Source organism: Nomascus leucogenys, chromosome 10, assembly GCF_006542625.1.
Source record: "Nomascus leucogenys isolate Asia chromosome 10, Asia_NLE_v1, whole genome shotgun sequence".
In the NCBI taxonomy this organism is placed as follows: domain Eukaryota; kingdom Metazoa; phylum Chordata; class Mammalia; order Primates; family Hylobatidae; genus Nomascus; species Nomascus leucogenys.
The window spans coordinates 60676055-60806800 of record NC_044390.1 but is presented as its reverse complement, the minus strand read 5'-3'; the positions used below and the strand labels follow the sequence as shown (position 1 = coordinate 60806800).

The 130746-nt window shown below is 54.2% G+C and overlaps 7 protein-coding genes across 18 annotated transcripts; 1 reads left to right on the top strand and 6 right to left on the bottom strand.

Annotated features, from left to right (window-relative positions):
* The first annotated feature begins 986 nt into the window (after nt 1-986).
* ICAM5 (intercellular adhesion molecule 5) lies at nt 987-7837 on the top strand. The gene is made up of 11 exons (XM_030820893.1): nt 987-1178; nt 2125-2394; nt 2541-2861; nt 3088-3375; nt 3674-3928; nt 4060-4308; nt 4757-5002; nt 5099-5377; nt 5460-5699; nt 6403-6669; nt 7398-7837. Exons 1-11 carry the CDS (start codon nt 1097-1099, stop codon nt 7673-7675), a joined length of 2775 nt encoding a protein of 924 aa, XP_030676753.1. The 5' UTR covers nt 987-1096; the 3' UTR covers nt 7676-7837.
* Nucleotides 7838-16717: 8880 nt separating this feature from the next.
* Nucleotides 16718-21661, bottom strand: ZGLP1 (zinc finger GATA like protein 1). Of its 3 annotated transcripts, none has more exons than XM_030820889.1 (5): nt 21127-21661; nt 19958-20326; nt 17766-17872; nt 17310-17403; nt 16718-17126 (listed from the first exon to the last, which is right to left on the bottom strand). In XM_030820889.1, the coding sequence occupies exons 1-5, from the start codon at nt 21261-21263 to the stop codon at nt 17009-17011; spliced, it is 825 nt and encodes a 274-aa protein (XP_030676749.1). In that variant the 5' UTR covers nt 21264-21661; the 3' UTR covers nt 16718-17008. The 3 variants fall into 3 exon arrangements, with proteins under 3 accessions (XP_030676749.1, XP_030676750.1, XP_030676751.1); XM_030820890.1 differs by having other exon boundaries at nt 21335-21661; XM_030820891.1 differs by lacking the exon at nt 21127-21661 and adding an exon at nt 20506-20569.
* A 316-nt stretch (nt 21662-21977) lies between these two features.
* FDX2 (ferredoxin 2) lies at nt 21978-28064 on the bottom strand. Its single transcript, XM_003275736.4, has 5 exons — nt 27907-28064; nt 27760-27814; nt 27441-27547; nt 22620-22707; nt 21978-22409 (listed from the first exon to the last, which is right to left on the bottom strand). Exons 1-5 carry the CDS (start codon nt 28058-28060, stop codon nt 22253-22255), a joined length of 561 nt encoding a protein of 186 aa, XP_003275784.1. The 5' UTR covers nt 28061-28064; the 3' UTR covers nt 21978-22252.
* A 202-nt stretch (nt 28065-28266) lies between these two features.
* Nucleotides 28267-46461, bottom strand: RAVER1 (ribonucleoprotein, PTB binding 1). Of its 2 annotated transcripts, XM_030820886.1 has the most exons (14): nt 46112-46461; nt 43630-43696; nt 41495-41964; nt 35553-35744; nt 35323-35452; nt 34828-34922; nt 33676-33763; nt 33193-33404; nt 33003-33096; nt 32800-32927; nt 31312-31386; nt 30283-30426; nt 29744-29827; nt 28267-29654 (listed from the first exon to the last, which is right to left on the bottom strand). In XM_030820886.1, the coding sequence occupies exons 1-14, from the start codon at nt 46379-46381 to the stop codon at nt 29508-29510; spliced, it is 2196 nt and encodes a 731-aa protein (XP_030676746.1). In that variant the 5' UTR covers nt 46382-46461; the 3' UTR covers nt 28267-29507. The 2 variants fall into 2 exon arrangements, with proteins under 2 accessions (XP_030676746.1, XP_003275783.1); XM_003275735.4 differs by having other exon boundaries at nt 32800-33096.
* A 137-nt stretch (nt 46462-46598) lies between these two features.
* On the bottom strand, nt 46599-54946 carry ICAM3 (intercellular adhesion molecule 3). Of its 2 annotated transcripts, none has more exons than XM_030820887.1 (7): nt 54654-54946; nt 53796-54062; nt 48498-48803; nt 47889-48176; nt 47350-47604; nt 46982-47230; nt 46599-46882 (listed from the first exon to the last, which is right to left on the bottom strand). In XM_030820887.1, exons 1-7 carry the CDS (start codon nt 54727-54729, stop codon nt 46680-46682), a joined length of 1644 nt encoding a protein of 547 aa, XP_030676747.1. In that variant the 5' UTR covers nt 54730-54946; the 3' UTR covers nt 46599-46679. The 2 variants fall into 2 exon arrangements, with proteins under 2 accessions (XP_030676747.1, XP_030676748.1); XM_030820888.1 differs by having other exon boundaries at nt 53796-53962; nt 54654-54691.
* A 12489-nt stretch (nt 54947-67435) lies between these two features.
* TYK2 (tyrosine kinase 2) lies at nt 67436-95630 on the bottom strand. 8 transcript variants are annotated; one of them, XM_030820881.1, is made up of 25 exons: nt 95436-95630; nt 94674-94838; nt 93269-93481; nt 85118-85241; nt 84876-85023; nt 83546-83709; nt 82640-83030; nt 81983-82180; nt 81746-81903; nt 79682-79790; nt 79397-79589; nt 79211-79314; nt 78903-79088; nt 78675-78762; nt 76036-76163; nt 74865-75000; nt 74626-74780; nt 73440-73590; nt 71393-71499; nt 70923-71115; nt 70411-70529; nt 69809-69981; nt 69316-69433; nt 67960-68070; nt 67436-67876 (listed from the first exon to the last, which is right to left on the bottom strand). In XM_030820881.1, exons 3-25 carry the CDS (start codon nt 93459-93461, stop codon nt 67742-67744), a joined length of 3582 nt encoding a protein of 1193 aa, XP_030676741.1. In that variant the 5' UTR covers nt 93462-93481; nt 94674-94838; nt 95436-95630; the 3' UTR covers nt 67436-67741. The 8 variants fall into 8 exon arrangements, with proteins under 8 accessions (XP_030676741.1, XP_030676742.1, XP_030676743.1 ...); XM_030820882.1 differs by having other exon boundaries at nt 94674-94748; XM_030820883.1 differs by having other exon boundaries at nt 71393-71490; nt 82649-83030; nt 95436-95629.
* Nucleotides 95631-105840: 10210 nt separating this feature from the next.
* Nucleotides 105841-118631, bottom strand: CDC37 (cell division cycle 37). Its single transcript, XM_030820876.1, has 8 exons — nt 118400-118631; nt 110604-110879; nt 110115-110223; nt 109908-110023; nt 109701-109823; nt 107970-108152; nt 107797-107868; nt 105841-106419 (listed from the first exon to the last, which is right to left on the bottom strand). The coding sequence occupies exons 1-8, from the start codon at nt 118499-118501 to the stop codon at nt 106264-106266; spliced, it is 1137 nt and encodes a 378-aa protein (XP_030676736.1). The 5' UTR covers nt 118502-118631; the 3' UTR covers nt 105841-106263.
* Nucleotides 118632-130746: the final 12115 nt, after the last annotated feature.

Sequence of the window (130746 nt, the reverse complement as noted above, 5' to 3'; positions counted from 1 at the left end):
CGCTGGGGTGAGACCACGAATGGTGTGGAGGGGAGGGTCCCATGGACATATTGAGGGACATGGATACGCAGAAGAGGTATCCATGTGGTGGCAGCCGGGAAGGGGGTGATCAGATGGTCCACAGGGAATATCACAAACTCGAATTCTGACGATGTCCTGGTAGTCACCCAGCCAGATGAGCGCATGGAGTTGGGCGTGGGGGGTGTCAAAGCTTGGGGCCCGGATGCAGAGTCAAAAGCATCACCCTCGGTCCCTCGTTCTCGCGTGGAGGTCCAGGGCCCCCGCCCACCGAGCAGAAGGCAGACCCAGGGGCGCTCCAGGGTGTCTCGAGCTCACACACGCTGAGTAGACACGTGCCCGCTGCACCCTGGGTAAATACAGACCCGGAGCCGAGCAGATTCTAATTTAGACGCCCGCGAACGCTGCGCGCACGCACACGTGTCCTCGGCTCGCTGGCACTTTCGTCCCGCCTCCTCCGTCGCGTGCCGGAGCTGACCGGGAGGGGTGCTTAGAGGTGTGGCTCCGCGGGGTCAAAAGGAGAAGGATCAGTGAGAGAGGCATTCCCACACCCTCCCCTAGAACTGTCCTTTCCCCATCCAGTGCCTCCCAAATCTGTCTTAGTCCCCAAATGTATCCCCGCCCTAAGGGGCGCTGGTGGGAGGAGCTACATGTGGGGGCGGAGCTCGGAGTCCAGCTTATTATCATGGCATCTCAGCCAGGGCTGGGGTAGGGGTTTGGGAAGGGCAACCCAGCATCCCCCGATCCCAGAGTCGCGGCCGGGGATGACGCGGGAGAGCGTGGTCGCCCCCAGAAGGCCCCGGGCCATCGTGCCGGCCTCCACGTAGACCCCGGGGGTCGCTCGCTCCTGCCAGCTCGGCTTCACCAAGGCCAGGAGCTTAGCGCACGCTCGCCTCCCTCCCCCCCGCCGCCTCTGCCGCCGCCCCCTCCTTGGAAACCAAGTTACCAACGTTAAACCAATCCCCGAGCGCAACTCTGCCTCCCCCACACCCCACCCGCCGCGCCGCGCGGAGCCGTCCTCTAGCCCAGCTCCTCGGCTCGCGCTCCCCTCGCCTCCTGTGCTTTCCCCGCCGCGGCGATGCCAGGGCCTTCGCCAGGGCTGCGCCGGGCGCTACTCGGCCTCTGGGCTGCTCTGGGCCTGGGGCTCTTCGGCCTCTCAGGTAAGAGCCCCGCTCTGGCTCGGGGTGGACAGCGCGGGGGCGGAGTCCCTGGACCTGAGAAACGGCCTCCTGTCCCTCCCAGCTCCGCCCTCGCCTCACTCCCACGCCTCTGCCCCCACCTCGAGCCTGAGTCTTCTCCCCTTCCCCCTCCTCCCCAACACACACCCGAGCCCCAGCTTCCTGACTCCTCGATAGCCCCTACCCGCTTCGAGATCCTAGGTGTTCTTCCGCACCCAACCCTTCGCCCTGGAGACCCAGTGTCTCTCCTGTCCCCTCCCCGGGTACCTCCTCACGCTCTGCTGTGCACCATGGTCCACGGACTGGCATCTTCCCCACTCGCGGTCCGCGAAGACTCCATCTCTCCAACTACCCTGACTCAGAGGCGCTGTTCCCGCTCCACCCAGAGCCCTGGCAACCGGGTCCCTCAGCTGTTCCCGCGGTTCCTTCCATGAGCCCAGCCTTGCGTCCCGGCTCCGTGTTCTTCAACGGGTGTAGGGTCCTTCCTGACCCTTGACCCAGCCTCGTCTCTCCTTTGCCCTTGCCGCAAACGCACTGTCCTCGTATCCCAGCATTCTGCCAGGACCCTGAGAACTGGTTCATCCCCCGTCCCCTATCCCGGGTCCCCTTCTCTCAGCCTTGCTATGTTCATCCAAGAGCCCACCTTTCCTCTCCTCTACCCCCTCCCCCCATGCTTTCCCGCCGCTTCATCGGCGCTTTGGAGACCATGGCTCTCTGCTACCACGTCCCAGAGACACCCTCGAGGTTTAGACTCTGGGAGTGCTCCTTTAAACCGGAGGCCTGGGCAGGACGCGGGACGCCTGGGTTCTTTCCCTGGCTGCAGCCTCTCCTCCTCCTCCCCGCCCTCCGAGAACCCTTGACTCGACATAGGGGCGCTAAGATGTCAGGGAGTTGGCTCCCCAGGCTCAGCCCGCGTTTCCCTGGGCAGCGGTCTCGCAGGAGCCCTTCTGGGCGGACCTGCAGCCTCGCGTGGCGTTCGTGGAGCGCGGGGGCTCGCTGTGGCTGAATTGCAGCACCAATTGCCCTCGGCCGGAGCGCGGTGGCCTGGAGACCTCGCTGCGCCGAAACGGGACCCAGAGGGGTTTGCGTTGGTTGGCGCGGCAGCTGGTGGACATTCGCGAGCCGGAGACCCAGCCCGTCTGCTTCTTCCGCTGCGCGCGGCGCACACTACAGGCGCGTGGGCTCATTCGCACTTTCCGTGAGTTCTGGGTGGCCACGCGCGTACTCCACTACTCTCCCTCCCTCCCAGGCCCCGCCCCCTGGGTCCCAGGGTCCTCCCCTTCAGGCCCCACCTCTGTTCCAAGTCCCGGCGTTCCAAGAGCTGCGGACTCTTCCCCCTCGCAGAGCGACCAGATCGCGTAGAGCTGATGCCGCTGCCTCCCTGGCAGCCGGTGGGCGAGAACTTCACCCTGAGCTGTAGGGTCCCCGGCGCCGGGCCCCGTGCGAGCCTCACGCTGACCCTGCTGCGGGGCGCCCAGGAGCTGATCGGCCGCAGCTTCGCCGGCGAACCACCCCGAGCGCGGGGCGCAGTGCTCACAGCCACGGTACTGGCTCGGAGGGAGGACCATGGAGCCAATTTCTCGTGTCGCGCGGAGCTGGACCTGCGGCCGCACGGCCTGGGACTATTTGAAAACAGCTCGGCCCCCAGAGAGCTCCGAACCTTCTGTGAGTGGGTGTGGGGAGGAGATGGGGACCAAGTCAGGTCGGGTCGGTATTTAGGAGGTTTAGAGGTAGATACATCTAAATGCTGATCCTGACTTCAACCCTCACCGGCTGAGCTGTTTCCCCTTCCGTGCCTTGAGGATGATAATAGGATAAGATAGTGCATGTCAAGTGCTTAGGACATATTGAGCGCTCGGAGTTCGTTCAAACTTGGTTCTTCGACCCCTAGCCCTGTCTCCGGATCCCCCGCGCCTCGCTGCTCCCCGGCTCTTGGAAGTTGGCTCGGAAAGGCCCGTGAGCTGCGCTCTGGACGGACTGTTTCCAGCCTCAGAGGCCAGGGTCTACCTCGCACTGGGGGACCAGAATCTGAGTCCTGATGTCACCCTCGAAGGGGACGCATTCGTGGCCACTGCCACAGCCACAGCTAGCGCAGAGCAGGAGGGTGCCAGGCAGCTGGTCTGCAACGTCACCCTGGGGGGCGAAAACCGGGAGACCCGGGAGAACGTGACCATCTACAGTAAGGAAGGAGGCGGGGTCTCCGCGGCTCGGAGGTGGGACCAGAGGAATGCGTAGGCGGGGCGAAGAGTTGGCAGGACCTCAGTACCGGAACAGGCGTGGCCCGAGTGTCCCGAGGGGGCGGGGCAGGTGGGGGCGGAGACGTAATCGCTGGGGAGGAGGAGCCTGTACAGCCTGAGAGGCGGGGCGCGGTACCCTAGTTCGGTCTCAGCACCCCGGGGATTCAGACAGATAAGGGGCGGGCCTGACTGGCGGGAGGGGTATGGTCAGTATACTCCGACCAAATGCTCCGCCCCCAGGCTTCCCGGCACCACTCCTGACCCTGAGCGAACCCAGCGTCTCCGAGGGGCAGATGGTGACAGTAACCTGCGCAGCCGGGGCCCAAGCCCTGGTCACATTGGAGGGAGTTCCAGCCGCGGTCCCGGGGCAGCCCGCCCAGCTTAAGCTAAATGCCACCGAGAACGACGACAGACGCAGCTTCTTCTGCGACGCCACCCTCGACGTGGACGGGGAGACCCTGATCAAGAACAGGAGCGCAGAGCTTCGTGTCCTATGTGAGTTGGTGATAACCCCTCGCCCCCCACCTCCTGGTGACTTCCAAGGACCCGCCTGCTCCCTGGCCGTGTCGTGGAGGCGGAGCCATTTCTCACGTCTAAGCCTATGTAACCCCACGCCCTGCCCGCAGACGCTCCCCGGCTGGACGATTCGGACTGCCCCAGGAGTTGGACGTGGCCCGAGGGCCCAGAGCAGACGCTGCGCTGCGAGGCCCGCGGGAACCCAGAACCCTCAGTGCACTGTGCGCGCTCCGACGGCGGGGCCGTGCTGGCTCTGGGCCTGCTGGGTCCAGTCACTCGGGCGCTCTCAGGCACTTACCGCTGCAAGGCGGCCAATGATCAAGGCGAGGCGGTCAAGGACGTGACGCTAACGGTGGAGTGTGAGTGGGGGTGCGCAGGGTGAATTTCTATCTGGTTCAGGGTCTGGAGGGTGGCCAGCCTCCAGGGAAGAGTAGGAGTAGGGTATGAGGTGTTCCTTTGGGTGGGGTTTTGGGAAAGGAAAGAGGCTGGTTAGTGGGGTTGGAGAAAGATCTTGGAGGATGGACGGGACCGGTGGGCGTGCCCCTAGCCTAGGGCGTGGTATTTGTGCGGCGTCGTGCAAAGGCGGGCGGGTCCAGAGTGTTTAAGTTTTTAGACTGAAAAAGGCGCCCCTGGTGGCTCAGGAAGCTCCCAGACAAAGTGCACGGCTCGATTAGCGTGACACCTCCTTGGATCGGCGTCCAAGGGTTATGCAGGGACAACGCTGGAAGCCTTGCAACGCCAAGGAGGGTCTAGGGACGTCAGACTTGCCCCCAAACCCCAAAGCCAACAATACACTCCCTCCCCCAGACGCACCAGCGCTGGACAGCGTGGGCTGCCCAGAACGCATTACTTGGCTGGAGGGAACAGAAGCCTCGCTGAGCTGTGTGGCGCACGGGGTACCGCCGCCTGATGTGATCTGCGTGCGCTCTGGAGAGCTCGGGGCCGTCATGGAGGGGCTGTTGCGTGTGGCCCGGGAGCATGCGGGCACTTACCGCTGCGAAGCCACCAACCCTCGGGGCTCTGCGGCCAAAAATGTGGCCATTACGGTGGAATGTGAGTAGGGGCACCGCGGAGTTAGGCAGGATCTGTGGGACAACCCCAGCTGGACTTCCTGGCCCCCGTGTGAGCCCCTGCAATCCTGTTTCCCAGATGGCCCCAGGTTTGAGGAGCCGAGCTGCCCCAGCAATTGGACATGGGTGGAAGGATCTGGGCGCCTGTTTTCCTGTGAGGTCGATGGGAAGCCACAGCCAAGCGTGAAGTGCGTGGGCTCCGGGGGCGCCACTGAGGGGGTGCTGCTGCCGCTGGCACCCCCAGACCCTAGTCCCAGAGCTCCCAGAATCCCTAGAGTCCTGGCACCCGGTATCTACGTCTGCAACGCCACCAACCGCCACGGCTCCGTGGCCAAAACAGTCGTCGTGAGCGCGGAGTGTGAGCGAGGCCCAGGCGGGTAGGGAGCAGGGGTGCCCCACGGTCCAGGCACTCCCTGACATCCCCCATGGCTGCTTTGCAGCGCCACCGGAGATGGATGAATCTACCTGCCCAAGTCACCAGACGTGGCTGGAAGGGGCTGAGGCTTCCGCGCTGGCCTGCGCCGCCCGGGGTCGCCCTTCCCCAGGAGTGCGCTGCTCTCGGGAAGGCATCCCATGGCCTGAGCAGCAGCGCGTGTCCCGAGAGGACGCGGGCACCTACCACTGTGTGGCTACCAATGCGCATGGCACGGACTCCCGGACCGTCACTGTGGGCGTGGAATGTGAGTGGGGCAGCACCGGATGGAGGGGACACGGTCCTCGGAAGAATGACTCGCAGCGGTGGGAGCATTCAAGGGCACCTCTCCCAATCCCATTCTTGGGGACAGGGAATTCCAGCCTAAACCAGGGGGTAATGAAAATTCTAGCCAGGCGCAGTGGCTCAGGTCTGTAATCCCAACACTTTGGAAGGTTGAGGCGGATGAATCACTTGAGGCCAGGAGTTCAAGACCAGCCCGGCCAACATGGCGAAAACCCGTCTCTACAAAAATTAGCCTGTCGTGGTGGTGGGCGCCTGTGGTCCCAGCTACTTGGGAGGCTGAGGCAGGAGAATCGCTTGAGCCTGGGAGGCGGAGGTTGCAGGGAGCCGAGATCCCGCCGCTGCACTCCAGCCTGGGCGACAGAGTGAGACTCTTTCTTAGAAAAAAAGAAAAGAAAATTCTAGGGAATAGGAGCACGGCCCTCCTCAAATCCTGGATTAGAACACTGACCTGGGCTTCACCTCCTTCCATTCAGTGAAGAAGGGCGAGGAATTTTAGCCGCAACAGCAGCCTGATTGTCGGGGAAGGAGGCTCTGATAGGAGGCAGGATCCTCTTCTGCCCATCAGAGGCGCGGTGGTCTCACATCGATCGTGGTGGGCCGGAGCAGGGCATTTGATCAGTGGCTGGGCCGGCGCTAAGCCCCACTTCACCTTCTGTGCCCTTCAGACCGGCCGGTGGTGGCCGAACTTGCTGCCTCGCCCCCTGGAGGCGTGCGCCCAGGCGGAAACTTCACGTTGACCTGCCGCGCGGAGGCCTGGCCTCCAGCCCAGATCAGCTGGCGCGCGCCCCCGGGGGCCCTCAACATCGGCCTGTCGAGCAACAACAGCACACTGAGCGTGGCAGGCGCCATGGGAAGCCACGGCGGCGAGTACGAGTGCGCAGCCACCAACGCGCACGGGCGCCACGCGCGGCGCATCACGGTGCGCGTGGCCGGTAAGTGGCAGCTGGGGAGAGGCGGGGCGAGGTATCTGAGAGGGGGCGTGACCTGGGTCTTGGGGCGGCCGGCCCCGCCTGCCTCCCTCTCAGTCCCGGTAGACGAGACGGAAGTGGGACAGAGTAGAAAAGTCAAGGGTGCCTGAGCGGGTGGGGCTGTTGATCGCACGTTGAGGGGTGGGAGATGGAGGTGGCAGGGGGACTGAATTCAAGGGGAGGGACTCTCCAGGGCTGTCACTGCTGCAGGAAAGGACTTAAAAACTTCGGGTGAATTCTGCGTGGTGGATACTTGACCCAATTCACAATCCACTGTAGAGAAGATTGGGGAGGGACCAAAGTCATTGGATGATGGAGAGAGAGAGGGGTCAAGATCGCCTTCTCTCACTTCCTGAAGCTCCTGAGACTGGGTTCTCTCTGGGGTCGGGAGAACCTGACCTGGTCCTGCCAATCCTCATTTTTGGGGGGATGGGGAGAGTTGACTTGTCGCTAGGGGGCTAAGTGTGGTCACGGGTTTATGTCCCCATGGGCTGAAGTGCGATGTAAATCGGGTCTCGGGTCGCCCTGGCACTGGGAGTGGCCTTACTGCATGGGGTCTCTCCCTTCTCCTAAGGCCAGACAGTGAGCACCCCGGGGCATGAGGACTGACTTCGTGCCTGTGGGAGTGCGGGGGGCGGTGGGAGAAGCCCCCCGGAGCTTGGCCACCCTCCGCGAGGGTCTCCACCCCGCAGGTCCGTGGCTGTGGGTCGCCGTGGGCGGCGCGGCGGGGGGCGCGGCGCTGCTGGCCGCGGGGGCCGGCCTGGCCTTCTACGTGCAGTCCACCGCCTGCAAGAAGGGCGAGTACAACGTGCAGGAGGCCGAGAGCTCAGGCGAGGCCGTGTGTCTCAACGGCGCGGGCGGCGGCGCTGGCGGGGCGGCAGGCGCGGAGGGCGGACCCGACGCGGCGGGGAGCGCGGCCGAGTCGCCGGCGGAGGGCGAGGTCTTCGCCATACAGCTGACATCGGCGTGAGCCCGCTCCCCTCTCCCCGCGGGCCGGGGGACGCCCCCCAGACGCACACGGGGGCTTATTTATTGCTTTATTTATTTACTTATTCATTTATTTATGTATTCAACTCCAAGGGCGTCACCCCCATTTTCTACCCATCCCCTCAATAAAGTTTTTATAAAGGAACTCCCTGTCTCCGCTTCTGTTTCTGCAAGGAGGAACAAGCCCAGGGTTCCAATCGTGACCTCCCGAGTTATTCATTCAAAAAGCGATTTTTGAGAGGGCCGGGGGTGGGGGCTCACGCCTGTAATCCCAGGACTTGTGGGAGGCCCAGGTGGGAGGATCCCTTGCACCCAAGAGTTTCAGACCAGCCTGGGCAACATAGGGAGACCCTACAAAAAATATTTTTCAAAAATTAGCCAGGGCCGGTTGCAGAGGCTCACGCGTGTAATCCCAGGACTTTGGGAGGCCGAGGCAGGCAGATGACGAGGTCACGAGGTCCAGACCATCCTGGCCAATATGGTGAAACCCCGTCTCTACTAAAAATAGAAAAATTAGCTGGGCATGTTGGGGCGCGCCTGTAGTCCCAGCTATTCGGGAGGCTGAGGCAGGAAAACCGCTTTAATCCCGGGGGCAGAGGTTGCAGTGAGCCGAGATCGTGCCACTGAACATTGAACTCCAGCCTGGTGACAGAGCAAGATTCCGTCAAAAAAAAAAAAAAAAGCCAGGCGCGGTGGCTCACGCCTGTAATCCCAGCACTTTGGGAGGCCGAGGCGGGCGGATCACGAGGTCAGGAGATCGAGACCATCCTGGCGAAGACGGTGAAACCCCGTCTTTACTAAAAATACAAAAAAAAAAAAAAAAAAAAAATTAGCGGGGCGTGGTGGCGGGCGCCTGTAGTCCCAGCTACTCAGGAGGCTGAGGCAGGAGAATGGCATGAACCCGGGGGGCGGAGCTTTCAGTGACCCCAGATCGCTCCACTGCACTCCGGCCTGAGAGACAGCAAGACTCCGTCTCAAAAAAAAAAAAATTAGCCAGGGCCGGGCACGGTGGCTCTCGCTTGAATCCTAGAACTTTGAGAAGCTAAGGCAGGTGGGTCACTTGAGGTCAGGAGTTTGAGACCACCCTGGCCAACGTGGTGAAACCCCTTCCCTACTAAAAATACAAAAAATTAAGGCCGGGCGCAGTGGCTCACGTCTGTAATCCCAACACTTTGAGAGGCTGAGGCGGGCGGATTATGGGGTCAGAAGATCGAGACTATCCTGGCTAACATGGTGAAACCCCGTCTGTACTAAAAATACAAAAAATTAGCCGGGCGTGGTGGCACATGCCTGTAGTCCCAGCTAGTCAGGAGGCTGAGGCAGGAGAATCGCTTTAACCCTGGAGGCAGAGGTTGCAGTGAGCCGAGATCGCACCACTGCACTCCAGCCTGGGCAACAGAGCAAGACTCTGTCTCAAAACAAACAAAAACAAAAACAAAAAAATACAAAAATTTAGCTGGGCTGTAGTGGCACACGCTCTGTAATCCCAGCTACTCGTGAGGCTGAGGCAGGAGAATTGCTAGAATTCAGGAGGTGGAGATCTTGCCATTGCATTCCAGCCTGGGCAACAGAACTAGACTGTCTCAAAAAAAAAAAAAAAGTGTTTTTTGAGGGGGCTGGGCATAGTGGCTCACGCCTGTAATCCTAGGACTTTTGGGAGGCCCAGGTGGGAGGATCCCTTGTGCCCACGAATTTCAGACCAGCCTGGGCAACATAGCAAGACCCTACAAAAAATATGTTTCAAAAAAAATTTTTTTTTTTTTTTTGAGATGGAGTCTCGCTCTGTCGCCCAGGCTGGACAGCAGTGGAGCGATCTCTGCTCACTGCAAGCTCCATCTCCCAGGTTCATGCCATTCTCCTGCCTCAGCCTCCTGAGTAGCTGGGATTACAGACACCTGTCACCACACCCAGCTAAATTTTTTTTGTATTTTTAGTAGAGACGGGGTTTCACCGTGTTCGCCAGGATGGTCTCCATCTCCTGACCTGGAGATCCGCCCGCCTCAGCCTCCCAAAGTGCTGGGATTACAGGCGTGAGCCACCGTGCCCGGCCTCAAAAAAAAAAATTTTTTTTTTTTTTGAGATGGAGTCTTGCTCTGTCACCCAGGCTGGAGTGCTGTGGTGTGATCTCAGCTCACTGCAACCTCTGCCTCCTGGGTTCAAGCAATTCCCCTGCCTTGGCCTCCCAAGTAGCTGGGACTATAGGCATGCACCACCATGCCCAGCTAATTTTTGTATTTTTAGTAGAGACAGGGTTTCACCATGTTGGCCAGGCTGGTCTCGAACTCCTGACCTAAGGTGATCCACCTGCCTCGGTCTCCCAAAGCGCTGGGATTACAGCTGTAAGCCACCATGCCTGGTGTATTTTTCAAAAATTAGCCAGACATGGTGGTGCATGCCTGTAGTCCCAGCTACTTGGGAGGCTGAGGCAAGAGGATCCTTTGAGCCTAGGAGGTCAAAGCCACTTCCAGCTGTGATATCGTCATTGTGCTCCAGCCCAGGTGACAGAACAAGACCCTGTCTCCAAAAACAAACAACAAAAAAATCCAAAAGCTTTTTTTGAACACCTACTATGTGTCAGGCACAATCTAAGCTGTCTTTTTCTTTTTCTTTTTTTTTTTTTTTTTGAGACGAAGTCTCTCTGTCGCCCAGGCTGCAGTGCAGTGGTGTAATCTCAGCTCACTGCAAGCTCCGCCTCCCAGGTTCAAGCGACTTTCCTGCCTCAGCCTCCCGAGTAGCTGGGATTACAGGTGCGCGCCACTACGCCCGGCTGATTTTTGTATTTTTAGTAGACACAGGGTTTCACCATGTTGGTCAGGCTAGTCTTGAACTCCTGACCTCGTGATTCACCTGCCTCGGTCTCCCAAAGTGCTGGAATTACAGGCCTGAGCCACTGTGCCCGGCCTGGCTGGCTGTCTTTTCTCAGTGTGACCTAGAGCTCGTCCTCTCAGTGCCTGTTTTCTGCTCTCTTCACACCCTTGGGCAGGGGTGGAGCCCTCAGTCCTTCCTCCAACTTATCTCTTCCGCCCAGCACTGCCCTCTGATCCGGGTCACTCTTGGAGGTGGGAGCTAGGTGCTTCCCCCAGGCCTGGTTACCGGCAGAGCTGAGGCTGCCTTGCCAGGGTGGGTAGAGGCCTTCTCCATTGCGCCTCTGCCCTGAGACTTCGGTGAGACCTTCCTGGGCAGGCACTGGCTGATGCTATGGGTGTCAGCCCTTAGCATGTCCCCCCTGTTAAAGGGTGCACCCCTGCCACACCCTCAATGCCTCCTTTGTCCTGTGTCCACCTACAGTGCTTCAGTTTACCCCCACCCTGCCTTTCCACTCAGCCCATCATGATTCAGAACAGACACACACAGGGTATCGGCTGCAACCCCCACTACACGGCACCTTCCCCCCTCATCCCCAACAGCATAAGGCACAGCAGCTGGGCCTCCTCCCCACAGCCTCCTCCTCTGCCCCTCCTCCCTCAAAAGCAGGAACACAGAGCCCTAGAGAAGAAAGCCAGTCTCATGCAAACATGTAATGAGCAAAGATGAGACGGGGAAATGGCACAAGAGGGCAGGCCAGTGCTCGGTGCTGGAGCCAGGGGCCAGGTATAACACCCAAAAAGGCACCAGCCAGGGGCAGCCTCTGCCACTCACACCACCTCACCTTTTCTGTCTGTGCCCTCCCTGCTTAATGATCTCTCTCCGCTCCTACTGACCTCAAGGTCTCTTTCAGGGCCTTCAGATGAGATATTTATTTTAGGCCAGGCGCGGTGGCTCACGCTGGTAATCCCAGCACTTTGGGAGGTCGAGGCGGGCGGATCACGAGGTCAGGAGATCGAGACCACGGTGAAACCCCATCTCTACTAAAAATACAAAAACTTAGCCGGGCGTGGTGGCGGGCGCCTGTAGTCCCAGCTACTCGGAGAGGCTGAGGCAGGAGAATGGCGTGAACCTGGGAGGCGGAGCCTGCAGTGAGCCGAGATTGCGCCACTGCACTCCAGCCTGGGTGACAGCGAGACTCTGTCTCAAAAAAAAAAAGAGATATTTATTTTAGCATGTTGGTGCAAAAGTAATTGCTGTTTTTGCCATTGAAAGTAATGGCAGGCAGGGCAGGGTGGCTCACGCCCCTAATCCCAGCACTTTGGGAGGCTGAGGTGGGTGGATCACGAGGTCAGGAGTTCAAGACCAGCCTGGCTAACATGGTGAAAGCCTGTCTCTACTAACAATACAAAAAAAATTACCCGGACATGGTGGCACACCCCTGCAGTCTCAGCTACTCGGGAGGCTGAGGCAGGAGAATTGCTTGAACCCTGAAGCGGAGGCTGCAGTGAGCTGAAATCACGCCACTGCACTCCAGCCTGGGCCACAGAGTGAGACTGTCTCAGAGAAAAAAAAAAAAAAAGTAATGGCAAAAAGTGCAATTACTTTTTCTTTTTCTTTCTTTCTGTTTTTTTTTGTTGTTGTTGTTGTTTTTGTTTTGAGATGCAGTCTCACTGTATGGCCCAGGCTGGAGTGCAGTGGCGCAATCTCGGCTTACTGGCTTACTGCAGCCTCCGCCTCCCAGGTTCAAGCGATTCTCTTTTGCCTCAGCCTCCCAATGGGATTACAGGCATCCACCACTATGCTCGGCTAATTTTTGTATCTTTAGCAGAGATGGGGTTTCTTTTTTTTTTTTTTGAGACAGAGTCTCCCTGTCGCCCAGGCTGGATTGCGCCCTGGCGCAATCTCAGCTCACTGCAAGCTCCGCCTCCCGGGATTCACGTCATTCTCCTGCCTCAGCCTCCCAAGTAGCTGGGACGACTACAGGCGCCTGCCACCTCACCCGGCTAATTTTTTGTATTTTTAGTAGAGACGGGTTTTCACCGTGTTAGCCAGGATGGTCTCGATCTCCTGACCTCGTGATCCACCCGCCTCAGCCTCCCAAAGTGCTGGGATTACAGGCGTGAGCCACCGCGCCCGGCCTAGAGATGGGGTTTCACCATGTTTCCCAGGTTGGTCTCGAACTCCTGATCCACCCACCTCGGCTTCCCAAAGTGCTGGGATTACAGGCTGGCATGAGCCACGGTGCCCGACTTTTTTTTTTTTTTTTTTTTTTTGAGACAGAGTCTCACTTTGTCACCCAGGCTGGAGTGCAAAGGCAAGATCTCACTGCAGCCTCTGCCTCCTGGGTTCAAGCGATTCCTCCACCTTAGCCCCCTGAGTAGGTGGGATTACAGGCACGTGCCACCACACCTGCCTAATTTTTGTATTTTTAATGGGGGGGCGGGTTTCACCATGTTGGGCACGCTAGTCTCGAACTCCTGACCTCAAGGGATTTGCCCACCTCAGCCTCCCAAAGTGCTGGGATTACAGGCATGAGCCACCGCGCCCGACCTCCTTAACTCTTTTATTTCCTTGCACACTTTTTCTCTGTAGCCCAGCTCACAACTTAACATGCTATTAGACATATACCTGACTTTTTTTTTTTTTTTTTGAGACAGAGTCTCTCTCTGTCACCCAGGATGGAGTGCAGTGGTGTGCTCTCGGCTCACTGCAACCTTGCAAACTCTGCCTCCCAGGTTCAAGCAATTCTCCTGCCTCGGCCTCCCTAGTAGCTGGGACTACAGGCACATGCCGCCACACCTGGCTAATTTTTTGTTTTTTAGTAGAGACAGGGTTTCACCGTGTTGCCCAGGCTGGTCTCAAACTCCTGAGCTCAGGCAATCCGCCCACCTTAGCCTTCCAAAGTGCTGGGATTACAGGCATGAGGCACCGTGTCCTGCCTCCGAGTATTTTTTTTTTTTTCCTGTCTCCTAGAACATCAGCCCCAGTAGAGCAGGGATCTTTGTTCTGTTCACCACTGAGGGTCCTCATTGGGTCCTAGCACACACAGTTGCTCAATAAATGTTGAATAAGTGGGTAAAGACAGCCACTAGCTTGCAGATATGTGTTCAAGGTGTGTCCTTGCGGAGACCTTCTCTATGCTTGGCACTGGAGAGGCCTGTCACGGGCAGGACATAGATGTGGCGACCTCAGACTTGAGAACTCCTGGGGCAATAGGGGAGATGGATGTGAATAATGTAACCATAAGCCAGAGAGAGAATGGAAATTCTGATAGGTTCTAAGAGGGAGACCAGCAAGGAGCTGAACCAGAGGCTGACACAGGGTGAGAGTGGGAATGTCTATTTTTTTTTTTTTTTGGAGACAGGGTCTCACTTTGTTGCTTAGGCTGCAGTGCGGTGGCGCAATCATGGCTCACTGCAGCCTCAACTTCCCAGACTCAAGTGATCCTCCCACCTCAGCCTCCCAAGCAGCTGGGAATATAGGTGCATGCCACCACACCCGGCTAATTTTTTATTTTTGGTAGAAACGGGGTTTCACCATGTTGCCCAGGCTGATCTTGAATTCCTGGGTTCAAGTGATCTTGCTGCCTTGGGCTCCCAAAGTGCTTGGATTACAGGTGTGAGCCTGTGAGCCGCACGTGGCCTATTTTATTTTTTAATTAATTTTTTGTTTTTGTTTTTCTTTTGAGATCGAGTCTCTGTCTCCAAGGCTGGAGTGCAGTGGCACGATCTCGGCTCACTGTAACCTCCACCTCCCAAGTAGCTGGGATTACAGGCACATGCCACCACGCCTGGCTAATTTTTGTATCTTTAGTAGAGACAGGGTTTCCTCATTTGGCCAGGCTGGTCTCGAACTCCTGACCTCCGGTGAGCCACCTGCCTCAGTTTCCCAAAGTGCTGGGATTACAGGAATGAGCCACTGTGCCTGGCTGGGCATGTGTCTTGTTTTTTTCATTCTATAGATAACAAGCAATTCTCCTCCCTCAGCCTCCCAAGTAGCTGGTACTAGAGGTGCCTGCCACTACGCCCGGCTATTTCGTGTAGTCTTAGCAGAGGTGGGGTTTCACCATGTTAACCAGTCTCTAACTTCTGACCTCAGGTGATCCTCCTGCCTTGGCCTCCCAAAGTGCTGGGATTACAGGTGTGAGCCACCATGTCCAGCCTCAAGCTCCTGAGTTTCAGTGATCCTTACACCTCAGCCTCCCTGAGTGCTGGGATTACCGATGTGAGCCACCACAACCGGCCTGAGTGGGGGGAGGTGTCTATTTTAGTCTCAGTGGTCAAGGAAGGCTTCTCTGAAGAGCTGATGTTGGGGCCAGGCCTCCTCAAGCGATTAGAAGGTGTCAGCTATGGGGAGATGTGGAGGGAGGGTGTTCCAGGCCAAGGAAGGGTAAGATCAAATAATTCAGGGATCTGAGGGCGGAGGAATCTGGACTCCAGTTCTCCCATTCAGGGCTGCCCAGGAGAGACAAAGAGGATCTCATAAGGGTGTGTGGCTTTGTGGCTCACTCATGCCCACAGCAAGGACCATGCCCACCCTACCCACCTTTTTTTTTTTCCCTCCGAGTCTCCCTCTATTACCCAGGCTGGAGTACAGTGGTACGATCACGGTTCACTGCAGTCTTGACCTCCAGGGCTCAAGTGATCCTCCCACCTCAGTGTCCCGAGTAGCTGGCACTACAGGCGTGCACCACCACCCCTGGCTCATTTTTTAATTTTTTTTTGTAAAGACGGGGTCTCACTGTGTTACCCAGGCTGGTCTCAAACTCCTGGGCTCAAGCGATCCTCCTACCTCTGTCTTCTGAAATGTTGGGATTATAGGCATGAGCCACCATGCCCAGCCTGCCACCAGTCTTGACTCTCCCTCCTCCTTCCCTCCCTGTGAGTGCTGGTGGCCTGTGTGTCCCGCCTGCTGAAGGATGCCTCTGACTTGGGGCTTTTGACTTCAGGCCTGGGAGACACATTTTGGCTGGGTTAGGGAGATCTTAAAAGGGGGTAGGGGACACGGCAGGGGCTAAGGAGAGTGACACACTGCAGGCAGGGGTTGGGTGACAGATGAAGGATCCACTGGTATATGCTGCCAGTGTGTGCCATCTACTTATGTGTTTTACGTGTGTCTTGTGCATGTGTCCTGTGTGGGCTGTATCTGTGTATGACTCAGCTACGTGTCAGCACATCCCTGTCGATGTGTGTCTCTGCTGATGTGTCTGTCAGCACGCACAGCTGTCCTGCATGTGTCTTTTTTTTTTTTTTTTTGAGACAGTCTCGCTGTCGCCCAGGCTGGAGTGCAGTGGCGCGATCTCGGCTCACTGCAGGCTCCGCCCCCCGGGGGTTCACGCCATTCTCCTGCCTCAGCCTCCCGAGTAGCTGGGACTACAGGCACCCGCCACCTCGCCCGGCTAATTTTTTTTGTACTTTTAGTAGAGACGGGGTTTCACTGTGTTAGCCAGGATGGTCTCGATCTCCTGACCTCGTGATCCGCCCACCTCGGCCTCCCAAAGTGCTGGGATTACAGGCGTGAGCCACCACGCCCGGCCACATGTGTCTTTTTTGAGATGGAGTCTCGCTCTGTCACCCAGGCTGGAGTGCAGTGGCATGATCTTGGCTTATTGCAACCTCTACCTCCCAGGTTCAAGCAATTCTCCTGCCTCAGCCTCCCAAGTAGCTTGGATTACAGGCACATGCTACCACGCCTGGCTAATTTTTGCATATTTAGTAGAGTCGGGGTTTCACCATGTTGGCCAGGCTGGTCTCGAACTCCTGACCTCAGGTGATCCACCTGCATCAGCCTCCCAAAGTGCTGAGATTACAGAAATGAGCCACTGCGCCTGGCCGGACATGTGTCTTTTTTTTTTCCCTTCTGTAGATAACAGGGTCTCACTATGTTGCCCAGGCTGGTCTCAAACTTGTGGCCTCAAGCAATCCTCCTGCCTCAGCCTCCCAAAGTGTTGGGATTACAGGCGTGAGCCACTGCACCCGGCTTGTGTGTGTCTTTCTGTGTCTGTTGTGTGTGTCTGTGGGTAGTGGCTGTTTCCCTGCATGGGACATTGTGGTAAATGTGGCTAATTCCCTGTGTGGGGGCTGCTGCCTATGGATAAGACTGTGTCTCTGTGCATGCACACGTGTGTGCACGCCCCTCACAACCCCAAAGAGGAAACACCTGTCCACCTTCCTGGGCTGGCACAGGGGCACAGGAGGCGGGATCCCAAATCACAGGCTTTTTCTCTCTGAGTATCTCTGCACTTTATTGTCCCTGCTGTAACAATGCTCATCCTTCCTGAGAGTGTCTCCTGAGGCCTCGGCCAAGGCTGACTGGAGAAGGGGCCGGTGAACCCTAGCAGGCTCTGCCACCTGAGGCCTGGGTCTTCCCCCGGGATCCTTGAATCTGGAGATGGCAGAGAGGAGGCAGGCCAGCTCTTTCCCCAGTCTTCCTAGGAGAGCTGCTTCTGCCCATTCTCCCGCTGATGAAACAGAGGCAGAAGCAGCAGCTCAGCAGGGTGAAGCTGGGTTTAACCTTCCTGAATGGGGTCCAGGGATACTCCACATCTGCCACATAGCCTCTTGGGCTGGACATTTTTCCTGGGCACCAGCCAGCAGCTGGAGCAGCGAGTGCCATATTTCTTGTACCTAGGGTTGGGGGACAAGAAACTGCCATTTAGGATGCAGTGGGGGCCCGGAAACCGCCACAAGGAAACCACTTTTCCCAAGAGGTAGGTGTTTTGCTTTTTGCTTTCCCCATACGCCATCCTGGTCATACACGTGGACTGATTTGGGGACCCCCACCCCAACTCCCTCCTCCATTCTAAGGACCTGATCCCACAGGCGTTGCAGAGAGGGGTCCCATCTTCAGCGTCTCTCCAGAGCGGGGTTCTCTGGGTCCGACAGGAAGCACAGCGCCGGGGCTCTGAAGGGTCAGAGGTCAAAGGGCAGGGGTCAGAGGCCATGCATGTGAGCTCAGGATGCCTGTGCGGAGTCGGGCATTTTGTGGGGGTCTCAGTAAAGGCCCCACCTGGCTCTGGATCAGCCCTGGGAGTTGCCAGCTCTAAGCCACAGCAAAGCCAGGAAGGGAGACAGATGGCAGCGTTCCGCAGAGGAGGAAGCTGGGGGTGGGGGTGACTCAGCCCAAGTGGAGGGGGGTGCTGCGACTCCTCCCGGAGGGCTCTAAATGGGGAAGCAAGATGGAGAAGGGGGGGGCAGGGAGAAAGGCAGGGAAGACAGGAAATTGGCCCCCAAAATATTTATAGCTCTCGGGTTTTCAGGACTCACCCAGGGCCTCGCTGCCTGCTGAGTGGGCCTCGGTGCCTCCTGGGTGGGCTGCAGGGCCCCCAACAGCATCTGCAGGGGATTCCTGAGAGCGGCTACTGCAGGGCAGGCTGCGGGGCAGACAAGGTATTAGCATTGGGGGGGATCCGTAGCTTGTCCCCAGTAGCCCCCCAAAATAAAGATTTAGTATCAAGGTATCAGCCATCCCCTGAGGAGGCAACTGATATCTGAATGGCCTGGCTTTGCCTCTCATTAGTAATATTATTATTATTATTATTTTTGCAGATGGAGTCTCGCTCTGTCACCCAGGCTGGAGTGTAGTGGTGTTATCTCAGCTCACTACAACCTCCATCTCCTGGGTTCAAGCAATTCTTGTGCCTCAGCCTCCCAAGCAGCTGGGACTACAGGTGCGTGACACCACACCCAGCTAATTTTTATATTTTTAGTACAGACAGGGTTTCACCATGTTGGCCAGGCTGGTCTCGAACTCCTGACCTCAAGTGATCCACCCGCCTCGGCCTCCCAAAGTGCAGGGATTACAGGCATGAGCTACCATGCCCAACCTAATTATTATTATTATTTTTTGAAAAATAGTAAGCACAGGGACAGCCTGCCAGTTTCCAATCCCAGTTCTCCATGTCCTTGCTGTGTGAGCCTGGACACATTATCTCCTACTCTGTGCCTCAGTTTCCTCATCTGTGAAATGGGCTTCCCAACAGTTTTTTTTTTTTCTTTGAAAATTTGATTGATTTTTAAAAAGAGATGGGAGTCTGGGCAATATAGGGAGACCCCGTCTCTACAAACATAAAAAAAATAGCCAGGAGTGGTGGTGCAGGCCTACACTCCCAGCTAGTTGGGAGGCTGAGGAGGGAGGATGGCTTGGGCCTGGGAGGTCCAGGCTGCAGTGAGCCATGATTGCGCCACTGCACTCCAGCCTGGGTGACAGAGCAAGACCCTGTCTCAAAAACAAACAAACAAAAAAAAAAGCAAAAAAAAAAGTGACCAGGCATGGTGGCTGCTCACTCCTGTAATCCCAACACTTTGGGAGGGCAAAGCAGATGGATCACCTGAGGTCAAGTGATCGAGACCATCCCGGCCAACATGGCAAAACCCTGTCTCTACTAAAAATACAAAAATTAGCCAGGCGTGGTAGCGGGTGCCTGTAATCCCAGCTACTCCAGAGGCTGAGGCAGGAGAATCGTTGGAATCCGGGAGGCAGAGGTTGCAGTGAGCCGAGATTGTGTCACTGCACTCCAGCCTGAAAGACACAGTGCGACTCCATCTCAAAAAAAAAAAAAAAATTATTGTTTTGGCGGCATGATTAAAAAAGTCATCATTATAATTTTTATAATAACAATAAATAAGTAAAAATTAGAGATGGGGGTCATACTATGTTGCCCAGGCTGGTCTCAAACTCCTGGGTTCATGCAATCCTCCTACCTCCATCTCCTGGGTTTGAGTGATTCTCCTACCTCAGCCTCCCAAGTACCTGGGATTACAGGCGCCCATTACCATTCCCGGCTAGTTTTTTTTGTTTTTTTTTGAGACCGAGTCCTGCTCTGTGGCTCAGGCTGGAGCACAGTGGCGCTATCTCGGCTTACTGAAGACTTCACCTCCTGAGTTCAAGCGATTCTCCTGCCTCAGCCTCCCGAGTAGCTGGGATTACAGGCACCCACTACAACGCCCAGCTAATTTTTTGTACTTTTAGTAGAGATGGGGTTTCACTATGTTGGCCAGGCTGATCTCAAACTCCTGACTTCAGGTGATCCGCTCGCCTTGGCCTCCCAAAGTGATGGGATTATAGGCGTGAGCCACTGTGCCCCGCCTCCCCAGGCTTTTGAATGAGCCCATACACATAAAATACTGCCTGTTAACCTCGTATTGTTGTCACTACCAACAAATAGTAGCTGTTAGCATTATTGGGAAAAATCACTGCAGCTGCAGCTGCAGCCTAAGCAAGGCCAGGCCTGATTCCTAAAGAGACCAGGTCTCACACTGGGAGTGGGGAGCCACTGAGTCAGGAGCGGCAGGACTGGACCTGGCACCAGCTCAAGTTGTCAACCAGAGACTGGGCCACGTGTGACGTAGAGCACAGGTGAGGGTCCACACCGACGCCAGGGATCTCCCCTACCTCCCACACTGGTGTTTGTGTTGTAACTGGGAGAAAGGGCGCCCTGGCTCCAGCCGGCCCCTACCTGTACGTGGGGATGATCTGCAGGCTGGAGTCCGGCTTTATCTGAAACTTCAGAGTCACCCCCTCGAACCCGGGGTCCACTTTCTCAGTGCCCCGGCAGGGGTTCAGCTGCTTCCGGGGCCTTCTCTGGGGTGGTGGGACCGAGGGAGTCCCCGGGGACTGCAGGCGGCGGCCCTTTTGGCTGATCCTGGTCTGTGTGTCCTTGGAATCCCTGTCCAGCAGCAGGCGGCCCTGAGTCCCCAGAGCCATCGGGTCCCAGCAAGGCCCCAGGACCGGGGTGTCCTGGGCAGGGGACTGACCCAGCCTCTCCACTGTCTCTTGGAGGAAGCACAGGGCGGTGACCGAGTCCTGGCATGCAGGCCAGAGGGACCTGGGGAGAAGGGCAGTGGGGTCACTTTTTCTTGGGTGACTCCTGGGTTTAGCCGGCCAGGGGGTTCCAACTTGGGCCGGCTCTTTGTGTACCCTTGGACAGGCTACACACCCCACCTGAGGTTCAGTAATTTCTAACTCTGGGTGGAAGGTTTAAGAGTTGCAGTAATTGCAACTCACCTCGCCCACTGTGGGCCTCCCAGGCACAGTCTCAGCCCTCCACATCAATCAACCCCTTACGGCACCCGTAGATCACCCAGGCAGGGACCGCCCTAGGTGACCCAGGCAGGATTTCAAGCCTCTGGCTGCAGGATCGAGAAAAAGGTTACTTTTTTTCTTTGTGTTTCTTTTAGAGACCAAGCCTCACTCTGTACCCCCGCCTGGAGTGCAGGGGCGTGATCAGGACTCAGTGCAGCCTAGAACTCCTGGGCTCGAGCGATCCTTCCGCCTCAGCCTCCCGAGTAGCTGGGACTTACAGGCATGCGCCACCACGCCGCTGGCTTGCCATAATATGATTATGATTTTTATCATTTTCATTATTATTGAGTTGCCCTCCATAACCCCTGGATGATCCCTGGGGAGTGCCTACATCAGCCCCAGAGACACGGAGTTGCATGGCCTCTGATCCCTAGATGACCCCAAGTGTCTATGGGCACCAGAACCTCTTTGTAAGTTTCAGTAACTATTATAAAATTGTCACTTCTCGATAACCCCAGGAAAGAGAGGTCATGACCCCTTGATCACTGAGCCAGATGGTGAAGTGCTAGCGGGGTCCGGGGAATGGGGTTTGGCCTTACACACCTCTCACTGATTCTGCAGCATCCTGGGGTCCTCGGCTTCTCCTGGGAGGGGGATCCTCCCAGTGGCTCCAGGTCCAGACAGGGCGGCGCCAGCAGCTTTGCTGGCATTAAGGAGTCCGGGGCTGGCTCGGCCTCCATTGCGCCCCAGCCCAGCCCCCTCCCTAATTACACCCGGCCCTGTCCCGCTGGGCCCACCCGATGAAACCCACCTGGGAGGAGCGGGACCTGTGGGGTGGGAGCGCTCCTGGCAGAGGATGCAATGAGCCCCAGCTGAAAGCGACCAACCTCGGCGGCGCCTTTCCTCTTTCTGGCTCTTTTCAGGTCATCCGCGCGCCCTTGCGTGGCAAGGGCGGCCTGGACCCCACCAAATCCCTCCGCAGCTGCCGGGGCGGGGCCTTCCACGCTGGCCCTCCCCCTCGGAAATGGGGGCTCCCAGGCCTCTGCCTCGGATCCCCAGCGGGATCTTAGATCCCAGAGGGAAAAGACAGCCGGGGGCCCAGCACAGCAGATGCAGGTGTGTTTTTTTTTTTTTTTTTTTTGAGACAGGGCCTCACTCTGTCACCCAAGCTGGAGTGGAATGGCCTGATCACTGCTCCACTGCAGCCTAAATCTCCTGGGCTCAAGTGATCCTCCCACCTCAGTCTCCCGAGTAGCTGGGACCACAGGCCCTTACTACCACTCCACGCTAATTTTTACTGTTTTTATAGGGACAAGGTCTCGCCATGTTGCCCAGGATGGTCTTAAGCTCCTGGCCTCAAGTGATCCTCCCATCTTGGCCTCCCAAAGTGCTGGGATTACAGGTGTTAGCCACCTGTAGACCCCAGATCTGTCCCCCAAGGACACTCAACATGCTGGGGCCTGTGTTATCGATTTATTGCAGCTCCAATATGAGTCCACTCCTACTCACACCCTGATTCTCAGGGGCTTCGGGAAGGCCACCCCACTAGGGGCCCTGTCCCCGTCAGAGCCTGGACATGGGACTCTCTCCCAAGCAGGGGTGTTGTCCTTCATAGGGGCTTCCACGTCTCTCCCGGGCCTCTCCGTGCTCTGGGCAGGGCTGGCACCTGGCTATTCCCTCAATCTGGGCCCTGGGGCCATGGCAATGTGGAATGGTCCAGGTGTTCATGTCAGTGGGGCTTGGGGACGTAGCCATCCACGTAGAAGTTCCTGGTGATCTTGGGCAGGGTGAATTCCGCTCCTTCCAGCTCCGGCGTCAGCACAATCTGGCAGCCCAGCCGCGAGTTCTCCTGGAGGAGGGGGGCCATGTCTAGCATGTCGTCTTCCCTGGGGTGGTGACATGGGCAGTGTTAGCCAAGGGCAAGCTAGCTGGGTGGGTGGGGGGCCAGAGGCGGGGGAGGGAGGAAGCTGACTGAGCGCAGGGGGTAGTGGTGGGGGAAGCAGCTCCCCTTCCAGGAACTGGAAGTGGGGAGGACGGTGGGGGCTGTTGAGTGCTCCAGGGTGAAGCTGCCAGCTAGGCAAGGCTGACCCACTCACCTCTCCTCGGGAGGAGGCAGGAGATCCAGGTGGTCTTCACTCACGTACACATGGCAGGTGGAGCAGGCCAGGGAGGCTTCACAGGCCCCTAGGGGCAGGAAGTGAAGGGGGCGCAGGTGAGTGGCAGAGTCAGGAATGGGCTGCTATGCGAAGGGCGTGGAGGAGTAGACTCCTCTTCCACCACGTGCCTCACATCTCCCTCCTGGGCCTGCAGCTCCACTGTGTACCAGGTACTGTGTCATGTCCTCAATGTCCTCAGCTGTTCCCCAGTGTGTAGGGTTTACAAAGGGACATCTGGGAGGCCCCATTTCCCAGGGACTCCCTAGCAGGCTGAGATGCAGAACCATTAAGGAGCATGGACTTGGCTGCCAGGTAGCTGAGAGGGGAAAGGCCAGGCAGGCTCCCCACAGCCTGTGAGCCCATGCTGTGACCCTATCACTGTGCTGGGCTAATGTGTCCCCACCTCTCCGCTGGGCTTGGAGGATGGACTGGCTGACTCAGCAGTCAGTGTGGTGGGGGAAGGAATCAGGTATTAGGATTTTTTTTTTTTTGAGATGGAGTCTTGCTCTGTTGCCCAGGCTGGAGTGCAGTGGCACGATCTCGGCTCACTGCAAGCTCTGCCTCCCGGGTTCACGCCATTCTCCTGCCTCAGCCTCCCAAGTAGCTGGGACTACAGGTGCCCACCACCACTCCCGGCTAATTTTTTTATATTTTTTTAGTAGAGATGGGGTTTCACCATGTTAGCCAGGATGGTCTTGATCTCCTGACCTCATGATCCACCTGCCTCAGCCTCCCAAAGTGCTGGGATTACAGGCGTGAGCCACCGGACCCGGCCAGGATTTTTTTTTTTTTTTGAGACAGAGTCTCACTCTGTTGCCCAGCCTGGAGTGCTGTGGCTCAGTCATAGCTTACTGCCTCAACCTGCCGGCTCAAGCAATCCTCCCACCCCAGCCTCCCGAGTAGCTGGGACTACACGTGCGCACCACCACACCTGGCTAATTTTTTTTTTTTTTTTTTTTTGAGGTGGAGTTTTGATCTTTGCCCAGGCTGGAGTGCAATAGTGTGATCTCGGCTCAATGCAAGCTCTGCCTCTCCGGTTCAAGCGATTCTCCTGCCTCAGCCTCCCAAGTAGCTGGGATTACAGGCGCCCGCCATCACGCCCAGCTAATTTTGTATTTTTAGTAGAGACGGGGTTTTGCCATGTTGGCCAGGCTGGTCTTGAACTCCTGACCTCAGGTGATCCGCCCATCTCGGCCTCCCTAAGTGCTGGGATTATAGGTGTGAGCCACCGCACCTGGCCGTTTTTGTTTTTTGTTTTTTTTTTTGTAGAGACGAGGTTCACCACGTGGCCCAGGCTGGTCTCAAACTCATAAGCTCAAGCAATCTGCCTGCCTTGGCTTCCCAAAATGCTGGGACTACAGGCATATGCCACTGCACCAGACCAGGAATTAGGGTTGAAAGAGACAGAACCTGAGGTTTTCTGCTGACCACCTGCCCTTGGTCACACCCCATATCCTCTATCACAGAGGCCGGTGCTTGGGGATCATGTCCCTCCTGGCCTAAAACTTTCCAAAGGGTTTTCACACTCAGAATAAAATCCAAACTCTTTCACTTAGTCCTGCAGTTCCCCCATCCCCCTCATTCATTCTTTTGTTTTCCTTTGCAATTTTTTTTAGAGATGGAGTCCCGCTCTGTTGCCCAGGCTGGACTGCAGTGGCGCGATCTCGGCTCATTACAAGCTCTGCTTCCCGGATTCACGCCATTCTCCTGCCTCAGCCTCCCAGAGTAGCTGGGACTACAGGTGCCTGCCACCACGCCTGGCTAATTTTGTTTTTGTATTTTTAGTAGAGACGGGGTTTCACTGTGTTAGCCAGGATGGTCTTGATCTCCTGACCTCGTGATCTGCTCGCCTCAGCCTCCCAAAGTGCTGGGATTACAGGTGTGAGACACCGCACCTTGCCAGGCCACTTAACCTCTACTGGCCCGGCACAGTGGCTCATGTCTGTAATCCCAGCACTTTGGGAGGCCAAGGCAGGCAGATCAACTGTGGTCAGGAGTTTGAGACCACCCTGGCCAACATGGCAAAACCCCACCTCTATTAAAAATACAAAAACTTAGCCGGGCATGTGGTGGGTGCCTGTAATCCCAGCTACTCGGGAGGCTAAGGCAGGAGAATCACTTGAACCGGGGAGGTGGAAGCTGCAGTAAGCCAAGATCATGCCATTGCACTCCAGCCTGGATGATAGAGCGAGACTCTGTCTCAAATAAATAAATGAATAAATAAATCTATCTCACATTCCAATCTCTGTCCTAGACTATTGGTTGCTGGATTCCAGAACAGAACTTTAGGTAGGCCTTTCATAACCCCTCCCAACATATCTTCCCTTTAATGATAAAATCAGGATCCCTGATATATTCATCCCAGAAGCAAACTGTATATTTTCTTCCAGACAACCCTTCCCAAGTTGCTCATAATTATGTATTTACCTGTGAGATTATTGTCCCTATTAGGCCGAAATGGGTGTGAGATGACAGAGGCCTTATTTGTTTTGTATATTGCTGCCTGATGCACAGTAGGTATTCATAGAAAGGCAGCACAGATTAGTGGCTAAAATGGACTGGTGAGTCTAGTATTGTCACTCACGTGCCCTTAGACCAGGTCTACTTAACCTGGGATTTAGTTTCCTCATCTATAATAGGGAATAACAGTCTCTACTACTCAAGTTGTCATGAAGATTCAGTCAGTGAATATGTATTAACATGGTTAAAGATACACACACACACACACACACATATATATATATATATATGTATACATACATACATATATATATATATTTTTTTGAGATGGAGTCTCGCTCTGTCGCCCAGGCTGGAGTGCAGTGGTGCGATCTTGGCTCACTGCAAGCTCCGCCTCCCGGGTTCATGCCATTCTCCTGCCTCAGCCTCTCGCGTAGCTGGGACTACAGGCACCCGCCACCACGCCCACCTAATTTTTTGTATTTTTAGTAGAGACGGGGTTTCACCATTTTAGCCAGGATGGTCTCAATCTCCTGATCTCGTGATCCGCCCGCCTCAGCCTCCCAAAGTGCTGGGATTACAGGTGTGAGCCACCGCGCCTGGCCTTTTTTTTTTTTTTTGAGACTGAGTCTCGCTCTGTCATGCAGCCTGGAGTGCAGTGGTGCCATCTTAGCTCACTGCAACCTCTGCCTCCCAAGTTCAAGTGATTGTTGTGCCTCAGCCTCCCAAGTAGCTGGGATTATATGCATGTGCCACCATGCCCAGCTAATTTTTGTGTTTCTTGTAGAGACAGGGTTTTGCCATGTTGGCCAGACTAGTCTCAAACTCCTGTCCTCAAGTGATTCGCCCGCCTCGGCCTCCCAAAGTATTGGGATTACAGGCGTGAGCCACTGCGCCTGGACAATAAATTTCTATTATTATTTTTCTATCGACAAATTATCAAACATCTGTTACATCCTGACAGGCAACAGATAAGCACGAATAAGAACATGGGTCTCCAATCTCACTGGGGGACAGATGACAAAGTAGGAAACAAAACAGCCTGGCATTGTGGCTTGTGCCTATAATCCCAGCCACTTGGGAGGCTGAGGTGGGAGGATCACTTGAACCCAGGAGTTCAAGGCTGCAGTGAGGTATTATTGCATCATGGCACTCCAGCACTGGCGACACAGCAAGGCTCCGTCTCTTGAAAAAAAAAAAAAAGTGAGAAGTGCTATATATCATATCACACTGATGAGACAGAGTAACTAGGGCATGGGTACTTCAGCTGGGCTGAGGGGAATGGGATTGTTAGGGACATGACATTTACATTGAGGTCTGAAGAAAGAGCCAGAATGTTTGCTGGGAAAGCACTTCAGACAGAGGGAACTGCAAATGCAAATGCCCTGAGGCAGGAATGAGCTTGGTTGTTTGAGGAACCACAAGAAAGCCAGTGTGGGCCGGGCGCGGTGGCTCACGCTTGTAATCCCAGCACTTTGGGAGGCCGAGGCGGGCGGATCACGAGGTCAGGAGATAGAGACCACGGTGAAACCCCGTCTCTACTAAAAATACAAAAAAATTAGCCGGGCGTGGTGGCGGGCGCCTGTAGTCCCAGCTACTCGGAGAGGCTGAGGCCGGAGAATGGCGTGAACCCGGGAGGCGGAGCTTGCAGTGAGCCGAGATCGTGCCACTGCACTCCAGCCTGGGCGACAGAGCGAGACTCCGTCTCAAAAAAAAAAAAAAAAAAAAAAGAGAAAGCCAGTGTGGGCTGGGCGCGGTGGCTCATGCCTGTAATCCCAGCATTTTGGGAGGCTGAGGCGGGTGGATCGCCTTTCAGGAGTTTGAGACCACCCTAGCCAATGTGGTGAAACTCTGTCTCTACTAAAAATACAAAAATTAGCTGGGCTTGGTGGTGGGCGCCTGTAATCCCAGCTAGTCTGGAGGCTGGGGCAGGAGAAACGCTTGAACCCGGGAGGTGGAGCTTGCAGTGAGCTTAGGTGCAGTAAGCCATTGCACTTCAGCCTGGGCAACAAGAGTGAAACTCCATCTCAAAACAACAACAAAAAGAAAGCCAATGTGGCTAGAATACAGGGAGGAAGGGGGAAGACAACACAAAATCCTGGGAGCCAGGAGTCCTAGTGATCTCTAATAAATGCTTAATAAATAAGAGCTTGGCAACAGATGAGGCCGTGATGAGGGGTTTAGATTTTAGTCCATATTTGGTGGGAAAAAGACGTGAAGAGACACACCTGATTTGTGGGTTTTTTTTTTTTTTGGACAAATGGATAAGGACCTCCTTAATTCCCTCTGCCCGGTTCCTACCTTCCAGGTCCACCCCGTGGCGCTGGGCCAGGTGGAGAACATTGTCCCCGACTCTGCCGCTCACTGGGATCCGCTGGCCTGAGCGGTCTACGAACACCACGTTCACCCTGGGGACAGATGGAGGTGCGAATGCCGAACTGGATGATGGGCTCAGGGCTCGGGTATAATCTAGGGTTAGGAAGTAGGAATTGAGGCTTGACGCACAGGTACTGAATAGGGCAAAGCAGAAGGGGAACCTCGAGATGAAGCTACAGGGCAAGATGGGGACCAGAGGAATTCCGTGGGATGAGGAATGGGGGACTTGGGCCCCTGCACTCACACGTCCCCGGGCCGCTCCGGGCCGCCCGCGTCCTCCTCTCCCGCCGGGCGCGAGCCTGGAAAACACAGTTGGGTGAGCGGCTGCGCCGAGCCCCGCCCCGCCGGCATCTGACGGATTAACGCTGCCCGCCCCGGGCGCCCCAGGTACCTGTCGCTTGAAACTTTCTGGTTGTCCCCGGCGCCACCCCCTCCCCCGACCCCGAAGTGCCCCCAGGTCTGTTCCACCAGGTGCCCCTGGCAGCCTGCAGCAGAACCCTGGCACTCACGCCTCCCCGGGCCATGGAGGCGGCCATGACATGCATCACGTGACTCGCCGACTGAGCATGCGCCGCGCCACGGAGTCGAGGGAAAGTCCATAATTAATGGAACATAAGCGCAGATGTTTGCTTAGGGCCTGCGGTGACCAGGTGGGAAGAGTAGGGCGGGATCCAGCTCAGGTAAACCCGAGGGGCCACCCCAGACCTCCCACTCAAGCCCACTGTTTGTCCCAAGAACCAGCCAACTCTGATTTCTTTAAAACCATTTACTTACAAACTTTAATTCAGCAAAGGTCCGAGTGGGGAGACTGGGGTGGGGTCGGGGGAATAGTCCCCTTGGAGTGGATGTGGACCCCCAGAGTCAAGGGAGGGAAGCTGGTGGCCCAGTTGGCTGGGGGCAAGGCCCAGGGTCACCTCAGGTCGACAGGTGCTGCTGGTGGGCGGGCCCAGAGCTTATCTTCATGGAGTGCTGGTTTCTGGCACTGGGCTGAAAGGAGGCCAGCTCCAGGGATCTGGCCAGGGGTGGGCAGGCAGAATTCAAGAATTCATCTTCAACAAGGGAGTGACAGCAGAGGCTCCGGGAGATGGGCACAATGTCCGACTCCCACAGACAGACAGCAGGGGACTGGCAGAGAAAGCCCATCTCTGCACCGAGGCCCGGGCAGGAGGGGGTGGTGGGGCCGGTTCGCCAAGATGAAGGCTTTGCCCTTCTACTGTCCCCAGGGTGGAGATCCTGGGTAGGGTGGCCCAATCCCTAGGCCAGAGCTGTTTGGTCCATAGTCAAGCTCCCAGAGCTCGGCATCTGTGGCTCTGGCCAGCAGGGCCTGGGGCCCAGCTTTTAAGGCATCAGAATGGGAGGGGGCTGCGGCAGGGACCCCGGGCCCTGGGGCTGGGGTATAGGCCAGATGGGCAGGCAGGGGCAGGAGACAGCCATGCCTGCAGCAAATGAGGGAAAAACAGCTGTTTCAAACCGCAAAGTGTGGAATGGTGGCCCGGACAGGCCGGACCTTGAAGGAATTAGAGCTGGGGGCTGTCCGGGGTGGTTTGAAAAATAAAAATTAGAAAAGGAAACAGAAGTCAGTTGTCAAAGTTAAAAAAAAAGGAGACAGTCTCTGTATCTTCACGGGAGGTCAGGGAAACCTCCAAGGCACTCAAAAGGCCAAAATTACAGGAGCAATGAGGCAGGAGGGCTCCGGAGAGACGGGCACAGCGGAGGAGGAGATGGGGGGAGGGAGGGAGAGCAGGCCGGGGCCCCTCTCTCTTAAGGCTGCAGGGTTTCAGCGTGGGGAGCAAGCCAGAGACGCAATGAGGCCTCCAGACTCCCCCACACCCCTTGGGCTCCTGGGGCTCCGGCTGATTGGTCAGTAAAGTCTTTCAGAGATTTTTCTATTACCGAAAGAGAGAAAATGGTTTAAAAAAACACAAAACAAAACACCAGAAAACCCAAAAGCGATTTGGTGCAGGCCCTTGAGTTATCTCTGGTGCCAGCCACTTAGAAAATCCTCTTCCGCTTCAGGTAGGAGTCCGCGTAGTGGCCGCCGAGGCCCTGGGAGTGCTGGCCCACATAGCTGCCTTCTGGGCTGGGCTCGGGCGAGGGCAGCAGGTGGGCAAAGCTGCGTTTCTGGCCGCCCAGTGGGGTCTGGAGACAGAGGGCAGGGCGGGGCGGGTCAGGGGCCGCTGGGGGGCCGGGGCTCCCCAGCCCTGCATGTCCCCACCCCCCGCCCGTACCTTCAGCAGGTGGCTGTGACCATTAGGCCCAGGGCTGAGACCCAGGAGCCCTTCTCCGGAGCCCAGTGGGGAAGAGCCGATTGCCTGGGAGAAATGGAGAGGTGGAACAGGTCACTCCCTGGGGGCCAGAGGAAGCACCCACCCCGCCTCCCCGCCACTGCCCCCCCGCCCTGAGGGAAAGTGAATGGTTTCAGGTTCAAATCTTGCTTCTGCTACTTTCTAGCTATGAGACCTGGGGCCAATTGCTCCATTTTATTTGAGCCTCGGTTTTCTCATCTGTCAAATGGGGCCAGTAGCACCAACAGCCTGGGCTGTAGAGGGAGGAAGTGACAGAAAGCCTGGAAGGCTGGCAGTGCTAGGTGCTTGATGCAGAGTGGATAGAGGACAATAGGCTGTTGCTACTCCATCCTGAGCAAGACCGACCCCTGCCACCACCCCAGCTTTGGCCTGGGCACTGAGGGTTACAGAGCCCCGGTGGCAGGCACCCCCGAATCCTAGCTGTCCCAGGGGGCCTGTGCTCGGCCAGACAGGTTCCTCACCTTACTGAGGTGGCTCTGCTTGAGGCCAGCCTGCAGGCCGCTGGTGAAGTAGGAAGTGGGCGAGCCTGAATAGAAGTGAGACAGGGGGCCCCCGCCACTCCCACCGCTGCTCCGTTCACCGAAGCCACTGGGCGGAGGGGACATCTGTAGAAGAAGGGCCGGTGGAGTGAAGCAGACAATTGTAGTACCCAGCCCTTTGTATACAATCCTCCCTCCGCCTCCCAGGTTCAAGCCATTCTCCTGCCTCAGCCTCCCGAGTAGCTGGGATTACAGGCATGCGCCACCATGCCCAGCTAATTTTTTGTATTTTTAGTAGAGATGGGGTTTCTCCATGTTGGTCAGACTGGTCTCATACTCACGACCTCAGGTGAGCCACCACGCCTGGCAATTCTGGGCTTTGCAAAGACTAGCTTTGGCTAATAGGACTGAGGAGAGCTGGCACATGGGTACCCACCTCCTCTTCCTCCTCCAGGAACCCAGGGATCATCACTGCACGAATGGGCACAGAGAAACTGTTCCAGCCTATGGACGCCAAATATGTGAAGCCACATAGCTCACTGAGACCCAGGTGAGTGCCGGGGACCACTCACTGCCCCGCAGAGTGGCAAGAAGTAATACAATGCCTGGCATGGTATGGCGGCTCATGCCTGTGATCCTAGCACTTTGGGAGGCCAAGATGGCAGGATTGCTTGAGCCCCTAGGAGGTCCAGACCAGCCTGGGCAACATAGGGAGACTTCATCTCCACAAAAAGTACAAAAATTAACCATCATGGTGGTGAGTGCCTATGGTCCCTGCTACCAAGGAGACTGAGGTAGGAGGATTGCTTGAGCCCAGGAGTTTGAGGCCACAGTGAGCTATGACAGAGCCACTGCACTCCAGCCTGGGCAACACAGTGAGATCCTGTCTCAAAAAAACCCACAAAGAACACACAAAATACAAGGTCTGCTATTCCAGGCTACTAAGTCATGGCACAGCCTGTCATGTAGTAAAAGCTGATTGCTACACATGCCATACCAGGTGGCTCTTACCTTGTGTCGGCTGGGTCCGTGAGGCCCAAGGGCTGGTTCCCGTGGGTGGGAGAAGAGCCGCCGAGGTCCCACGTCCTGAATGAAAGTGGGAGAAGCACATTGGGTTGGAGTCTGCCCCAGCCTCACCCCTTGCTGAACTCCGTGGCAGAGCTGTCATCAGGGAAGACAGTCCCCACTACTCTGGGACCAGGAAGAGGCAAATTTGGGGCTGGATGCAGCTCGGCCCCAGGGATGGCTGTTGTGAAGGGGGGTGCCCCACATGGGCCTAAGTGTTTGGAGTTTCCCAGGCAAGCTGGGAATCCGAGCTGTGCGGACTCTTGCAGTTTTCCTGTGTTGGCGTTAATTCCTGTTGTTATTTGTTTGAAACCCAGAGGGGGCCAAACATCACCCAGGTGACCTGTGGGCAGCCAGTTTGCAATTTCTTTCTTTCTTTTTTTTTTTAGACGGAGTTTTGCTCTTGTTGCCCAGGCTGGAGTGCAATGGCACAATCTCGGCTCACCACAACCTCCGCCTCCCAGGTTCAAGTGATTCTCCTGCCTCAGCCTCCCTAGTAACTGGGATTACAGGCATGTGCCACCACGCCCGGCTAATTTTATATTTTTAGTATAAAACACAAATTATATTTTATATTATATATAAATATATATTTTATTATATATTTTATAATATATAATTTTTCCATGTTGGTCAGGCTGGTGTTGAACTCTCGACCTCAGGTGATCTGCCTGCCTCGGCCTCCCAAAGTGCTGGGATTATAGGCATGAGCCACCGCGCCTGGCCCAGTTTGCAATTTCTGACCTGCCAAGGAGGTTGGCATCATAGAAGGACCAAATCTCCAGGGGCACAGACAGGAATCAAAGGTGGGAGAGAGGGACAGAAAGGGCAAGCCCTGTCTCTGGGGAGAGACAGTGTGGCCTAAGTCCTCTTGGGAGAGAAAGACAGACAGACGCAGGATGACAGACAGACTGAGATGCAAGATCCTCCAGGTCTTGGGAATGGACAAACAGGCAGGTGGACTGGAAGCAGGGGGGTGATGTGCAGACAGACGGGAAACTTTAAGGGCATGAGGCTGGGTGCGGTGGCTCTTGCCTGTAATCCCAGCACTTTGGGAGGCTGAGGTGGGTGGCTCACTTGAGGTCAGGAGTTTGAGACCAGCCTGGACAACACAATGAGACTCCATCTCTACCACAAATTTAAAAATTAGCCGGGCATGGAGGTGCATGCCTGTGGTCCCAGCTCCTCAGGAGACTGAGGTGTGAGGATCGCTTGAGCCCAAGAGGTTGAGGCTGCAGTGAGCTATGATCGCACCACTGCACTCCAGCCAGGGCAACAGAGACCCTGTCTCTGAAAAAAAAAAAGCAGACACCATATCTGGCACGTTCCCTGCCGCCTCCCTAGCACATGGCCTGGCATAGTCAATCCTAGAGAAATATCAGTTTGGAGCATGATTTGGCCTTAGGGGACAGAGAGCTGCAGTCAGGCACTCACCGAGGGGTAGTCGAAGCTGTAGCTGTCAGGCAGCCCTGGTTCAGAGGGCAGGCGGGCGCTGCTGAGGGGGCTGAGCAGGCGGGACTTGAGCTGGAAGGCTTTGCTGCTGCTGCTGCCACCTCCAGGGGCTGGGGGGTTAGGTGGGGGGCCCTCAGCTGGGCGGCGGCTTCTCCCGGTGCCTCCCCAGCCCCGGGCCTCCTTACCCGCCAGGTTGCTGGCCGGGAGCAGGCTGTGTAGGTTCAGGTAGGGATTCAAGGGAATCCGGTAGTCCTTGGGGGGCTCCCCCAGCAGTGAGACCTGCGGCGGGAAGGCTGGATTCGAGAGGGCCCCCGGGAGAGGGGACCCCGTGGAACAGGAGGCTGGTGTGGTGCCGCGCGCAGGGCAGGGCCTTACCCCAGGGGGCGTTGGCAGAGGCCCACTGTCTTTCTGGAGGCCTCTGAGGCCAGAGCCTCGGAGCCCCACAGGGGCAGGGGGAGGAGTGAGCTGGGCCGCTGGGGTACCCAAGCCCAGGGCCTCCCGGTCACCCCCAGCAGGGCCAAGCACGGATGGCAGCAGGGGTGGTGGCTTCCCTCGCCGGGGCGGCAGCTCCGTGGGCAGGCCCCCTCCTAGGGAGGGAAGGAGGATTTCAGGGGCCCAGGCTCACAGGACCCCTCTCCCCAGGGCCCTCCAGCTCCCACCTGGACCAGGGCCCAGTGGTCAAGAGACAAATCCATGCTGGCCACTGAGCAGAGCTCATCCCTGGGCCCTGAGGTGGGGGCACCCAACTGATGGACCAGGGCGCTGGGACCCAGAGGTTGGGTCACTCGCCCAAGGCCACGGAGCAGGGAAGGAAGGGGAAGTGGCTGGGGGACACTGTGTGGGCAGGGTCTGCGTTACCTGCAGGCAGCTCCCCGAGGAGGGGGTTGGCTGGCTGGGCCCCAGGCTGGAGGGCACCCAGGGGTGAGTCTCCCAGGATGCCAGGCTTCTAGGGACAGAGCACAGACAGTTGCAGATGGGGGCAGGGTGGCCCAGGGAAGCAGACAGGTGTGGCCCAGAGTCTTGGCAGACACACCCCAACCCCAGGGCACGGCCGTTCCTGGGCAGACAGGCATAGGGCTCCCCAGTGCCCGCCACACTCCAACTCTATCATTGTCCCATCAGCCATGGTGACCGAGGGTCTCCTAAGCGCCAGGCACCAGTTCCCTGGCCAATGATTACAGCACAGTATCAACTGCAGCCACATGGAATGGGACAGCCACACAGTGTTTCAGCCACTCTTAGTCACAGAAGGCCAGACCCACAAGCTCACATACTCTGTCAGTTACCACCAGACAGACACACCTGACTTAGAATCCAGGGAACCACACCAGACAGGGCAGAGCATAGGTGTATGTCTATGTGTGTGTGTGTCTGTGTGTGTATGTGCATGTATATCTGTGTCTTTGTTTCTGTGTGCATGAGTCTGTCTTGTGTCTGTGTGTGTGTGTGTGTCTGTGTCTATGTGTGTGTCTTTGTCTTACGTCTTTGTGTGTCTATGTCTCTGTGTGTGTATATTTGCATCTTTGTGTGAGTCTATATGTATACCTGTGTTTCTAGGTGTGAGCTGTGTGTGTGTGTGTGTGTGTGTGTGTGTGTGTGTGTGTGCACGCACTGAGGGGATAGACCTGGAGTTTCTTCCCCAGGTAGCTCTTCGGGAGAGCTTCCGAGCAGAGTCTATTCACAAACTGGTGCCCAGCAGCGGCGCTCCAAGCCCACACCCAGTTTCAGGCTGTAAATGGGCGTGTCCAGGTCCCCTGACCCCACCCCAGGCACCAAGTCCAGGGGCGCTCTCCAGAATGGAGGGAAAGACGGCAAACTGTCATGAGCAACTGCTGGAGGGGGATGGGGATGTGGGTGGGAAAGGCAGGGGTTGGGGGGAGTCAGCCTCACCCTGGTTCTGGGCCCACAGGGCACAGCCAGACGTCCCCCCACCCCACCGATCGTGCCAGCTGTGTTGAAAAGAGCATGTAGGGGCTGTAGAGCAGTGGGTGAGGGGGATGCGTGTGTTACCTTCTGGCCCTGGGTCTGCAGGGCGAGCTGCAACAGCGCCGTGGACAGGGCTGGCCCATTGAGCAGCGGCATGGCTGGGGGGGCACCCAGGAGGCCTGGAGGGAGACATAGGAGGATGTGTGGGGGTCCCTGCGTACCCCCGCCCCGCCTCACGAAACACAGCCCTGAACCCGTTGATGGGGCAGGAAACTGACACTCTGGGGCTGGGGGGTGGGCAGTGGACTTGCCCAAAGGGCCTAGAAGGGGCAGAGGCTACTCCAGTGAAGGCCAGCCCCCTCTTGTCAGCATCCCACCTCACTGCAGGCTGCTGTGTGGCCCTGGTCCCGGCCCCCAGTTGTGGACAGCAGCAGCTCCCCCTATGACTCCATACTCCCCCTCAGCCCTACTCCTGGGGCTCCTGTCACTGCAGCCAAGAGGAGCAGTTTCGGGGAATGCCAAGGACAGCGCTGCAGCCCTTGTTCTGCACAGTGGGGCCCCCGCCCAGCCCCACCTTACCCTGCTTCCCCGGGGCACTGCCATGGAGCAGGGGGTTGAGCAGCAGCTGGAGGGAGGCAGATGGGCCCAGGTTGTTGAGCAGCTGCAGGATGTTGGGCTCGGGGAGGAGTCCCTTCCCCCGATTGAGGGCCTGCAGGAAGGAACAGAAGCAGCTCAGAGCGCCGCCGGGGCCCTGACACCCATATGGGGCTCCCATCCCCACCCCACCACCCCTGCCCGCATAGGCTCACCGTGGCCTGGGCAGCGATGAGAGCAGCCAGCATACTGCGGCCGGGGGGCCCAGGGGCGCAGAAGGAGACTCGCAGGTGGCTGCCCCCCAGGGATAGGCCGTCTGCCCGCTGCTGTGCCTCCTCTGCCATCTCAGCCGTCTCATACTCCAGCACCGCAAAGCCCTTCAGCTGCCCATCCTGGCCGCATGCCAGCTGCCGGAGGAAGGCAGGCAGTCGTGAGCATCTGGGCAGCAGTGACTGCACCACCCCGGGAAGTGACAACCATAACCAGACTCAGCTGCCCCGTAAGGGTGAACTTCATGCCAGGCCTCCACTGCCCTGTGCCTCATCCCTGCATCAGCTCATCTGATTTTCCCAATGACCCTGGGAGGCTGCATCATACCCATTTCTCAGAGAAGGCAACTGAGGCACGGAGAGGTCAGCGCACCCAAGGCCATGCAGCTGGAGGGAGGGCGGAGCTGGGAGCCACCTTGCCACCAAAGCCAAGGCCACGGGTGTATGCGGTGGCTCACACCTGTAATCCCTGCACTTTGGGAGGCCAAGGCAGGCAGATCACCTGAGGTCGGGAGTTCGAGACCAGCCTGACCAACATGGAGAAACCCCGTCTCTACTAAAAATACAAAATTAGCCAGGCATGGTGGCACATGCCTGTAATCCCAGCCACTCGGGAGGCTGAGGCAGGAGAGTCACTTGAACCTGGGAGGCAGAGATTGCGGTGAGCCGAGATCGCGCCATTGCACTCCAGCCTGGGCAACGAGAGAAACTCCGTCTCAAAAAAAAAAAAAAAAAAAAAAAATAGAGATAATCAGCAATGGGTGGGGAAGGAAGGGCTCTCGTTCCAGACAGTGGCCAAGCCAGGTAGCAATGCTAAGGCAAGTGGTTGGGCCTGGGCCCCGGCACTTGCTAAATGCCCAGGCAGCGAAGGTGCAGGTAGCAGCCCTTCACCTCTGCCCACACCCTGTGCCAAGGTCTGGGCACAGATCTCCCATAACCACACCCATCGGTTTTTTTTTTTTTTTTTTTTTTTTTTTTTTTTTTTTAGACGGAGTCTCGCTCTCTCACCCCGGAGTGCAGTGATGTGAACTCAGCTTACTGTAACCTCTACCTCCTAGTTTCAAGTGATTCTAATGCCTCAGCCTCCCAGTAGCTGGGATTACAGGCGTGCACTACCATGCCCAGCTAATTTTTGTATTTTTAGTAGAGATGAGGTTTCACCATGTTGGCAAGGCTGGTCTCGAACTCCTAACCTCCAGCGATCCGCCTGCCTTGGCCTCCCAAAGTGCTGGATTACAGGCGTGAGCCACTGTGCCCGGCCATAAACACACCCATCTTAGGGATGAACAGAGAGAGACTCAGAGGGGTCACAGAGTGATCAAGGCCACACAATTCCTAAGTAGAGGGACTGATGTGTGAATCTCAAGCTGCTTCACTGTCAAGCCCATCCTCCATTCAACCGGGTCACCTAACGTTAAAGGTGAGCTCCTCGGAGGACGTCACCTCAATGCCTGGTACTCATCAGATGCTCAACAAATGTGTGGTGAGACCGGGCCCAGTGGCTTGAATCTATAATCCCAGCACTTTGGGAGGCCAAGGCAGGAGGACTGTTTGAGCACAGGAGTTTCAGACCAGCCTGGGCAACATAGGGAGACCCCATCTTCACATAATTTTTTTTTTTTTTGAGATGGAGTCTTGCTCTGTTGCCCAGGCTGGAGTGTGGTGGCATGATCTTGGCTCACTGCAACCTCCACCTCCCTGGTTCAATCAATTCTCCTGCCTCAGCTTCCTGAGTAGCTGGGATTAAAGGCACCCACCACCACGCCTGGCTAATTTTTTTCTATTTTTAGTAGAGACAGGGTTTTTGTTTTTTGTTTTTTGAGACGGAGTCTCGCTCTGCCACCCAGACTGGAATGCAGTAGTGGGATCTTGGCTCACCACAACCTCCGTCTCCCAGGTTCAGGTGATTCTTCTGCCTCAGCCTCCCAAGTAGCTGGGACCACAGGCACATGCCACCACACCCAGCTAATTTTTTTTTTTTTTGTATTTTTAATAGAGATAGGGTTTCACCATGTTAGCCAGGATGGTCTCGATCTCCGGACCTCATGATCTGCCCACCTCAGCCTCCCAAAGTGCTGGAATTACAGGCGTGAGCCACCGTGCCCGGCCATGAGACAGGGTTTTACCATGTTGGCCAGGCTGGTTTCGAACTCCTGACCTCAAGTGATCTGCCGGCCTCAGCCTCCCAAAGTGCTGGGATTACAGGCATGAGTCACTGTGCCCGGCCTCTACATAAAATTTTAAAAATCAGCTGGGGTTGGCCGGGCGCGGTGGCTCATGCTTGTAATCCCAGCACTTTGGGAGGCCGAGGCGGGCGGATCACGAGGTCAGGAGATCGAGACCACGGTGAAACCCCGTCTCTACTAAAAATACAAAAAATTAGCCGGGCATGGTGGCGGGCGCCTGTAGTCCCAGCTACTCAGGAGGCTGAGGCTGGAGAACAGTGTGAACCCGGGAGGCGGTGTTTGCAGTGAGCCGAGATTGCGCCACTGCACTCCAGCCTGGGCGACAGAGAAAGACTCCGTCTCCAAAAAAAAAAAATAAATAAATAAAAATAAAAAATAAAAAAAATAAAAAAAATAAAAATCAGCTGGGCATAGTGACGCATTCCTGTAGTTCCCTAGCTACATGGGAGGCCAAGGTAGGAGGATTTCTTGAACCCAGGAGGTCGAGGCTGGAGTGTACTCCTCCAGCCTGGGTGATAGAGTGAGAACCTGTCTCAAAAAAAAAAAAAAAATTAAGTTTAGTGAATGTTCGAGTGGAGGAATGAATGGGCAGCTGTTCACAATAACCTGATCATGAAGCACTGCCAGCCCCATTTTGAGATATGGAAACAGGCTAGGAGAGTACCTGTAGCTGGTCATGGCCCTGTGACCTTTGATCTCCACATAAGAAGGTAAGGTCAGGCCGGTGCGGTGGCTCATGCCTGTAATCTCAGCACTTTGGGAGGCCGAGGCAGGTGGATCATCTGAAGTTAGGAGTTCAAGACCAGCCTGGCCAACACGGCAAAGCCCCATCTCTACTAAAAACACAAAAATTAGCTGGGTGTGGTGGCAGGTGCCTGTAATCCCAGCTACTCGGGAGGCTGAAGCTGGAGAATCACTTGAACCCAGGAGGGGGAGGATGCAGCGAGCCAAGATTGCGCCTCTGCACTCCAGACTGGGTGACAGAGCGAGACTCTGTCTTAAAAAAAAATAAAAACAAAAAATTAAAAAAAGGTGAGGCCATTGTACTAACTCATCTTCTGTCCTGAGCCCGCACAGGCGGCCTGGTACGTAGCAGGCTTGGTACGTAGCAGGGTGTCCAAGAGAAGGCAGCAGAATGAATGAATGATGAGTAAACAGAGAGGGGATTCCCATGGCTCATGGATACTCAGGGTTTTTTTTTGTTTTTTTTTTGTTTGTTTTTTGAGGTGGAGTCTCGCTCTGTCGCCCAGGCTGGAGTGCAGTGGCGCGATCTTGGCTCACTGCAAGCTCCACCTCCCAGGTTCACGCCATTCTCCTGCCTCAGACTCTCTGAGTAGCTGGGACTACAGGTGCCCGCCACCACGCCCGGCTAATTTTTTTTGTATTTTTAGCAGAGACGGGGTTTCACCGTGGTCTCGATCTCCTGACCTCGTGATCCACCCGCCTCGGCCTCCCAAAGTGCTGGGATTACAAGCGTGAGCCACCGCGCCCGGCCATGGATACTCAGTTTTTGATTTTTTTGTTTCTTGAGAGAGTCTCGCTCTGTCACCCAGGCTGGAGTGCAGTGGTGCAGTCTCCACTCACCGCAACCTCCGCCTCCCAGATACAAGCGATTCTCCTGCCTCAGCCTCCTGAGTAGCTGGGATTACAGACCTGCACCACCACACCTGGCTAATTTGTTTTTGTTTTTTTTTTTTTTTGAGACAGAGTCTCACTCTGTCACCCAGACTGTAGTGCAGTGGTGCAATCTCGGCTCACTGCAAGCTCCGCCTCCCGGGTTCACGCTATTCTCCTGCCTCAGCCTCCCGAGTAGCTGGGACTACAGGTGCCCACCACCATGCCCGGCTAATTTTTTGTATTTTTAGTAGAGACAGGGTTTCACCATGTTAGCCAGGATGGTCTCAATCTCCTGACTTCGTGATACGCCCGCCTCGGCCTCCCAAAGTGCTGGGATTACAGGCGTGAGCCACTGCGCCTGGCCTTTTTTTGTATTTTTAGTACAGACAGGGTTTCACCATGTTGGCCAGGCTGGTCTTGAACTCTTGACCTCAAGTGATCCACCTGCCTCGGCCTCTCAAAGTGCTGGGATTACATGCATGAGCCATCTCACCCAGCCTGTTTCTTGTTTTAAATATAGAGATGGTGTCCCACTATCTTGCCTAGGCTAGTCTTGAACTCCTGGTCTCAAGTGATCCTCCTGCCTCTGCCCCCCAACAGACACCTAGTTTAAATGGGGCACCAATACCCCACTTACACGAGAGGGACCCACTCAAACCCACAGAGCTGGGGGTCCAAGCCCAGGACTGTCTCTCTGTTTTTGAGATGAGGGTCTAGCTCTGTTGCTCAGGCTGTAGTGTCATGGTGCTGTGGTGCGATCGTGGCTCACTGCAGCCTCGGACTCCCAGAATCAAGCAATCCTCCCACCTCAGCCTCCTGAGTAGCTGGGACTACAGGCACACCATCATACCTATCTAATTTTTGTATAGAGAGGATTTCACCATATTGCCCAGGCTGGTCTCGAACTCCTGGGGTCGAGGGATCCGCCCACCTCAGCCTCCCAAAGTGTTAGGGTTACAGGTGTGAGTCACTGTGCCTGGCCAGGTCTACCCCTTCTAAGCCTCTGCACTGGCCTCCTCTCACTGGCCCAAGCTCTGGAGCTAGGCTGCGGTGTTCTGATCCCAACTCTGCCAGACCCTGGCTGTTTAACTCTAGGCAAGTTACTTGACCCCTCTGTGCCTTGGTATCCTCACCTGAAAATGGGAGTGATACCTGCCTCTCAGGGTTGCTACAGGATGAAGCAACTGAAGATTACGTACTCAGAGTCCACAGCAAGTGCTGGTGGAATGTTCCCTTTGGGATCTCTGGGGATCAAGACCTTCTGGGGGCTCTTAGAGAGTGAGTCTGGCCTATTCTCGCCCCACTGCGCCTATCACAGGGCGAGGCACACACACAGAAGTGCCTGGCATGTGTGGCTTGAATAAACAAGGGACTGTTTGGCCAACCCATTGTGCAAGTATTGAGTCCCTGCTTATGGAGGAGGGAAACTGCAGATCAGAGAGCCAGTGACTGGCCCGAGCTCCAGGGCGGGGCTGGGATCTGGCGAAGCCTCAGTCTCTGACCTCAAGGCTCAAATAGACTGTGGGCTCTTCTGCAGCCTCCTCAATGCCTGGCCCAGGTCTGGAACCCCATGGGAGGTTTGATGAGGGAACCAGCGAATGAGGAGGTGAGTGGTGAGCAAGCCTTGAGATCCACAGTTACAAGAGTGGCCTCGCCGGCATCTGATAGAGGGACAGTGAGGCCTGAGGCTGCAGAGGGATTCAAATCCCCTGGCCAGGCGCGGTGGCTCACGCCTGTAATCCCAGCACTTTGGGAGGCCAGTGTGGGTGGATTACCTGAGGCCAGGAGTTCAAGACCATCCTGGCCAACATGGCAAAACCCCATCTCTACTAAAAATATAAAAATTATCCAGGCATGGTGGCAGGGCGCCTATAATCCCAGCTACTCTGGAGGTTAAGGCAGGAGAATCGCTTGAACCAAAGAGGTGGAGGTTGCAGTGAACTGAGATTGTATCACCGCACCCCCGCATGGGTGACAAAGTGAGACTCTCTCAAAAAAAAAAAAAGAAAAGGCAGATGACTCCAAAGACTCCCTCAGGTTCTCTGGGCCTGGCACCTGCTCCCCAGTGCTCTCCACAGGGCTCACCTGGCAGAAGGTGGGGCTGTGGACAGCTGACAGCGCCCGGCACAGAGCGTCCACATCGTTGAAGCCAGGTGGCAGGCGGTCCACACAGAGGCAGCGGGAATGGAGAAGGGCAGGTGTCAGTTGCCCGGCATCTGTCCAGTGCACATAGAGGGTGCGTGGTCCCAGCGGCTTGCCCAGCAGGTCCGACTTGGCACGGGCGGCCGAGTCCTTCTTCATGTACTCGGCAAAGCCATAGCCCTTGGAGTGGCCAGTGTGCTCACTGTAGACCAGGAAGCAGCGCTCCAGGCTGCCGAAGGGCCGCACCAGCTCCTCGAACTGCTGCTGTGTGAGGCTGGGGGGCAGGTTGGCCACGCACAGCAGGGCATCCGTGGGCTGCAGCTGCACCGACAGCTCGCGCTCCCGCAGGCGGCTCTGGTGGAAAGCGTTGATTGCGGCCTCGGCCTGCTCCCCATTCAGCAGGGTCACGAAGGCTGAGGTGGGAGGAGGGCAGCGCGAGGTCAACCGGGCCCAGAGGGCCTGCCCCTCCACCCCGCCACCCTGCAAACCAGGTGGGACCTCCAAATGCTGGGCATCTCAGGTGCCTGCCGATCTGAGCAGTTGCCAGCCTTGGTGACTGACACAGGCGAGAGCGCCTGCCATTGACTCCAGGCTCCACGAAGCCCACTCCCTCTCCCAGCCCGGCGTCCACCTGCACCCACAGCAGCGCTCACCAACTGTGGGCCTGGCTCTGTCCTAAGAACGCCATGGGTCACTCGGGTGATACCAAGGGCAGTGGTTAAGCCCATGCTCACTGGGGCCCAGATTTAAGCCCCAAGCCCCAGGTGGCTTTGGGGGTATCAGTTTCCTCATCTGTCAAATGGATATAACTTAATCGTCACAATCACCATTTTGCCAGAGAGGAAACGGGCCCAGAGCAGCACCCCTGTGCCCGAGTAGGGGAGCCTGGACTTGAACCCAGGCAGCCGGACTCCAGAGCCCCACTCTACACACCACCCACCCCTGCCACCTTTCCAGGCCACCAGTGCCCCTGAACCCTGCTGCCACGTGCTGCCCCAGATTTGCGATCCACCCAGCGGCCACAGGAAGCTTTGTTCAAAATGATAACCAGATCACGCCACATCCATCTGGTGGCTTCTAGCTGCAGGGTGCAGTGCAGCCTGCGTGGGCTCGCTGACCTCCCCTCCCAACTCACCACTACCTGGACCACGCCAGGCACACTCCAGAGGGGCCTTTGCAGCTGCTGTTCCCTGAGCGTGGAACACTGAGCCCCACGTCCTCACCTGGTTAACCTGGACCCACCCAGGTAGAAACCCTGTCTCTACTAAAAATACAAAAATTAGCCAGGCGTGGTGGCACATGCCTGTAATCCCAGCTACTCGGGAGGCTGAAGCAGGGGAATGGGCTGAACCCCGGAGGCGGAGGTTGCAGCGAGCCGAGATCGCGCCACTGCACTCCAGCCTGGCGACAGAGCAAGACTCCATCTCAAAAAAAAAAAAAAAAAACCACACAAGCAGGGGTGACTGGCTGAGTGAGGCAAGAGGGGTAGGAAGAGAATGAACCCACGGCCAAACGTTGTCAAGAATTAGCTCAATGTAGCCGGGCGCGGTGGCTCACGCTTGTAATCCCAGCACTTTGCGAGGCCGAGGCGGGTGGATCACGAGGTCAGGAGATCAAGACCACGGTGAAACCCCGTCTCTACTAAAAATACAAAAAAAAAATTAGCCAGGCGTGGTGGCAGGCGCCTGTAGTCCCAGCTACTCGGAGAGGCTGAGGCAGGAGAATGGCATGAACCTGGGAGGCGGAGCTTGCAGTGAGCCGAGATTGCGCCACTGCACTCCAGCCTGGGTGACAGAGCGAGACTCCATCTCAAAAAAAAAAAAAAAAAAAAAAAAAGAATTAGCTCAATGCCAAGTGAGTGGAGTAGGAAGAGAATCAGCCCGATGCCCAGTGTTCTCCAAGGAGAACATGAAGGCTGTCCCAAGATGACAGGATGACAGGCAGATTGGGGCAACCTGCCATGTTGGCCTGGGCGGCAATACTGGGCCTGAAGCTCCAAGCAGCAGACAGTGAGCCAGGCCCTCCCATCTTCAGGGATGGTCACTCCCTGCCCTGGCCCGCCCCATGGCCCCACAAACCTGTCCCTTTGTATTTGTCCACAAAACAGTATTTGAGCTCATAGTCACTGAGCAGGTCATGTACTTCCTGTGGAGATACAAGACAAAAGACAGGGAGTTACTGGAGATTGAAGAGGGCAACCCGGTGCCGCTTCATAGCTGCCACCAGCTATGAAGGCAGGTCAATTACCACCCCCCATTTTACCAATGAGGAAACTGAGGCTCGATGCAGTAATTTGGCCAAGGTCATTCTGCTCATACCTGGCAGAGCTGGGATTCAGAACCTGGCTGCAGACTGTGCTATTACCCAGGCAACATGCTCTTAGAGGGTATACCTTTAGCTGGCTGGACGGGGTGGCTCACCTGAGGTCAGGAGTTCAAGACCAGCCTGGCAAACATGGTGAAACCTTGTCTCTACTAAAAATATAAAAATTAGCCAGGAGTGGTGGTCACACCTATAATCCTAGCTACTCGGGAGGCTGAGTTAGAAGAATTGCTTGAACCCAGGAGGCAGAGGTTGCAGTGTGCCATTGCACTCCAGCCTGGGCGACAAAGGGAGACACTGTCTCAAAAAAAAAAAAAAAAAAAAAAAAAAAAGAGAGGCCGGGCTCACGCCTGTAATTCCAGCACTTTGGAGGCCCAGGCGGGCGGATCACGAGATCAAGAGATTGAGACCATCGTGGCCAACAAGGTGAAACCCCGTCTCTACTAAAAATACAAAAATCAGCTGGCTGTGGTGGCGTGTGCCTGTAGTCCTAGCTACTCGGGAGACTGAGGCAGGACAATTGCTTGAACCCGGGAGGTGAAGGTTGCAGTGAGCAGAAATCAAGCCACTGCACTCTAGCCTGGCGACAGAGTGAGACTCCGTCTCAAAAAAAAAAAAAAAAAAAAAAAGAAAAAAAAAGAGTATGCCTTTAGGGAAGTCATTTAACCTGCATGAACCTCCTTTTGCAAGATTCACTGTTTCCAACAACTCTGTAAGTGAAGTATTAACAAACTCATGTTGTATATGAGAAAACTTAGGCTAGGAGAAGTGAAGAGATCTGCTGGAGGCCATGCAGTTGGGCAGCGCGGCCACCCATGGGTACCTGACTGGGGAGCCCACCTACTAGTAAGCCCCACATTGTGTGGGTTCACATGCCTCCCAATTTCCTCCTGCTGATAAGGCTGCCCTCTTACAAGCCAGATCGTTTTTCTTTTTTTTAGAGATAGTGTCTTGTTCTGTCACCTAGGCTAGAGTGCAGTAGCACGATCATAGCTCACTGCAGCCTCAACCTCCTAGGCTCAAGTGATCCTCCCACCTCAGCCTCCTGAGTAGCTGGGACTACAGGCATGCACCACCATGCCTGGCTAATTTTTTAAAATTTTTTGTAGAGATGGGGGTTTCACTATACCACCCAGGCTAGTCTCGAACCCTTGGGTTCAATACAGCCTCCTCTTGCCTCAGACTCTCAAAGTGCTGGGATTAAAGGGATGCGCCACCGTGCCCAGCCTCTCAAGCCAGCTTTGAAGGCAAAGTGCTGGGGCCTGCTGGGGCCAGACACACTGTGCATCTTGCAGGAGAAACAATGTGTTCCCAGCTGAGAGACTGCAGACACTGAGAGGAAGACCCAGAAAGAAACCTGACCATCCTTAATGATCCCTGTCCCGATCTGTCCCCAAATTCAGCCCCTCCCAACATCCCTAGGGTCCCACTAGCCACGTGCCCACCCATGGGCAGGGAGGGCCAGTGGCAGGTGTGCTGGTGGGCCGGAGAGCAGGGAATCTCAGCAGCAGAAAGCGAGAACCTATTTCACCACCATAGGGCAGGGCAGTATAGATGCCATTTCCCTGGGTCCAAAGAGCATTGGGAAGCGCTGCCCCATGCTGGCCCCATGAGAAGGGCACTCCTAGCAGGAAGATTAGCCACGAGGGGCTCCATAGAACACAGGCCTCGCTTCCTTCCTGTAGGTCTGTAGGCTGGTGGCAGGAGACCCCCTTTTCCCAAATTAATCCTGAGGTTTTGGGGGCTGAGACCCAGGGGCTGCTGTAACTTCCGGATTTATCTCTGAGAGCAGTGAATAAACGCGTGATATGGAGGGGCGTACTCTCTGCAGTCCTGAAACTTCTGGATTTGAGGTCCCGCCACCCTGTGGTAATGGGTGGAGAAAAGCATCATCCAAGCAGGGGGCAACTGGTGGTCCAATGTACCAGCCCATTCACAATTCCCCAACAGGACCAAAGCTGTCCGCCCTCTTCCATTCCCCGCCCGCTTCCATCACTTGGTGTCGCCGAAGCCTGTGGTCGCCCCTAGCAACGCCCTTCCTCACTTCACAGTCGGTTTCCCCTTTCATCATCGCCCCCCGACATCCTGCTCTTGGTCTCTCCCGATCCCGCGTGGATCCGGCGCTTGGACGCCCCCGCCAACGACCCCCGCGCACCTCAGCGTTGGTGTCGCCCGGTTCCCCCCGCGCACGCGCACCGTGGTATTTCCCGCCACGCTCCTACACCGCCCCCCCAATACCTGGTTGGTCACGTCCCCCGGGAGGCCCCGGATCAGTATCTTGCGGCGGTTACGGAACTGGCGCTCGGTGTGTTTCAGGCGTTTCCGGATCTCTTCTGGATCTAGAGGCGGCAGCTCTTCTTCTGGTGCCCGGCGCTCCGCGGCATCGCCGGCTTCGACTTCGGCCCCAGCCTTAGGGCTCAGCGGGGGCCGGTGAGTAACGGACACGTCCGCCGCCATCTTGGGAAACCCGGCGCCTTCTGGGACCAGCGAGCCGGGGCGGAGCAGCATAGAGCGGCAACGAGGGCGCGCCCGTCGATTGGCTGGGAGAAATCCCACCTACTTCCCTTCCCCCTCACCCCATTGGCTAAGTCCCAGCCCGCCCCTCAAGAGTTCATGCTGCGTCTGCGCGCTACAGACCCCGCCCCCTTCTGTCGCAGCGGCGCTATTCAGTGGTTGTGCACCTGGGTGGGAGAGCCTTGCAGCGCGGGTGGAATCAAACCACAGATTAGGGAGTTTGAAGGCTTTATTGGTGCGGAATCTGAGGGCACAGCCAAGCCCCCACCAACTTGGACCCCGGATCCCAGCGTCACTCAGCTCTGGACGGTTCTTCCCCCATTGCCTCTGTCGGCTGCATAGACGTGAGGGGCAGAGAGGTGCTCTCCTGCCTAACATGGTACCTGCCGCTCCGTTTCTGCGCTCTGAAGACGTACATTAAGGCCACTACGACAGTCACCACGCCCAGGGTCGTTAACACCGCCAAGAAGACGGGGACAAAGTGGGAGTTCCCAGCTGTGCAGAGAAAGCGCTAAGTCAATATGCGTCCCCCCTGTCTCCAACCCCCCGCCCCCCAGCTTACCGGTCCAGACCCGCAGCCCGGTGTTAGCTCACCCTCAATATCCATCACCACGACCAGGGTGTATTTGCCTCGTGAGCTGGACGCTTGGCACTGATAAGTACCATTATGTGTTACATTGACGAAGAACGGGATCCCCACCGGCACCTCCCGGCTGGAGCCTTCCTTCAAACACCGCAGCTCGGGGTACGGGTTGCCCCTGGCTTGGCACTGCAGGACGTGTGTCGTTTTATCTTTCCACTTCAAGTACTGGGGGCATGTGGCTCGGTCAATTTTGGGACCATCTGTGGAACCACCATGTGTGATCAGACACCCAACACACCCGAGGCACAGTGGTGCAGAGGAGCGTCTAATCTTTCCAGGGCAGGGGTGGAGGGATTAAAGGTCAGGGTGACCGACTCACACAGGACACGCAGCTGGACGCTACTGTTCCTGTGCAAGAACTCGCCGTCCACCTCGAGAGTAGCACTGCAGAAGAAGCTGCGTCCGTCGTCACTCTCGGTAGCATTTAGCTGAAGTTGAGCTGGCTGCCCCGGGGCCGCGGCCGGAACTCCGTCCAGCGTGACCTGGACTCGAGCCCCAGCCATGCAACTCACAGTCACTGTGGCCCCCTCAGGGACGCTGGGCTCGCTGAGGTCCAGAATGGGTCCTAGGAAGCCTAAAGGCGGGGCATTGCCCAGGAGCTTAATGAACAGGACCTTCCTGTGGGTCAAGCCGCTCCCTCCGCCCTTCCCTTTTCTCTCGGGATATCCGGGCCACGGTTTCGGCCGTTCCAGCCTCGCCCTCTTTCCGGGCTGTGTCCAACTTTCGGGCACTCAGGCCCAGCCCACGTTGCAACTGCTATTGGGGCAAGCCAGGCCCCACCTTTTCGGCTAGTCTCCGCCCCCTCTGCCACGCCCCCAGGCTGCTGATGCCGCGCCCCCTTCCCACGCCTCCTCTTACTAAAGACCGTCAAGTTCTCCCGGGCCTCCCGTCTCTCGCCCCCTAGGGTCACGTTGCAGACGATCTCCTGGGCACCCTCCTGATCTGCACGTGCCGTGGCTGTGGCTGTGGCCGTTAGCGTGTCCCCGTGGTTCATGACTGTCGCATTAAGCATCTGGTCCCCCAGCGCCAGGTAGACCTGGGCCTCTGAGGCCGGAAAAAGCCCGTCTAGGGTGCAGTCCACGGGACACGACGTTTCCACCTCCAAGAACCGGGGGGCCACGAGGCGCGGGGGGGTCACGGGCAGGACTGAGGAGAAAGGTGGGCATGAGTACAACCCCCAGGACTGTGCCTTCCCCAGAACACCCTCATCCCACCCCCCAATCAGGATATCTTGCTGACTGGGTCACCCTTCTTCGCAGGACACACACACAGGGCCATGAAAATGGCCTTCTCCGAAGATCCCACGGCTCGGGCCTTCCTTCCGGGGCCACCCTGCCCAGTGGCCGGGGGCTTTCCTTCCCAGAAGCCTGTGAGGTCCAGGGTACCCCACTCTCAGGAACCCCAAGGTCAGAGCACCATCTACCCTGGCTCAGCTCGTCACCCACCGTCTGAAGTCCCTTCACTCACCAAAGGTTCGGAGCTGGCGGGGGGCTGAGGTGTTCACGAACAGTCCCAGCCCCTGGGGCTGCATGTCCAGTTCTGTGCGGCATGAGAAATGGGCTCCGTGGTGGCCTCTGCTGGCCAGCACAGTGGCAGTGACCTCCGCTGGCTCCTCCACTGCGGGCTGCCGGCTCAGCTCCTCCTCCTGGCGAAGCAGCACCACCGTGAGGCTGCTCCGGGGCGACCCACCCTCCACTTGGCAGCGCAGGGTGAAGTTCTGGCCCACCGGCTGCCAAGGAGGCAGGGGTGCCAGCTCCACACGCTCCGGGAGCCCTGAGAGAGGAGGGGAGGATGGCACTTAGCGGGTCCTGCAAACCCACCCACCCACCCCAGGCACTGGGGAGGAGACAGGGCAGTCCTGCCGAGAACTGTGAGCTTTGAGTTAATAAACTTAGAGGGCTTAGAACTGGGCCAGTCGAAGCGTTTGCTATTATCATTAGCACAGTGATTATCATTTCCTGTGTTGTCAGACACCTTGCAAGGCGCTGAACAAAATTTTCTGTTCTCAAAGATGGCACAATAAAAAAAAATGAGGATGGAAGGGATGAACGTTTATGACTATGATATGAATATTAAAAATTCCTGTTTATGGCCAGACGCGGTGGCTCACGCCTGTAATCCCAGAGCTTTGGGAGGCCGAGGTGGGTGGATCACGAGGTTGGGAGTTTGAGACCAGCCTGGCCAACATGGTGAAACCCTGTCTCTACTAAAAATACAAAAATTAGCTTGGTGTGGTGATGTGTGCCTGTAATCCCAGCTACTCGAGAGGCTGAGGCAGGAGAATCGCTTGAACCTGGGAGGCAGAGGTGGCAGTGAGCCGAGATCGCGCCACGGCACTCCAGCCTGGGTGACAAGACTCTGTCTCAAAAAAAGGAAAAAAAGAGAAGAATAGAGAAGATTTCACTAGGTTGTTGTGTGCATGAAGGTGGATGACCTCTTGAAGGTCTAAGGAAAGATATTAATAAACAGTAACTTTTTTTTTTTTCCCCCGAGATGGAGTCTTGCTCTGTCTCCCAGGCTGGAATGCAGTGGTGCAGTCTCGGCTCACTACAACCTCCGTCTCCCGGGTTCAAGCGATTCTCCTGTCTCAGCCTCCCGAGTAGCTGGGACTACAGGCACATGCCACCACACCCGGCTAATTTTTTGTATTTTTAGTAGAGACAGAGTTTCGCCATGTTGCCCAGGCTGCTCTTGAACCCCTGAGCTCAGGTGATCTGCCCGCCTCAGCCTCCCAAAGTGCTGAAATTACAGGCGTGAGCCACCGCTTCTGGCTCTTTGTCTCTTTTTTGGTTTGTTTTTTGTTTGTTTTTGTTTTGAGACAGAATCTCGCTCTTGTCACCCAGGCTGGAGTGCAGTGACAGGATCTCAGCTCACTGCAACCTCCGCCTCCTGGGTTCAAGTGATTCTCCCACCTCAGCCTCCCAAGTAGCTAGTATTACAGGTGCCCACCACCATGCCCAGCTAATTTGTGTGTGTGTGTGTGTGTGTGTGTGTGTGTGTGACGGAGTCTCACTCTGTTGCCCAGGCTGGAGTGCAGTGGCACAATCTCGGCTCACTGCAAGCTCCACCTTCCGGGTTCACACCATTCTCCTGCCTCAGCCTCCCAAGTAGCTGGGACTACAGGCGCCTGCCACCATGCCTGGCTAATTTTGTTTTTGTATTTTTAGTAGAGATGGGTTTTCACCGTGTTAGCCAGGATGGTCTTGATCTCCTGACCTCGTGATCCACCCGCCTCGGTCTCCCAAAGTGCTGGGATTACAGGCGTGAGCCACCACGCCTGGCCTGTATTTTTTTTTTTTTTTTTTTTTTTTTTTTTTGGTAGAGACGGGGTTTGACCATGTTGGTCATGCTGGTCTCAAACTCCTGACCTCAGGTGATCCACCTGCCTTGGCCTCCCAAAGCACTGGAATTATAGGCGTGAGCCACTACGCCCGGCCTGTTTTTGTATTTTTAGTAGATGGGGTTTCACCATGTTGGCCAGGCTGGTCTCGAACTCCTGGCCTCAAGTGATTCACCCACCTCAACCTCCCAAAGTGCTGGGATTACAGGCATGAGCCACCGCACCTGGTCTTTTTCTCTTTTATGGTTGGAGAAATATATAGCTCAGAGAGGGGAGGTGAATTACTTAAGGACACACAAAGAGTAAGTAGCAGAGCCCAAGCTAGAATGTGGGTCTCCCAAACCACAAACATGACTCCTGGATATCATGTCTAGGGACTCTGTTGGCTCCTTCTCCTAGCTTCTGGCCTGAACACCTGCATTGGCCTCTACCAGAGGTTAGTTCAGTTCTCTCCAATCAGGTTCAGACACTCAGGGCTTTCCTGGTTCACCAGCCCTGCGGCAGCCTCTCAAGATACTCTGGCACAGTCACAGGAGACTTGACACTCCCAGGCTGGGTGCCCTCCCAAGTACACCTACAAAACCCTGGGCCTCAGGCCGGGCACTGTGGCTCATGCCTGTAATCCCAGCACTTTGGGAGGCCAATGTGGACGGATCACCTGAGACCGGGAGTTCAAGACCAGCCTTGCCAACATGGTGAAACCCCATCTCTACTAAAAATACAAAAATTAGCCAGGCATGGTAGCACGTGCCTGTAATCCCAGCTACTCAGGACGCTGACGCACAAGAATCGCTTGAACCCAGGAGGCGAAGGTTGCAGTGAGCTGAGATAGTGCCACTGCACTCCAGCCTGGCGACAGAGAGAGACTCTATGTCAAAAAAAAAAAAAAAAAAAAAAGGCTGGGCAAGGTGACTCATGCCTGTAATCCCACCACTTTGGGAGGCCGAGGGAGGCGGATCACTTGAGGTCTGGAGTTTGAGACCAACCTGGCCCATATGGCAAAACCCTGTCTCTACTAAAAATACAAAAATTAGCTGGGCGTGGTGGCACATGCCTGTAATCCCAGCTACTAAGGAGGCTAAGACAGGAGAATCACTTGAACCCAGGAGGCGGAGGTTGCAGTGAGCTGACATCGCGCCATTGCACTCCAGCATGGGGGACAAGAGCAAGACTCCGTCTCAAAGAAAAAAAAAAAAAAATCAAAAAGTAGGCCAGGCATGGTGGCTCACGCTTGTAATCCCAGCACTTTGGGAGGCCAAGGCGGGCAGATCATTTGAGGCCAGGAGTTTGAGACTAGCCTGGGCAACATGGTGAAATCCTGTCCCTACTAAAAATACAAAAATTAGCTGGGCATGGTGGTGCACACCTGTAGTCCCAGCTACTCAGCAGGCTGAGGCAGGAGAATCTCTTGAACTTGGGAGGTGGAGGTTGCAGTGAGCCGAGATCGTGCCACTGCACTCCAGCCTGGGCAACAGAGTGAGACTCCATCTCCAAAAAAAAAAAAAAAAGAAGAAGAAAAGGCCAGGCGCGGTGGCTCACGCCTGTAATCCCAACACTTTAGGAGGCCGAGGCAGGCAGATCATGAGGTCAGAAGTTCAAGACCAGCTTGACCAACATGGTGAAACCCTGTCTCTACTAAAAATACAAAAATTAGCTGGGCGTGTTGGCGTGCGCCTGTAATCCCAGCTACTCAGGAGGCTGAGGCAGGAGAATCGCTTGAACCCGGGAGGCAGAGGTTGCAGTGAGCCCAGATTGCGCCACTGCACTCTACCCTGGGGGACAGAGCGAGACTCTGTCTCAAAAAAAAAAGGAAAAGAAAAGAAAAAAAAAAGTAGCCAGGTACAGTGGCTCAGGCCTGCAATCCCAGCTACTGCAGAGACTGAAGTGGGAGGATTGCCTGAGCCCAGGAGTTTGAGACCAACCTGGGCAACATAGGGAGATCCTGTCTCTAAAACAAAAGTATAAAAAAGTGTAAATGTAAAACCTCCATTCGCCTACTGCTGACTGAAAGGGGTACCCCCTTTTTTGCTTAAGAGACAGGGTCTTCGGCTGGGCGCGGTGGCTCACGCCTGTAATCCCAGCACTTTGGGAGGCTGAGGCGGGCGGATCACGAGGTCAGGAGATCGAGACCATCCTGGCTAACACGGTGAAACCCCGTCTCTACTAAAAATACAAAAAATTAGCTGGGCGAGGTGGCAGGCGCCTGTAGTCCCAGCTACGCGGGAGGCTGAGGCAGGAGAATGGCGTGAACCCCGGGGGGCGGAGCCTGCAGTGAGCCAAGATCGCGCCACTGCACTCCAGCCTGGGTGAAAGAGCGAGACTCCGTCTCAAAAAAAAAAAAAAAAGAAAAAAAAAGAGACAGGGTCTTGCTTTTTTGCACAGGCTGGAGTGCAGTGGTGCAATTATAGCTCACTACAGCCTTGAACTCCCGGGCTCAAGCGATTCTCCCACCTCAGTCCCCCCAGGGGACTTCAGGCATGTGCCACCATGCCCAGCTAATATTTTTTATTTATTTTTGTAGAGATGGGGTGTCACTATATTGCTCGGCCTGGTCTTAAATTTCCGGACTCAAGTAATCCTCCTGCCTCGGCCTCCCAACGTGTTGGGATTATTGTTGGGGCCAGGCGCAGTGGCTCACGCCTGTAATCCCAGCACTTTGAGAGGCTGAGGTGGGCGGAACACGAGGCCAGGAGTTCAAGACCAGCCTGGCCAACATGGTTGAACCCCGTCTCTACTAAAAATACAAAATTTAGCTGGGCATTAGCTGGACCCGGGAGGCAGAGGTCGCAGTGAGCCGAGATTGCACCACTGCACTCCAGCCTGGGCTACAGAGTGAGAGACGCCATCTCAAAAAAAAAAAAAAAGCTTGTTGGGGCCGGGTGCTGTGGCTCATGCCTGTAATCCCAGCACTTTGGGAGGCCGAGGCGGGCGGATCGCCTGAGGTCAGGAGTTCAAGACCAGACTGGCCAACATGGTGAAATGCCGTCTCTACTAAAAATACAAAATTAGCTGGGTGTGGTGGCGTGCACGTGTAATCCTAGCTACTTGGGAGGCTGAAGCAGGAGAATTACTTGAACCCAGGAGGCAAAGGTTGCAGTGAGCCGAGATTGCGCCACTGCACTCCAGCATGGGCAAAAAGAGCGAAACTCTGTCTCAAAAAAAAAAAATGCTTGTTGGGGCCCAAGTGAATTGACTTCACAACTGCTGCCTTGGCATGAGATTGAGATGCGTCTCTATGTCTCTATGTCTCTGTGTCTCTGTCTCTGTCTATCTTTGTATCTCACACACAAATGTCCAGGTCTGAGCTCTGGGTCAGAACCCTGGTCCATTCTTTGCAAACGGAGGGTCCCCACTCTCCTGAGCCATTGGCCACTTGCCCACACCACTACCCAAGACCAGTCCCACCTCCGGACACATCGACTCACTGTACACGGTGATGTTTGAGGAGCCTGTTATCTGGGAGCCATTGCAGTACGCTGAGCAGAGGATCCGACTGTTGCCAGTCACGTTGCTGAGGTGGAAGGCTGCCCAGCCCATGCCATTGTCCACCAGCTCCTTTGATAGGGACGTCTCCAAGACGATATTCTTAGAGCTGGGACAATCAGTACTGCAGTTCACCAACAGGGACCCTCCAGCAGGAAGCACAGGGTTCTGGGGCTCCACCCGCAGCAGGAACTCCTGCCCCTGGGCACCTTCAGGAACATAAAGAAGTCCTGGTGTTTGTTTCCTTGCCCCCCAACCCACGCATCAACATGCCCCACCATTTAACACCTCTTTCCTTGTGCCGAGACAGAAGGGTTCCCGCCCTCATGGTCCAGTGGGAAAGGTATAATCCATCAGGGACCAGGGAGAACTCAGAAGGAGGCCAGAAGAGGATCTTGATCCAGCATAGGAGGAGGTGAGTCAGGGAAGGCTTCCTGGAGGCGGGGACCGTTGCAGGCCGAAACTGAAGGCTAAGTAGGAGTTAGCAAGTGAAAGGGACAGGTGATCCTGGCAGAGGGAACCACATACACAAAGGGCAAATTTCAGGAGTTCAGATGGAGCAGGAAGCGTGAGGGGTGTGTGTGTGTGTCTTAGGGGAGAGGGATGGCCTACAAGCCGTATGCTGGGGCCTACCACCTGAAGGCTGAACTAAGGAACCAGAACTTTCTCCCGAGGATACAGAGTCAGCAGCCAGGTCGCGGTGTGGCAGGATGGGAACAGCGTTGCGTGCTCTTCCTCTACCCTCTACTGATCCCCAACACCCAGCCCTCTCCAGCCCTCCCCGGCTTGACCGGCCTCACCTGGGGTCAGCAGATAGCAGACCAGCAGAGTCCAGCAGGCCCTGGGCCACGACACGGATGGTACCATGGTGGCCATTCTGACAGAGGAAGGTGCCTTTCTGAGGTGCCCGAAGGGCAGGCAGGGGGAAAGGCGGGGCCTCCCACTGCGACGGAAGCACAGCGGTTAAGATTGCAGAAGTCTGGGGACTGTACCTTGCCCAGGCCTGCGGGTGGAAGGGGATGCTGTGGCCCTTGGAGGCCAGGGTGGGGGACCCAGACGGGGCTCTGCAAAGTGGCCAGCACTGCTGAGTATGCCCCAGGGAAAGGGCTGGTCTCAGTTGCACTGCTGGCCCCCAGTTGAATTCACAGGAAATTCGAACTAAACTGGTTTCCTTTGTTCTCAGCTCTGGGAAGCCTGGGTGGGGGGGTTGAGGCATCTCCTTCCGGCAGAACTTAGGTGGGGAGGGGAATATTCTGTCCACAGAGAGGAAGTTAATGGGGAAAACTGTAGGCACCATTGTGTAGATGTTAAGGTGGGATTTCGAGGAAACATTAAAAAAAAACAAAAAACAGAAACAGAAGCAGAATCTTGCTATGTTGCCCTGACTGGTCTTGAACTCCTGGCCTTAAGATGGCCTCCTCTCATCTTGACCTCCCAAAGTGTTGCGATTACAGGCGTGAGCCACCACACCTGGCCACCTTTGAAGATCTTGAGGACACCTCCCTATCTTTGAAGATCTTGGAGATCCCCCATCCCCTGCACGAAGAGCTAAGGTAGGTGATTTGGGGACAGCTGAGTCCCTGAGCCACTGTCTATCCAGGATTCTACTTGGTTTTTGTTTGTTTCGAGACAGGGTCTCACTCTGTCACCCAGGCTGGAGTACAGTGGCGGGATCTCGGCTTACTACAGCCTCTGCCTCCCGGGGGTTCAAATGATTTTCCTGCCTCAGCCTCCCGAGTAGCTGGGATTACAGGTGTGTGCCACCACGCCCGGCTAATTTTTGTACTTTTTGGTAGAGATGGGGTTTCACCATGTTGGCCAAGCTGGTCTCAAACTTCTGACTTCAAGTGAGCCGCCTGCCTTGGCCTCCCAAAGTGTTGGGATTACAGGCGTGAGCCACTGTGCCCGGCCTTCCAGGATTCTACTTGTAACTGGCCTTTACCCCATCCTGTTGCCCCCTTGCCCACCCTTCCAGGCAGCTGGTCACTTCATTCTAAGGGAAGGCACCAAGGGGACCAGGTGGGACCCCCACCTTTGACCTGCCTCTGACCTCAGGCCTCTGATCTGCCTTCTGGGCTTCACATCTGAGCTCCGGAGAGAGACCTTGTTGAGAGCCTTGATGGAGCCCTGCATTCACCCACTTTCCCCAGACCTTGAGGTCACAGCACCTCCTCTCTCATCTGGAGCACCCCCGCCTTCCTAATCAGGTCCCTCCTCTATTCCTCTGCCTTCCGAACAATCCATTTCCCACCTGGTGTTCAGAGAGCAGCTAAAACCCGTCTAGTGTATTTGTAAATAGCAGGGCCCAGTAGTATGGGCCTGGTGCCTGTAATCCCAGCTCCTTGGAAGGCTGAGGTGAGAGGATCGCTTGAGCCTGGGAGGTCAAACCTGAAGTGAGTCGAGATTGTGCCCCTGCACTCCAGCCTGGGAGACACAGTGAGACCCTGTTTCCACAAAAAAAAAAAAAAAAAAAAAAAAAAAAAGATGCCGGACTTATTGGCTCACATCTGTAATCCTAGCAGCACCTTGGGAGGCTGAGGTAGGTGGATCACGAGGTCAGGAAATCGAGACCATCCTGGCTAACACAGTGAAACCCCGTCTCCATCAAAAATATAAAATTAGCTGGGCGTTGTGGCAGGCGCCTATAGTCCCAGCTACTCGGGAGGCTGAGGCAGGAGAATCACTTGAACCCAGGAGGCAGAGGTTGCAGTGAGCGGAGATTGTGACGCTGCACTCCAGCCTGGGTGACAGAGCAAGACTCCATCTCAAAAAAAAAATAAAATAAAATAAAATAAAAATATATATATATATATATATAAAATTTATAATACTTATGTAATAGTGAGACCCTGTCTCTAAAAATAAAAAAGAACGAAATATTTGTAAATAAGTCATATTTCGTTTTTTGAAACAGAGTCTCACTGTGTCACCCAGGCTAGAGTGCAGGGGTGCAATCTCAGCTAACTGCAATCTCAGCCTCCTGGGTTCAAGTGATCCTCCCACCTCAGCCTCCCTAGGAGCTGGGACCACAGGTGCACACCACCGTACCTGGCTAATTTTTTGTAGAGACCGCTTTCACCATATTGCCCAGGTTGGTCTTGAACTCCTAAGCTTAAGGGATCTGCCTGCCTCGACCTCCCAAAGTGCTGGGATTATAGGCGTGCCCTGCTACACCCACCAGTAATATTTCTGATAAAGAAGTATGTCTGCACCAGGTGTGGTGGCTCATGCCTGTAATCCTAGCACTTTGGGAGGCCGAGGTGGGCAGATCACGAGGTAAGGAGATCGAGACCATCCTGCTTAACACGGTGAAACCCCCTCTCTACTAAAAATACAAAATAAATGATCTGGGCATGGTGGCAGGTGCCTGTAGTCCCAGCTACTTGGGAGGCTGAGGCAGGAGAATGGCGTGAACCCGGGAGGCGGAGCTTGCAGTGAGCTGAGATCGCGCCACTGCACCCCAGCCTGGGCGACAGAATGAGACTCCGTCTCAAAAAAAAAAAAAAAAGTACAAAAAATCAGCCAAGCTTGATGGCACACACCTGTAGTCCCAGCTACTCAGGAGGCTGCAGCGGGAGGATTGCTTGAGCCCGGGAAGTGGAGGTTGCAGTTAGCTGAGATTGTGCCCCTGCACTCCAGCCTGGGCGACAGAGAAAGGTCACCTACGCATGTTTAAGGGGCCTCTGCACATATCTCAAGCCGTTGACAAGAAACCAAGTACAGTCTGGATTGCAAACAGTGGATAATTTAAGCTCCAGTTGATATTTTTTTTTTTTTTTGAGACAGGGTCTCAGTCTGTCACCCAGGCTGGAGTGCAGTGGCATAGTCTGGGCTCACTGCAACCTCTGCCTCCCAGGTTCAAGTGATTCTCCCACCTCAACTTCCCGAGTAGCTGGGATTACAGGCATGCACCACCACACCCGGCTAATTTTTTGTATTTTTAGTAGAGACGGGGTTTTACCATGTTGACCAGGCTAGTCTCGAACTCCTGACTTCAGGTGATCCGCCCGTCTCGGCCTCCCAAAGTGCTAGGATTACAGGCATGAGTCACCACACCTGGCCTCCAGCTGATTTTTGACAGCCACATTGTTGCTATAGGATCCTTTTTACGTGTGATGGTGATGGTCTCTGGTTCTCCTCATTCCCACAAAGGATGAACCACAGCACCAGTAACACTGAGAATGCTAAGGGCTCTAGCCCAGGTTTTCTCCCAGGTTCTCTGGTGTGTGCCCTCCTGGTGACAATGAAATTTAAGCTAATTGCTTTCACTGGTTGAGTCTCTGATCTTGAGTGGCTGTGTCCACATTTCATTTTTTTCTGCATCCATGCTCCATAGACTCTGTCCTTTTCAGACATTCTGGGATAAAAAGATTTGGATTTTTTTTTTTTTTTTTTTTTTTCCTGAGGCAAGGTCTGGCTGTGTCTCCCAGGCTGGAATGCAGTGGCAGAATCATGGCTCACTGCAACCTTGACCTCCCAGGCTCAGGTGATCCTCCCACCTCAGCCTCCCTAGTAGCTGGGACTATAGGTGGATGCCACTACACTCGGCTAATTTTTGTATTCTTTCTAGAGAGGAGCATTTGACATATTGCCCAGGCTGGTCTCGAACCCCTGGGCTCAAGCGATCCTCTCACCTCAACCTCCCAAAGTGCTGGGATTACAGGGGTGAGCCACTGTGCTGGGCTTTCACTCTTAGTCTATTAAACAATGAAGGTAGTTATTGATCCTAACTCTTTCGTATTCTTCTTCTTTTTTTTTTTTTTTTTTTTTTTTTTGAGAATGAGTCTTGCTCTGTCGCCCAGGCTGGGCTCACTGCAACCTCCACCTCCCGGGTTCAAGCGATTCTCCTGCCTCAGCCTCCTGAGTAGCTGGGATTACAGGCGCCCGCCACCACACCCAGCTAATTTTTGTATTTTTATTAGAGACGGGGGTTTCACCATGTTGGTCAGGCTGGCATATTCTTCTTTCTAAGAACTGAGAGCAAGGAGGCTGTATTGAATCTCTTCATGCACCAGGAACTGAATTCTGAAGATGATCTTATTATTATTATTATTATTTTTTGAGACGGAGTCTCGCTGTGTTGCCCAGGCTGGAGTGCAGTGGCGCAATCTTGGCTCACTGCAAGCTCCGCCTCCCAGGTTCACGCCATTCTCCTGCCTCAGCCTCTCCGAGTAGCTGGGACTACAGGCGCCTGCCACCACGCCCGGCTAATTTTTTGTATTTTTAGTAGAGACAGGGTTTCACCGTGGTCTCGATCTCCTGACCTCGTGATCCGCCCGCCTCGGCCTCCCAAAGTGCTGGGATTACAAGCGTGAGCCACCGCACCCGGCCAGATGATCTTATTATTATCAGTATTTTTTGAGATGGGTTCTCACTCTGTTGCCCAGGCTGGAGTGAGGTGGTTCAGTCTTGGCTCACTGCAACCTCTACCTTCCAGGTTCAAGCGAGTCTCCTACCCCAGCCTCCCAAGTAGCTGGGATTACAGGCACCTGCCACCACATCTGGCTAATTTTTCTATTTTTAGTAGAGACAGGGTTTCACCATTTGGCCAGGCTGGTCTCGAACTCCTGACCTCAGGTGATCCGCCCGCCTCGGCCTCCCAAAGTGCTGGGATTACAGGCGTGAGGCACCACACCCAGCTGAAGATGATCTTATTAAATTGCTCTTCTGCCGGGTGCGGTGGCTCACGCCTGTAATCCCAGCACTTTGGGAGGCCGAGGCGGGCGGATCACAAGGTCAGGAGATCGAGACCATCCTGGCTAACACGGTGAAACCCCGTCTCTACTAAAAATACAAAAAATTAGCCGGGCGAGGTGGCAGGCGCCTGTAGTCCCAGCTACGCAGGGAGGCTGAGGCAGGAGAATGGCGTGAACCCCGGGGGGGCGGAGCCTGCAGTGAGCCGAGATCGCGCCACTGCACTCCAGCCTGGGTGAAAGAGCGAGACTCCGTCTCAAAAAAAAAAAAAAAAAAATTGCTCTTCTAACAATCATGGATTGACACTGTTCCTTTCCTTTATTGTGAAAAAGTTAAACTTGGCTGGGCATGGTGGCTCACATCTGTAATCCCAGCACTTTGGGAGGCTGAGGTGGGAGGATCACTTGAGCCCAGGAGTTTGAGACCAGCCTGGGCAACATAGGGAGACCCCCCATCCCTATTATTAAAAAATAATAATAATAAAGAAAAAATAAAAAACCCTCTAAAAGCCTTTTGGGAATCTTCAGTAAAAACATGGGACCTATTCAGCTACATAAATGTTTAAAGTTTTTTTTTTTCTTTGAGACTCAGTCTCACTCTGTCACCAGGCTGGAGTGCAGTGGTGCGACCTTGGCTCACTGCAACCTCTGCCTCCTGGGTTCAAGCAATTCTTCTGCATCAGACTCCCAAGTAGCTGGGCCTACAGGTGTGGGCCACCGCACCCAGCTAATTTTTGTATTTTTAGTAAAGTCAAGGTTTCACCATGTTGGCCAGGATGGTCTCGATATCTTGACCTTGTGATCTGCCTGCCTGGCCTCTCAAAGTGCTGGGATTACAGGCGTGAGCCACCGTGCCCAGCCTTTTTTTTTTTATTTTTTCCGAGGTGGAGTCTCACCCTGTCTCCTAGGTTGGAGTGCAGTGCCGTGACCTCAGCTCACTGCAACCTCCACCTTCCAGGTTCAAGCGATTCTCCTGCCTCAGCCTCCCAAGTAGCTGGGATTATAGGTGTGTGCCACCACGCCTGACTAATTTTTGTATTTTTAGTAGAAACGGGGTTTTGCCATGTTGGCCAAGCTGGTCTCGATATGCTGACCTCAGGTGATCCACCTACCTTGGCCTCCCAAAGTGCTGTGATTACAGGCGTGAGCTACCATGCCCAGCCAAAAGATCATATATTATGTATAGAAATAATAAGACCAGCCAGGTGCGGTGGCTCATGCCTATAATCCCAGGACTTTGGGAGGCTGAAGCAGATGGATCACCTGGGGTCAGGAGTTCAAGACCAGCCTGGCTGACATGAGGAAACCCAGTCTCTACTAAAAATACAAAAAATTAGCCAGACCTGGTGGCTCGTGCCTGTAATCCCAGCTACTCGGGAGGCTGAGGCAGGAGAATCACTTGAATCTTGGAGGAGTTTTTAGTGAGCTGAGGTCGCACCATTGCACCCCAGCTTGGGCAACAAGACAGAAACAACGTCTCAAAAGAAATAAATAAATAAACCAACCAAACAAACAAAACCCAAGAATAATAAGACCATTTGGAATTACTGGACTAATAGAATAGCTAAGGTTTCTATAGAGGCAATAAAATGTATTTTGAAAGAGCTGCTAACTATTGATGCTGACAGTATTTCATTCCTGTGAGTGACTCAAGCATATTATAAATAGCTAGTAAAAGCCTGGCCAACATGGCTACTAAAAATACAAAAAATTCACCGGACGTGGTGGCGCATGCCTCTACTCCCAGCTACTTGGAAGACTGAGGCACAAGAACCGACTGAGCCCTGGAGGCGGAGGTTGCAGTGAGCCGAGATTGTGCCACTGCACTCCAGCCAGGATGACAGAGAGAGACTCTGTCGCAAAAATAAAAATAAATAAATAAATAAATAAATACCTCGTAAAGGGAACGAAGCCTGTGGGGTTGAGCAAAATGTACCAGCTGTGCCTGCAGTGAGTATAACAGCTTTACGACTATGAGGAAACAATTCTTTTTTTTTTTTTTTTTGAGATGAAGTCTTGCTCTGTCGCCCAGGCTGGAGTGCAGTGGCATGATCTCGGCTCACTACAACCTCCACCTCCCAGGTTCAAGTGATTCTCCTGCGTCAGCCACCCAAGTAGCTGAGATAACAGGCACCTGCCACCACACCCAGCTAACTTTTGTATTTTTAGTAGAGATGGGGTTTCACCATGTTGGCCAGGCTGGTCTTGAACTCCTGACCTCAGGTGATTCACCCGCCTTGGCCTCCCAAAGAGTTGGGATTACAGGTATGAACTACTGCGCCCGGCCCCAGCCAAAATTTTTAATAGCAATGTAGAAAAAGAAAAAAACATGACAGGCGTGGTGGCTCATGACTGTAATTCCAGCACTTTGGGAGTCCGAGGCGAGCAGATCACCTGAGGTTAGGAGTTCGAGACCAGCCTGGCCAACATGGCGAAACCCCATCTCTACTAAAAATACAAAAATTAGGTGTACTGGCCCCACGCCTGTAATCCCAGCTACTTGGGAGGCTGAGGCAGGAGAATCGCTTGGACCTGGGAGGCAGACGTTGCAGTGAGCCGACATCATGCCACTGCACTCCTGCCTGGGCGACAGGGCAAGGCTCCATCTCAAAAAAAAAAAAAGTCAACAAGACAACCTAGTTTCATCCACAAATATGTTGCAATGGGGCAAAAGACAGAAAGAGGAACTCACAGACCAAAAGAGACTTAAGAAAACTGGCCTCGAGCAAATGCAATTGGGGACCTTGTTTGTATTTTTATTTATTTTTTATTTTATTTTATTTTTTGAGATGGAGTTTCACACTTGTTGCCCAGGCTGGAGTGCAGTGGCGTAATCTCGGCTCACTGCAACCTCCGCCTCCTGGGTTCAAGTGATTCTCCTGCCTCAGCCTCCTGAGTAGCTGGGATTACAGGCGCACGCCACCGTACCCGGCTAATTTTTGTATTTTTAGTAGAGACGGGGTTTTGCCATGTTGGCCATGTTGGTCTCGAACTCCTGACCTCAGGTGATGCGCCTGCCTTGGCCTCCCAAACTGCTGGGATTAGAGGCGTGAGCCACTGTGCCCGGCCCTGTATTTTTATTTATTTTATTTTTTTTTAGAACTAAAAGAGACTTACAGAAAACTGGCCTCAACCAAATGCAATTGGGGACCTTGTTTGTATTTTTATTTATTTTTTTATTCAGAACTAAAAATAAATGATCTATTGGGCGGGTGTGGTGGCTCATACCTGAAAGCCTAGCATTTTGGGAGGCTGAGGTAGGGGGATCATTTAAGCCCGGGACTTCACCAACCTGGGTAACATGGAGAAACTTCGCCTCTACAAAAAATACAGAAATTAGCTTGAGCGTGGGAGGCGGAGGTTGTAGTGAGCAGAGATTGCGTCACTGCACTCCAGCCTGGATGACAGAGCAAGACTCTGTCTCAAAACTATGGGGACAGTAAATAACAGATTAGCGGTTGCCAGGGGTTAGTGAGAAGAGAGGGATGAATAGGCAGTGCATGAATGACTTTTAGCGCAGTGAAACTACTCCACGTGACTGGCCGGGCGCGGTGGCTCACGCTTGTAATCCCAGCACTTTGGGAGGCTGAGGCGGGCGGATCACGAGGTCAGGAGATCGAGACCACGGTGAAACCCCGTCTCTACTAAAAACACAAAAAATTAGCCGGGCGTGGTGGCGGGCGCCTGTAGTCCCAGCTACTCGGAGAGGCTGAGGCAGGAGAATGGCGTGAACCCGGGAGGCGGAGCTTGCAGTGAGCCGAGACTGCACCACTGCACTCCAGCCTGGGCGACAGAGCAAGACTCCGTTTCAAAAAAAAAAAGAAACTACTCCATGTGATACTATATTGGTGGGTTCATGCCTTACATGTTTGTCCAACCCCACAGAACGTACAACAGCAAGAGTGAACCCTCATGTAAAGTACAGACTTCAGGAGAAAACGATATGTCAGTAGAGGTTCATAGATTTTTTTTTTTTTTTCAGATAGAGTCTTGCTCTGCTGCCCAGGCTGGAGTGCAGTGGCACGATCTTGGCTCAGTGCAACCTCCACCACCACCTCCTGGGTTCAAGCAATTCTCTTGCCTCAGCCTCCTGAGTAGCTGGGAGTACAGGTGCCTGCCACCATGCCTGGCTAGTTTTTGTATTTTTAGTAGAAATGGGGTTTCACCATGTTGCCCAGGCTGGTCTCGAACTCCGGACCTCCCAAAGTGCTGGGATTACAGGCATGAGTTACCGAGGTTCATAGATTCTAACACATGTATCACTGTGGTACAGGATGTGGTCAGCAAGGGAGGTTGTGCAGGGGGGTGGGAGGGAGGGGGATATAGGAGAACTCTGTATTTTCCACTCAACTTTGCTGTAAACCTAAAACTGCTCTAAACAAATTGAGCTGTTATCCTACTACTCAAGAGGCTAAGGGGAGGATCACTTGAGCCCAGGAGTTTGAGACCAGGCTGGGCAGCGGAGTAAGACGCCGTGTCTACAAAAAATTTTAAAATTAGCCAGGTGGCCAGGCGTGGTGGCTCACACCTGTAATCCCAGCACTTTCGGAGGCTGAGGTGGGTGGATCACCTGAGGTCAGGAGTTCGAGAACAGCCTGGACAACATGGTGAAACCCCGTCTCTACTAAAAATACAAAAATTAGCCGGGCGTGGTGGCGGGCGCCTGTAATCCCAGCTACTGGGGAGGCTGAAGCAGGACAATTGCTTGAACCCTGGAGGTGGAGGTTGCACTGAACCAAGATTGTACCATTGCACTCCAGCCTGGGTGACATAGTGAGACTCCTTCTAAAAAAAAAAAAAAAAAAAAATAGCCAGGTGACGTGGCAGAAGCCTATAGTCCCAGCTTCTACAGAGGCTGAGGTGGGAGGATCACTTGAGCCCGGGAGGTCAAGGTTGCCGTGAGCTGTAAGCACCACTACACTCCAGTGTGGGTGACACAGCGAGACCCAGTCCCCACCCCCACAAAAGAAGTCCTTTTGGGGATATTTAACTGCCTTTCACAAATGTGTCTGACTCATAATCTGTCTCACCATCTCAAGTCACACAGGCTAAGTAGAAACACTTTGCCAAACACCAGAATAACAATAATACGTTTTTCTTTTCTTTTTTCAGACAATCTTGCTCTATCGCCCAGGCTGGAGTGCAGTGGTGCAATCTCAGCTCAATGCACTCTGCCTTCCAGTTCAAGCAATTCTCCTGCCTCAGCTTCTACAGTAGCTGAGATTACAGGCGTGTGCCACCACACCTGGCTAATTTTTGTATTTTTTTCCTCTCAAATCTTAATTTTATTTTTTTCCTCAACAAGACCAAACTTGTAAATAACCAAGATTGTTCATGGTTTCAGACTCCTTTTTTTTTTTTTTTAAGTTCTAGGGTACATGTGCACAATGTGGTTTGTTACATAGGTATACATGTGCCATGCTGGGTTGCTGCACCCATTAACTTGCCATTTACATTAGGTATTTCTCCTAATGCTATCCCTCCCGCGGGCCCCTACCCCACAACAGGCCCCAGTGTGGGTGTGTGTTGTTCCCTGCCCTGTGTCCAATTGTTCTCATTGTTCAGTTCCCACCTATGAATGAGAACATGCGGTGTTTGGTTTTCTGTCCATGTGATAGTTTGCTGAGAATGATGGTTTCCAGCTTCATCCGTGTCCCTGCAAAGGATATGAACTCATCCTATTTTATGGCTGCATAGTATTCCATGGTGTATATGTGCCACATTTTCTTAATCCAGTCTATCATTGATGGACATTTGGGTTGGTTCCAAGTCTTTGCTATTGTGAATAGTGCCACAATAAACATACGTGTGCACGTGTCTTTATTTATTTATTTTTGAGACAGTTTTGCTCTTGTCACCCAGGCTGGAGTGCAATGGCTTGATCTCGGCTCATGGCAACCTCCGCCTCCGGGGTTCAAGTGATTCTCCTGCCTCAGCCTCCCAAGTAGCTGGGACTACAGGCGCCTGCCACAATGCCCAGCTAATTTTTGTATTTTTAGTAGAGAAGGGTTTTGCCATGTTGGGCAAGCTGGTCTCAAACTCCTGACCTCAACTGATCCGCCCGCCTCAGCCTTTCAAAGTGCTGTGCTGGGATTACAGGCGTGAGTCACTGTACCCAGCCAACTTCATTTTTTAAATTTTTACTTAAAAATAATATAGGCCAGCTGGGCGTGGTGGCTCACGCTTGTAATCCCAGCACTTTGGGAGGCCGAGGCGGGCGGATCACGAGGTCAGGAGATCGAGACCACGGTGAAACCCCGTCTCTACTAAAAATACAAAAAATTAGCCGGGCGTGGTGGCGGGCGCCTGTAGTCCCAGCTACTCGGAGAGGCTGAGGCAGGAGAATGGCATGAACCCGGAAGGCAGAGCTTGCAGTGAGCCGAGATTGCGCCACTGCACTCCAGCCTGGGCGACAGAGCGAGACTCCGTCTCGAAATAAATAAATAAATAAATAAATAAATAAATAAATAAATAAATAATATAGGCCAGGCGTAGTGGCTCATGTCTGTAATCCCAACACTTTGGGAGGCCGAGGCGGGCAGATCACCTGAGGTCAGGAGTTTGAGAGCAGCCTGACCAACAAGTTGAAACCCCGTCTCTACTAAAAATACAAAATTAGCCAGGTGTGGTGGCGTGCCCCTGTAATCCCAGCTACTCGGGAGGCTGAGGCAGGAGAATTGTTTGAACCCAGGAGGGGGAGGTTGCAGTGAGCCGAGATAGCACCAATGCACTCCAGCCTGGAGAACAACAGTGAAACTGTCTCAAAAATAAATAAATAAATAAATAAATAAATAATAATACGGACAGGATCTCCCTATGTTGCCCAGGCTGGTCTCGAACTCCTGGACTCAAGGGATCCTCCTGCCTCAGCCTCCCAAAGTGCTGGGTTTACAGGCAATGAGCCACTGCATCCAGCCAACAATAATATTGTATATTTATTTATCATTTTTTTTTGAGACGGAGTCTTGCTCTGTTGCTCAGCTGGAGTGCAGCGGTGCAATCTTGGCTCACTGCAAGCTCCATGTCCTGGGTTCATGCCATTCTCCTGCCTCAGCCTCCCGAGTAGCTGGGACTACAGGCACCTGCCGCCACACCCAGCTAATTTTTTTGTATTTTTAGTAGATGGGGTTTCACCGTGTTAGGCAGGATGGTCTTGATCTCCTGACCTCGTGATCCTCGTGGCCTCCCAAAGTGCTGGGATTACAGGCGTGAGCCGCCGTGCCCGGCCAATATTGTGTATTTATTAAGCACTTGTTTGCATGTCTTTCTGCTAAGCATTTCACAGACACCACCTCATGAGCTCTTTACGTGAGTCCTATGAGATAGCAAGTGTGAAGCTCCCGTAATGGAGGACTAAGGCCCAGAGAGGTGAAGCCATTTGCCTGAGGTCACACAAATGTGAAAGGGTGAAACTGGCAGTCTAATCTATGTGGCATGTGACCGCCCCTACCAAATACTTTGTGCATTCCACAAGTAGTTATTGGCCAGGAGCAATGGCTCACACCTGTAATCCCAGCACTTTGGGAGGTGGAGGCAGGTGGATCACCTGAGGTCAGTAGTTCAAGACCAGCCTGGCCAATAAGGTGAAACCTCAACTCTAATAAAAATACAAAAAATTAGCCAGGCGTGGTGGCGGTCACCTGTAGTCCCAGCTACTCGGGTGGCTGAGGCAGGAGAATGGTGTTAACCCAGGAGGTGGAGCTTGCAGTGAGCCTAGATCACGCCACTGCACTTCAGCCTGGGTGACACAGCAAGACTGTCTCAAAAAAAAAAAGTTAAAACAGTTGAATCCAGCTACCTCTGCAGTGTCTCATGCTAGCTGCTGTCCACAGGAGACCAGACTCCCAGCTAACCCACCTTTCTGAAAGAGGGCTCCAAAAATCACAGGCTCCAGCAGAGAAAACAGGAGTTTATTATCAGATAGTGGAGATGGTGGGCCTCAAGTTTGGAAGCTGGGGGATTTAAGGGCCGGATTAGTGCCCCTACAAATGTTGGGTCCCTCAAGATCATGGTTAGGCTCATGGCCATGGAAGAAAAGTAAGTTCACAGAGGTGGGGTCTCCAGACAGGAGTAAGGCACACGGTGTGGGTGAGGCTGACATCCCCCTCTTGTTTTCATCCTGGGGCAGGGAGCAGGAGGCTCCCTCTGCAGCCACTGCCTGGTCCAATCCTCCCAGGCAGGGCTGTCATTGTGCCTCAGCACACGCTGAACACTGAAGGAGCCTGGCCTTGGTACTTCTCATGGACTGTCTTCAGGATGGGTATGAGGTTCTCAAAGGTTGGGCGGAAGGACGCCTCTGTCTCCCAGCAGTTCTTCATGAGATGATAGACCTAGAAGGAAAAACCAGGGCTGGTGAGGGCTGCCCTCTCCACGGCAGGATGGTGGGGTCAGGGAAAGACAAAGGAAGTCTCACCTCACAGGGACATTTGTTGGGCCGTGGCAGCCTCTCCCCTCGTTCCAGCAACTCGGTGAGTCTCAGAACTGTCATCTGACCCTGAGCAACGCCTATGAGCTCAAGGAATTTCTACCGTATAAACAAGACAAGCTCTTTTCAAGAGGCAATGAAAGCCAGGCACGGTGGCTCATGCCTGTAATCCCAGCACTTTTGGAGGCTGATGCAGGTGGATCACCTGAGGTCAGGAGTTCGAGACCACCCTGGCCAACATGGTGAAACCCCATCTCTACTAAAAATACAAAAATTAGCTGGGCATGATGGCGGGCGCCTGTAATCCCAGCTACTTGGGACGCTGAGGCAGGAGGATCGTTTGAACCTGGGAGGCGGAGGCTGCAGTGAGCCAAGATTGTGCCATTGCACTCCAGCCTGGGCTACAAGTGTGAAACTCCGTCTCAAAAAAGAAAAAAAAGAAATCACTCTGCAACTTCGTGAAATCAACTGCATGGGTTCTAATCCCACCTCTTACACCTCTCAGCTGTGTGACTTTGAATTTGAGTTCACTTCTCTGGGCCTCAGTTTTCTCATCCGTAAAATAGGGTAATAACATCTGCCACCCGGGATTACTGTGAACGTTAAACTAATATTCATAGAGTAAGCCTGAGTCAGGTGTTTGCTGTTATTATTAAGCCTCACAGCAGATTGTTCTTACTGTCCAGAATTTTTTTTTTGAGACAGTCTCTCGCTCTTTCACCCAGGCTGGAGTGCAGTGGCACGATCTCAGCTCACTGCAACCTCTGCCTACCGGGTTCAAGCAATTCTCCCTGCCTCAGCCGCCTGAGTAGCTGGGATTACAGGCACGTGCCACCACGCCAGGCTAATTTTTGTATTTTCAGTAGAGACGGGGTTTCCATGTTGGCCAGGCTGGTCTCGATCTCCTGACCTCGTGATCTGCCCGCCTCGGCCTCCCAAAGTGCTGGGATTACAGGCGTGAGCCATCGCGCCCGGCCTATGCCTTTTTTTTTTTTTTTTTTTTGAGACGGAGTCTCGCTCTGTCACTCAGCTGGAGTGCAGTGGGGAGATCGCTCACTGCAAGCTCCGCCTCCCGGGTTCACACCATTCTCCTGCCTCAGCCTCCTGAGTAGCTGGGACTACAGGCGCTGGCCACCACTCTCGGCTAATTTTTTTTGTATTTTTAGTAGAGACGGGGTTTCACCGTGTTAGCCAGGATGGTCTCGATCTCCTGACCTCGTGATCCGCCCGCCTCGGCCTCCCAAAGTGCTGGGATTACAGGTATGAGCCACCGCGCCCGGCCGGGCCTATGCCTTTCTAATTGCTCTAGCAAACTCCAGGTGGGGCTGCGGGCCTGGCTCTCACCGTAGGGGGGCTCTGGCTGGAGTCACAGTGCGTCAGCAGCTCATACAGGGTCACCCCGAACGACCAGACATCGGACGCATAGTAGAACTTATACTCCTTCAGGCACTCTGGGGCATACCTAGGGGGAGGGGGGCACTCAGGCCTCGGGGGGACTGCACTGAGGGTTTGGGGATCAGACCAGGCTGAAGCCCTCACCGGAGACTTAAGGACCCTCTGGGCTCAGTTCGGACCCACCCTTAAGAGCGCAGCCTGAGCGGGGCGATGTGCTCATTGGCTAGGCCGCTCATTGGCTAGGCCGGGTTAACCCCGCCCACCAGGCCAAGCCGCACTCTATACACCGCCTCTTGCCTCCATAGGCCCCACCCCCGCACGGCTAGGCCCCGCCGCACTTCACTGGGATCATGCCCTGTCATGATACCCAGCATCCGTCTACTCCACCCCGCCTGTTCCAAGTGACCCCAGCACCCCCTCAGACTGCACCCCGCCTGGTCACCAGAACACGGGGCTGTCCCCATCCTCGCGCACGCGGTAGTACTCGTGGCCTTCGGGCACGGCTTTGGCTAGGCCAAAGTCCCCGATCTTGACCAGCCTGTCGTTGTCCAGAAGCACGTTGCGCGCGGCTAGGTCTCGGTGGATGTAGTGCTGCGCGTGCAGATAGGCCATGCCCTGGGGGCAGGGCAGGGCTTGTGAGTTTCAATGGGGCGGGGTTCGGCCGGGGGCGGCGGCAGGACCTGAGCAGCCAGGAGGGCTGGGGGACAGTCAGGTCAGGCCGGTGGCTCCCCGGCCGCTGGAGAGGGCCGGATGGCACGTGGCACCAAGCAAAAGGAGGCTGAGCCAGAAATTAGGGACGGAGCTAGACGAGCAAAGCTGGGCAGGAGGGCGAGTTGGGAGGGGCCGAGCCTGCTGTGCGTGGTCCCTTGGGAGGAGGGGGTGTGGCCAAGCGAGCCGAAAAATTCGGAGGTCAGTGCAAGGACAAGAGGGCCTGGGCAAATGAGCAGGGGCGGAGCGTGAGAGCCGACTGCACCGGATCGCTCTGGCCAGCGCAAGCTGAAGAGGAAGGGGCAAGCTCCGTAAGCAGGGGCGGGGCCGACCAACCTCGCAGATCTGCTGGGCGAAGAGCAGCAGCTGGGCCAGCCCGACGCTGTGCCGGGGCAGGTAGTCTCGGAGGCTGCCCAGGGGCACGTACTCCATGACCAGCTGCAGCGACTTCTCGCCTGCCGCGGAGAGGGGCGGCCCCGGTGGGGGACGATAAAGGGCGGGCCGGGGACCGCCTACCCTGAGCCCAGCAGAGCCCCTCCAAGGTCGGAAGGGAAGGCCAAGACCCGCGCACACTAGACCCAGTCCTCAGGTGGGATGGACACATCTAGAACCCCATTCTCACTTGAGGGAGCTGCTGGTGGCTCCCGTCCATCCTGGCCCCAGCAGGTAGCACCCCCTAGATGGGAAGGAGGCAGCCCGGCCACGCTCACCCAACTTCCAAGAACCGCATATGGCAGCCTGGGGTTGAGTCTCTAATTGGCTAGGCCAGACTGGCCCCGCCCACAAGGCCACACCCATGCTCTAACCATGCCCCCTCGAGTCTCTAGGACTCGCCGGGTCCCGCCCACCTTGGTCCTCGCAGCAGCCCTTGTACTTGACGATGTGCTCGTGATAGAGCGTGCGCAGAATGTCAATCTCCTGCTTCCAGCCCAAGCGGTGCTGGGGGCCGCAGTCTGCCTTGAGGGCTTTCACCGCCACCATCTCGCCAGTGCCGTCGTTGGTCGGATCGTAGCAGTACAAGCTGACCTTGCCGAAGTGACCCTGGTCGGGCGCACACGAGGGTCAGCTCCACCTCCCCAATCCCTGCACCACTCCCCATCCCCCGATTTCCCGTGCCACTCCTCCAGGCAGATCCTTTCGGAATACCCCAGGCCCCGCCTACTCCGCGCTATTAAGACTCCTTGGCACCTAGGCCTCCCTCAAAGCAGAGGGTCCCACCCACATCTCCTGAGAATCACCTTAGGTAGGAATTTATCCTCAACCCCCAAACTCCTCCCCGACCAGGTGGGCCTTTTAGCAGTCCAGGCCCCTCCCTCACCTCGCCCAGATCTCGGATCTTTTTCAAATAGCGCTTGTGGAAAACCGTAGGGTCTGACGCCAGTGAGTCCGGGTTCACAGTCAAGATGTCAGCAAGATCTGGAAGAGCTGCGGTGGGTAAAGGCCTGACCCCGATCCTTTCCCCAGCAGGCCCACACTTGGGAGTCACAAAGCCAGCCACAGCTACCCCAGGATCCGATTCCAGAGGTAAGAAAACTTTTTCCTGCAACAGCTGAAAGAGTCCACTTATTGTACAAAATGATGCAGAGTTGGCTGCATCAAAACTGACACCTGTTTGGGAGGCCGAGGCGGGAGGATCACTTGAGCTCAGGAGTTCAAGACCAGCCTGGACAACACGGTGAAACCCCTCTCTACAAAAAAGTTAAAAAAAAAAAAATTAGCCAGGTGTGGTGGCGCATGCCTGTGGTCCCAGCTACTCAGGAGGCTGAGGTAGGAGGATCGTTTGAGCCCAGGAGTTTTGAGGCTGCAGTGAGTCTGGGCCACAGAGAGAGACTGTTTCTTAAAAAAAAAGAAAAAAAAGAAAGAAAAAAAGAAAAAACAGAAAAACCTGACATCTGGAAGTTCTGAGATTGGGTAGAGGGCACAGATACTTCATAGAGAAAAGAGAAAAAATGGCCAGGCGTGGTGGCTCAGACCTGTAATCCCAGCACTTTGGGAGGCCAAGGCAGGAGGATCCCTAGAGCCCAGGAGTCTCGGGCTGCAGTGAGCCGTGATCGTGCCTGTGAATAGCCACTACACTCCTGCCTGGGCAACACAGCAAGACCTAGTCTTTAAAACAAAAAAAGAGAAAGAAAAATGTGATATGACCAGTTGAAAATGGCATATTAGGCCAGGTGTGGTGGCTCACACCTGTAATCCCAGCACTTTGGGAGGCTGAGGAGGGTGGATCACCTGAGGTCAAGAGTTTCAGACCAGCCTGGCCAACATAGTGAAACCCCGTCTCTACTAAAAATACAAAAATTAGCTGGGTGTGGTGGTGGACACCTGTAATCCCAGCTACTCGGGAGGCTGAGGCAGGAGAATTGCTCGAACCTAGGAGGCAGAGGTTGCAGTGGGCCGAGATCGCACCATTGCACTCCAGCCTGTGCAACAAGAGCAAAACTCCATCTCAAAAAAAAAAAAAAAGAAAAAGAAAAAGAAAGTAGGTCAGGCACAGTGGCTCACGCCTGTAATCCCAGCACTTTGGGAGGCTGAGGCGGGTGGATCACGAGGTCAAGAGATTGAGACCATCCTGGCCAACATGGTGAATTCCCATCTCTACTAAAAATACAAAAATTAGCCCGGCGTGGTGGTGGGCGCCTATAGTCCCAGCTACTCGGGAGGCTGAGGCAGAAGAATTACTTGAACCCGGGAGACGGAGGTTGCAGTGAGCCAAGATTGCACCACTGCACTCCAGCCTGGCGACAGAGTGAGACTCCGTCTCAAAAAAAAGAAAAAAGAGCATATTAATTTTTTTAAGAAAACAATACAAAAATTTTTTAAAAAGAAAAAAAAAACTGCAATGGTCTAATTCTCCAATCCAAAGTTGTGTCTCTCCCCAGCCAAAACATTAAGGAGGCCAGGTGCAGTGGCTCACGCCTGTAATCCCAGCAATTTGGGAGGCTGAAGCAGATAGATCATTTGAGGTCTAGAGTTTGAGACCAGCCTGGCCAACATGGCAAAACCCCACCTCTACTAAAAATACAAAAATTAGCCGGGCATGGTGACACACGCTTGTAATCCCAGCTACTTGGGAGGCTGAGGTAGGAGGATTGCTTGAACCTGGGAGGTGGAGGTTGCAGTGAGCCAAGATCACGTCACTGCACTCCAGGCTGGGCGACAGAGCAAGATTCCATCACAAATAAATAAATAAATACATTAATGAGAGCTCAGGGCAGCCAGGCAGGGCATGCTTATGAACGCCACTGCAAGAAATTGGCACACACCACAAACCACTGTGCAGAGACCTCTCGTGCGCTGTAGGCATACAGCAGGGATCCCAGCCCCCTCCCACTTCCCCAGGGTCCCAGCACTGGGACAGAGCTCACTGTGGGGCTGCAGCCGGGTGAGGTCACGCAGGATGGTGCGGAATGATGGCCTCTGGGTTGGCTCATAGGTCAGACACTGGCTGGTGAGTGTGGCCAGCTCTGGGCAGGAGGGCTCAGGCAGCCGGTGCTGCCTCTGGTAGAAATGCTCCTTCTGTTGGGAAAGGGACCCAGAGAAGTCAACATCCTCCCTTCGCCCCCACCCCTTCCCCAAGAGGCAAAGTCAAGTCCTCAGAGTGGACCGCCAGGTGCCCGCTCTTATCAGTCCCATTATACAGATGAGGCAACTGAGGCTCCACAAAGTGGGAGGATGTGCTCACAGCTGCAGAGCCAGGACTGGGACCCAGGTCCAGTGATTATGCAGAGCTGGAGTGTCACAGTCAGCCTCCTGCCCCGAGGTCCCCTCCCGCCCCTCCTGTAGACCACAGCTCAATACACTGAAGCCTCAGCCTTTGCACGGGCCATGCACTCTGCCTAGGCTGCCCTTCCTAGCCAGGCTCATTGGCATAATTCTACACTTAGATAAAACCTCTTCTGGGGCTGGGCACTGTGGCTCATGCCTGTAATCCCAGCACTTTGGGAGGCCGAGGTGGGCGGATCACCTGAGGTCAGGAGTTTGAGACCAGCCTGACCAATATTATGAAACCCCGTCTCTACAAAAAATACAAAAATTAGCCGGGTGTGGTGGCATGCGCCTGTAATCCCAAGGGAGGCTGAGGCAGGAGAATCGCTTGAACCCAGGAGGCGGAGGTTGCAGTGAGCTGAGATCACGCCATTGCATTCCAGCCTGGGCAACAAGAGTGGAACTTCGTCTCCAAATAAAAACACCACACTCACGAACCTCCTCTGGGAAGCCTTGTCTGACCCCACTGCTGGGTGAGGCGCATCCTCAGCCCCTCTTCCTGACTCTGCAGCCTGGGCGTCTCCCATCGCTGCCCTGGTCACTCTGCCTAAAACTGAAATCAAGTCTCTTACTTGCCTTCTGTGTGCCAGGCACAAGTGACTTCCACAAAGACCTAAAAAGGCTGGGACTACATTGAGCCCTGGCGAGTGGCCCACCTGCTGGTAGCCCAGAGAGACTTGAAGTCACGAGGCCAGAGGGGAGGCAGCTTTGAGCTCTGATTCTGTCCTCTGGATTTCTTGGAGGGGCCCCCACTGTGGGGAGGGCCCAAGGGTCTCCTAGACATACCTCGGAGGGGTTGCGGCTCTGCAGAGGGGCCTCTCCGTCAAAGCAGATCTCCAGGAGGGTGGCGCCAAACCCCCACTTGTCCATGGCAGTGCTTAGGCTGTTGGGCCCACCTGGTAGGCATTCGGGGGCCATCCAGGGGATCCTCTCCACCCGCTCTGGGAGGCCAAGGTCAGAGGTCACCAAGTGTGAAAGGAGCAGGGGAAACTCCCCCACTGTGCCACAGTCCCTTGGGTACTCACCCTCCCTGGAGAGGGCGCCCAGGCTCACGCCGGGATCACTCAGCTTGATGAAGGGGCTGGTGCCCTCTGCCAGCCCCAGCCGGGCCAGCAGGATGTTCCGGCCACACACATTACCATGAACAAGGTTCTTGTTCTCCTGAGGTGGGCAGGAGAGGGGGTGTGGCCACTCAGGAGGGGCACAGATGCCAACCCCAAACCTGGTCCCCATAAGGACAGCCAATGTGAAAAGGACAACTGTGACCATCACTGGGTTTCTGTTTTGTTTTTTGGGGGGTTATTTTTTTCTTTTCCTTTTTTTTTTTTTTTTTTTGAGACAGGGTCTCACTCTGTCTCTCAGGTTGGAGTATAGTGGCACAAACATGGCTCACTGCAGCTTCAAACTCCTAGGCTCAAGCCTTCCAAGTAGCTAGAATTACAGGTGCACATCACCACGGCCTGGCTAATTCTTAAATTTTTGGTAGAGACGGGGTCTAGCTATGCTGCTGCCCAGGCTGGGGTGCAGTGGTGTGATCATAGCTTACTACGGCCTCAAATTCCTGGGCTCAGGCGATCCTCCCACCTCAGCTTACTGAGTACCTGGGCCTACTGGTGCAAGTTACCACATTGGCTAATTTTTTTTGTATTTTTCATAGAGGCAAGGTTTCGCCATATTGGCCAGGCTGGTCTCAAACTCCTGACCTCAGGTGATCCACCTGCCTTGGCCTCCCAAACTGCTGAGATTACAGGTGTGAGCCACCACGACTGGCTATTTGTTTATTTTTTAAAGAAGGGACCAGCTGGGCATGGTGGCTCACGCCTGGAATCCCAGCACTTTGGGAGGCTGAGGCGGGTGGATCACGAGGTCAGAAGTTCCAGACCAGCCTGACCAACATGGTGAAACCCCATCTCTACTAAAAATACAAAAATTAGCTGGGCGTGATGGCAGGAGCCTATAATACCAGCTACTTGGGAGGCTGAGGCGGGAGAATCATTTGAACCCGGGAGGCGAAGGTTGCAGTGAGCTGAGATCATGCCATTGCACTCCAGCCTGGGTGACAGGGCGAAACTCCATCTAAAAAAAAAAAAAAGAATAAAAAAAGATGGGGTCTCGCCCTGTTGCCCAGGCTGGTCTCGAACTCCAGGGCTCCTGGCCCTCCCTGACAGACCCAGGCCCCACACACAGGCCACACACCAGGTAGCTGAGGGCACTGGCCAGCTGCTGGGCCACCATCATCTTCCAAGCCATGGGCACATGGCCCCGCTCCCTCCGCAACCACACATCCAGGGGTCCGTGCTCCACGTACTCTGTCACCATGATATCTGTAAAGACACAGCTGTTCTGGGGCAACCTGCCTGCTTCTGCCCTCTGGATGGCGGGGAATGTGGGGAGATGCCAGGGAGGGACTTGGCATGTGGCTGGGGATGTGTCAGGGCAGAGGTGTGGGTGGAGTTTGGTCTGGGTTGAAAGTGAGTTTGGGGAGAGAAGAAATGCGGAATGCAGCAGAGGCAGCAGTGGATGAGGGCATTGGGGTCCAGGTGGGGTGGGGCATGGAAGAAGTTGAAGTTCAAGAGAGAAAGGTGGGCTGGGCGTAGTGGTTCACGCCTGTAATCCCAGCACTTTGGGAGGCTGAGGCGGGTGGATCACCTGAGGTCACGAGTTCAAGGGCAGCCTGCCCAACATGATGAAACTCCATCACTACTTTTTTTTTTTTTTTTTTTTGAGACGGAGTCTCGCTCTGTGGCCCAGGCTGGAGTGCAGTGGCGCAATCTCGGCTCACTGCAAGCTCCGCCTCCCGGGTTCACACCATTCTCCTGCCTCAGCCTCTCCGAGTAGCTGGGACTACAGGCGCTTGCCACCACGCCCGGCTAATTTTTTTGTATTTTTAGTAGAGACGGGGTTTCACCATGGTCTCGATCTCCTGACCTTGTGATCCACCTGCCTCGGCCTCCCAAAGTGCTGGGATTACAAGCGTGAGCCACCACGCCCGGCCTGAAACTCCATCACTACTAAAAAGAAAAAATACAGCCGGGCGCGGTGGCTCACGCCTATAATCCCAGCACTTTGGGAGGCTGAGGCGGGCGGATCACAAGTTCAGGAGTTCGAGACCAGCCTGGTCAATATGGTGAAACCCCAACTCTACTAAAAATACAAAAAAATTATGGTGAAACCCCATCTCTACTAAAAAGACAAAAAAATTAGCCAGGCTTGGTAGTGGGCGCCTATAGTCCCAGCTACTTGGGAGGCTGAGGCAGAATGGTGGGAGATGGAGCTTGCAGTGAGCTGAGATCACATCACTGCACTCCAGCCTGGGCGATAGAGCAAGACTCCGTCTCAAAAAAAAAAAAAAAAAATTAGCTGGGCGTGGCGGCACATGCCTGTAATCCCAGCTATTCGGGAGGCTGAGGCAAGAGAATTGCTTGAACCCAGAAGGCGGAGCTTGCAGTGAGCCGAGATCACGCCACTGTACTCCAACCTGGGTGACAGAGTGAGACTCTGTCTCAAAAAAGTTAAAAAAAAAAAAAAAAAAAAAAAAAGAGATAAAGGTGGCAGGGTACAGTGGCTCATGCCTGTATCCTGTCACTTTGGGAGGCTGAGGCGGGAAGATCCCTTGAGCCCAGGAGTTTGAGACCAGCCTAGGCAACATAGTGAGACCCTATCTCTACAAAAAAATTTTAAAAATCAGCCGGGTGTGATAGCACACGCCTGTCATCCCAGGTGCACAAGAGGCTGAGGCGGAAGGATCGCTTGAGCCCGGGAGGTCAAGGCTTCAGTGAGCCATGATGGCACCACTGCATTGCAGCCGGGGCAACAGAGGGAGACCCTAGTCTCACAAAAAGAGAGATAAAGGTGAGCCTACAAAGTAAGCAACTAGGGATGGGGGGGATGGGCATGGATAAGCAGAGGCTAAGGGCTTGAGGTTGGGGTATAAGTGATGTTTGGGTACCAGAGTAGTCAGAGGGATGTGGGTCAGGGTGTTGGCCAGGGTCCAGGGGAAAGTGGGGGAGATGCACACACACACAGGGGGGTTGAGGGATGGGTGGGTCTAGGGTTGTTCCATACAAGGGCTTTATTTTTTTTTATTTTTTATTTTTTTTGAGACAGAGTCTCGCCCTGTCGCCCAGGCTGGAGTGCAGTGGTACAATGCTCACTGCAGCCTTGAACTCCTGGGCTCAAGTGATCCTCCCATTTCAGCCTCCCAAGTAGCTAGGACTACAGGCACAAGTCACCATGGCTGGCCCTGATTTTTAAATTTTTTGTAAAGATAAGGTCTGGCCATGTTACCCAGGCTGGTCTTGAACTCCTAGGTTTAAGCAATCCTCCCACCTCTGCCTCCCAAAGTGCTGGGATAGGTGTGAGCCACCACACCTAGCCTATACAAGGAGTTTTGAGCTACCTGCAGAGGAAAGGAAGAGGTGGGGTTAGGCAGGGTTGGATGTGCAGGGGCTGAGGTCTAGGAGGATCAGCACACATCAGCGGTGGAGTGTGCCTGAGGCCATAGTGCTGATGGGGCCAGGGGCAGATGGGGGCTGGACTGTAGAGGTTGTTTGGGAGGTTGATGGAAATGGGGATGTAGTTGGGAATCAGGGTGGGGGTTGAGACTGAGGGCAGGTGAGGGTTGAGGTGTTGGGATGTAAGTTATGGGCTGGAATATTGTTAGGGGTTGGGGTCTAGGTTGAAGGTCAAGGTGTAGCCCGGGATCAGAGTACAGGTGAGAGTCGAGAAATAGGCATAGGTTGGGGTGCAGGTCGAGGGTTGGGGTACAGATCAGGGAGTAGGTATAAGTCGGGGTGGCCTGCCAAAGGGGGATGGGTATGGCGGGACCCACTCACTTTCAGGACCACGCACACAGACGCCATGCACGAAGGCCAGGTGCGCGTGGGAGACCTGGCTCATGAGGCTGGCTGTCTCGTAGAAGGCCTGTGGGGACCAGGCAGGTCAGGTGGCTGCAAAGCCGACCCCTCCCATCCCACCTCCTCCACAGACACACCCCTCCCATCCCACCTCCTCCGGCCACCTCCTCCACAGACACACCCCCAGGCCTGGCCCTGCCCACTCACCAGGGCAATGTCATGGTGACTAGGGTCCAGCACTTTGAGCACCACTCGTAGCTCCTGCCCACGGTCCCTGCCAGGCACGAGGGGGTCCTCGTCATCCATCTTGCCCTCCTCAGGGTCCCCGCTGCCCTCCACTCGCAGGCGGCCCTCATACACATTGGTCCTTGTGCCCTGGCCCAAGTGGGACAGCTGCGGGATCATGTGGCACAGAATACGGCCATGGTGAAAGTTAGCAGCTGATCTCCCAAGGCCCCCAGCACCCACATCCCCATGGGCCCTGCCCTTGCCCCGGGCCCCTTCCCTGCACCCACCTGGGTGATCTCCTTCTGGTCAACCCGGTGGAAGCTGAGCTGGCTGAGGTTGAATGTCCTGGTGCTGGCCCGAGCCCCCCGCATGATGATGAGATTGGAGGTTTCTGGGGGCAGGTGTCAAGTCATGGAGGGCGGGCCTTGGGGAGAGATGCCACATCCCACCCAGAGGTCCCCCTATCGTCGAACCTCCTGGTTGGGGCAGGCAACAGCGACGCAGAGAGAAGCAGTCATCCCCGGCCCTCAGCAAGCAGCCCTGCAAGGCAGCCCCAAGTTCCCGAACGCTGGGGAAGGACCGGCCCCAGCCCTCCAGCACGAAGGCCCCGTTCTGCTGCTCAATGGGGAACTTCCGGAGCCGCAAGCTCTGCATGCCGTCTGGTGCCTGGCAGGAGGTGGCAGAGGTGGGAGCAGTGAGCAGGGGACCAGGCAGGGAACGTATCCAGCCCTAGCCCCAGCCCCCAGCCCTGGGCTCACCTGGCTACGCTGGGCCACTGTGAGGATCAGGCGGTAGGGGTGGCTGGTGCTCCAGTGAATGAGGTACAGGCCGTCCTCGGGCCGTAGCTTGGCCTGCACAAATGGCTCCCTGGAAGGGGGTCCAGGGGTACTATCAGGCCACCTGGGGCCACTGCTGGACCCATACCCGGGAACAATGACACTCATTACCTGCTTAGAGGGCACACACACAGCTAGGACAAGTGTCAGACACAGCCACTCTTGTGGGGACACTAATTCTGGACACACAGCCACTTACATGGAGACACAATGCAGCAGCAGGCACACACCTGCTTTTTTGTTTATTTGTTTGTTTTTTTGAGACGGAGTTTCCCTCGTCACCCAGGCTGGAATGCAGTGGCGCTATCTCGGCTTATTGCAACCTCCGCCCACCCGGGTTCAAGCAATTCTCTTGCCTCAACCTCCCGAGTAGCTGCGATTACAGGTCCCTGCCACCATGCCCAGCTAATTTTTATATTTTTAGTAGAAAGGAGGTTTCACCATGTTAGCCAGCCTGATCTCAAACTCCTGACCTCAGCTGATCTGCCAGCCTCAGCCTCCCAAAGTGCTGGGATTACAGGCATGAGCCACTGTGCCCGGCTACCTGCTCTCTCTTTTTTTTTTTTTTTTTTTTTTTTTTTTTGAGACAGGGTCTTGCTCTGTTGCCCAGGCTGGAGTGCAGCGGTGCAATCTTGGCTCGCTTCAGCTTGGACTTCCCAGGCTCAAGAGATTCTCCCACCTCAGCCTCCTGAGGAGCCAGGATTACAGGTGTGTCCAGCTAATTTTTGTGTTTTCAGTAGTTAAGAGACCTTGCTACGTTGCCCAGGCTGCTCTTGAACTCCTGGGCTCAAGTGATTCTCCCACCTCGGCCTCCTAAAGCGCTGGGATTACAGGCGTGAGCCACCACACCCAGCCTACTCCTGCTCTTGTACTTGATGCCAGACAGGACCTGACAAGGTGACACACACTCCAAGATAGGAAACAGCCATCAGGAGCCGGATGGGCGCACACCCAGCCACGGCCACCACCACTCACAAGGGTGACACACGGTGGATGGCCAATCACACAAGCAAAGGACAACGATCCCAGACACAACTAATCACCCAGTGTGACAGGGTAACATAGGGGCCGGGGCATCCCAGACACAGAGGTGACACAAACATGCACTATAAGGTGTCATGGCCACATAGGTCCAGACACCTACATGTGCAGTGGCTGACACACATGGTCCCCAAACACCTGTCTGTATGGAGGCAGCACACATATAGCCTTGACAGCAGGCACAGCCACAGGCCTCACAAGGTGAAATGGCCACTTCCCCCTCCCCTGGCATCACAAGTAGGACAAGGCACAGAGAGTCACAGGGGCAGTGACCAGACAAGGAGACAGTCACGAATCATGACTTGGCAGCACACAGGACAGCCACACACACCCCTGCACCTGATGATGACGTAAGTACCGACAACTTCACACCCTCAGGCCCACAAGTCACACACAGGACTGCTGAGACAGTGACCCACAAGTTACCAGCACAGGCAGCCACCTGCAGAGGTGGAAGCATCCAACATACCCCTGAATGGTCACCAGCGTCAGGGTAACACACAGTCCCATGAAAATCACCAGTTCTGTGCAGTGACAACCTCAACACACAATGACAGTCATGGCCGGGCATGGTGGCTCATGCCTGTAATACTAGCACTTTGGGAGGCGAAGGCAGGTGGATCACCTGAGGTCAGGAGTTCGAGACTAGCCTGGCCAATCTGATGAAACCCCATCTCTACAAAAATACAAAAATTAGCCTGGCGTGGTGGCGAGCACCTGTAGTCCCAGGTAGTCAGTCGGGAGGCTGAGGCAGGAGAATCGCTTGAACCCGGGAGGCGGAGTCTGCAGTGAGCTGAGATCACGCCACTGCACTCCAGTTTGGGCGACAAAAAATAAAAAAAAATAAGACGTGCACCTACACACACACCCTGCACAGCCCCTAGGGCTCACAGTCTAGTTGGCACCCTTGGCGGTGGCCCCCAGAGCCCCCCACCCAGCACTCACAGCAGAGGTCCGTGGATCCCATCCCGGATGCTCATCACCAGCCGTGGGGGAGCCACCTCATGGCACAGGTAGTGGCTGGAGTCGGCCGTCAGGCGGAAATAGCCATCCACCAGCGACACGAAGGACAGCGCCGCAGCCCGGGAAGGCAGACTCAGCTCCTGCCAGCCAGGGGCGCATCAGGTGGGTGTCCTCCCAGCCCATGACGGCCCCTAGCCCAGTCCCCACCCTGGGCCTCACCAGGCACTTGTTGTCCTGCCGGTGGATGCTGACACTGCGCTCTTTCAGCACCACGTGGGTGATGTCCCGGAAGTCGCAGAAGTAGGCCCACAGTGGCTCCTGCGGCCTGTCCGCCGGCTGGCCAACTGCCTTGTGAGCCTTGGCCTTCTTCCCAGACAGGCTGGCTTGGAGGTTCCTGCCACTGCTACCACTAGAAGCCTGAACACCCAGCAAGTGGGGCAGAGGATGGAGAGGGCAATGCCCGTTTATACCTCCTGCACTTTCCCCTGGGGAGAGACTGGAGCCAGAAGGGCCAGGCACCAACCTGGGTTGACCTCCCAAGTCCCAGTGTCACAGGTGGGATGGAGACCCACCCCAAAAACATACACATGCTGGAAGCCGTACCCTTAGGGAGGGCAGAGAGCAGAATCCTGACCCCCTCACACCCAGGTGCCAGTCCCCAGATGAAGGGGTTCCTTGGAGGTGCAGACCCCAGAAATAAGGTCCCCAGGGGGTAAGCAGATGGAGGACCTTCTCCAAGAAACTGGCCCCAGCGGACAGGTGCCCCAGAGCCATGTGGGGAGAGGGCTCAGGTCAGCCACCCTCAGAGGCTAGGGCCAAGGATGAAAAGAGACCCCCAACCCAGCCCAACCTGAACCCCCGGGGTGGAAGAGGTACCTTACTCACCTCCTCCTTGTTCACCTCCTCCTGTACTGGCCACCACTGGATGCCACCAGTGCCTGTCACCAGCACCTCGTGGGTTGGGGGCCCAGCAGCAGACTCAGGGCCAGGGTCTGTAGGGGCCTCCCCACTGTCCCTGATATAGCAGGGCTCCCCCTCGGCCTGGGCCAGCAGCCTCAGGTGGCACACGGGCACACGCTCTGTGCCGAAGCGGGGTGCCAGCCGCTCGAGTGTGGCTAGGTATTTGACCATGACCATCTGCTGGGAGAGTCGGCCCGGCTGGAAGTCCCGCAGGAACCTGCGGAAGACGTTCCGAAGGCGCAGCCGGGTCAGGGCGCTGTGCTGACGGATATGCCGACGGAAGGAGCGCGGGATGCAGTCCTTGAAGCTGAGGGGAACACAGGGAGGGGCTGGTCAGGGACCTGGGTTGTAGGCCCAACTGGGTGACACAGGGCAAGTGGCTTAACCTCTTTGAGCCTCAGCTGCCTCATCTGGAAAACAGGCACACTAGCCAGGTGTGACTTGAGCCTGTAGTCTCAGCTACTTGGGAGGCCAAGGCGGAAGGATCGCTTGAGGTCAGGAGTTCGAAACCAGCCTGGCCAACATGATGAAACTTAGTCCGTCTCTACTAAAAATACAAAAATTAGCTGGGCGTGATGGCGGGCACCTGTAATCCCAGCTATTCGGGAGGCTGAGGAAGAAGAATCTCTTGAACCTGGGACGCAGAGGTTGCAGTGAGCCGAGATTGCGCCACTGTACTCCAGCCTAGGTGACAGAGAGAGACTGCAGCTCAGAAAAAAAAAAAAAGTAGAGGCACGGCAATATGCGAAGTCCACCCTGGCTCCCAGATGCTCAGGACACTTCCCCCTGCCTACACAGCATCCCCACCCCATTCCCAGACACCTGGTCTTCTTGGCCACCTCCTCCAGGGGGATGCCATGGCGGAGAGCGAGGTGACAGAGGTGCAGAAAGGCCATGCCCAGGCTCTCATTCTTAAAGTGGTGGATCTCCTCCTCGCTCGACAGCTCCCACAGTGATGCCACGTCATTCACAAACTCATGCTTGCCCTGGGAACAGGAAATTGAGCAGCAAGGGAGGTGTGAGAATGCGTTCCTGTCTAGCCCAGAGGTATCCAATCTTCTGGCTACCCTGGACCACAATGGAAGAAGTGTCTTGGGCCCTACATAAAATACACTAACACTAATGATAGCTGATGAGCTAAAAAAAAAAAAAATATCGCAGGCCGGGCATGGTAGCTCACGCCTATAATCCCAGCACTTTGGGAGGCCAAGGCGGGCGGGTCACCTGAGGTCAGGAGTTTGAGACCAGCCTGACCAACATGGAGAAAACTCGCCTATACTAAAAATACAAAATTAGCCGGTGTCGTGGCGCATGCCTGTAATCCCAGCTACTCAGGAGGCTGAGGCAGGAGAATCACTTGAACCCGGGAGGCAGAGGTTGCAGTGAGCCGAGATCGTGACATTGCACTCCAGTCTGAGCAACAAGAATGAAACTCCATCTCAAAAAAAAAAAAAAATCGCAGCAAAATCTCAGAATATTTTAAGACAGTTTAGGAATTTGTGTTGGGCTTCATTCAAAGCTGTCCTGGGCAGCATGCAGTCTGCAGGCCAGGGGTTGGACAAGCTTGCTCTAGCCAGAGAACTCTAATTTCCTGCGTCTCACCACCTTGAGGAGGGGAGAGACCACCATTTACTGGAAAGGCCAAATACACAGCATACACCCCTCCTCTAGTCAATCTTGTGCCTGTGGCAGATATTACTAATCAATCACAGCACTCTTTCCCCTTCAACCTGAACTCTTGGCTGGGCATGGTGGCCCACACGTGTAATCCCACACTTTGGGAGGCTGAGGCAGGTGAATCACTTGAGGTCAGGAGTTTGAGACCAGCGTGGCCAACATGGTGAAACCCTGTCTTTAGTAAAAATAGAAAAATTAGCCAGGGGTGGTGGTGGGCTTCTGTAATCTCAGCTACTTGGGAGGCTGAGGTGGGAGAATTGCTTCAACCTGGGAGGTGGAGGTTGCAGTGAGCTGAGATCACGCCACTGCACTCCAGCCTGGGCCACAGAGCAAGACTCCATTTCAAAAAAAAAAGATCCCCAGATGGCATGAGTTGAAACCTATTAGCTATATTGAATCAGGGAGGGAAATGGGGGCTCCTCAACTGCCCCTAAGTCTCCCACAAATAGTCTTGCCCCCCGAGCCCTGCTCATACCTGCTCAAAGAGGTACTCAAATGAGGCTGGGTCCAGGAGTTGCATCCCCTGTGCTGTGTGATCTGAGGATGCCTCGGTTCCTGGGGGCCCACAACGGTACACAGCCGGTTCCTGAGGATTCATGCCATGCCAGTTCCGGAAATAAAACCTGCAGGAAGGAGGGACGCAGCTGGGGCTTAGCACAGAGTCAGACCAGCTTCAGCACAGGAGGGGATGAGCTTTGCAAAGGGGTCTCCACCCACCTTATGCGGAAATATAGCATCAGACTTGCGTCTCTGGGGATCTCCAGGATGTGGTTTGGGGGCAACCAGACTTGGGCTTGAGCATCGAAGAGGGCGAAGAGATTGAAACAAGGAGGAGTGATACCTGGACCAGGGGAGAAACGAGGTCAGGGGTCACATCATGTGCTACCATCAGCCCCAAAGACCCCATGTCTGCCTTCACACTCCCTCTGAGGCCCCCTCCCTGACCTGTAGCTTCAGTCTCACGTTGCCCCTGGGCAGAGGACAGTGCATATGTTGCCCATGCTGTGGCCTCACAGGACTACATTTCCCAGCCTCCCTTGCAGCTAGGATGGGGTCAATTGCACTGGTTTCTGGCCAAAGGGCTGGGCACATTTCCAAGACTGGAAATAAATCCTCTTGCCACCTTCACCATCCGAGGTATGTTGAAGGCTTCTTGTGCCAGATGGTGAAGCTATAAGACAGAGGTGAACCATCCAACCTGTACTTGATTTTAGGTAAACCTTTTTTTTTGTTTTTTGAGATGGAGTCTTGCTGTTGCCCAGGCTGGAGAGCAGTGACGCGATCTCGGCTCGCTGCAACCTCCGCCTCCTGGGTTCAAGTGATTCTCCCGTCTCAGCCTCCTGAGTTGCTGGGATTATAGGTGTGTGCCATCACCCCGGCTAGTTTTTGTATTTTTAGAAAAGACGAGATTTTGCCATGTTGGCCAGGCTGGTCTCAAACTCCTGACCGCAGGTGATCCGCCCACCTTGGCCTCCCAAAGTGCTAGGATTACAGGCATGAGCCACTGTGCTCGGCCGATTTTAGGTAAACCTTGATTGTCTTAAGATTTGGGGGGATTGCTTATTCCTGCAGCAAAACTAATCCTAGCCTGACCCACATAACTCTACAAACTGCTGCAATTGTCCGGCATCTCCCTGAACTCCAGCCCCAAAGAAACATCCAGTCACCTCCTGGCTGTCTCCCCCTGGACATCACAGCCCCCTCCTTAGATATGCCTTGTTCCAAACAACACATCTTATCTGTGGTCGGCAAACTCCAACCTTCCCTTCCTCTGCCCATTTTTTTTTAAGGGTCAGGGTCTTTCTTTACCACCCAGGTTGCAGTGCAGTGCTGCAATCCTAGCTCACTGTAGCCTCAACCTCCAGGGCTCAAGCGATCCTCCCACCTCAGTCTCTGGAGTTGATGGGATTATGGGTATGAGCCAGGGTGTGTGGCTTCTGCCCAGTTCTTCAAACCAGGAACTTGGTCCTTATCTTCAACCTCTCCCACCCGCTCCAAAACAGATCGGTCACCAAGACCTGCTCTTCCTGCACACTCCATGTCCTGGGGATCCATCCACCACTGTCAAATGCAAACCTCAACCCCAATCCAGTCTCCAGACTTGCTGTAATTTCCCACACCAGCTACCCAGGGCATCTTTCTTTCTATTGATGTCATTTAAAAATTGTATCTGTCGGCCCGGCGCAGTGTCTCACGCCTATAATCCCAGCACTTTGGGAAGCTGAGGTGGGCGGACCACGAGGTCAGGAGATAGAGACCACCTTGGCTAACACGGTGAAACCCCGTCTCTACTAAGAAATACAAAAAATTAGCCAGGCGTGGTGGCGGATGCCTGTAGTCCCAGCTACTCGGGAGGCTGAGGCAACAGAATGGCGTGAATCCAGGAGGTGGAGCTTGCAGTGAGCGCAGACTGCGCCACTGCACTCCAGCCTGGGCGACAGAGCGAGACTCTGTTTCAAAAAAAAAAAAAAAAATTGTATCTGTCAGCTGGGTGCAGTGGCTCACGCCTGTAATCCCAGCACTTTGGGAAGCTGAGGCAGGCGGATCACGAGATCAGGACTTCAAGACCAGCCTGGCCAATATGGTGAAACCACATCTCTACTAAAAAATACAAAAATTAGCCAAGCGTGGTGGCGTGCACGTGTAGTCCCAGCTACTCAGGAGGCTGAGGCAGGAGAATTGCTTGAACACAGGAGGCAGAGGTTGCAGTGAGCTGAGATCATGCCACTGCATTCCAGCCTGGGCAACAGAGTAAGACTCCATCTCAAAAAAAAAAAAAAAAAAAAAGAAAAGAAAAAAAAATTGTATCTGTAGGGCAGGCATGGTGGCTCATGCCTGTAATCCCAGCACTTTGGGAGGCTGAGGTGGACAGATCACCTGAGGTCAGGAGTTCAAGACCAGCCTGGCCAATATGGTGAAACCCGTCTCTACTAAAAATACAAAAATTAGGCCAAGTGCAGTGGCTCATGCCTGTAATTCCAGCACTTTGGGAGGCTGAGGTGGACAGATCATCTGAGGTCAGGAGTTCGAGACCAGTTTGGCCAGCATGGTGAAATCCCGTCTCTATTAAAAAAAAAAAAAATAGCTGGACCTGGTGGCATGCACCTATAATCCCAGCTACTGGGGAGGCTGAGGCAGGAGAATTGCTTGAACCCGGGAGGCGGAGGTTGCAGTGAGCCAAGATCGTGCCACTGAGCTCCAGCCTGGGCGGCAGAGTGAGATCTAAAAAAAAAAAATTGGCTGGCCATGGTGGGGTGCGCCTTCAGTCCCAGCTACTCCGGAGGTTGACGTAGGACAATCGCTTGAACCTAGGAGGCGGAGGGTGCAGTGAGCCGAGATTGTGCCACTGCACTCCAGCCTGGCGACACAGCAAGACTGTCTCAAAAAAAAAAAAAAAAAAAAAAAAACAAATTATATCTGGCTGGGTGCAGTGGCCCACGCCTATAATCCCAGCGCTTTCGGAAGCTGAGGCAGGTGAAGCACTTGAGGTCAGGAGTTTGAGACCAGCCTGGCCACCATGGCAAAACCTCGTCTCTACTAAAAATACAAAAATTAGCTGGGTGTGCGGGTGCGCACCTGTAATCGCAGCTACTCAGGAGGCTGAGGCAAGAGAATTGCTTGAACCCGGAGGCAGAGGTTGCAGTGAGCCAAGATCACGCCGCTGCGCTCCAGCCCGGGTGAAAGAGTGAGGCTCTGTCTAAAAAAAAAATAATAAAATAATATAAATAATTTTATCTAACGCTGGGTATGGTGGCTCACATCTGTAATCCCAGCACTTTGGGAGGCTAAGGCGGGAGAATCACTTGAACCTAGGAGTTCAAGACCAGCCTAGGCAACATAGTGAGACCCCTCATCTCTAAAAAAACTAAAAATAAAATAAATTAGCCGGGTGTGGCTGGAGTGCAGTGGTGCAATCATGGCTCACTGCACCCTCGACTTACTGGGCTAAAGCAATCCTCCTGCCTCAGCCTCCCAAGGAGCTGGGACTACAGGCGCACGCCACCATGCCCAGCTGATTTTTGTAGTTTTTGTAGAGAAGGGGTCTCTCACCATTGTTGTCCAGGCTGGTCTCAAACTCCTGGGCTCAAGCGATCCTCCCACCTCAGCCTCCTGAGTAGCTGGCAGGCTGAGTAGCTCAGCCTCCAAAGTGCTGGGATTACAGACATAAGCCACTGTGCCCTGCCCTGAAGTAGTGTTTATAATTTTCATATCCTCTACAATCTAGTCTTAAATGTTATGAAATGTGGCTGGGCGTGGTGGCTCACGCCTGTAATCCCAGCACTTTGGGAGGCCAAGGGAGGTGGATCACCTGAGGTCGGGAGTTCGAGACCAGCCTGACCAACATGGAGAAACCCCGTCTCTACTAAAAATACAAAATTAGCCGGGCGTGGTGGCGCATGCCTGTAATCCCAGCTACTCGGAAGGCTGAGGCAGGAGAATTGAACCTGGGAGGTGGAGGTTGCAGTGAGCTGAGATCGTGCTATTGCACTCCAGCCCGGGCAACAGGAGCGAAACTCTCTGTCTCAAAAAAAAAAAATGTTATGAACTGTAAATGTGTGGTATTATACTGCAGATGTCCCTCTGCAATGTGCTTTTCAGGCTACAAGAGGTTATAAAGCTTCATACAGAATGATATGAGTAATTGTGGTTAAATTCCTTTTCCTGGCTGCACAGTAGTCCAGTATTCAACCAGAGTGCAGTTTACTTAGGCAGTTGCAAGGATTACAGGTGTGAGCTACGACACCTGGCCAATGTTTCGTATTTTTGTTTTTTGAGACTGAGTCTCACTCTGTCGCCCAGGCTGGAGTGCAGTGGTGCGATCTCGGCTCACTGCAACCTCCGTCTTCCAGGTTCAAGCGATTCTCCTGCCTCAGCCTCCTGAGTAGCTGGGATTACAGATGTGTGTCACCATGCCCAGCTAATTTTTGTATTTTTAGTAGAGACAGGGTTTCACCATGTTGGCCAGGCTGGTTTCAAACTCCTAACCTCAAGTGATCTGCCCGCCTCAGCCTCCCAAAGTGCTGGGATTACAGGCGTGAGCCACTGTGCCTGGCCTGAGACAACTTCTTAAAGAACGAATCAAAAATAAAAGATAAAAATAAAATAAAAAATAAAATAACTAGTTAGACTGCTTCACTCTCTGGCTTAAACCTTTCATGGCTCCCCATGCTCCCAGAGAATGCCCAACCCCTTGACCCTTGATTCTGAGTACCCCCACCCTGGCTTTTGCCTGCTATGCCCCAATTTCAATTGTTACTTCCCCTTCCAAACTCTCAAAATTGATACCCCAGTCACCCTGAAGGTCTTTCGCTTCCTCAAACAGATCAAGCTCTCCAGGCCTCCATGCATGCTGTTCCCTCTGCTGAGCGTGTTTCACATCACCCCGCACACCTGAGTCCTTTAAGAACAGTCATGGGGGCAGGCACAGTGGCTCACACCTGTAATCCCAGCACTTTGGGAGGCTGAGGCAAGTGGATCACGAGGTCAGGAGATCGAGACCATCCTGGCTAGCACAGTGAAACCCTGTCTCTACTAAAAATACAAAAAAGTAGCCAGGCATGGTGGCAGGCGCCTATAGTCCCAGCTGCTTGGGAGGCTGAGGCAGGAGAATGGTGTGAACCCGGGAGGCGGAGCTTGCAGTGAGCTGAGATCACACCACTGCACTCCTGCCTGGGCAACAGAGCAAGACTCTGTCTCAAACAAAACAAAACAAAGAATCAGCCACGGCCAGGCTCGAGGGCGCACACCTGTAATCCCAACACTTTGGGAGTCCGAGGCAGGCGGATCACTTGAGGTCAGGAGTTTAAGATCAGCCTGGCCAACATGGTGAAACTCCCGTCTCTACTGAAAATACAAAAATTAGCCAGGTGTGGTGGTGGGCACCTGTAATCCCAGCTACTCAGGAGGCTGAGGCAGGAGGATCGCTAGAACCCGGGAGGTGGAGGTTGCAGTGAGCCGAGTTTGCGCCATTGCGCTCCAGCTTGGGGGACAGAGCGAGACTTTGTCTCAAAAAAAGAAAAAATCAGTCATGGCCAGGGGGGATGGCTTGTGCCTCCCAACACTTTGGGAAGCCAAGGCGGGCAGATGGCTTGAGCCCAGGAGTTTGAGACCAGCATGGGGCAACATGGTGAGGCCCCATCTCTACAAAAAATACAAAAACGATCTGGGTGTGGTGACGTGTGCCTGTAGCCCCAGCTATTCGGGAGACTGAGGCAGGAGAATCACTTGAGCCTGGCAGGTAGAGGCTGCAATGCGTCATGATTGCACCACTGCATTTCAGCCTGGGCAACAGAGAGAGACTTTGTCTCCACAAAAGAAAAAAAAAAGACTCAGCCATCAATGGGGAGGTAGGAAGTGTTATAAAAATTGGTTACAATGCCCCCATCCAGTCATGGAAAGCTGGGAATGGGGGAGGTAAGAGGAGTTTCTGGAGGAAGGTATATGTAACCAAAGCCGCCTTAGAAAGGCCTTCCCTTGGCTGGGCATGGTGGCTCACGCCTGTAATCCAACTACTTAGGAGGCTGAGGCAGGTGGATCACTTGAGGTCAGAAGTTCGAGACCAGCCTGGCCAACATGGCAAAACTCCAGCTCTATTAAAAATACAAAAACTAGCCAGGAGTGGTGGTGCATGCCTGTAATCCCAGCTACTCAGGCGGCTGAGGCAGGAGAATGGCTTGAACCTGGGACGTGGAGGTTGCAGTGAGCCGAGATCACACCCTGCACTCCAGGCTGGGTGACAGAGCAAGACTCTGTTTCAAAAATTAAAAAAGGCCAGGTGCAGTGGCTCATGCCTGTAATCCCAACACTTTCAGAGGCTGAGGTGGGCAGATCACCTGAGGTCAGGAGTTCAAGACCAGCCTGGCCAACATAGTGAAACCCCGTCTCTATTAAAAATACAAAATGTAGCCAGGCATGGTGGCAGGTGCCTGCAATCCCAGATACTCAGGAGGCTGAGGCAGGAGAATTGCTTGAACCTGGGAGGTGGAGGCTGCAGTGAGCTGAGATCGCGCCATTGTACTCCAGCCTGGGCAACAAGAGTGAAACTCCATCTCAAAGAAAAAAAAAAAAAGAAAGGCTTTCCCTCCTCCAGCAGAGAAAATTGCACTTCCAGATATATCTACTACAGACTTTCTTTTTTTCTTTTTTTTGAGATGGAGTCTCGCTCTGTCCCAGGCTGAAGTGCAGTGGCGCAATCTCAGCTCACTGCAACCTCCACCTCCCAGGTTCAAGTGATTCTCCGGTCTCAGCCTCCCGAGTAGCTGGGACTACAGGCATGTGCCACCATGCCTGGCTAGTTTTTTGTTTTGTTTTGTTTTGTTTTTTGTATTTTTAGTAGAGGCGGGGTTTCACTGTGTTAGCCAGGATGGTCTCGATCTCCTGACCTCGTGATCTGCCCGCCCTGGCCTTCCAAACTGCTGGGATTACAGGTGTGAGCCACCGTGCCCGGCCCAATTTTCTTTTTTTAATGACACAGGGTCTCACTCTGTCACCCAGGCTGGAGTGCAGTGGTGTGATCTCAGCTCACTGCAACCTCCATGTCCCAGGTTCCAGTCATTCTCCTGCCTCAGCTGCCTGAGTAGCTGGGATTACAGGCGCGTACCACCACACCCGGCTAGTTTTTGTATTTTTAGTAGAGCTGGAGTTTTGCCATGTTGGCCAGGCTGGTCTCAAACTTCTGACCTCAAGTGATCCACCAGCCTCAGCCTCCCAAAGTGCTGGGATTACAGGCATGAGCCACCATGCCCAGGCCTGACTCCTTTTTTAATGACACTGGGTCTCACTCTGTCACCCAGGCTGGGGTGCAGTGATGCAACCATACCTCATTGCAGGCTTGAACTCCTGGGCTCAAGCGATCCTCTTGCCTCAGGCTCTCAAGTTGCTGGGACTACAGGCATGCACCACCATGCCTGGCTAATTTCTAAAAATTATTTTGTTGAGACAAGGTCTCCCTATGTTGCCCAGGCTAGTCTCCAGCTACTGGCCTCAAGCAATCCTCCTGCCTGGGCCTCCTCAAATACTGGGATTACATGTGTCAGCTACTGCACCTGGCCAAGTTTTCTGATTTATTATATTTCTTGCTGTCTTCCCTACTAAAATTTCAGCTCTACAAAGGCAGTGATTTGCAGCTGCCACACAGTAGATGCTTACAAAATGTTCGCCGAATGAACGGGTGGATGGATGGATTGATGGATGGATGGATGGATGGATGGATGGATAGATGGATCAATGGGTGGGTGGATGGATGGGTGGGTGGGTGGATGGATGGGTGGGTGGTGGATGGGTGGGTGGGGGTGGATGGGGGTGGGGGGGTGGGTGGGTGGATGGATGGGTGGGTGGTTGGATGGATGGGTGGGTGGGTGGATGGATGGATGGGTGGGTGGGTGGATGGGTGGGGGGGGGATGGGGGTGGGTGGGTGGATGGATGGGTGGGTGGGTGGATGGGTGGGTGGATGGATGGGTGGGTGGGTAGATGGATGGTGGGTGGATGGGTGGTGGATGAATGGGTGGGTGGGTGGATGGATGGGTGGGTAGGTGGATGGGTAGATGGATGGATGGATGGGTGGGTGTGTGGATGGATGGATGGATGGATGGATGGATGGATGGATGGATGGATGAATAGATCGATGGGTGGATGGGTGGGTGGATGGGTGGATGAGTGGATGGATGAATGGGTGGGTGGATGAATGGGTGGGTGGTTGAATGGGTGGGTGGGTGGATGGATGGGTGGGTGATTAGGAGGGTGGATGGATGGGTGGATGGATGCATGGGTGGACGGGTGGGTGGATGGGTGAGTGGATACACGGCTGGGGCCCAGCTGCTGCTTGCACACCCACCCCAGTCCCCATGGTGCCAATGCCCCAGACTCACCAACTTTATGTGCAATGTGGATGCAGACTTCCTCAGCTGTCAGCGATGACTCACTGAAAGTGACCCAGGGCTCCCCACCGCCTGGACCAGCCCAGTGCAGAAGCACCTTCAGGCCCCCCATGGCAGCCATGGGCTGGGCTCCATCCCCAACAGGTTTGCTGCCCCTGGCCGTCCCCCAGTGGCGCAGAGGCATGCTCCTGGCAGCTGGCTCAGCTGGAAAGGGGACAATCTGTCAGCTCCCAAGTCTCAGCCCAGAGACCCCTGTTAGCTCCTCAACCTTCCACCCACCCCAGCTGAGGTCCGAGGGGAAGATTCTAGGCTCCCATCTTGGCGTGAGGGGAAGATCCTAGGCTCCCATCTTGACATGACATTAGAGACCCGATTCCCTCTCTGAGTCTCGTTTTCCACATTTGTTGGACAGGGTTGGGGTATGCATCCCCACCTAGATCTCTCATCAACGATACCACTGAACCCTCCTCTCTTTCCACAAATTGACACAGACATAAAAATCTGCTCTGGCCAGGTACAGTGGCTCATGCCTCTAATCCCAAAACTTTGGGATGTTGAGGCAAGAGGATCTCTTGAGCCCAGGAGCTCGAGACCAGCCTAGGCCATAGAACAAGACCCTGTTTCTACAAGACGTTTTATTTTATTTTATTTTATATTTTATTGTATCTTATCTTATCTTATCTTATTGATGGAGTTTGACTCTTGCTGCCCAGGCTGGAGTGCAATGGTGCGATCTTGGCTCACCACAACCTCCGCCTCCTGGGTTTAAGTGATGCCCCTGCCTCAGCCTCCTGAGTAGCTGGCGCTTGCCACCACACTGAGCTAATTTTTGTATTTTTAGTAGAGACGGGGTTTTGCCATGTTGGCCAGGCTGGTCTTGAACCTCTGACCTCAGGTGATCCACCCGCCTTGGCCTCCCAAAGTGCTGGGATTACAGGCGTGAGCCACTGTGCCTGGCCTCTACAAGAAATTTTTAAAATTTAGCCAGGCGTGGGGGCGCACAACTGTAGTCCAAGCTACTCAGGAGGCCGAAGTAGGAGGATCTCCTGAGCCCAGGAGTTGGAGGCTGCAGTGAGCAGTGATCGCACCACTGCATTCCAGCCTGGGTGACAGAGTGAGACCCTGACTCTAAAAATATAAATAAATAAATAAATAAATAAATAAATAAATAAAATATATAAAAAGGGCCAGGCGCGGTGGCTCATGCCTGTAATCCCAGCACTTTGGGAGGCCAAGGTGGGCAGATCACGAGGTCTGGAGATTGAGACCATCTTGACCAACATGGTGAAACCCCATCTCTACTAAAATACAATAAATAAATAAAAAGTAAAATAAAAAATCTGCTCTTAACCCACCTCCCCAAAATAACCAGACAGGCCGGTGTGGTCAAACAGACCTGAGGGCGAGTCCTGGAGCTCCCTGTGTCAACTCAAGCAAGCCACTTAGCAGTTCTGGGCCTCAGTTTCCCCATCTGGAAAAGGGAGGTCCTCAGAGTGTTGCCATCAAAAGATGGTTGTAATGTTTCAATATAGTTCCGCATATTACACATTCAGCACAGACTCTGATTCAGGCACACACAAAAAGAACAAATATGACTAAACCAAGAATAGCATAATTGTTATTAGTTTCATCGTGGTGATGGCCTCTTTCAGGCCACAATTCTCCTCTCCCACATGTACCCCCATGAGTGACCTCAGTCCCTGTTGACTCTCCAAAGCCTAGGAGAGTTTATGTCCAGCTCCATCCCCCCAGTCCAGGGCCTGAGCCTCCTGAGGGCGCCAGTATGGAAGTGGAGGGGCTGTAAGTTCCACCCATGTTGCTGGTTTCCTCATCTGGAAAATGGGCATGTAACAGTGTCTACCTCAAAGGGCTGCTGGGAGGATTCAACGCGAGGCAGAGAAAGTGCCTGGTATACGGTAAGCGCTTAATTAGCGTTTGCCATTAATACCTATTCATGTTATAGATGAGATCCTGGGGATGGGGCTTTCGCGGAGCCTACTTCCTCCTTCCTCCTTTCTCGTCCCCACTGGACCTGGACCCAGCTTTGAAGACGGGGTCGGAGTGAGGTTTGCAACTGGGGAGGCTGCACGCCCCCATGTCCTCCCCCCAAAACCTCTAAACCCGGCCGGCAAGGGCGGGAACTGGGATGAGCACCCACCAGGCATCGGAGCAGTCCCGAGGCACCAGGTGCTCCCATCCAAGTGCAGCCTGTCAAGCGCAGCCAGTCCCCGAGCCTCCTTCCTGAGGACCTCCGGCCGCGCCCCTTCCGCGCCCGCATCCAGACTCACCCTTCCGGGGGAACACAAGCTCGAACCCGGACCCCGCCCCCCGCCCCGCGGGCAGCTGCTACTTGTCCCCCGCCGAGACGCCTCCTCCCATTGGCCGCCTGAAACGCGCACGCCCATTGGCAGCTGCTCTGTTCTCCTCGCACGTCACCATTGGAAGTTTTTTTGTTTTTTTTTTTTCTGCCATGGTGGCGGCACCCTGATTGGTCCTGGGGCTCACTCGTCGCTCAGCCGCAATTGGCTGAGTCGGCACCCAGATGCGCTGTCGCTTCTGCTATTGGCTAGCAGACGGTAGACGGAGACGTGGGAGGGGCTTGCGAGAGGCGGGCTGGAGAGCGAAGTATGTGGGCAACGCGGCCGGATCCCGGAGTTCCCCTGTGTGCAGTGGAATTGGGTCAGGCGTGTACGGTCCTGACCCTAGGACACAGCTGCATGTCCTCACCTCGGTGTTCAAAGCTGCACCGGCCACCATTCAACCCTCCGACGCTCTGCCCTGTGGCTTCCCCGTTCCATCTGGTCCTGTCTCCTTTCCCTCGTTTCTACCTGGCCGACTCCACCCTGCTGACTGAAATTCCCCCTCTTTCACTCCTGGGAGGCATTCCTCGCCCACCTGCTCCTGTCCTTTTCCTCATCACCTGCAGCCCTGTCCTCTGAAGCTCCCTAGCGGTCAGGGTAGCAGCTTGGACAACCCACCAGACGTGAATTCAAATCTCCACTCCGCAAGTCTTGCCCATTTGCTGAGAAGCCTACAGCCAGAGCGTTTCACATACATTATCTCATTTGATCCTAGCAGCAACTCCCTGTGTGGCGGCTCTTATTATCACAGAGGAAGAAACTCAGGCATGAAGAGGTAACAAAGACCGTCCTCTGACCCTTCTTCTGTGACATACCATAACCACTCCTTGACTTTGTCTTTCACCTGCCCAGCCAAGTCTTAGCAAAGAAGCCTATTAAATCATCCGCTCATCCTTGATATCTGATCAAGTTCCTCATCTTCCACTTTTTTTTTTTTTTTTTTAAGATGGAGTTTCGCTCTTATCGCCCAGGCTGGAGTGCAATGGTGCGATCTCGGCTCACCGCAACCTCAGACTCCCGGGTTCAAGCAATTCTCCTGCCTCAGCCTCCCGGGTAGCTGGGACTACAGGCGCCCGCCACCACGCCCGGCTAATTTTTGTATTTTTAGTAGAGACAGGGTTTCACCATCTTGGCCAGGCTGGTCTCGAACTCCTGACCTCGTGATCCACCCTCCCAAAGCGCTGGGATTACAGGCGTGAGCCACCGCGCCCGGCCCTTTTGTTGTTAAATTTTGTGGCTAATTTTTAAATTTTTGTAGAGATGGGGTCTGGCTATGTTGCCCAGGCTGGTCTTGAACTTCTGGCCTCAAGCGATTGTCCTGCCTTGGCCTTCCAAAGTGCTGGGATTACAGATGTGAGCCAAGACACCCAGCTCCATGGAGTCGGTCTTAACTGCCATGGCCAAGGGACATGTGGCTGCTTCTCTCTGAGTCAGAATATATGGGTAAAAAGCCTCCTCACAGGGCAGCTGTGGACATTCAGTATGAAAATGCTGAAAGAGGCCGGGCGCGGTGGCTCACGCCTGTAATCCCAGCACTTTGGGAGGCCGAGGCGGGCGGATCACGAGGTCAGGAGACCGAGACCATCCTGGCTAACACAGTGAAACCCCATCTCTACTAAAAATACAAAAAATTAGCCGGGCGAGATGGCGGGTGCCTGTAGTCCCAGCTACGCGGGAGGCTGAGGCAGGAGAATGGCGTGAACCCTGGGGGGCAGAGCCTGCAGTGAGCCGAGATCGCGCCACTGCACTCCAGCCTGGGCGACAGAGAGACTCTCTCAAAAAAAAAAAAAAAAAAAAAAAGAAAAGAAAAAAAGAAAAAGAAAATGCTGAAAGAGATCGGGCATGGTCTCTTTCACACCTGTAATCCCAGCACTTTGGGAGGCCGAGGCGGGCGGATCACCTGAGGTCAGGAGTTCGAGACCAGCCTGGCCAACATGGTGAAACCCTGTCTCTACTAAAAATACAAAAATTAGCTGGGCGTGGTGGTGGGCACCTGTAATCCCAGCTACTCAGGAGGCTGAGGCAGGAGAATCGCTTGAACCTGGGAGGCGGAAGTTGCAGTGAGCCGAGATCGCACCATTGCCCTTCAGCCTGGGCAACAAGAGCTAAACTCTGTCTCAAAAAAAAAAAAAAAGAAAAAGGAAAAGAAAATGCTGGTAGAGGCCGGGCGCAGTGGCTCACGCCTGTAATCCCAGCAATTTGGGAGGCCGAGGCGGGCGGATCATGAGGTCAGGAAATCCTGGCTAACGCCGTGAAACCCTGTCTCTACTAAAAATACAAAAAATTAGCCGGGCGTAGTGGCGGGCACCTGTAGTCCCAGCTACTCCGGAGCCTGAGGAAGGAGAATGGCGTGAACCTGGGAGGCGGAGCTTGCAGTGAGCTGAGATTGCACCAGCGCACTCCAGCCTGGGCGATAGAGCGAGACTCTGTCTCAAAAAAATAAAAATAAAATAAAAATGCTGATAGAGACTTGGCCTGGCTGGGTGCAGTGGCGCATCCCTATAAACCTAGCACTTTGGGGAGCTAAGGCAGGCGTACTGTCTGAGCCCAGTTCAAGACCAACCTGGGCAATATAGCAAGACTCCCTCTCTACCCAAAATAAAAAAATTAGTCTAAAGTATGAGAAGTATGAGAATCGCTCGAGTCCAGGAGGTGGAGTTGCAGTGAGCCAAGATCGCGCCACTGCACTCCAGCTTGGGCTACAGAGTGAGACTCCATCTCGTGGGGGGACAAAAATTAGTTAGTCCCAACTACTCCGGAGGCCAAGGTGGGAGGATTGTTTGAGCCCAGGAGGTTGAGGCTACAGTGAGCCGTGATCACACCACTGCACTCCAGCCTGGGCAACTTGACCTCCTGGGCTCTGCTTTATTTTCTTCAGAGTCCTTATTGCAACCTGACATTTCATGGGAAGTTTTTTTTTTTTTTTTTTAATGAGACGGAGTCTTGCTCTGTTGCCCAGGCTGGAGTGCACTGGCACGATCTTGGCTCATTGCAACTTCTGCCTCTCAGGTTCAAGCAATTCTCCTGCCTCAGCACCCCTAGTAGCTGGGATTACAGGCGTGCACCACCACGCCTGGCTAATTTTTGTATTTTTAATAGAGATGGGGTTTCGCCAGGTTGGCCAGGCTGGTCTCGAACTCCTGACCTCAGGTGATCCACCCGCCTTGGCCTGCCAATGTGCTGGGATTACAGATGTGAGCCACCGTGCCCAGCTGGGTTTCTCTTCTTTCTTTCTTTCTTTTTTTTTTTTTTGAGACAGAGTCTCACTCTGTTGCCCAGGCTGGAGTGCAGTGCTGTGATCTCAATTCACTGCAGTCTCAACTTCCCAGATTCACCATTTGCAATCTTCCACCTCAGCCTCCCGAGTAGCTGGGACTACAGATGTGCATCATCACGCCTGGGTAACATTTTTTTTTTTTTTTTGAGACAGAGTCTCGCTCTGTCACCAGGCCGAAGTGCAGTGGCACGATCTCGGCTCACTATAATCCCTGCCTCCCAGGTTCTAGCGATTCTCCTGCCTCAGCCTCCAGAGTAGCTGGGATTACAGGCACGTGCCAACACAGCCAGCTAACTTTTTTGTATTTTTTACTAGAGATGGGGTTTCACCATGTTGGCCAGGATGGCCTCAATCTCCTGACCTCATGATCCTCTTGCCTCGGCCTCCCAAAGTGCTGGGATTACAGGCATGAGCCACCGCGCCCGGCCGCCTGGCTAACTTGTGTGTGTGTGTATTTTTTATAGAAATGGGCTTCCACCAACCCCGTCTCTACTAAAAATACAAAAATTAGCCGGGCGTGTTGGCGGGTGCCTATAATCCCAGCTACTTGGGAGGCTGAGGCAGGTGAATCACTTGAACCCAGGAGGCGGAGTTTGCAGTGAGCCGAGATCGCGCCACTGCACTCAAGCCTGGGCGACAGAGTGAGACTCTATCTCAAAAAAAACAAGAAAAGAAAAGAAAAAAATGGGTTTTCACCATGTTGCCCAGGCTGGTCTCAAACTGCTGGACTCAAATGTCCTCCCGCCTTGACCTCCCAAACTGTTGGGATTACAGGCGCGTGCCACCACAACCGGCTAATTTTTTAGTATTTTTTAGTAGGGACAAGGTTTCACCATGTGGACCAGGAAGGCCTTGATCTCCTGACCTCGTGATCCTCCCGCCTTGGCCTCCCAAAGTGCTGGGATTACAGGTGTGAGCCACCTCGCCTGGCCGGCTGGCTAACTTTTGTATGTGTGTATTTTTTTAGAAGTGGGTTTTCACCATGTTGCCCAGGCTGGTCTCAAACTGCTGGGCTCAAGTGGTCCTCCCGCCTTGACCTCCCAAACTGCTGGGATTACAGGCATGAGCCACCGCACCCAGCCCCCGGGAAGTTTCTTTGAGTACAAGTTCTATTGCCTGTCTGCGGTTCTAGGACCGCACCAGAAAGAGGTCTGTCTGGTTGTCTGCTGTGCCCTCAGCGCCTGAGATTGTGCATCGAGCCCAGTAGGTGGCTTAAGAAGCCAGCGCTGAGGGGAATGAATGGCCTGGGAGCCAGGAATCCCTGGCTGTTGTCCTACCTGCTGCGGGAGAGCTGGTCGTGAGCTTCCTCTCTGTCGCCGCCTGGAGTACAATACCTGGAAGCCAAGAGTGCCACATTTTTCTTTTTTCTTTTTTCTTTTTTTGAGAGAGGGGGTTTCGCTCTTGTTGCCCAGGCTGGAGTGCAGTGGCGCAATCTCGGCTCACCACAACCTCTGCCTCCCGAGTTAAAGCGATTCTCCTGCCTCAGCCTCCCGAGTAGCTGGGATTACAGGCATGTGCCACCATGCCCGGCTACTTTTTTGTATTTTTAGTAGAGATGGGGTTTCTCCATGTTGGTCAGGCTGGTCTTGAACTCCCGACCTCAGGTGATCCACCCACCTCAGCCTCCCAAAGTGCTGGGTAATACAGGTGTGAGACACCGTGCCTGGCCTAGAGAGTGCCAGATTTTTCAACAGCCATCAGGGTGATGCTCCATGATTAGACGCTAGAACACAGTGGGCCGAGTGGGCCTGGGACCCGGTGTTCCCCGCTCCCAAAGGAACTAGCAGGAAATGCCACATGAGGCGACTAATAATAACAATGCTAGTCATACTCCCAGTAACAATAATTAATTCTAACAATGAGCTGGTGCGGTGGCTGGCACCTGTAATCCCAGCACTTTGAGAGACAGAGGCAGGAGGATCGCTTGAACCCAGGAGTCCCAGACCAGCCTGGGCAACATAGTGAAACCTCGTGTCTACAAAAAAATTAAAAAATTATCTGGGCATGGTGATACACGCCTGTAGTCCCAGCTACTAGGGAGGCTGGGGTGGGAGGATCGCTTGAGTCCACAGGTGGAGGTTGCAATGAGCTGTGATTGCACCACTGCACTCCAGCCTGGGCAACCGAGCAAGACCCTGTCAAATAAATAAATAAATAAATAAATAAATAAATAAATAAATAACTCTGACATTTTCCCAGCCTGGACACTGGGCCGAGGGTGGGTATTTAGCCATCTCTGAGTCCTCCCAGCTTCTTTTCTTTTTTGAGATGGAGTCTCACTCTGTTGCCCAGGCTGGAGTGCAGCGGCGTGATCTCAGCTCACTGCAATCTCCGCCTCCCAGGTTCATGCCGTTCTCCTGCCTCAGCCTCCCCAGTAGCTGGGACTACAGGCGCCTGCCACCATACCTGGCTAATTTTTTGTATTTTTATTTTTTAATTATTTATTTATTTATTTATTTATTTTTTGAGACGGAGTCTTGCTCTGTTGCCCAGGCTGGAGTGCAGTGGCGCAATCTCGGCTCACTGCAAGCTCCGCCTCCCGGGTTCGCACCGTTCTCCTGCCTCAGCCTCCCCAGTAGCTGGGACTACTGGCGCCCGCCACCATGCCCAGCTAATTTTTTGTATTTTTAGTAGAGACGGGGTTTCACCGTGGTCTCGATCTCCTGACCTCATGATCCGCCCGCCTCGGCCTCCCAAAGTGCTGGGATTACAAGCGTGAGCCACCGCGCCTGGCCATTTTTTGTATTTTTAGTAGAGACGGGGTTTCACCGTGTTAGCCAGGATGGTCTCAATCTCCTGACCTTGTGATCTGTGCTCCTCGGCCTCCCAAAGTGCTGGGATTACAGGCGTGAGCCACTGCGCCCAGCCTCTTCTCAGTTTATTTGCAAGTGGTATCAGTACCCCCACTTGACAATTGAAGAAAAGAGGCTAAGGAGGCTGTTTTGCCAAGGCCTGGGGCCTCCTGCCCAAACTCAGACCTGGTCCATAAGGGAGGCCCCAGACCCCACACGTGACTAACAGGAGGGGGTTTCCCAGGACTGAGGGGGTTCCCCAATGGGGGGCTTTCCATGCTAAAATTGGGACAGTCTTGGGCAAGCCAGGACAGTTGGCCACGCCACTACAGTGGGTTTCTCGGAAGGAACAAAAGCTGGGGGCTTCCCCTGGCTCTGCAAGGGCTGCAGGGAGGGGCCTCCTCAGAGCCCCCGGGACCTGCGAAAAGCCAAGAGTTGATGGATTAAAAGTAAAATACCTTTGTGTTTTCATGAGTGAGAGAGTTCAAGGAACAGCCAGTCTCCTCCTCAAAACAACCATGAGATGGCTTTCCTGGGAAATCTTTTTTTTTGAGACGCAGTTTTTCACTCTTGTCGCCCAGCCTGGAGTACAATGGCATGATCTCAGCTCACTGCAACCTCCGCCTCCTGGGTTCAAGGGATTCTCCTGCCTCAGCCTCCTGAGTAGCTGGGATTACAGGCACCTGCCACCACGCCCAGCTAATTTTTGTATTTTTTGTAGACACGGGGTTTCACCATCTTGGCCAGGCTATCTCAAACTCCTGACCTCAGGTGATCCACCTGCCTTGTTCTCCCAAAGTGCTGGGATTACAGGCATGAGGCTACCACGCCCAGCCTCCTGGGAATCTTTCCACAAAAATTCTATGCTCCTTTGGGCACTTGTGTGAACCTGTGTTCTCTGGAAAATTCTCAGGAGCAGCCCCAAATGAGACACTTGGTGCTGGCCTGAGAGGATACAGAGGAGTAACTTACATACATGAAGGCTGGCACCAGACGGGCTGAGTTCAAGTCCCAGCTCCATCATTGTGATCCTGGGCGGTCCCTTAACCTCACTGTGCCTCAGTTTCCTCCTCTGCAAGATGTGACTATTTAGTCCCAAACCCAGAGGCATGTCAGGGGCATCAAATGAGTTAATACACTTCATTAGCCAGGTGTGGTGGCGCACACCTGTACAGGAGGCTGAGGCAGGAGAATCACTTGAACCTGGGAGGTGGAGGTTGCAGTGAGCCGAGATTGGGCCACTGCACTTTAGCTTGGGCAGCAGAGCAAGACTCGGTCTCAAAAAAAAAAAAAAAAGGACTGGTGGTGGATAGCCAGATGCAGTGTGTGTCTCTTGGCTGTAATTTGAGCTACTCAGGAGGTTGAGGCAGGAGAATCACTTGAGCCCAGAGGTTAGAGGCTGCAGTGAGCTATGATTGTGCCAATGCACTCCAGCCTGGGTGACAGAGTGAGACTCCGTTTCACAAAATACAAACAAAACCTTCAATAACAAGGAATGCAGTATTTTGAAAAACTGAAATTAACACCAAAATGTCTATGATGAACAAAAATTATTATTATTATTTTTGAGACGGAGTCTCACTCTGTTGCCCAGGCTGGAGTGCAGTGGCGCGATCTTGGCTCACTGCAACCTCGGCCTCCTGGGTTCAAGCGATTCTCCCGCCTCAGCTTCCCGAGTAGCTGGGATTACAGGCACGTGCCACCACACCCGGCTAATTTTTGTATTTTTAGTAGAGACAGGGTTTCACCACGTTGGTCAGGCTGGTCGCGGACTCCTGACCTTGTGACCCGCCCTCTTCGGGCTCCCAAAATGCTGGGATTACAGGCGGGAGCCACTGCGCCCGGCTCAAAAATTAAAATTTTTACGCAGCAGGGCACACTGGCCTGTAGTCCCAACACTTTGGGAAGTCGAGGGGGGCAGACTGCTTTAGCTCAGTTCAAATCCAGCCTGAGCAACGTGGAGAGAACCCTGTCTCTGAAAAATAAAGAGATCTTGGAAGGTGTGCGAGGCTCATTCAGGGCTCCAGGAGTCTCCCTGCAGCTCCTACCTGCCGTTCTCACACATACACAAAACACTAAGGAAAGTTACTAGATTTGCAGCTCACTCCTGCCCCCTGGTGGTGATCGGCTTGGGCACAACAGCATTCCAGGGTTTTTTATCCAGTGCTTTTGCAAATGTTTCCTGAAGGTCCCCTTTCTGGCACTGTGCATGTTGCAAGAAAAAGTCCGTGCTCTGGTGGCACCCACAGTACATGGGAGGTGACAATACACAGGTCTGTGCAAAGAAGGACATGTGAGGCAAGTTTGGTGGCCGAGCATGAGGGCAATTAAAGTAGGTTAAGGAAGGCCTCAGAGAAGTGGCATTGATCTGTGGTCTGAGTGACAAGGAATCCCCTCAGAGGTGATATCCCCCTGGAGAGGTGGGCATACGTCTCTACTGGATCGGAGGTATTTCATGTCTTAAACTGATGTGAACCTAGGTATTTATTGTACTTTGATCTTAGCTCACTGCAGCCTTGACCTCCCAGGCTCAAGCAATCCTCCTTTCTTAGCCTCCCAAGTATCTGTAACTACAGGCGCGCCCCACTGCGCCCAGCACTGCACTTTTTTTTTTTTTTTTTTTGAGATAAGAGTGTTTGTCACCCAGGCTGGAGTGCAGTGGCGTGACCTTGGCTCACTGCAACCTCTACCTCCCAGGTTCAAGCAATTCTCCTGCCTCAGCTTCCTGAGTAGCTAAGACTACAGGCATGCGCCACCATGCCTGGCTAATTTTTGTGTTTTTAGTGCAGACTGGGTTTCGCCACGTTAGCCAGGCTGGTCTTGAACTCCTGGGCTCAAGTGATCCTCCTGCCTCGGCCTCCCAAAGTGTTGGGATTACAGGTGTGAGCCATGCCTGGCCATGCACTCTTCAAGACTTTTCCTGTGGCAGAAATATTTTGTGACTTTTGCAGAGGGCCAGCAAGTGCCAAGGTCCCCGTTCAGAGAATCTGAGTGCCAGGTGACAGTTGTCTGAACCATTACCTCACTTGTCCCCCTCACTACAGCCTGGAGGGCACTAATACGACGTTAACCTTAAGAGCAGGGACACTGAGGCTCAGCGCATCACCCAAGGCCACACGAAGAGAAATTTCAAATGCTCAAGGGCCAGCATGGAGCTGGGGACAACAGGGCAGGGAGGTAACAGGCAGATGGTGCTGGGGCCTGGTCAGTTGCAGGGAGGACTTCGGCTTCTGCTCCCAGGGAGGGGAGTCCTTCCAGGCTTTTGAGCAGAGGTGGGACATGCCCTGACCCTGGTGTTCACAGGTACCCTCTAGCTGCTGCCCGTTCGGGGGCTGGCTTGTAGTGGGGAATGGGAAGGAGGCTGGGGCAGGAATTACAGCCAGAGGCGATGGGGACCTGGAGGCCATAGGGACAAAAGGCAGTGGTCAGAATCAAGAAGTGTTTGGGGGGGCCAGGTGCGGTGGCTCACACCTGTAATCCCAGCACTTTGGGAGGCCAAAGTGGGAGGATCACCTGAGGTCAGGAGTTCAAGACCAGCGTAGCCAACATGGTGAAACCCCATGTCTACTAAAAATACAAAAAATTAGCCAGGTGTGGTGACAGGCGCCTGTAATCCCAGCAGGAGGCTGAGGCAGGAGAATCACTCGAACCTGGGAGGCAGAGGTTGTAGTGATCCGAGATTCCACCACTGCACTCCAGCCTGGGCAATAGCTAGACTCTCAAAAAAAAAAAAAAAAATCTGTTTGGGGGCAGCGCTGGCCATAGGGTGGGGAGATATAGTCCAGGATGCTGCTCCAAAAGGTGGTAGGAAGCTGGAAAGGCGTGGGGTGCAGGCAGGTGGGCCAGATCCACAAAACCCTAGGGAACATGACTTGGTTTGCAGATCACTACTGCCCTCTGGTGGTGATCAGCTTGGGCCACCCTGCCTTCTGGAGGTCCAAGTAGGGACAAGGGAGTGGGTGGGTGAGACTGAAGGTTGGGGGCTTTCCAAGTTGTGGAACAGCATGTGTGAGGCGAGGACCCACGATGGCTGGTGGGCAAAGGACCAGAGAAGCACAGCTCAGCCCCCAATATCCCACCAGGTTTCCCTCCCACCTACAAGAGATGGGCTGCCTGAACGGCCCTCCCAGCAGCCCAGAGAGCATCTGAAATCTTTTATTGGAACATCATTGCTGTTTGCCAAATAGAAGACACAGACAGCAGACAAACAGTGAAAACAGAGCCCAGTGACGAGAGCCGGCCCCTTGACTGGGGACCCTCCCCTGCTACCTGGTAGACCAGCCTGCTGACCTCTGCCCTTCCCGGACCCCCGGGCCTTTGGCATAATGCTGATGGGGGGGCTGCAGGCAGTGAAGCCCCTTGACTCAAAGCAGAGACTTGAATGGGCGCTGGAGAGTGGGGACAGTGGAGAGGCCAGGGAGGGCTGGGCGGGCCCCCCAGGCTGGGCTGAGCAGCGCAAGTAGAGGAAGTCAGGAGCGGGCAAGATGGCATCTATCTGTTTTCTGAAAAGGGGCACATAGGGGCCTGGAAGCAGGTGGCGGTGGTAGCTGGGTTAGGTCACACACTGACATCCTTCTCATCGCCCGTCTTGGGAACAGCTTCCAGCAGTGGGTCCCCAGGACCTGCCTCCTCTCCCTCCTTCGCCTCGCTGGCCTTAGAGTTGGGGACCCAGAGGCCAGAGTCAATGCAGCGCTGCATGTGGTACTTTGCGTCCTGTGAGGAGAAGGGCAGGCAGATGAGGTGGGGCCACCACCCGGTGGTCCCCGTTGTCCCCTGCACATCCCCAAGCTGGCTTCCTGCCTATTGATATTTTACTGACTTATTTGAGACGGAGTCTCACTCTGTCACCCAGGCTGGAGTGCAGTGGTGCAATCTCGGCTCACTGCAACTTCCACCTCCCAGGTTCAAGTGATTCTCCTGCCTCAGCCTCCCAAGTAGCTGCGGTTACTGACGCCTGTCACCATGCGTGGCTTATTTTTTTACTTTTAGTAGAGATGGGGTTTTGCCATGTTGGGCACGCTGGTCTCGAACTCCTGACCTTAGGTGATCTGCATGCCTTGGCCTCCCAAAGCACTGAGATTACAGGCGTGAGCCACCGTACCCAGCTGGAACTTTAAATTTTATTTAACTTTAATTTAAATTTAGATAGTGCAATCTAGAACAAAAGCCAGCAAATTTTTTTGGTAAAGGGACAGACTAAATATTTCTGGTTCCGCGAGCCATATGGTCTCCATCACGACTCAACTCTGCTGTGGTAGAGCAAGATCGGTTGTAGATGACAGGGAAACAATTGAGCGTGGCTTCTTTGTTCCAATAAAACTTTATTATAAAGACAGGCAGTGAGTCTGGGAGCTGCGGTTTGCAGAACCTGGTCTAGATGGCTATGCCCATAGAAGCTTCTAGAAACTCAGGGCGAGTCCTGCAGCTAGACCCATTTTACAGACAAGAAAACCAGTGTGACCAACCAGTGAGCCAAGTGGTAGGAATAGGGTCAAATCGTGTCCTACTTAGATTCAACGTCTATTACTACTTCCAAAAATACAGCCAGTGAGACCCTGTCTTTATAAAAACATAATTAAAACAAAAATTAGCTAGATGTCATGGTGTCAGCCTGTAACCCCAGCTACTTGGGGAGGCTGAGGTGGGAGGATCACTTGAGCCTGGGAGGTCGAGACTGCAGCCTGGGTGAGAGAGGAAGACCCTGTCTTTCAAAAACAAGCAGACAAAATCCAGTTAACAGCCAGCGTTTACCAGCCCCTGCCATGTGCTCAGCTCCCTTCCCCATGCATTTTGTGAGCTGATATTGAGAGAAAATGTGGTTTGGATACGGAAACTGAGGCTGGACTCAGTCACAGTAACAGTGACAGTCACGAGGGACATGCGCTCAAAGCTCAGCATTTATCTGCTGGATGCTGGGATACAGTAGGTGCTCAATAAATGTGGGTGTGTGCCAAGGTGATACGACCCCCCCTTACTCCTTGGAGAAGCCTTGGAGGGGCACTTTCACCAACCGGCTTCAGAGACTTGGGACACAGGGCTGGGGAAGACACACGGCCCGCCGAGAAGGCACGGGATGCGGGGGTTACTCACGGTGGGGTCCATCTTGCTGATGGCGTCTTGCAGCATCTGCACGTCCTTCACATCGAAGCACTTCTGGAGTTCCTGAGGGTACAGAGGAGCTGGGGTCAGGGGCTGGGTCCCTGTGGCCCTGGGGGATCCCGCTCAGGGTCCTCCTGCTGCCCGCCTGGGCCGGGGAGCCGCACCTCAGGGAGGGACTCGTAGACCTCGACAGGGTCCAGGCCGCCGGGGCCGAGCCGCTTCTTGCGCTCCTCCTCCTCGTACTCCTTCATGGCCTTCTCGATGCGCAGCTTGGCACGGCCCCGCACACGCTCCTTGAAGGCTTCCAGCTCGTCATTGAAGCCCTCCATGTACTGGCGATCGGCTGTCTATGGGGGTCGGGCAGTGCTCACTGGACCTGGCCCAACGCTCAGGAGGGACTGGGGGGCCCAGGATCCTCCAGCTGCAGCTCATCAGAGGTGCCCCAGGGTTCCCCAAGTCTATTCCTGACCTACATGAAGGGCTCCCCAGGGCCTGGGCTCCCCCGCCAGGGACCTCATCTTGCATTTGCTAAAGACCACCTGCTTGGGAGCCCTGCTCTACTGCAGATCTGAGACACTCATGTCCTCAATGTCCCTGCATGGGCACCTCTAACTCAACATGGCCACCTCCCAGCCTGCCTTGTCCTTGGTCTCCCCAATCTCGGTAAGGGTAGCCCTGTTCCTCCAGGTATGCAGGTTAAAAACCCTAGAGGATAGGCCAGGTGCGGTGGCTGACGCCTGTAATCCCAGCACTTTGGGAGGCTGAGGCGTGCGGATCACGAGGTCAGGAGTTCGAAAACATCCTGGCTAACACGGTGAAACCCCATCTCTACTAAAAATACAAAAAATTAACCGGGCATGGTGGCACATGCCTGCAGTCCCAGCTACTCGGGAGGCTGAGGCTGGAGGATCGCTTGAACCCAGGAGGCAGAGGTTGCAGTGAGCCAAGATCGTGCCACTGCACTCCAGCCTGGGCAACAGAGTGAGACTCCGTCTCAAAAAAACAAAACAACAACAAAAACCCTGAGGCTGGCAGGCGCCTGTAATCCCAGCTACTTGGGAGGCTGAGGCACTAGAATTGCTTGAACCCGGGAGGCAGGGGTTGCAGTGAGCTGAGATCATGCCACTGCATTCCAGCCTTGGTGACAGAGCAAGACTCTGTCTCAAAAACAAACTAAAACCCAAAACCCTAGAGGCATCCTCACCTTTGTCCTTTACCCACATATTCACCTAGGGACCTTCAGCATATCCTACTGCTCCCACTTTTTTTGTAATGCAGTTTTGCTCTGTCACCCAGGCTGCAGTGCAGTGGCAAACCACAGCTCACAAACTCCTGAGCTCAATTGATCCTCCTGCCTCAGCCTCCCAAATAGTTGGGACTATAGTACTCAGTCACCAAGCCTGGCCTGACCTCCACATTTATTTATTTATTTATTTTTGAGATGGAATTTCGCTCTTGTTGCCTAGGCTGAAGTGCAATGGCACGATATCAACCTCCGCCTCCCAGGTTCAAGTGATTCTCCTGCCTCAGCCCCCCAAGTAGCTGAGATTACAGGCACACACCACCATGCCCGGCTAATTTTGTATTTTCAGTAGAGATGAGGTTTCTCCACGTTAGGCTGGTCTCAAACTCCCAACCTCAGGTGATCCGCCCACCTCAGCCTCCCAAAGTGCTGGGATTACAGGCGTGAGCCACCGCACCCAGCCTCCACTTTTAAAGTCTGGCAAGATCTGCCTACTTCTCTCCCCCTCCCTGGCCCCGCCCTCTCCTGATCTAGGATGCGGTGATTGGAGGGGCTTGAGTCCCAGTGGACAGGAGTCGGCCTTACCCAGAGCATCGTCGGCTGGTTCCCTGGGGAGAGGGCCTCCAGCCACCTGGCAGCTCAGGGACCCTACCTTAATCTTAGTGAAGAACTGCCGGAAGCAGGCCCGGGGGTCCACCTTCAGGCTTTTGGCCAGCTCCAGGATAAATTGCATGACGATTGTCTGGTGGGCCACCTGCTCCATGAGTGCACATTTCTGCCAGGAAGAACAGGCACAGCGTCACTAAGTGGCAGCCTCATGGCAGAGCCTTTTCACAGCCCTGGGGAAAGCTCCGCTCACCTCCTCCACCTCTAGGTCGATGCACCAAATGACCAGGTAATTGGCTGTCTCCTCGCACACCAGGTGGACGTTGTCTGACAGGTACTTTTGGCTGTCATCCCAGCGGCGGAGCATGCCTGTGGGAAGATGCTGGCAAGGTGCTGGAGGGCCCTGGAGGCAAAGGGCCTGCCTCGACCTTGCCCCCCATAACCCACACGCCCCACTCACCGAAGTGCTTGATCTGTTTCTCGTATTTTTCCACGAAGGTCTTGTGTTTCTGCTCCCTCACCTCCTCTGAGTCCTCCTCCGTCTTCTCGGGCTTGGTGTTGACCATGCTCTGTGGTAGGGTGAGAGGGGGAGTGGGCTGGGGCAAGGCTGCGGAGCGCCTGGAGCGCGGCCGGGCGGGCCGTGGCCGCAGCGCCCATCCCATCCACGGCGGAGGTGGTGACGAAGCCATGAGCATCAAGGTGGCGGGAGCGTGGGCATGGGCCTTGGGGCAGATCAGAGGAGGGGACCGGTGGGGTGTTTCATCCGCCCGGCCCAAGCCTGTCCCCCCTCCCACGTGGCCCCCGTCCATCCCTCAGCTCCCCGCCCCCCACCACACTCTTCAACTACACCCCGGGGTCCTCCCCCGACCAGGCATTGGGTGCGCATGCGTCCTGGCTGCACGCTCTCTGGCTGCGCATGCGCACTGCCCGCCCCACCCGCCCCGCACACCTTGCTGAAGCCGTCTTTGCTGAGCGTGTCCACGTTCCAGGGCATGCTCTTCTCCTTCTTGCGCATCTCCTCCAGCTTCTGCTCCCAACTCCGCTCCTCCTTGCGCAGCTGCTGTGCCTCGGCCTGCAGCCGCTCCAGCTCTGCCTTGCCGCCCTCTGCCACCTCCAGCTCCTTCAGCTTCCTCTGGCACTCGGCCACCTTGCGCTTGCACTCGCGGCAGCCCCTGTCCAGTTCCTCCTTCTCCTTCTGGAACTGCTCCATACGCTCCACCCGGGCCTGCGGGCAGGGACGACCTATCAACTCTGGGGAGTCGTCTGTCCCTTACCCCCTGTCCCATACCCAATCCCTGCACCGGAGATGGCCCCAGGAAAAAGTATGCGTCCACCTCCCGTGCCCTGGTCTCCCAGCTTCCGCCCCTGCCCCCACAGGTGCCAGCGCACACCCAAGTGGGGTCAGGTCCCTCCGTCCTCTGCTCAGAACCCTGGCGGCTCTCATTCACTCAGAGCAGAGCCCAAGTTGTCACCACAGCCTACATGGGCCCTACACAATCTGCCCCTGCACCTCCCCTGGTAACTCTTCCTTCCAGCCACACTGGCCCCTCTCTTTTCTCACCTTTTCTTGAGGCCATTTTTTTTTTTTTAAGAAAACAAAAAACAAAACAAAACAAAAACAGGGTCTCACTCTGTCGTCCAGGTCAGAGTGCAGTGGCCCAATGACGACATACTGCAGCCTCGACCTCCCTGGGCTCAGGTGATCCTCCCACCTCAGTCTCCCAAGTAGCTGGGACTACAGGTGTGCACTAGCACGCCCAGCTAATTTTTGTATTTTCAGTAAAGATGGGGTTCGCCATGTGCCCAGGCTGGTCTTGAAGTCCTGGGTTCAAGCGATCCTTCCACCTCGGCCTCCCAAAGTGCTGGGACTACAGGCAGGAGCTACTGCGCTCTGCGGAGCCCACTTTTTTCTTGAACCTCAAGGCCTTCGCACTGGCTGTTCCAAGCACTTGGAATGCTTTTCCTTCAGAGCCCCCCACAGCTGACTCCATGGCACCCGCACCATCTGGACTCCATGTTGCCTTAGCGAGGACCCCTTCCCCAGCCACCTTCCTGATGATGGCAACCTCCCGCTGCCCCTGTCCGGAATTCCCTGCCTCCTCAACACCAGCAACCACTAACATCGTATGACAATTATTTATCACGTTTTGGGTACTGCCCCCCTCCAACGAATGAAGCCATGCTCTCTAAATATGGGAATGTGTTCGCCATTTTGTTCCCAGAACCAGGAACTTGGCCTGGTGCAAAGCAGGGGCTCAGCAAATGCTTGTTTTTTTTTTTTTTTTTCTTTTTTTTGTTCGGTTTTGTTTGAACAAGGTCTTGTTGTCATGCAGACTAGAGTGCAGTGGTGCGATGATGGCTCACAGCAGCCTGGACCTCCCAGCTCAACCTGCCTCCACCTCCCGAGTAGCTGGGACTACAGGGGCACACAAACCACCATGCCTGGCTATTTTTTTTTTTATTTTGAGATGGAGTCGCCCAGGCTGGAGTGCAGTGGCACAATCTTGGCTCACTGCAACCTCTGCCTCCCGTGTTCAAGCGATTTTCCTGCCTCAGCCTCCTGAGTAGCTGGGATTACAGGCACGCGCCACCACGCCTGGGTAATTTTGTATTTTTAGTAGAGACGGGGTTTCTCCATCTTGGTCAGGCTGGTCTTGAACTCCTGACCTCAAGTGATCCACCCACCTTGGCCTCCCAAAGTGCTGGGATTATAGGCATGAGCCACTGCACCAGGGCCCCTTCTAGATGTTTCTTTGTTCCACCCATAATCTTGCCCCAGGATCACTGCCAAGGCCCCCTTAGCTCTGTCTCCAGCCCAGCATGCCCTCCTGAGCCCCAGCTTGGTGTCTACCTGCTTCCTGCTCAACCCAGCCCCAGACATCACTCCCCAGGCACTCCTCTTTCTCCTGATAACAGTGCCTCATCTCCTCAGGCTCCTGGTCCCCGCCTCACTCCCTATCTCGCTCAGACCTCCATCTGGGACCCATCGCATCATACAGGCCTCTCCTGAGACCCCTGCATGGCTCCACCATCACCTCTCCTGAACCTCAGCGGGGGCTGCTCTATCCAGAGCCACTGATCAAACCCTGAAACGTGCCACCACCTTTAACTGCTGTCCCTCTCCAATCCAGGCACAGCTGCTGCCAACACGGCACCAGGACAGGCCACACGTGACCAGAGTCCTCCCCACTACATCTTGGGGGGTCTGAATTCAGATGGGACTTCTGATCCTGGTATCCTGGTCCTGGGTCCCAGGCAGATACTGGCCCTCATTGTTCCCCAAAAGCACAGGCTCTCTCTTGCCTCTTGGCCTCAGCATGTGCTGTTCCCTTATCTGCTTTTGCACCCAAAACTCAGCTTCAACAGAGCCTTCCCCAAATGCTCCCTGCCGGAGGCACCACTGATCCCCAAAGGACCTCCTGTGACCATCTGACGATGTGGTGAGGGTGCTGGAGGACAGCCTTGGGGCACCGGCCCCTGGGTCCTAGCCCACAGCCACCAGGTACTGGCTGGCTAACCCTGGCCATCCCCTAACCTCCTGTAACCTCAGTTTCCTCATCTGTCAAACAGTCAACAATGCTGACCGCACAAGCTCATATTGGAAGAAACTAAGGAGATGATTAGAGTAAAATGTCCCGAGCCATGTGGGCCCTCAGCACGCACCCTTCCTGTACTGGCCAGGGTCATTACCATCTGTGGAAGAGGACAATCTCTCTCTCTCTCTCTCTCTCTCTCTCTCTCTGGGGACCACTCTGGGGCTTTAAAAAGGAAATGTCCTTCAAATGCTTAGTTTAATTTCTGGCCCAGAGTACACGCTCAATAACTGGGAGTGGTTGTTACTACGTGGTCACAGCACCTGGCTGTGCCACTGATGGGAGATGGAACTTCGGCCATGTCACTGAAACCTTTCCTGGCCTTGGTCTTCCCCTCTGTGAAATGGAGTCTCACAGGATCGCCGTGAGAACTGAATGACTAACTCTATGGAAAATGCTTCCAAAACAGCCCTTAGTAGGTGTGTCCCACTGTTACCATCTCCATCCTTGTCACTGCCACCTGAATGGTCTGCTGACTCATTTCTGTGCCTTATCTGAGGCTGTGTCCCCAGGTTCTAAGGCAGGGCCAGGCAGACCTGGCCCCTATTCTAATACCCCAGGGGACTGACACAGCCAGTCTGAGCCTCGGATTCCCCCATATGTATAAGGGGTCAAGAAGACCTACATGGCCGAGCATAGTGGCTCATGCCTGTAATCCCAACACTTTGGGAGGCCGAAGCAGGTGGATCACCTGAGGTCAGGAGTTTGAAACCAGCCTGGCCAACATGGTGAAACCTCATCTCTCCTAAGAATACAAAAATTAGCCAGGAGTGGTGGCAGGCACCTGCAATCCCAGCTACTCCAGAAGCTGAGGCAGAATCACTTGAACCCAAGGCAGAAGTTGCAGTGAGCCGAGATCGTACCACTGCACTCCAGCGTGGGCGACAGAGCATGACCCTGTCTCAAAAAAAAAAAAAAAAAAAAAAGCTATACCTCATGAGATAAACAGTAGCTGCAGGCTGGGCACAGTGACACATGCCTATAATCCTAGCACTTCAGGAGGCCGAGGTGGGAGGATCACTTGAGCTCAGGAATTTGAGACCAGCCTAGGCAACATAGTGAGATTCCATCTCTTAAAAAAAAAAAGTTGCTGGGCGTGGTGGCTCATGCTTGTAATCCCAACACTTTGGGAGGCCAGGCGGGCAGATCATGAGGTCAGGAGTTCGGGACCAGCCTGGCCAACATGGTGAAACCCCATCTCTACTTAAAAAATACAAAAATTAGCCAGGCATGGTGGTGCGCACCTGTAGTCCCAGCTACTTGGGAGGCTGAGGCAGGAGAATTGCTTGAAGCTGGGAGGTGGAGGTTGCAGTGAGCTGAGATGGCACCACTGCACTCCAGCCTGGGCAACAGAGCGAGACTCCATCTTTTTTTTTTTTTTTTTTTTTTTGAGACGGAGTCTCGTTCTGTCGCCCAGGCTGGAGTGCAGTGGCGCAATCTCGGCTCACTGCAAGCTCCGCCTCCCGGGTTCACGCCATTCTCCTGCCTCAGCCTCTCCGAGTAGCTGGGACTACAGGCGCCCGCCACCACACCCGGCTAATTTTTTGTATTTTTAGTAGAGACGGGGTTTCACCGTGTTAGCCAGGATGGTCTCGATCTCCTGACCTCGTGATCCGCCCGCCTCGGCCTCCCAAAGTGCTGGGATTACAAGCGTGAGCCACCGCGCCCGGCCGAGACTCCATCTTAAAAAAAAAAAAAAAAAAAAAAAAAAAAGCTGTGGCCTCTCCAACTCCCTTTCTCCACGATGGGCCTGTGTCACCCTGGAGCCTGCCCGCCACCCTGCAATCCGCTGCTGGGCAGCCACCAGTCTCCCCTGTGTCCTCTGAACAGCCGCCAGGGAGGCCACAGCTAAAAAAGGCCTCTTGGAATTGGTGAGGGCGGCAGCCTGCCCAGCCTGGGCTTTACACTTCCTATCAGGGAGGGGCTGTAGCAGGCTGGGCAGGGGAGAAGCCACCCCAGCAAGCAGGGCCCACAGGTGTCACTACCCTCCTGCCTTACAGTTAGGGAAACTGAGGCTCACAGAATCTCAATGTCATATAACTCATTAGAAGAAACCATTAACAGCAGCTGTCTCTGGGCAGGAGAGTCAGAGAGCTGGGGCTGAGAAAAGGGACTCATTTGTCCACTTCTGGAACCTTTGGAATTTTTTTTTTTTTTTTAAGAGACAAGGTCTTAGGCCAGGCTTGGTGGCTCACACCTACAATCCCGGCATTTTGTGAGGCTGAGGCGGGTGGATCGCCTGAGCTCAGCAGTTTGAGACCAGCCTGGGCAACGTGGTGAAACCCTGTCTCTACCAAAAAGTACAAAAATCAACCAGGCATGGTGGTGTGCACCTGTGGTCCCAGCTACTCAGGAGGCAGAAGTAGGAGGATCACTTGAGCCCGGAAGGTGGAAGTTGCAGTGAGCTGAGATGGTGCCACTGCACTCCAGCCTGGGTGACAAAGCAAGGCCCTGTCTCGAAACAAAAAAAAACAAACAAAATCAAAAAAAAAGAGAGAGAGACAAGGTCTTGCTATGTTGCTCGGGCTGGACTTGAACTTCTGGGCTCAAATGATCCTTCTGCCTCAGCCTCCTGAGTAGCTAGGACTATAGGCATGTGCCACCACATGTGGCTACAGAATTTTTTTTTTTTTTAACCATGAACAGAAATTATTTAAATGATGATGATGATAATAGCCACTGTCCCAAAAGGATTACAAATATTAAATGAATAAGGTAACCCTTACAACAACCTCATGGGGTGGACATCATTCAGATTCTCACGTAGGGAAACTGAGGCACAGAGCGATCAAACAGTTCCCTGGCAGTCACACAGCACATGAGTGATACAGACAGAGCTGAGATTTGAACCTAGTCAGGCCTGTGCTCTGAACCACAGCAATCTCTCCTTCCCTTCCACAATGCTTCCTTCCAAACCTGCCCCGCGTTTTCCTGACCCAGTCTTAATTCATTCTTACGAAGGTCTCAGGGAGGTGGGGCCATATTATCCCAGGTTTCACATGGGCTCAGGGAGGCTTCTTTTGAGTCTTGCCACATCGAAGAAAGAAAGAAGCAGCAAGAGGTGGGGCTAGGATTGGAACCCAAGCTTGCCTGTCCTTGAACCTGTGCTGGAGACGCTGAAGCCCCCTGCCTCCCTTACGTGCCACTACAGCCACCCGGGTTCTCAGGGGTAGGACAGGAAAAGCTCCGTGCCAGAGGGAGGAGGGTGTGGCAGGTACACTACGCTGCAGGAGGGGGGCCCTCCCACCCGGCAGGACCAAACCATTCTCCACAGTAGTAAAGATTAACCTCTTTATGTGACAGAAATAGGTCTTCCCAAGAATAGTCTTTGGAGCTTTGAGGAAGTCTTAAATATTTCATAATAAAATGTTACACACGGCAAGAAATAGAAGCGCTAGAACTTTCTTCCCACACTCCAGTGGCTTGCTTGGCAGGTACACTACCCAGGAGACTCAGGATTTAAGGAACAGGTCTGGAGGTGGGACTGGGAGCTAGATGAAGAGACTAATGCTGTATTCTGGAGTATTCTGGAAGGATGGGAAAGGGACCTTCTAGTTGTTTCTGGACAAATGATGGGGAGTTGCCCCATGGGAGGGTGGGGTAAGAGATCCTCACTAGAAGGTTCTGAGAGGTATATGCCCCTATCTTAAGAGCACAAAATGGCTAGGTGTGGTGGCTCACGCCTGTAATCCCAGCACTTTGGGAGGCCGAGGTGGGTGGATCAACTGAGGTAGGGAGTTCAAGACCAGCCTGACCAACGTGGAGAAACCCCGTCTCTACTAAAAATACAAAATTAGCCAGACATGGTGGCGCATCATGCCTGTAATCCCAGCTACTCAGGAGGCTGAGGCAGGAGAATCGCTTGAACCCGGGAGGCAGAGGTTGCAGTGAGCCAAGATTGTGCCACTGCACTCCAGCCTGGGCGACAAGAAAGAAACTCCGTCTCAAAAAAAAGAAAAGAGTAAAACAGACACTGATACGGGATGCAGGCACACTCATTTGGGGTAGCAGGAGGTTAAACCTTTAGGTCTTAGTCATCCCATTGGCTTGTGAGCACTGAGGGGGTGGCAGGACATGGATCACCCAGACTTGGGATTCTGGGGTCTGGATTTGGGGCCTCTGTTGTGGTCAGATAGAAGAAGGGGTAGTGAATTTAGAATCAGACCAGCAGAGTCCCTGGATAAGAGCAGGGACAATTTGGGTCACAGAGTAGCTATCAGGCTGGGGACACAAGGTGGGGTGGGTTTGGGGTTCTGGGTTTGAGTTAGGGGAGAGTTTCCAATGCTGGCCGAGGCTCATACAGGAAGCCAATCTGGGAGGTGGGTGGTGACAGGGTCTGCAATACCAAGTAGGGGCAGGGGCTCTGGCTGGGCCGGAAGCCACGTGGGCAGGATTTCCTGGTATAATGGGAAATGGGACTACCGGAGGCCAAAGGAGAGGCTGGAATGTGGGGCTCCATCGGGGTGGAGCTGGTAGTTAGATCCAGAGGGGAACCAAATTCCAAAACCCAAGTACTCGGTGAGAATAAGGATCCTGAAGGGGGACGGTTCTACACTCTAGGAAGGGGGTCCTGGGTGTGGGCAGGGACAGGAATATCAGAGTAGCACAGAGTTCCTTGTTCCGTTTAGAAAAGGAGTGGCGACTCCAGATTTTAACGGGAACCCCGATCAAGATCCCGGAAAGTAGATCCCGGGACAGACCAAAGTATTGGGGGTCCAGACTACGGAGGTGGGGGGGCGATGGGAAATCCCAGATAGGAAGTGAATACTCGAATAGGATGAGGGATCATCTAGAAGAATTTGGGGTCCAAACTTTGAGGCAGAGTTCTGGGTGTAAATGTTAACTGCCCAGCAGAATTAGGGAGACCCCCCCAAGCTCGTCTGGGGGAGTCCAGACCATGAAGAAGTTCTAGGGGGCGAATAGGGAATCCCACGCAAAAATCGGAGCAGGGAGTGGGGGAGCGGAGATCCAGGGCAGGGACTCAGGGTCCCAGTGGTACTGGGGTCCCGGAGTTGAATCGAGGCTCCTGAAAATCCAGACTGGGGGGGTTAGAATCCTAGGTGTGAACAGCGGGGTCCCTGGGCAGTATCAGGGATCACAACTCCGAAGCGGGGTCCGGGAGTGGGGAAAGGGATGGGCGTGCGCGCCTCACCTGATGCCGCCAGCGGAAGAGGCTGGCCGTGTCGATGTTGGGGTGCGTCTCGTCTTCATCATCAGACACCTCAATGTGGTCCCACACGCTGTAGTCCACCATCTTGCCTTGGCGGCCCAGCCCGCTCCGGCTCGGGTGGCAGCGACTGCTGCAGCGGTGGAGACTCCGTGCGCGGAGCCCCGCCCCTTCCGCTTCCGCCGAGCGCGGGAAACCCCGCCCTGTGTGACGTCACATCCCTAGTAACCGCGGCAGCGGCACTTGCTACCCAGCCAGCCTTAAAGGGCCCTGCGCAAGTGTTCCGGCCCCCTGGAGTTCCCGCAGAGACTCCGCGTCATCCGGGGCTGGGGCTCCGCTAGGTCTCCTGGGGGCATACGAGTTCGTGCTTCAATTCCGAGCCCCCCTCATCTCCCGCCGCTCCACGGTGGGCGTTTGGGGTGGCAGGGAGGGGATGGTTGATGAGACTGAGAGGACTATCCCCTCAGCCACGCCGCAGAGACGTCTGCAAGGGATAGGGACACGGCGGGAAGGCCCTCCCCCTGCCCTTCGTAAACGGGGACCTAAGCCTGCGCTGGAGAGGGGCGCCTGATGACTCCTCGAACTTTCTCAGCCCGAGGAGGACTGGACCTGCCCTGAGGGTGTCTAAATCGGGGGTGGTATGGCCCTCCCCTTGCGGGGTTAAACGTGGAGAGGAGATTGTGGCCCTGCCTTGGGAGCTGGGGTTTCCCTGCCTCGGCAACTGCCTTCTCCTCGTCTTCCACCTCCTGCCATTCGCAGCGAGGACTCGCGCGCGCGCGCGCACACACACACACACACACACACACTTTGGAATCACCCGGACCCCCCAAAACGGGTCTCGGCGCCCCACCCCCCTGGCCGCTGGGTGTCGCTAGAGTCTAGCCCACGGCGCGTATTCTTGGCCCCGCGCTTGGTGGGGGGAATCGTGGAGGGGTGGAAGGGGGCTTTCCTTGTCGTCACAGTCTGGGGCCACGCATAGCCCCTCCCCGTTCGTCTGGGGGTACCCTTCCTCCGTCGGGGCTCTAAGGACTCCATTACTCTAAGCATGCAGGGCCTCGACCACCTCACACTTCCATGCATCCCAATCCACGCTTTGATACCAGGATAATAGGCCGTGTTGCAGCCTTGGGCCAGGATTATCTCAGATTAAAGGGTGCTCCCTCGGGGGTCAGGCTGGATAGGAGGAGCTCCAGCCACTCGGGTGAGGGGCGCCTCTTCCTAGTCTCCCCTGGAGCCGACGTTGGAGGCAGTGCCCGGAGAGAGCGAGCGAAGGTCTCCAGAAGGGGGATGATTCCCCGGTGCATGGAGGGGGAGGGGCCATCGGACAAAAACGCCCTCCCGTTGCCGCCCCTCCCCCTCGCGCTTCATTCAAACCCGCGAGTGGGCGGGCGGGGGGGGGAGTCCCCATCTCCTCCCCCTCCTTCTTCCCCTCCACCCTGGCAGTCCAGCACATCAGTGGCCGTCACGGCCCGGGCACGCGCGCGCACGGACCCACACCCCGGCGGCTCTCACAATCGCACACACACATACACACTCACACACCAGCAAACAAAGGGTCTGGACACCCCCGTCCCCTCCTGCCCCCCAGGCCAGAGAGGGCGGGGCATCCCCTCCCCAGCCCCCCCGCAAGGTAAGCTTGGGGCTGCGAGCTGCGGTGGGGAGGGGGACACGGTGCCACAGTGGGAGGGGGCCAGGACGGTAGGGGGTTCCCTGGCTCCCCAGGTAAGCCATACCCGCACCCCCACAGTATGCCCTTTAGGGCTTTGGCCCCGTCATCAGCCTGGGGGTGTTTGGAGAGAATCCCAGATGTCGGGGATTCCCGGATAAGCGCGGGGGTCTCTTCCCGGCTCTGGAGACTGGAGCTGCCCAGCTTCAGCAAAACAGGGTTCCCGGAGCCTCAGCTTCCAGAACTGGGGACAGGGCGCTGGAAGCTTCCCCATCAACGCCAAGCATTTCCTAATCTGCCAGCACAGCACCTCCAGCCCTGGGGACTGAGGAGAGAGACCCCTAAGTTGTTTTGCACTGTCCCTCTATCCCCGGTCCCCATCCCACCCTCATGGGTGCAAACCCTGCTATGTCTCTCCTGCCTGTGGGGTGGGGGGGGGGGTTGCGGGAATTGGGAACGCTTTTTGGGGCTACCCTTGCTTCTTCTGCTACATCCCATAGCCACATACCACTGAGCTGCGGTGGGGCCCGGCAGGCGGCTTTGCCTTCCTGAGTCTCAGTTTCCTCCTCTGCAAAGTGGGTAATGACACACACCTAGGATTCCGCGAAATCGTGCTCGCGGAGCCTGCTTTTGCGCCATCATTTTATTTATTAGCTAATTTCACATCTCTTTCCCAAGTGTCTACTTACGATGTGCTGGGCACTGTGACCAGGCTTTGGGGCAGCAGCAACCAACAAACCCAGTAGGGGTCCCTGCTCCTGGCTAGCGAGGGAGCAGGATCCCTGTATAAACATACAAATCCTCGCGGGTGATTTCAGACTGTGAAGACTAAAATTCTGTCCTCGGACAGAGAGAGACTAGGGAAAGGCACTCAAGATTAAAGGAGAAGCTGGGCACAGTGGCTCACGCCTGTAATCACAGCACTTTGGGAGGCTGAGGCGGGCAGATCACTTGAGGTCAGGAGTTTGAGACCAGCCTGGCCAACATGGTGAAACACCATCTCTACTAAAAATACAAAAATTAGCCAGGCGTGGTGGCAGGCACCTGTAATCCCAGCTACCCGGGAGGCTGAGGCAGGAGAATTGCTTAAACCCGGGAGGCGGTGGTTGCAGTGAGCCAAGATCACATCACTGCACTCCAGCTTGGGTGACAGAGCGAGACTCTGTCAGAAAAAAAAAAAAAAAAAAAAGACAGATTAAATAAGACTTCTGGATCCTGCCTGCCTTCCTCCTTGGGTCTGAGCTCCATGAGGGCAGGATCAGGTCTAGAATAGTGCCTGGCACACAGTAGGTGCTCAATAAATGTTGAATGAGCCTGGCACCCTGGTGTGAGCCTGTAGTCCCAGCTACTCGGGAGGCTGGCTGGAGGATCCCAGGAACACCCATCTCTAAAAAAAAAATAAAAACAAAAAATAAATCCTTAGCTGGGCATGGTGGCACGTGCCTGTAGTCGCAGCTATTCAGGACGCTGAGGCAGGAGAATGGCTTGAACCCGGGAGGTGGAGGTTGCAGTGAGCTGAGATAGTGCCATTGCACTCCAGCCTGGGTGACAAGAGCAAAACTCAAAAAAAAAAAAAAAATCTTAAATGAATTAAAGAGGGGATTAGATTAAGACCAGATTCTAGAACTGTAGATTAGGAAGAAGGCTTATCATAAACCAATCCACCCCCGCTCCCTTGAATTTGATACAGGAGACAGTGAATCCCAGAATGTCAACATTTCTACAAAATTGAAGATGGGCCCAGCACGATGGCTCACATCTGTAATCCTGATACTTGGGAGCCTGAGGTGGGAGGATCGCTTGAGCCCAGGAGGTCGAGGCTGTAGTGAGCCATGATCACGTTACTGCACTTCAGCCTGGGAGACAGAGTGAGACTCTGTCTCACCAAAAAAAAAAAAAAAAAAAAAAAAAAAGATGGTTAAAGCAAGGGTTGTGAACAGCTGGGGACAGAGACCAGCACTGAGCACTGTGCACCCCAGGAACTCATGGTGTACAGCCGGTGCCCACTCTTCCCCACATAGCATATAGACACAGCACTGCTTTCATCTATTCAATATTTATTCAGCACCTACTATGTACCAGGTGCCAGGGACACAGCAATTAATAGAACAAAACTCCCTGCCCCAGTGGAGCTGACATTTAGTGGAGGAAACTGAAATGAAATAACATGATCAAAAAGATATAATGACACATCGTTATTAGGATACTGATGGAAATAGAGGGCGTGGCTGGGTATTTAGAAAGACTTCCTGCAGGAGTTGAATTCAGCACACACACACTCAAACCCAAACATAATCCCACTAATACACATCACAGACAAGTGGCCATGGGTACTGAGTGGCTGAGCAGAGATTTAAACCTGGAACCTGCATTTCTTTTTCTTTCTTCCTTTTTTTAACTAATTATTTATTATACTTTAAGTTCTGGGGCCGGGCGCGGTGGCTCACGCTTGTAATCCCAGCACTTTGGGAGGCCAAGGCGGGCGGATCACGAGGTCAGGAGATCGAGACCACGGTGAAACCCCGTCTCTACTAAAAATACAAAAAATTAGCCGGGCGTGGTGGCAGGCGCCTGTAGTCCCAGCTACTCGGAGAGGCTGAGGCAGGAGAATGGCGTGAACCCAGGAGGCGGAGCTTGCAGTGAGCCGAGATCGCGCCACTGCATTCCAGCCTGGGTGACAGAGCGAGACTCCATCTCAAAAAAAAAAAAAAAAAAAAAAGTTCTGGGATACATGTACAGAACGTGCAGGTTTGTTAAACAGGTATACATGTGCCATGGTGGTTTGCTGCACCCATCAACCTGTCATCTACATTAGGTATTTCTCCTAATGTTATACCTCCCCTAGCCCCCCAACCCCAACAGGCCCCGGTGTGTGATGTTCCCCTCCCCGTGTCCATGTGTTCTCATTGTTCAACTCCCACCTATGAGTGAGAACATGCAGTGTTTGGTTTTCTGTTCTTGTGTTAGTTTGCTGAGAATGATGGTTTCCAGCTTCATCTATGTCCCTGCAAAGGACATGAACTCTTTTTTCTTTCTTCCTTTCTTTCTTTCTTTTTTTTTAATTGAGACAGAGTCTCACTCTGTCACGTCCAGGCTAGAGTGCAGTGGCTCGATCTCGGCTAACTGCAAGCTCTGCCTCCTGGATTCATGTGATTCTCCCGCCTCAGTCTCCCGAGTAGCTGGGATTACAGGCACGCACCACCACACCCAGCAAATTTTTTGTATTCTTAGTAGAGATGGGGTTTCACCATATTGGCCAGGCTGGTCGAAAACTCCCAACCTCAGGTGATCCGATCGCCTTGGCCTCCCAAAGTGCTCCCAATGAGCCACTGCGCCCGGCCCTCCTTTCTTTTTAAAGACAGGATCTTACTCTGTCACCCAGGCTGGAGTGCAGTGGCAATCACAGCTCACTTGCAGCCTCAAACTCTTGGGCTCAAGCAATCCTCCTGCCTCAGCCTCCTGAGTAGCTGGGATTACAGGCGCACAGCACCACACACGGCTAATTTTTTTTTCGTTTTATTTTAAATACGCGGTCTCCAAGAGTTGGAGGCTGCAGTGAGCTATGATCGCACCACTGCATGCCAACCTGGGCAACAGCAGGAGACCTACCTCAAAAAAAAAAAAGAAAGATGGGGTGTCGCTATGTTGCCCACGCTGGTCTCAAACTGCTGGCCTCAAGCGATTCCCCTGCCTTGGCCTCCCAAAGTGCTGGGAATATAGGCGTGAGCCACTGTGCCCAGCCCCCGGAACCTGCATTTCTAGGCACTGTGAAATACTGTTTTCCGCTGCATCTTCACACAGTGACACCCCCACACACCTACACATTCATAGTACAGTCACACAGTCACAGCCAACCTCTTATTCACATAGACTGATGTGGTATTGCCCTGACACATAGATTCCTGCGGGTACAATTTGGTTTCAACTATGCAACACTTAGACTCACAGAAGGTTCCACCAGCCAGTTGCACATGCACAGCCAGGTATGAAGTTCATGCACATATATGCATGTATTTGCACACACGTGCACATATGCCTGGAGCCCTTCACAATCCTTCCAAGACCTGCGTCAGCTTTGAGCATGGAGCTTGGGCAGCCGTGAATATTCAGGGCCATGGTGTGGGCAGGGGCTTTTATTCTCACTTCCCTGTTATTTGCTGCACATTGCCACATCCTTCAGTTGAAGGAAGTGGGGAGTGGGCGGGATGTCGGGCTGGGTGACATCAGCTGTCTTCTGCCAGGCCAGGCCAGTGGCTCCCAGGCTGGGCTGGTAGCTGCCGGTGCTGACAACATGGGTGGGGGAAAAGGACTCTCGTGGCCTGAGCCTGATGCCAGCTGTCCAGAGCAGCCTGTGCTGCCATCTGGACCCCCCTCCTCAGCGGCCTGCTGTCCAGGGGAGCAGAAGGCAGGCTTAGAGGCATCCCTCCACCCTGAGCACTCCTGGGCCCTGCCTCTCTCACCTGGGCTGCGGCCAGGGCTGATTGCCACAAATGTGCACTTGTGTCCTGACAGCAGTAAGGGGCATGTCTCTGCCTCTCTCGCCTGGCCGGCTGGACTCCTCCAACATCGCCTTCTTCATTGCTTTCTTCATTTCACAAATCCTTGAGACTTTGAGCAACAGAATTTGCAGAGCCTAGGGAAAATGCACAGGCAGGGTTCCTCTTCAAAATTACAAACAATAGGCTGGGCGCAGTGGCTGACGCCTGTAATCCCAACACTTTGAGAAGCTAAGGCAGGGGAATTGCTTGAGGCCAGGAGTTTGAGACCAGCCTGGCCAACATGGTGAAACCCTGTCTCTACTGAAAATGCAAAAATTAGCTGCGCATGGTGGCAGGCGCCTGTAATCCCAGCTACTCAGGAGGCTGAGGCAGGAGAATCATTTGAACCCTGGAGGCGGAGGTTGCAGTGAGTCGAGATCACGCCATTGCACTCCAACCTGGGTGACAAGAGCTAAACTCTGTCTCAAAAAAAAAAAAAAAAAAAATATATATATATATATGTCTAAGGCAAATAAAACACAAGCAGGGCTGGGTGCGGTTGCTCATGCCTGTAATCCCAGCTCTTTGGGAGGCAGAGGCAGATGGATCACGAGGTCCGGAGATCGAGACCATCCTGGCTAACACGGTGAAACCCCGTCTCTACTAAAAAAAAAAACCAAAAAATTAGCTGGGCATGGTGGTAGGTGCCTGTAGTCCCAGCTACTCGGGAGGCTGAGGCAGGAGAATGGCATGAACCGAGGAGGCGGAGCTTGCAGTGAGCTGAGATCGTGCCACTGCACTCCAGCCTGGGCGACAGAGTGAGACTCCGTCTCAAAAAAAAAGAGAAAAAGAAAACACAAGCAGAGTCAGGGGCATGGGAAGAGCGTTAGGATATCTGAGGTCTGAATATGTTCTAGGTGTTTGAAGAACAGCAGAGGGGCTGGTGGGTTGGCCAGACATGGTGGCTCACACTTGTAATCCCAGCACTTTGGGAGGCTGAGGCAGGAGGATCGCCTGAGCCAAGGAATTCCAGACCTGCCTGGGCAACTTGGCAAGACCCCCTCTCTACAAAAAATTTAAAAATTAGCTGGGCGTTGTGGGGCTCACCTGTAGTCCCAGCTACTTGGGAGGCCGAGGCGAGAGGATCACTTGAGCCCCGGTGTTTAAGGCTACAGTGAGGTGTGATAGCGTCACTGCACTCCAGCCTGGGCAACAGAGTAAGACCCTTGTCTCCTAACAAAATGAAAACAGACCGAGCACGGTGGCTCATGCCTGTAATCCCAGCAACTTGGGAGGCCAAGGCGACAGATCACGAGGTCAAGAGATTGAGACTATCCTGGCCAACATGGTGAAACCCCGTCTCTACTAAAAGTACAAAAATTAGCTGGGTGTGGTGGTGTGCGCCGGTAGTCCCAGCTACTTGGGAGGGTGAGGCAGGAGAATCATTTGAAGCCAGGAGGCAGGGGTTGCAGTGAGCCGAGGTTGTGCCACTGCACTCCAGCCTGGCAACAGAGCGAGACTGTCTCAATAAAAAAAAAAAAAAGGAACAGAAATAAATTCACATGCATGACTTCACTTCATCCTCACAACAACCCCATCAGATGGGTGTGAATATTATTCCTATTTTACAGATGACAAAACTGAGAGCCAGAGAGGCTGAGTAATTTGCTCAAAAGTATACAGGCAGAGGTGAGAGATACTGTGAGTTCAGTTCTAGACTGCCACAATAAAGCAAGTGTCACAATAAAGTGATACACAAAATTTTTGGTCTCCTAGTGCATATAAAAGTTATGTTGACACTATACCATATGTATATTAAGTATGCAATAGCATTTTGTCTAAAACAACAATGCATATACCTTAATTTTAAGATACTTTATTAGCTTAGGCAACATAGTGCGACCTCATTTCTACAAAAAAACCCTTAAAAATTAGCTGGGCATGTTGGTGTTTGCCTGTGGTCCCAGCTACTTGGGAGGCTGAGGTGAGAGGATAGCTTGAGCCCAGGAGGACAAAGCTGCAGTGTGCTATGATCACAGCACTGCACTCCAGCCTGTGCAACAGAGTGAGACCCTGTCTCAAAAATAAAACAAAAAAACCTTAAAAACTTTATTGCTGCCCGGGTGTGGTGGCTCACGCTTATAATCCCAGCACTTTGGCTGAGGCAGGCAGATCACTTGAGCCCAAGGGTTTGAGACCAGCCTGGCCAACATGGTGAAACCCCATCTCTACCAAAAAATACAAAAATTAGCTAGGCGTGGTGGCACACGCCTGCAGTTCCGGCTACTCCAGAGGCTGAGTCAGGAGAATCGCTTCAACCTGGGAGGCGGAGGTTGCAGTGAGCCGAGATGGCGCCACTGTACTCCAGCCTGGGCGATAGAGTGAGATCCTGTTTCAAAAAAGACAAAAACCAAAAACGAGAAAACCTTTATTGCTAAGAAAAGCTAACCATCATCTGAGCCTTCAGCAAAGTCATAATCTTTTTCCTGGTGGAGGGTCCTGACTCAATGTCGATGGCTTCTGACTGATGAGGGTGGTGGTTGCTGAAGGTTGGGGTGGTTGTGGCAATTTTTAAAAATAGGAGAACAGGTCGGGCGCGGTGGCTCACGCCTGTAATCCCAACAATTTGGGAGGCCGAGGCAGGTGGATCACTTGAGGTCAGGAGTTCGAGACCAGCCTGGCCAACATGATACAACCCCGTCTCTACTAAAAATACAAAAATTAGCCTAGTGTGGTGGTGGGCACCTGTAATCCCAGCTACTTGAGAGGCTGAGGCAGGAGAATCTCTTGAACCCGGGAGGCAGAGGTTGCAGTGAGCTGAGATGGCACCATCACACTCTAGCCTGAGTGACAGAGTGAGACTCAGTCTCAAAATAAATAAATAAATAAGATACTAATAATAATACTTGAAAGTCAAATGTGCTCCTTGATCAGTGGGCTGCAGAATGGATGTTGTGTTAGCAGGCATGAAAACATCTCCTTGTACATCTCCATCAGAGCTCTTGGGTGACCAGTTGCATTGACAATGAGCAGTCGTATTTTGAAATGAACCTTTTTTCTGCACAGGAAGTCTCAACTGTCGGCTTAAAATATTCAGTAAACAGATGTGCTGTCACCCAGGCTTTGTTGTTCTATTTATAGCACAGAGGCCAAGTACACTTAACATCATTTTTAAAGTCCCCAGGATTTTCAGAATAGTAAATGAGAATTGGTTTCAACTGAAAGCCACCAGCTGCATTAGCCCTTAACAAGAGTCAGCCTGTCCTTTGAAGCCAGTCATTGACTTCACTTCTCTCTAGGGTGAAAGTCCTAGCTGGCATCTACTTCCAATAGAAGACTATTTTGTTGGGTGGGCGCCGTGGTTCACACCTATAATCCTAGGAATTAGAAGCCAGACTGGGCAACATGGTGAAACACCCTCTCTATAAAAATACAAAAAATTAGGTGGACATGGTGGCGCGCACCTGTAATCCCAGCTACTCCGGAGGCTGGGGTATGAGAATCGCTTGACCTGGGAGGCGGAGGTTGCAGTGAGCTGCAATCTCGCCATGGCACTCCAGTCTGAGCAACAGGCTCTTCCCATCCCCCTGACTCTGTCTCAGAAAAAAAAAAAAAAAAAAAGACCGGGAGCTGTGGCTCACGCTTGTAATCCCAGCACTTTGGGGGGCTGAGGCAGGCGGATCACGAGGTCAGGAGATTGAGACCATCCTGGCTAGCACAGTGAAACCCTGTCTCTACTAAAAATACAAAAAAAACCCCCAAAAAATTAGCCGGGCATGGTGGCAGGTGCCTGTAGTCCCAGCTACTTGGGAGGCTGAGGCAGGAGAATGGCGTGAACCCGGGAGGTGGAGCTTGCAGTGAGCCAAGATTGCGCCACTGCACTCCAGCCTGGGCGACAGCAAGACTCCGTCTCAAAAAAAAAAAAAAAAAAAAAAAAAAAAAAAAAAAGGCCTATTTTGTCTACACTAAACAATTTGTTGTTGATTGTAGCCACCTTCATCAATAATTTTAGCTAGATATCTTCTGGGTAACTTGCTGCAGCTTCTTTTTCTTTCTTTTTTTTTCTTATTAAAACATGTTTACGGACGGGCACGGTGGCTCATGCTTGTAATCCCAGCACTTTGGGAGGCTGAGGCGGGCAGATCACGACGTCAGGAGATCGAGACCACGGTGAAACCCCGTCTCTACTAAAAATACAAAAAATTAGCCGGGCGTAGTGGTGGGCGCCTGTAGTCCCAGCTACTCGGAGAGGCTGAGGCAGGAGAATGGCATGAACCTGGGAGGCGGTGCTTGCAGTGAGCCGAGATCGCGCCACTGCACTCCAGCGTGGGCGACAGAGCAAGACTCTGTCTCAAAAAAAAAAAAAAAAAATGTTTACTTTTTAGGCCACGCATGGTGGCCCATGCTTGTAATCCCAGCACTTTGGGAGGTCGAGGTGGGAGGTTTGCTTGAGCCCAGGAGTTCCAGACCAGCCTAGGCAACATGGTGAAACTCCATTGCTACAAAAAATACAAAAATTAAGGCCAGGCGTGGTGGCTCACGCCTGTAATTCTAGCACTTTGGGAGGCCAAGGCAGGCGGATCATGAGGTCAGGAATTTGAGATCAGCCTGACCAACATAGTGAAACCCCGTCTCTACTAAAAATACAAAAATTAGCCGGGCATGGTGGTGGGTGCCTGTAATCCCAGCTACTCAGGAGGCTGAGGCAGGAGAATCATTTGAACCCGGGAGGTAGAGGTTGCAGTGAGCCGAGATTGCGCCATTGCACTTCAACTTGGGCGACAGTGCAAGACTCTGTCTCAAAAAAACAAACAAACAAACAAAAACCCAAAAAACAAAAATTAGCTGGGCACGGTGATGTGTGCCTGTAATCCCAGCTACTCAGGAGGCTGAGGTGAGAGGATTGCTTTAGCCCAGGAGGTCGAGGCTGGGGGCCACAATGAATGGGTACCATTTCTTGCTCTGTTTGCTGGAGAATACAGGTTACAATCAGAGTGGTGAGTGCTTTAATGGGGGTAGAAAAACCTGCAGTGGGGGCCCAGAACATGGTCTAGGGCAGTCTGGCTGAAAAATGGAGGTGACCTTTAAGCTATCTTTTTTTTTTTTTTTTCTGATATGGAGCCTCGCTCTGTCACCCAGGTCACCCGAGCTGCAGTGCAGTGGTGTGATCTCAGCTCACTGCAAGCTCCGCCTCCCAGGTTCACCTCATTCTCCTGCCTCAGCCTCCCGAGCAGCTGGGACTACAGGCACCCGCCCCTGCACCGGGCTAGTTTTTTGTATTTTTAGTAGAGACGGGGTTTCACCGTGGTCTCAATCTCCTGACCTTGTGTTCTGCCCGTCTCGGCCTCCCAAAGTGCTGGGATTACAGGCGTGAGCCACCGCGCCTGGCCTAAGCTATCTTTATACATTCATCCATTTGTTCAACAGATGTCTGTTGAGGGCCCATCAGGTGCTAAAGGCTAGGTTGAAGAAATGATGTTTATGTTCATTTCCATTAATTTACATTGAACTGAAGTGCTAGCTAAGGCAATAAGGCAAGAAAAAGAAATAAGAACCAGACTAGGTGTAGTGGTTCATGCCCAGCATGAACATGGGTTCATGTAATCCCAGCACTTTGGGAGGCTGAGGTGTGAGGAGCGCTTCAGCCCAGGAGTTTGAGACCAGCCTGGGCAACATGACAAGACCCCATCTCTACAAAACAACAAAAACAAAAATTAGCCAGGCATGATGGTGCATGCCTGTAGTACCAGCTGCTACTCTGGAGGCTGAGGTGGGAGGATAGCCTGAGCCTGGGAGGTCGAGGCTGCAGTGAGCTGTGCAGTGGTGCCACTGCACTCCAGCCTGGGCAACAGAGTGAGACCCTGTCTCAAATAAATAAATAAATATTAAAAAAATAAAGAAATAAGAACTAGGCTGGGTGTGGTGGCTCACACCTGTAATTCCAGCACTTTGAGTTTGAGCTTTAGTTTGAGCTCAGGAGTTTGAGACCAGCCTGGGTAACATAGTGAGACCCCAGTCTCTATTTAAAAAATAAAAACAAGAGAACCAAAGTAGGGTATAAACCAGCTAGTACATAGTAGAACTGTTAGGAACATTACACTATCAGGTTCTCAATAATAACCTGATATCGAACAGGTTATTAAAAGCCTATTATGTTCTGGATTCTGTTCAGGATACTCAGGAGATAG

What these genes read in the sequence shown, in the direction of transcription:
- ICAM5 (XM_030820893.1), top strand. Translation starts at nt 1,097, where the DNA reads ATGCCAGGGCCTTCGCCAGGGCTGCGCCGGGCGCTACTCGGCCTCTGG. An exon ending in CGCAGAGCTTCGTGTCCTAT is followed by an intron (nt 3,929 to 4,059) that starts GTGAGTTGGTGA and finishes CCCTGCCCGCAG; the next exon opens with ACGCTCCCCGGCTGGACGAT. An exon ending in CATCACGGTGCGCGTGGCCG is followed by an intron (nt 6,670 to 7,397) that starts GTAAGTGGCAGC and finishes TCCACCCCGCAG; the next exon opens with GTCCGTGGCTGTGGGTCGCC.
- ZGLP1 (XM_030820889.1), bottom strand. Translation starts at nt 21,263, where the DNA reads ATGGAGGCCGAGCCAGCCCCGGACTCCTTAATGCCAGCAAAGCTGCTG. An exon ending in TGCTGCAGAATCAGTGAGAG is followed by an intron (nt 20,327 to 21,126) that starts GTGTGTAAGGCC and finishes CCTTCTCCCCAG; the next exon opens with GTCCCTCTGGCCTGCATGCC. An exon ending in AGCAGGCAGCGAGGCCCTGG is followed by an intron (nt 17,404 to 17,765) that starts GTGAGTCCTGAA and finishes CTGACCCTTCAG; the next exon opens with AGCCCCGGCGCTGTGCTTCC.
- FDX2 (XM_003275736.4), bottom strand. Translation starts at nt 28,060, where the DNA reads ATGCATGTCATGGCCGCCTCCATGGCCCGGGGAGGCGTGAGTGCCAGG. An exon ending in CAGAAAGTTTCAAGCGACAG is followed by an intron (nt 27,815 to 27,906) that starts GTACCTGGGGCG and finishes TGTGTTTTCCAG; the next exon opens with GCTCGCGCCCGGCGGGAGAG. An exon ending in CCGGAGCGGCCCGGGGACGT is followed by an intron (nt 27,548 to 27,759) that starts GTGAGTGCAGGG and finishes ATCTGTCCCCAG; the next exon opens with GGTGAACGTGGTGTTCGTAG.
- RAVER1 (XM_003275735.4), bottom strand. Translation starts at nt 46,381, where the DNA reads ATGCTGCTCCGCCCCGGCTCGCTGGTCCCAGAAGGCGCCGGGTTTCCC. An exon ending in TCATCGCTGCCCAGGCCACG is followed by an intron (nt 35,453 to 35,552) that starts GTGAGCCTATGC and finishes TCCTTCCTGCAG; the next exon opens with GCCCTCAATCGGGGGAAGGG. An exon ending in CCTCGGGGAGCTGCCTGCAG is followed by an intron (nt 33,405 to 33,675) that starts GTAACGCAGACC and finishes TTCCCTCCCTAG; the next exon opens with GAGGGGGCCTGCCCACGGAG.
- ICAM3 (XM_030820887.1), bottom strand. Translation starts at nt 54,729, where the DNA reads ATGGCCACCATGGTACCATCCGTGTCGTGGCCCAGGGCCTGCTGGACT. An exon ending in CTGCTATCTGCTGACCCCAG is followed by an intron (nt 54,063 to 54,653) that starts GTGAGGCCGGTC and finishes ATGTTCCTGAAG; the next exon opens with GTGCCCAGGGGCAGGAGTTC. An exon ending in CTCAAACATCACCGTGTACA is followed by an intron (nt 48,804 to 53,795) that starts GTGAGTCGATGT and finishes CTCCTCTCTCAG; the next exon opens with GGCTCCCGGAGCGTGTGGAG.
- TYK2 (XM_030820877.1), bottom strand. An exon ending in CCACATTGCACATAAAGTTG is followed by an intron (nt 85,242 to 93,268) that starts GTGAGTCTGGGG and finishes CCCCTGGTCCAG; the next exon opens with GTATCACTCCTCCTTGTTTC. An exon ending in CACCCGGCTGCAGCCCCACA is followed by an intron (nt 71,500 to 73,439) that starts GTGAGCTCTGTC and finishes TACCCACCGCAG; the next exon opens with CTCTTCCAGATCTTGCTGAC.
- CDC37 (XM_030820876.1), bottom strand. Translation starts at nt 118,501, where the DNA reads ATGGTGGACTACAGCGTGTGGGACCACATTGAGGTGTCTGATGATGAA. An exon ending in TCGACCTAGAGGTGGAGGAG is followed by an intron (nt 109,824 to 109,907) that starts GTGAGCGGAGCT and finishes TCTTCCTGGCAG; the next exon opens with AAATGTGCACTCATGGAGCA. An exon ending in AGTTCTTCACTAAGATTAAG is followed by an intron (nt 108,153 to 109,700) that starts GTAGGGTCCCTG and finishes CGACCCCCATAG; the next exon opens with ACAGCCGATCGCCAGTACAT.